Source organism: Chanodichthys erythropterus, chromosome 10, assembly GCF_024489055.1.
Source record: "Chanodichthys erythropterus isolate Z2021 chromosome 10, ASM2448905v1, whole genome shotgun sequence".
NCBI lineage: Eukaryota > Metazoa > Chordata > Actinopteri > Cypriniformes > Xenocyprididae > Chanodichthys > Chanodichthys erythropterus.
The window spans coordinates 21,029,168-21,173,346 of record NC_090230.1 but is presented as its reverse complement, the minus strand read 5'-3'; the positions used below and the strand labels follow the sequence as shown (position 1 = coordinate 21,173,346).

General features: G+C 36.8%; 7 protein-coding genes and 1 long non-coding RNA gene across 15 annotated transcripts; 5 read left to right on the top strand and 3 right to left on the bottom strand.

Annotated features, from left to right (window-relative positions):
• The first annotated feature begins 2,131 nt into the window (after positions 1-2,131).
• LOC137029250 (uncharacterized) lies at positions 2,132-14,945 on the top strand. 3 transcript variants are annotated; one of them, XM_067398825.1, is made up of 6 exons: positions 2,132-2,369; positions 3,160-3,474; positions 4,964-5,056; positions 5,503-5,625; positions 5,758-5,825; positions 14,093-14,945. In XM_067398825.1, the coding sequence occupies exons 1-6, from the start codon at positions 2,321-2,323 to the stop codon at positions 14,141-14,143; spliced, it is 699 nt and encodes a 232-aa protein (XP_067254926.1). In that variant the 5' UTR covers positions 2,132-2,320; the 3' UTR covers positions 14,144-14,945. The 3 variants fall into 3 exon arrangements, with proteins under 3 accessions (XP_067254926.1, XP_067254924.1, XP_067254925.1); XM_067398823.1 differs by having other exon boundaries at positions 4,937-5,056; positions 14,093-14,944; XM_067398824.1 differs by lacking the exon at positions 14,093-14,945 and adding an exon at positions 6,448-8,094 and having other exon boundaries at positions 4,937-5,056.
• Positions 14,946-25,880: 10,935 nt separating this feature from the next.
• On the bottom strand, positions 25,881-37,539 carry LOC137027917 (uncharacterized). Of its 2 annotated transcripts, none has more exons than XR_010896101.1 (3): positions 36,940-37,539; positions 35,944-35,995; positions 25,881-29,076 (listed from the first exon to the last, which is right to left on the bottom strand). It is a non-coding gene; the product is annotated as an uncharacterized lncRNA (long non-coding RNA). The 2 variants fall into 2 exon arrangements; XR_010896100.1 differs by having other exon boundaries at positions 25,891-28,152.
• A 36,078-nt stretch (positions 37,540-73,617) lies between these two features.
• LOC137028170 (uncharacterized) lies at positions 73,618-86,640 on the top strand. Its single transcript, XM_067396938.1, has 3 exons — positions 73,618-73,900; positions 76,206-76,340; positions 86,420-86,640. The coding sequence occupies exons 1-3, from the start codon at positions 73,618-73,620 to the stop codon at positions 86,638-86,640; spliced, it is 639 nt and encodes a 212-aa protein (XP_067253039.1).
• A 1,566-nt stretch (positions 86,641-88,206) lies between these two features.
• On the bottom strand, positions 88,207-95,948 carry LOC137027906 (uncharacterized). Of its 3 annotated transcripts, none has more exons than XM_067396524.1 (7): positions 95,810-95,948; positions 94,587-94,925; positions 93,504-93,830; positions 93,282-93,422; positions 92,745-93,083; positions 90,401-90,691; positions 88,207-90,038 (listed from the first exon to the last, which is right to left on the bottom strand). In XM_067396524.1, the coding sequence occupies exons 1-7, from the start codon at positions 95,850-95,852 to the stop codon at positions 89,932-89,934; spliced, it is 1,587 nt and encodes a 528-aa protein (XP_067252625.1). In that variant the 5' UTR covers positions 95,853-95,948; the 3' UTR covers positions 88,207-89,931. The 3 variants fall into 3 exon arrangements, with proteins under 3 accessions (XP_067252625.1, XP_067252626.1, XP_067252627.1); XM_067396525.1 differs by having other exon boundaries at positions 93,396-93,422; XM_067396526.1 differs by lacking the exon at positions 93,282-93,422.
• Positions 95,949-98,246: 2,298 nt separating this feature from the next.
• Positions 98,247-101,913, top strand: LOC137027904 (zinc finger protein 850-like). Its single transcript, XM_067396519.1, has 2 exons — positions 98,247-98,461; positions 99,172-101,913. Exons 1-2 carry the CDS (start codon positions 98,353-98,355, stop codon positions 101,001-101,003), a joined length of 1,941 nt encoding a protein of 646 aa, XP_067252620.1. The 5' UTR covers positions 98,247-98,352; the 3' UTR covers positions 101,004-101,913.
• Positions 101,914-106,130: 4,217 nt separating this feature from the next.
• LOC137027907 (zinc finger protein 431-like) lies at positions 106,131-113,601 on the top strand. Its single transcript, XM_067396527.1, has 3 exons — positions 106,131-106,373; positions 110,133-110,237; positions 110,549-113,601. The coding sequence occupies exon 3, from the start codon at positions 110,554-110,556 to the stop codon at positions 111,856-111,858; it is 1,305 nt and encodes a 434-aa protein (XP_067252628.1). The 5' UTR covers positions 106,131-106,373; positions 110,133-110,237; positions 110,549-110,553; the 3' UTR covers positions 111,859-113,601.
• Positions 113,602-114,380: 779 nt separating this feature from the next.
• LOC137027905 (zinc finger protein 271-like) lies at positions 114,381-119,582 on the top strand. 3 transcript variants are annotated; one of them, XM_067396522.1, is made up of 3 exons: positions 115,387-115,471; positions 115,802-116,129; positions 117,275-119,582. In XM_067396522.1, the coding sequence occupies exons 2-3, from the start codon at positions 116,112-116,114 to the stop codon at positions 118,988-118,990; spliced, it is 1,734 nt and encodes a 577-aa protein (XP_067252623.1). In that variant the 5' UTR covers positions 115,387-115,471; positions 115,802-116,111; the 3' UTR covers positions 118,991-119,582. The 3 variants fall into 3 exon arrangements, with proteins under 3 accessions (XP_067252621.1, XP_067252624.1, XP_067252623.1); XM_067396520.1 differs by lacking the exons at positions 115,387-115,471; positions 115,802-116,129 and adding an exon at positions 114,381-114,581; XM_067396523.1 differs by lacking the exon at positions 115,802-116,129 and having other exon boundaries at positions 115,325-115,471.
• Positions 119,583-126,441: 6,859 nt separating this feature from the next.
• Positions 126,442-131,952, bottom strand: LOC137028169 (uncharacterized). The gene is made up of 5 exons (XM_067396937.1): positions 131,898-131,952; positions 130,986-131,291; positions 128,999-129,394; positions 126,552-126,872; positions 126,442-126,473 (listed from the first exon to the last, which is right to left on the bottom strand). Exons 1-5 carry the CDS (start codon positions 131,950-131,952, stop codon positions 126,442-126,444), a joined length of 1,110 nt encoding a protein of 369 aa, XP_067253038.1.
• Positions 131,953-144,179: the final 12,227 nt, after the last annotated feature.

Here is a 144,179-nt window from a genome sequence, read left to right as displayed (position 1 = left end):
CTTACCATCATGGTGATCAGAGTTTACTTTAGTTGAGTAGTTTGACTTGTTTTTATAATGTCAGGGTTTTCTGGTTGCTGTAATTTAATTAGTTATAGCAAGAAAAAACCAACACCACCTGAACATCTTTTCTCTTTGCTTAACTGGTTGTTATAACTCAGTTACAACAACCCAAACAAATTCTAACATTAAAAAGTCAAGGGTCAAGAGCTCAACTAAAGCAAACCCTGATCTCTGTGATGGTAAAAATTAAAAATTTTGTAACAATCTCCTTTGGTGATTCAATCAATTCATCCATGGCTTGTGGTCCAGATCTGGCAAACAGGAGCGGTCCGCCCAAGTGCCATCATTCCTGCCCCATGTGGCCCAGACCATCATTCTGCATGTGCCAGATGTGGGCCGGATCTGGGCCGACACAAAGTTGCTATCTGGGTTGGACGTTTTTATGTTCTTGGAATGTTACAAATCAACGTTCCAAGAATGTTGAATTTTAAATCAAAATTAAGTTGAAAGTACGTTTGAGGAACATTATACCTTATAAAAAATGTTCCCCTAATGTCAGGAAAACTGGACATTTTTTATGTTCCCAGAACCAACACTGAACATTTATAGAATGTTCTTATAACAAAATTCTGTTAGCTGAAAAAATAAAGCAGTAAAAACAAGGATAAAACTCCTCATTAAATGTTAAGTAATGTAGTAAAAATAAAAAGATTAAAAAAATAAAATAAAATGAGAATAAACAATAGAGTCTGTGCTCCTGAGTGGTAGAAACTGTACAAATGTACAGTTTGACAAGAATACAAAGAAAAGACAACAACTAAATGTCAATATCCAAAAGCATAAGATAATTTTTAAATTAAGTTCAGCTGTTTAGCAAATATGATTGTATCTTTACATTTTTTACTATCAATAAATTGAATACATCCATATGAAAATCAACCATAAAAACCTTCAAACAAGGTTTAGAATTATTTATTTTACTTTTATGGATATGAAATTTACCAAATAAAATCATAAGATTCAGCATAAAGTTAACAGATATACTTTTTGATTCAAAGTAAAAAAATAAATAAAAAAATAACATATTTCTCTGGACACAAGGATAAGTCTCCCCAAAAATGTTTTGAGTGGTAACATTCATAAAAAAAGATGTACCAATTTTTCTGGCTGATCTGAACAAAATGAGCAGTTTCCATCAATATCCATAAATTTTGAGTATTTTTACTAACATAAATGTTGTGAAGGATTTTCAAATATAATTCCCTAAGTTTGTTGTAAATACAAAATCGAAAAGGGAGCGACCAAGCTTACCAGCTACTATTCCAGAAAAAAAATTCCAGAATCAATAGATTAATTTCGTGACCATGTTACGATCTGATGTTTGACTGGGTCGAACAACAATCACCAGGCTTTTGACGCCCTCTGCAGGCAATTATTATTAATACATTATCATATTATGTACTTGCACATTTCAGGGGAAAAGTCTCTTGATGTGTTTAAATATGAATATTATCTTGTTAATTTTGAAGAATTCTACAGACGCAAACAGACGGAGGGTAGTATGCTTATTACAAACACCATCTAAATGTGTATTTTGGAAGTTTTCTTTCCATTAGAGTAAAAGACATGGAAGCAAAAATAGACCAAAATCTTACAATTGTCCACTACATGAAATAGGTATTCCAATAACACCAAAAGAATTAAAACGATTCATTGATGCTAATAAACAAATTATTAGTGAAACTATATATCCATCTCCTTGGTGCAGTCATTTATTCTAAATAGCTTTGCTACTTGAAAATAGTAGTGTGGAAAACATGCACATTGTGGCATATTTTCCTTTGCTGTTGCCTGCTCTTGTGATAAACCTAGTGAATACTAAAGAAGAACATGGTCTCTGTGTGAACTGATTATTTTGTGGAAATATGTGGAGTATGAAACAGTTGAGTGAGTTTTTTTTTTAAATAAATAAATAATAATTATTGAATTATGAGAAATGCCCTTTTTTCCACTTGAGCCCCTGCCCCCAACATGTATATGCATGTACCTACAAGAGTCAAATTACGAATGCTAAATAATACCGTGAAACCATAACATACTTCCTGTTTTGTATTTTAAATGACAAGACTGCTGTCAGTTGAAATTATTGGCCGATTCTATGCAGTTTGAGAAACTTATCTTTGCGAAATCATAAGAAAAGCTGCGCTTCCTGTATAGTCTTAAAGCAGAAATCGCCACTGGTTGGGGAGGATTCACTTTTTCACATTTTTTCTGACATTAACACTGTAACTGAGTGGTTTGCAAACGCTCAAGGATTATGGTTCGGGCTTTTGTTTTGTTCTTTTTGTGCTTGTGGCGTCTGGTTGGTAAGTTGTGTGTTTTTATGACTTCAATTCTTGTAGTTTTAGTAGTATTAAGATTACGATTAAAACCAAGATTGCAGCCCCTTTACAGTTATTTTCATTAAAAAGTTGACATTTCTCTGGCCGTTTCTCATCACTTCAACATCATTAAAAAAGTTTAGTTATAATGTTGGTGGCCTTTGAGTAATTCAATTTAAATCTTTTTTTTTTTTTCGTACTTTTTATATTATAAATAGGCTACATTTTGAATTATATAACCTCGTTTTAGTTAGGCCTACCTTTTGTTTTATGCCTTCATTTTCCAACATGTTGTTATTTGGATTCTTTAATGTTTTAGTTATTTTATTTTTTTATAGTTATTAGTCACAATAAATTAAAAAGGTCCAAACATGCTTGTCATGTCAAGCACATCAGGGCAGATTAGCAGCTGGTTGCCTCCCTCCTTTCACCTGCATCAAAATCCACCTTTATATTATCTCTAAAAACTTGCTTTAGTTATTTCAGGAGTGTATTTAGCTTGTGTTAAGTCTCATATTTGAGCCCATCCTTCAGATAGCAAGTCAAATGTGTTTAACCATAGCAAAAAAATGTTTATCTTCACCCCTTTCAAAGATTATGAACTCATGAAAGAAAAGAAGGAATTATTGACAAATGTTTGTTGCATAATTTTACGCTCTGTGTTTGTTAAGCTACTGTTATTTGTCATCACTACAATGAATATATGAAGTTTAGTCACCAATAAACAAACTTATTTGGGAGTTTGTTACAAAATAAGTTTCTGTTTGTTCTCTAGATGTGAAAGCTGAAGTGAAGTCAGTGTCAGTGATGGAGGGAGATTCTGTCACTCTAAACACTGATGTTACTGAAGTACAGAAATATTCGTGGATTAAGTGGACGTTTGGAAGCACTCGAATAGCTCAAATCAACAGACTCACGCAAACCAACTCTACATATGATGGTCCTGATAAGAGATTCAAAGACAGACTGAAGCTGGATCAAACTGGATCTCTGACCATCACAAACACCAGAACCACAGACTCTGGAGTTTATAATCTATCACTTACTAGAGGAGAGACCAAATACAAGAGTTTCAATGTTCAAGTCAATGGTAAGTGGAGAAAGTAATTTACCATCACTATTATTTTTGAACAGAGGTGCAAAGTCCAGGTTCAGAAAGTAAAAGTCGTCCTCAGTTTTTTGTTCCAGTCACCGGGATTTGCTAATTAGCACAGTTTTTCAGCCAGAAGGTACACAGCAAAAACTTCAGTGACGTGCTATCGGAAATTTGATAATTCCCACTTCTGAAGTCGTGATTACGAGCTCATCACATTCAAGTAACATTCAACCCTCGAAATGGGAGGGTGTTCATGTGTAATTTTTTACCTAGGAAATTCGTAATTTACAATAAATCCAAGATTATGTGAAGGCAGCATTAAATTAACTTTCTTGGGAGTATGTGAGACCACACTCAAGGGTGTTAAATTAACACTGAAGCAGTGTTAAAGCTAATTAGATAATTAAGTGATTGAGTTATACCAGCCAGACAAGCAGAGAGAAAAATGATCAGGTGGTGTTGGTTATGTTTTCACATAATCATTATTTGATCTGAATCACCAAATTCATTTAGAGCCCAGTTAGATTTACATTATTGATTACAGCAGAAGATCCAGCTTTTTCTCACATATACTCCCAAGAGAGTTAATTTAACACTAATAAGTGACATCAGCTGGCTTAGTTCATGAGTGGAATAAATATATGGCAGGACTTTTAGTTTCTGACCCCTGGACTTTACACCTCTGATATTAAAATATTATCTCTTAATCATTGTTATTTATGATTGACACTGACATTAGTACATCAGTGTGGAAATCCAGAGATGGAGATGATGTAAACAGCTTCTGTTTTACTTTTACTTTTCACTCACACACCTCAACACTGCCTGTGTCAGAAATATCCCCCTATACCCTTAAACAGGTCACTATTTGAGTTGAGGGGACAGCCATTCGTAGTGGTGTCCGAAACCATAGTGGACATTATTGAGTGCACACGTTTAATCCCATAAAAGCAATAAAGAATGTACAATTAATGTAAGCTCAACGGCTAGAGAATACCCATAATGGACCTTAAGAGTCGCTTGGCGAATGAATTCCCATGTCTGGACAGAAGATAGCACCTGCAGCTGAATCATACATACGTCCATTTTTCAAACCGCTAGTCCAGTGTGGCTACAGCATAATATCATAGAGATATAGATTCCATTTTATTTGATTATTAAATTGTTTAATTAAGGCTTATACAAGGTTTCCAAGACAGAGTTCAAGATAAATCCTTTCATTACTGCAGCTGTGAGTTTGTTGTTTCAAATGATTATTAAACAGCAAGCACAAACTATGCAAAAGCAGCAGTCCTTCTGGTGCACTCAGTGTCTGAATTCACTTACTCGTTTTCATTTACTCTTCAAAGTGGACTACATTAGTGGAGTAATGTAGGGGATAGTGAATGAGGGTATTGGGGCGATTTCAAACACAGTCCTCTTTGTCTAGATGTTTTTTTCCATCTGTCATTATCAGTGACTCCACAAACTTCCCCATCACCAGAAGGAACATCAAGCTCAAATTGTGTGTTGTCTAGCAGCACGGTGAACAAATCAACCTTCAACCCGAATGAGGATGCCATTACAGTTCCAGCAGGTAGGTCAGCTGTGTACTAGTGTATTCAGTCAAAGCCTCTGAAAGCTTTCTGTGTGTTCCAGGCTCTGTGATGTTTATGCTTTAGTTAAAGTCCAAGGAGGTATTACAGATAGAATTGACAAACTGGGTATGTTGAAGAGTAAGTAAGCAGCATACCAATAACATGTCATGAGTGTTTAGGTGAAAATGTGTGTTTTTAAGGGAAAGTTTATGTATTTTAGGTCCTGTAACTGGTCACCATTTAAGTTTTTCCATCGTCTTTAATTTTTTATAGTTCACAATAATCCTATGGGGTGACAAATGAATGTTTACATCAACTAATTAATATTTTTCCTTCATTAAAAAAAAAAAAAACAATTTAAAAAATGTTTAAAATAATCTTTACTGTCACTGCTTGACATAATCAGATGGACAGTAACACTAATGGCTCATTTTGTCCATTACAGATCAAGGATTATCCTCATTTTACATAGTGTTGCTCTCTGCTGCTGCTTCTGGATCTCTGTTGATTGTAACTGCCATTGTGATCTTCTGGATCTGCTGGAAACATAGAAAAACAGACCAAGAAGGCTAGTGTTACTTACCACTGATACCTGATATCTGTACAAATAAATGTTAACAATGATGTGGGAAAAGTGTAAAGAAAATGCAATATTAATTCTCAAACTCTGTTTTGTCATCTGTCATTATTGTCAAAACAGATAAGGCTTGTGATGAAGAAATTACTTATGCTGATCCAACGTTCTACAAAAGAAAAGCACAAAAGTCGGTAAGTTTTTTTTATGACTCAGATTTAGATGTGTGTTTGTGTGTATGAGTGCACATATGTGCACATATGTTCTATGTGTGTGTGCCCTTGTGTAACAAAAAATATGGGAATATACTGCAAAATTTAATGTGATATATGTAATAATATTACATAATCTCCATATATGGGAAACTAGTGATTATACTTTTTCAATATACTGCAATAAGACTTCTAGTTCACAGCATGCCTTGCTTCTGACTGTTAAAGGAGTAAATGTTAAAATTAAGTGTTATTTTATTTATTTACTGTTAGTGATTAATGTTCTGTTATTTTGTAATTTAAAAGGTTTTCTGGTTTGTGTGAGATTTTGGGGTTACCATTCTGTGTTGAAGGGTAGAGCCAGTTGTTAGGTTTATGATTGGCCAAACACCAAGACTATATTTTACTTTATTTAAAAAATTGTGGTTGTGTGCTCTTTAGCTCAATGATAATCTCTCTGCTCAATATTTTAATACATGCAGATGTGCATTTGTTAAATAGCTAAATATGTAATTTAACTAATTATAAAATATTTTACATTATGTACTGCTATATATGTATTTATACTGCTTCTAAAACCAAACTCACACCTGTAAATTTTCAGGACTCACAACCACATTCTCAGAATATTTGTGCTGTGTGAACGGAACCGGACTGGACAACTAGTTGTCTCCCAGCTAACAGAATTTTGTTATAAGAACGTTCTCTAAATATTCAGTGTTGGTTCTGGGAACATTAAAAAATTCCAGTTTTCTTGACGTTACAGGAACGTTTTTATAAGGTATAATGTTCCTCAAACGTTCTTTCAACTTAATCTAAAATTCAACATTGTAGGAAACGTTGATTTGTAACATTCCAAGAACATGAAAATTTCCAGTTTTCTTAATGTTAGTAGAATGTTATTTAAAGGTTAGTATGATGTTCCTGAAACATTCTTTCAATCATTCAAACACCTGCTGTGAACAAACACTGAAAGAAAGAGAAATAAGAACACAAACTACAACTTTCTTCAGCCACAGCCTTAGATGAACTGAAGATAAAAGACATTAAATCTCTGAAGATCTGATTGAACAACTCCACAAACAGCATTACCAGCTTCACTTATTACTAACCAGACTGACTTTATTTCTGTCACACATCTACAGAAGATCTTACTGAGAATTAACAGAAGTTTAGATGTTTTGTTTGATGTTACCATCATGGAGGTTGGAGGTTTAGTTGACTCTTGTTGACTATTTTAGAGTTGCTTCTTTATCAGCAATTGCATGTTTTCAGAAAACATTTCTGTACTGATAAAGAAACATGTCTGTTTTAAAACAAATGACAGCATTAAAGTGCTTTAAACAACTGCTGTTTTCTGTGTTTACTACCTTAAAAATTTGGAGTACTTTATCAAACTCAACCAATGTGAAAAATATCATTTGCAACACTATCATTGTTAACTTTTTGTTTAAAACATTGTTTTGTGTCATTCATGCCAGCATACAAAACACATTCATGGTTCCCAGCAGGCATTGCATAAATTATGCAGCTGATTTTTTTTACTGTCACCATTGTTGAGGTTTGTATGATGAGTGCTGATGTGTAAGTGTGTCATTTTTAATTGCTAAATAGTTATCAACAAAATGTAAATCAGTTCAGTAGTGATGTTACATTACGTGCCGAGGTTTCGGAACGTGTGTCAAGAAAATCCTGGAAGCTTTCAGTGAAGAGTGTATCGAGGCTTGTATCGCTTTAGATCAATGACGTCATTGATGACGTTCGAAGCCTCGCTTCTGCCTGACTGGTTCAGGATGCGGTTCGTATCTTGGCGTGACATTTTGACAGATATATAAGCAACCCATGGGATCCTCTCAAAATGTGTGGTTTCAGAATTATATCTCCCCTACTGCCTATTATGACCAAATAATTTATTTAAACACATTTTATAGTCCCATTCCTTTAAAGGTAATACGTTTAACAGTTATGTTATACAATCATTATATACCACCATAAAATACACATTTTATTCAAATAAATAGATTAGCCTATGTGGAAATTTATTTTTTTTTCTTCACTGTTATTTCTAAGCCTTAACTGGTGCAAAATAAAGTGTATCACAGATCACATCAAGTCATCTGTAATGTATCTGCTTGTTTTACGTTCTTTGACCATCAGGTGGTATTGTGAGCAAATGAAGCCTCGAGAAATTAACCCTTTTGTGAACCACTTGGCTGAAAAGCTTAAAGGGTTAGTTCACCCAAAAATGAAAATTCTGTCATTTATTACTTACCCTCATGTCGTTCTACACCCGTAAGACCTTCATTAATCTTCAGAACACAAATTAAGATAATTTAGTTGAAAGCCGATGGCTTAGTAAGGCCTCCATAGGGAGCAATGACATTTCCTCTCAAGATCCGTTAATGTGCTAAAAACATATTTAAATCAGTTCATGTGAGTACGGTGGTTCAATATTAATATTATAAAGCGACAAGAATATTTTTGGTGCGCCAAAAAAAACAAAATAATGACTTATTTAGTGATGGCCGATTTCAAAACACTGCTTCATGAAGCATCGGAGCACAAATGAATCAGCGTGTCGAATCATGATTCAGATCGCACGTCAAACTGCCAATGGCTGAAATCATGTCACTTTGGCGCTCTGAACAGCTGATTCGATACACTGATTCATTTGTGCTCCGATGCTTCCTGAAGCAGTGTTTTAAAATCGGCCATCACTAAATAAGTTATTTTGGTTTTTTTGGCGCTCCAAAAATATTCTCTTTGCTTTATAATATTAATATTGAACCACTGTACTCACATGAACTGATTTAAATATGCTTTAGTACATTAATGGATCTTGAGAGAGAAAATCCGAGCCATCGGATTTCAACTAAATTATCTTAATTTGTGTTCTGAAGATTAATGAAGGTCTTACATGTGTGGAACGGCATGAGGGTGAGTAATAAATGACAGAATTTTAATTTTTGGTGAACTATCCCTTTAATGGTGCTTTCACGCTTGGTTCGATTGCCTGGACCGAACCTGAGATTTTATCAAATAATACGGCATTAATAGCGGTTCACTTCCGCAATTTGGTACGTTTGCAATCATATCAGAAGCGAACCGCACCGGAGTTCACTTGAACCACACCCCAGACCACCCTTTTTAATTGGACTCGGGTACGGTTCGCGGGTGCGCATCCGAGTTCAGAAGACAGTGTTCACAACATCCAAACGTACAGAACTCTGACATCAATCGAACCCGGATGCTCACCAAAAGTGCTAACGTGAAAGCATCCTAAATGCCTCATGAGGCTTCATCTCGCCATCACTACAGTTCAGCGTTAAAAATGATTTTTATCATGTTTTGAAATTATTATTTACTTTTCACATAACACTTCAGTACCAAAAGTAAGGAAACCTATGAAAAAACAATTGTTTAAACCACTTTAATGCAATTGTTTGTCTGTTATTAAAACAGACAAGTTCAACTGCTTTATTAATGCAGAAATGTTTTTCTGAAAACACTTGTGATTGCTGAAAAAGAAACAGCTCTACAATAATCAGGGGTCAAGAGCTCAACTAAAGCAACCACCAACCTCCATGATGGTGACATCAAACAAAACATCTAAACTTCTGTTAATTCTCAGTGTTTGTTCACAGCAGGTGTTTGAATGATTGAAAGAATGTTTCAGGAACATCATACTAACCTTTAACCCCTTAACTGTCACAGTCCCACTGGCCGGACGCCTCCCAACCAGCACACCCTTGTTTAGCACATGGTTTAGCCCAGATGAAATGAACACTACTCAGTGTGAACACTACAGGCTATTAAATGTAACACTGAATTGTTATTGGAGTTAATGAGATAATTAGGTGATAACGAGCAGAATCACTGAAGGACAGAGAAACAACAAGAACTACAACTTCAGCCACAGCATTCGATGAAATCAACTGAAGATAAAAGACATTAAATCTCTGAAGATCTGATCAAACAACTCCACAAACAGCATTACCAGCTTCACTTATTACTAACCAGATAGACTTTATTTCTGACATACATCTACAGAAGCTCTTATTGAGAATTAACAGAGGTTTAGATGCTGATGATTTGTTGAAAATAATAGTTTTGTTTGATGTCACCATGATCGAGGTCAGTCATTGCTTTAGTTAGGCAGTTTGACTCTTAACTTTTTTAACGTTAGTTTTACTGTATCTGTTGTAGCTGTTTGTTATGGCAATAATGACAAGAGAAAATATGATCAACTGCTTTATGATCAGAACATAACTGTCATTTAGTGGCTTATTTCACTTATCTAATGGCCGAGCTTTATATGAATAAAATGTTAAGTTTGTGTTGACTCTTCTAGAAATACAATGATAAAACGGTTTTAGTCAGAAAAGCTGAATGATTTTTAAAATGCATTGTACACTAAACACTTTAAAACTCCAGCAAAACCTCCTCACACACAGACATCTACAATCAGCGTATGAATCTCAACAATGGTGACATGCTTCATCATGCCACAATGCATTCTGGGTGCATCATGCAAAACTCATCCATGGACCCCAGAATGCATTGCAGCATTAAGCATGTCACCATTGTTGAGATTCATGCGCTGATTCTTGATGTATTTTTGTGAGTAAAGCTCACTGTAGTTTAAAGTGTTTAGTATACAATCTGTTTTAAAACTCATTCAGATTTTCTGATTAAAACTGTGCTGGATCTTTACGTGAATCACATTAAAACACAGTGAGATATTGCTCATATTAAACTCAGTTATATGATCAGTGAATTAAGTCACTGCGCAGTGATTATATTCTTCTCATGAAGCAGCAACAGCATCAGATTGTGTTTTCTCTTGCTTTTCTTGCCATAACTAATTCAGTTACAGCAGCCAGAGAAACCCTGACATTATAAAAACAAGTCAAACTACTCAACTTAAGTAAACTCTGATCACCATGATGGTAAGATAAAAAAATTAAATAAAACATCAACAACAAAAAAACACTCTTAATTCTCAATAAGAGCTTCTGTATATGGAGTTGTTTAATCCTCTGCTGAGATCTGGAGAGATTTAATGTCTTCTTTTATCTTCAGTTGATTTCATCTAAGGCTGCGGCTCAAGTCAGTTCTAGTTCTAGTGTTTCCATTTTTTCTGTTCTTGTTGTTTCTTTCTTTCATTCATTCTTCTTGTTAACAGCAGCAATCTTCATTAATTCTCAATCATCACTCAATTAATTACTTAATTATCTCATTAAATCCAACACTGATTCAATGTTACATTGAACAGCCTGTAGTGTTCACTCTGAACAATGTTCATTTCATCTGGGCTAAACCATGTGGGCCCTACATGGGTGTGCTGGCTGAGAGGCGTCCCGCCAGCGGGATCGTGACAGTTAAGAGGTTAAATAACATTCTACTAACATTAATGAAACTAGACATTTTCATGTTCTTGGAATGTTACAAATCAACGTTCCTAAATGTTGAATTTTAGATCAAAATTAAGTTGAAAGAACGTTTGAGGAACATTATACCTTATAAAAACGTTCCTGTAACGTCAAGAAAACTGGAATTTTTTAATGTTCCCAGAACCAACACTGAATATTTAGAGAACGTTCTTATAACAAAATTCTGTTAGCTGGGCTGTCACGTCATACAGTGCGAGAGAGCCGGTCTGCTAAAGTGTTTTGTGTGTAATTTCGCTTTCGGTAACTTACTGAGATAGAGATGTGAGCTGTGCGTCATCTCAAGAGCTGTGTCCGAAACCGCTCACTCGTTTACTCATTCACTATTCCCTATATAGTGTATGGCATTTGAGTGCACTATATCTGCATGGAGTGAACGAAATGAAGTGAGTGAATTCAGACGCTGACGTATAACTGTGCGTCGGAGAGCTGGAGCTGTCGCAGAAAACGGCTTGACGTGATAAAACTATTTTATCCTGCATGTTACTTACATTATAAAATAATGTTAATAACAATAACAATCATAATGACTTTATTTTGTAATCATACATGCCTCCATGCCAGCTTTGTAGTTTAATCAATTGTTGGTTTGTCATGCTTTATGTGTTCATAATCATTAAATACTATAAAATACTGCAATAAATAAATAAATAAACAAACACATTAACAAGTACATTATTTCATGTAATTATTCTTTTTAATAAAGTTTTTTAGTTTGTTATAAACTCTCACGCTCACAGACGTGGTCTTTGAGCGCCCTCAGGCGACCGTTATGATTTAAATACGCTACAGATGATTAATTAATGTTTTTAAATCATCCTCTAAATTATCTCTTAAAGTTTAATGAGTTTAACAACAGTGCCACAAATTATTAAAACACCTTGCTGTTATAAAAACACATTAAATTGATTTAACACCTACATACAGTCAGGTCCATAAATATTGGGACATCGACAAAATTCTAATCTTTTTGGCTCTATACACCACCACAATATGTGCTTTAACTGCAGACTTTTAGCTTTAATTTGAGGATATTTACATCCAACCCACACAGCAAGGGACTCCTAGGCGGATCCGCATTCGAGTCGCCAAACCCGCGTGACTGTCACATCCGTTTTGACGCCGCCCAGAGGATCAGATCCGCATCCGGGCGGCACCATAAATTCTACTGTCAATCAGCGGATCCTGAGCGGACCCATGTCGGATCCGCGGACGCGCACGCGCCTTTACTGTAACGGTTGTATCAATTTGCGGGTCCCAAACGGACCCGCCGCGGAGGTAAGGTTTTAATCGCGGATGCGGAGCGGATGCAGCGCGGAGCCAAGGCGGGTCCGTGATCCGCCTTCGTTACAGATCCGTCACTGCGAGCAAGTGGACTCCGATACAGGTCCGTTCGCGGCAGAGGTGGAAAGTCCAGGGCTCAGAAAGTAAAAGTCCTGCCATATTTTTTTTTCCACCCACTGAAGCATTAATGAGATAAATAAGTGATTAATTGAGTGATGATTGAGCATTATTGAAGACACCTGATGATAACAAGCAGAATCACCAAAGGAGAAAATCACAATTTTTAGGACACCATCACAGTGGTCAGGGTTTGCTTTAGTTGAGCTCTTGACCCTTGACTTTTTAATATATGAATTTGTTTGGGCAGTTTTAACTGAATTATAACAGCCAAACAAGGAAAGAGAAAAGCTGGTCAGGTAACGTTGGTTATGTTTTCACATAATCATTACTTGATCTGAATCACTGAACTCATTTAGAGCCCAATCTCTGAGTTAGTTTTTACGTTATTGATTACAGCACAAAATCAGCTTTATCAGTATAATCCAAAGGGTTTCACAAAAGTTGTTCTGAATAAAACAAAAGAAGATTTCTTTCAGGCACACACAGACATCAAGAATCAGCCTGTGAATCTCAACAACGGTGACAAGCAACATATTCTGATCAACAGATCAACTCTGAACATTAGAAAACAAGCTACTAAAAAGTCCCATAAAAACAGCAAAAAACAAAATAGTGAGAATAAAGAAAATTACTAAAACAATTAAGCTCATAATTTATTCATGCAGCAATGCATGATGGGAGCCGTGGATGAGTTTTGATTGGTGGCTCCCAGAATGCACTGCAACATGCTTTATGATGGCCACCACTGTTGAGATTCACAGGATGATTCTTGATGTCTGTGTGTCTAAATGAGGGCTTTTTTCCCTAAGAACTTTTGATGAAACCTTTGAATTACTTTGAAAAAAAACAAAAAAAAACTGGATCTTGTGCTGTAGAATCACAGTGCTGCTGTAATCAATAATGTAAACCTAACTCAGAGATTGAGCTCTAGAGAAGTTCAGTGATTCAGATTAAATAATGATTATGTGAAAACATAACCAACAACACCTGATCATGTTTTAACTTTGCTTGTCTGGTTGGTTTTAATGCAGTTAAAACTGTCCAAACAAAATCTAATACTAAAAAGTCAAGGGTCAAGAGCTCAACTAAAACAAACCCTGACCTCGATGATGGTAACTTAAAATTTGTGAATTTCTCCTTTGGTGATTCTGCTTGTTATCATCAGGTGTATTCAATAATGCTCAATCATCACTCAATTAATCACTTAATTATCTCATTAATGCTTCAGTGGGTGGAATAAAAATATGGCAGGACTTTTACTCTTTGACCCCTGGATTACCCAACTCTGGCGGTTATATATGTTGAAATATATTTTCTTTACATAAGAGTGTGTAATGGTCAATAATACTATTAAAATATACACAGATATGAACGTGTGTTTGCGTTTTCTTTCAGAGAGTTGAAGAGGAGGAGGTGGTGTACGCTGGAGTCGCTGTGAGACGCTGATCAAACTCTTGATTAAACTGTCTATTCTTTTTAAGGGTTACCAACTGGTAGATTCCTGTATTAGTGTGGATGTTTTTTGTGTGAATTTTAGTAGGCCTATGCATATTTTATATCACAGGAATCACATATTTTGAGAAACCCTTGTTTAAAGTGTAAAATGTTTATATGCAATATATACATTTCAAATTCTTCATATTTTATTGATGTGTGCTTAATGTTTCTTTTGTAATACATTCAAATAAACATGAAGATTTATTTTTCATGCTCATTATTGTGATCCGGGACACAATTTTTGATCAGGGTTGCAAATACCAACAAAACACAACACATGCTTTTGTAATATATTGTTCAACTCTGGCTTTGTATTAATTATTGTTGATTTGATATACAATTACATTGTTTTTTAAAAACACACTGTTAAACAGTTATAGAAAGATGCTGACCAATAGAGTCGGGGGAAAAACGTATGAAATGTGAAGCTGAGAAGAAAAAAAAACTTACCACAGTCACACGGTTGCGAATATAAACATGTTATATATATGTTAAATATAAACACACATATAAACACAAATATAAACTAGTCAGTTTTTCAGTTTATATTCCACTCTGCTCTTGGTTTGATCTTTATCTCTTATCATAACTATCAGCATGTTTGCATTCATGGATGTTGAACCTCACACGTTTCAGATGTTTGGCCTGATCAAGTCTCTCATTGACCTTCAGCTGTTAAAATCATTTTTTGGTTCAGTCAGTGTTTCTCTCCACAAACAAACCGATATAGTGGACTATATAGTGGACAGCAGAGGTGTATAGTCCAGGGGTTAGAAAGTAGAAGTCCTGCCATATTTTTCATTCCACCCACTGAAGCAGTGTTAAAGTTAATGAGATAATTAAGTGATTAATTGAGTGATGGATCCAGCCCAAACAAGATCTAATATTAAAAAGTCAAGAGCCCAACTAAAGCAAACACTCATCTCCACAATGGCAGCTTAAAAATTGTGATTTTCTCCTTTGGTGATTCTGCTTGTTATCATCAGGTGTCTTCAATAATGCTCAATCATTACTCAATTAATCACTTATTTATCTCATTAATGCTTCAGTGGGTGGAATAAAAATATGGCAGGACTTATACTTTCTGACCCCTGGACTATACACCTCTGTCCACAAACCATAATGAAACTCCAGACCAACTAATCCTTACGGAACAAAAATATATGGGAATTTACCATAATTCCATTATTTTGGAATTTAAAAGTTTTTCTGGTACACTGTTAAAATTACTTTAAGAGATCCACTTTTCTGTAGAGTTTAGCTCCAACCCTAAAGTTAATGAGATAATTAAGTGATTAATTAGAGGATGATTAAAGGGTGTTCACCAAAAATGAAAATTCTGTAATTTATTACTTACCCTCATGTCGTTCCACACCCGTAAGACCTTTGTTAATCTCAGGAACACAAATTAAGATATTTTAGTTGAAATCAGATGGCTCTGTGAGACCTCCATAGGGAGAAATGACATTTCCTCTCTCAAGATCCATAAAGGTGCTAAGAACATATTTAAATTAGTTCATGTGAGTACAGTGATTCAATATTAATATTATAAAGCGACGAAAATATTTTTGGAGCGCCAAAAAAACCCAAAATAACTTGTGATGGCCGATTTCAAAACACTGCTTCAGTAAGCATCGGAGCACAAATGAATCAGTGTGTCGAATCTTGATTCAGATCACGTGACTTTGGTGCTCCGAACAGCGCCAAACCTCTGATGCTTCCTGAAGCAGTGTTTTGAAATCGGCCATCACTAAATAAGTCATTATTTTGTTTTTTTTGGTGCTCCACAAATATTCTCATCGCTTTATAATATTAATATTGAACCACTGTACTCACATGAACTGATTTAAATATGTTTTTAGTACCTTTATGGATCTTGAGAGAAGAAATGTCATTGTTCCCTATGCAGGCCTCACAGAGCCATCAGATTTCAACTAAAATGTCTTCATTTGTGTTCCGAAGATCAATGAAGGTCTTACGGGTGTGAAACGACATGAGGGTAAGAATTTTTATTTTTGGGTGAACTAACCCTTTAAATATCTGAAGATCTGTTTAACCCCTTGACTGTCATGATCCTGTTGGCCTGACGCCTCCCAGCCAGCACACCCATGTGTAGGCCCCACATGGTTTAGCCCAGATGAAATGAACATTGTTCAGAGTGCACTCTACAGGCTGTTAAATGTAACACTGAATCATTGTTGGAGTTAATGAGATAATAGGCTATGTCAGTGGTTCTCAAACTTTTTCCCAGTGGGCCGCACAATGGTCCAAGTGCAAGTCTCACGGTCCGCATATAATTTACACATGACGTCACCAATGCAAACCAATCAGATTTAATGTTATGGTATTAGCAGATAATACTATTATTATACCAAGATGTTGCACACAATAGATAACAAATAAAAAACTAACTTACTGACATTAGCTTTACAATAATAATCAGTAATGCTCAATGAACACACAAACTGTATATACATCACTTTAAGTTGCTATTTAATTCTGTATGACTGTATGACTCTCTTCAACAGCATCGCAATAGTCACCAAACAATCACATAAACGCCTTAATAACAGAGGTGGGTAATCCAGGGGTCAAAGAGTAAAAGTCCTGCCATATTTTTATTCCACCCACTGAAGCATTAATGAGATAAATAAGTGATTAATTGAGTGATGATTGAGCATTATTGAAGACACCTGATGATAACAAGCAGAATCACCAAAGGAGAAAATCACTATTTTTAAGTCACCATCATCGAGGTCAGGGTTTGTTTTAGTTGAGCTCTTGACCCTTGACTTTTTAGTATTAGATATTGTTTGGGCAGTTTTAACTGCATTAAAACCAACCAGACAAACAAAGTTAAAAGATAATCAGGTGTTGATGGTTATGTTTTCTCATAATCATTGTTTGATCTGAATCACTGAACTCATTTAGAGCCCAATCTCTAAGTTAGATTTACATTATTGGTTACAGCAGCACTGTGATTATACAGAAGATCAGCTTTATCAATATTATTGTTTTTTTTAAGAGTTCTGATTTAAAAAAAAAAAAGTTCATTCAAACACACAGACATCAAGAATCATCCTGTGAATCTCAACAGTGGTGGCCATCATAAAGCATGTTGCAGTGCATTCTGGGTGCCACCAATCAAAATTCATCCATGCCTCCCATCATGCATTGCTGCATGAATAAATTATGAGCTGAATTGTTTTAGTAATTTCATTTATTCTCACTATTAAAATTTTGCTGTTTTTCTGTGACTTTTTAGTAGCTTGTTTTCTAATGTTCAGAGTTGATCTGTTGATCAGAATATGTTGCTTGTCACCGTTGTTGAGATTCACAGGCTGATTCTTGATGTCTGTGTGTGTCTAAATTTGTTTTTTTTCTTTTTTGTGATAAAGACAACTTAAAAAAAAAAAAAAAAAATCTATTGTATAAGCTGATCTTCTGTAGGATCACAATGCTGCTGTAACCAATAATGTAAATCTAACTCAGAGATTGGGCTCTAAATGAGTTCAGTGATTCAGATCAAATAATGATTATGTAAAAACATATCCAACACTACCTAATCATCTTTTAACTTTGCTTGTTTGGTTGGTTTTAACGCAGTTAAAACTGCCCAAACAAAATCTAATATTAAATAGTCAAGGGTCAAGAGCTCAACTAAAACAAACCCTGACCTCGATGATGGTAACTTAAAAATTGTGATTTTCTCCTTTGGTGATTCTGCTTGTTATCATCAGGTGTCTTCAATAATGCTCAATCATCACTCAATTAATCACTTATTTATCTCATTAATGCTTCAGTGGGTGGAATAAAAATATGGCAGGACTTTTACTCTTTGACCCCTGGATTACCCAACTCTGCTTATGGCGGACAAACAATCCAAACTGCCAATTCCTCGAGTGGCACCCGCTCATAAAATAAAGACGGGTAAACAGAAAAAGACAGATGACGATGATAAAAAAGCCAAAAAGAAAGAATTAGATAGAGCCCGAAATAAAACGAGGGTAAATATCGGAGCGGCTTTTCTGAGGTGGAGGGAGCTACGTGTCCTGAAAGGATTAAAAACCGATGCAGAGTCAGCCACATTTCTGCTTGACAAGTAAGTATCCCTGCTTGATTTGTTTCATTTTTTAAGAACTACACAACTAAGATAATTTCAAAACAGGCCTGCCCGTCCCCTGCCTGATGCTCCGCGCACACCATGGCTTCCTCTTCTCCCTGCCCGGTGACTCCTCGAAGTCGCTGTGGGTGTGAATTCCTCATCGGAGCCCATTTACTCAGAGTCAAAACTCTAGCCGCATAACATACAGATAAAATGTCACGCACTGTGCAAAGCAACTATTGAAACTTACTAATTCACTGGCTTGTCATGTGTCTGAAATAATGTACTAGCAAACCTTATTTAGCATTAATCGATAGAATATTATTTAGCATATCGATAGAATAATTACTTGCATACTGTAGTGTTAGTTACCGTTATATTATCTTACTAGCTATTTATTACTTATAGAAATAATGCAACGTAATACTTAATGTTTTGAGGACCAAGATTGTAGTCAAAGTATGGGCAGGCCATAGTCAATGTAAATCATATTGCTGATGTTTCGTCTGTACCAGTGAATGTGCCATAACTGTTTATCTGCCTTAATAGCCTGCACGTTCACGGCAGGCTCCGTTGTGATGGGGGAGGAGCTGTGGAGGGAGGGCACAGCAGAGAGCAAGGGGGAGTGACTTGTGAGTTGTGCTTGTTCAAATCTTCAGGCTAAAGCCGAGTTCAGACTGCACAATTTTAATTTTTTTAATTTTAGCCCCGATTTTGGCTCGCCGACAGGTTTTGAGAAATCGCCGAAAAATGCCCAAAATCACAGGCAAATCGGTGCTCGTTCACGCGAGTGACAATCACGCAGTGTGAATGAGCAAAGACGCGATCTGAGAGAATCGCCGACGAGTCGCCGACACCCGTGAGATATTTTGCATGCTAAATACCTGGACCTGTCGGCGATTCAAAATCCTGCTGTATGAAAAGTGTTCTGACTGAAAACTACATCGGCGATGACCGACAGCCAATGAGATAGCAAGATGCAGTGCAGCGGGGAGTTTGTGGAGGAGTTATAGACCACAATATCAGCAAGCATGGCTTCATTCACATACACATTACAATTCTATCAAACAGAACCAAAAAACAAACATTTGCTTCACCATCCGCAACAGTAGCACATTGAAAAGTTATTTATTTACCTCCAACTCTCCTTGCAGAAACACACAATCCACAGTCTCCCCAACCATTTCCTCCTCCATATTTTTCTTTTCTTTTTCTTATATTCGCTGCAAATCAGCACACAGGCAACTCGTATTGCAAGCTTCTTGCGGGCTACCATTTTTAATATTAATAATAATAACTCCGGTCCTGCACGCGTGATATCGCGTTGTTTCCTTGTCACATCTCGCGTGTGTTTGGTTGTGAAACGTAGTTTGCGTGCCAGACAGAGTTGTCGGCGATTCTTCCTATTGTAAAGTCACGCAGTGTGAAACCTTCTATCGCCGATCCATCGTGCAGTTTGAACACAGCAGCGACTGAATGCTGGCCAAGATAGTCATGCAGTGTGAAAAGAACAGTGACCCGACTACTTTGAAAACCGTGCAGTCTGAACTCGGCTTTAGTCAACGTTTTCTAAAAACTCCCTACCGCAGCTTTAAGCATGTGTGTTATTTCTGGTTAAATGCAAGAGGTTCACATTTTACAGTGAATGTGTTTTGTTAGAAATAATTTAGGAAATACCTGTAAAATGTTTTTTTTTTTTTTTTTTTCTGTTAAAGTTTTTTGCACTTTATTTAAATTAGGATATTTTACATTAGATTTACAGTTTTTGTTTGGCAGCCGTTGCTGAAGGTCATTTGACCTCTTTTTTAAAAGATGATTTTTTTTTACAGTAAATGGATTTTACTGTAATAATTCAGGGAACACCTGTAAACAGTTTTTCTGTAAAAAAAAAAAAAAAAAAAAAAAAAAAATATGAATATTAATGAAAATTTCTTTTAATGTTTTTGCACTTTATTTAAATTAGAATATTTTATTTTAATTTTACAGATTTAGTTTGACAGCCACTGCTGACAGTCATTGGCCATTTTTTTTTTACAGTGTACAAAGACAGAGGTTTAGATGTTGATGTTTTGAAAATGTTTGGTCACCATTTTGTGGGTAAGTGTTTCCTTTAGTTAGGCAGTCTGACTCTTTTGTGTAAGATGGTGGTCTTTGTGGTCACATCATTTTTTGCAAAGAAAAACAGGAACTAAGTGATTGGGTGATGTAGTTATCAGCCTTATAAAGCAGAGTAGTTTACTAATCTTGTTCCTGACCAAAAGTGGTTAATTGTTGTAAAACTATTTTATTCACCCATAATACTTTTTTGTCACATAGTGACATAGTTTGTCACAAAAAATTAAGAGAAAAACTGTCCAACTAAATGAAACACTGCTCACCAAAACATCAACATCTAAACCTCTGTTAATTCTCAAAAAGAACTTCTGCTGAGATCTTGAGAGATTTATTGTCTTCTTTTATTTTCAGTTGATTTCAGCTTGTGTGTTTTTATTGTCTGAGAGTGCCATTCAATGCCATTACCATTAATTTTTTTGCTGAAATTTCAACATTTTTTCAACATTAATTGCGGGTGCAAAAGTGATATTGATTCAATGAGGTTAACGTTGACACATTAACATTGATTTAACATTGTTTCTATCATTTCTTGCTATCTGGGCGGTAATCTCAAAAACAATTTATAGTAATATTCTATGACTGAACATTATTAACTGCCTTAAAACAATAAACTCATTATGGGTGATTCTGCTAAAACACTTCTTAGAAGTGTAGTGGAAAAAACACTGAGCGTGAAATGAGAAGCTGTGAAGAAAAGAAAAATGACCTTAGTGACACGAACACAAAAAGTGTGAACTTTATTCTTCACTTTGTATTCCACCCTGTGCTTACTTCGATCTTTATCTCTCATCACTATTTCAGCATTCATGTCTGTTGAACCCCCCGATCCACAGATGTCTGGCCAGATCAAGTCTTTCTATTGTCCTGTTAAAATCAGATTCTTGTGTGTCTTTTAGTCCACACAAACCACACTCAACGAAACCACTGACATCCACTGTTCCAGTCGACAGACTCGCCACATGAAAAGGTTTTCAGAAAGATGACAACCACAGATGTGTTCAATACAACAATTAATACAGTTTATTCTTTTAAATCAACTACATTTTTGTGCAAATATAATAGCAAATGATCAACTGAGATCAGATGAGAGAAAAGAACTGTGAGAGATTTTAACCATGAACATGCTGTGGCATGTGTTTAATGCGCTTCTGATGAAATACTGATAAGCATTCCTTCACGAAAACGAAACTGTCAGGAGCTAAAAGTGTCAAAAAAGCTGCAGTTACTTCTGCTTTTATACATGTGAACGTGTGAGAGAGATGAAGTGTGAAAACCACAACAGAAACTGACCAGTGCAGTGGAAAGTTTCTTCTTAATACTGAACATTGACTTTAAAGTATGCTTTATAAAATAATCGTATGTCGATACATCAAAATTTTACATGTACATGATCAACATTTCTGTGTTGACTGAAGAGACAAATTAATTCTGATGAATTAGTGATTCTCTTCTGCAGCATTACAGTTTTGATCATGAACCGTTTGAACCATTTAGATATTTTGACATGTTTAATGTGATCCTGAATGTCACTGTGTGATTAATCTAGAACAAAGGTCAAAAGGTCAAACATCACACAGAGAGAGCTGATCATCATAGTATATTAAACTGACTCTTATAGGGAATTTATGAGTTCTTTTAACTTAATTTGTTTAAGTTTAATGGTGTACACACAGTACATCTGTGTGCCAACTAGTGACTGAACATGGAAAAACAACATGGTATTTTACAGTGTCAGAGGCCTCAAAAACTATTAAGGAAACTTCTTTTTTCAATTTTTTTTTTAAATATTCAATAATCTGTTAAAATATAGTTATGTGATTTTGATTCAGATTTAGTCTGATCATCATCACTAGATGCTCCTGTGAAAAACTGTCAGTATATTATTCAGTGATCTGTGTGTGTTTGATCAGGAAATATCAACAGACTTTATTATACAGCAGCTCCATTTCCTCAATGAACTCTGATTAAGTGAAGTTCCTAAACATAATTTAGAGAGGAGCGAGCCCATCTAATCTTCCAATCAATAGCCAGAGTATATAAGCAGCTGCTTACCTCTCTTCAGTCTCAGCTGTTTCAGCTTCCCTCCACCTCCCCAAACTCCACCTTCATCTCAGGTACCTTGCCCTATGTAATCACATCCTATAAATATATATATATATATATATCAAAGCTCGATTTGAAGCTGCTTCATCGAGCCCCTCCTCAGTGGACAGCAAGCCAAATTAGCTAACCTAATACCCTAAAGATTATATGGGCAAACAAACTTGTTAAATGTTTTTAATGTTTATCATAGTGAAGGTTGTTGAAATCCTTTCCAGAGATGGATTCAAATGGGTTGAATTGGTCTCCTCCCAGTTACTGTAAATACAAGGACATCCATAATACTTTACATAATACTTACATTTTCAGAGTATATGAATTTTCATGGTTCATGGCCTGTTTGCCTCTACTGGTAGATGTTGTAACTGCACTTATCTGGGAACACAAGGCATCTTCCTTCTTTGAAGACCATTCAGAAGTAAATGTGTAGTCTGATAATACTAAAGTATTTGCAAGCAACATATAATATTGCAAATATTTCACTATGTCATATTTTACCAGTGACTAATATTGTTGAATGCTTTCAGAGTGATGGTGTGCAGTAACATGACTCTCCAGCTGCAGATGGCGCTGCTTTAGCGCCCCCTTGTGACTGAATATGGAAACACATTCTGTTTTAATGGGTTTCTCAAGGCCTTCAAGACCTATTATATGGAAACTTTGTCAATGATCACTTATTTGCTTATTAGAATGTTTCTATATAAATTAATATACACTTCACTTACCTAACGAATGTGTTGAATTTGCTGATGTAATTGTTGCTAAATGTTAGACTTTCACCTCTGCTGTATTTGACTCTCTCTCTCAGTCTAAGCCAATCACAATCGAGTATTTCACTTTCAAACACATTACAGATGTGATTTTGAACACCTCATCAAGCAATTACCTAAGGATATGTAGCGCCCCCTACCCTTAACCTTTAATAGGGCGGAGCACCGGGTTCTGACAGATGTCAAGTCAAATTTATTTATATAGCGCTTTTACAATTGGTAATTGTTTCAAAGCAGCTTTACATATTAGAAGCACAGAAAAAAAGGGAAGTGGTTAAAACTGTACAAACAAGCGTGGTAATATGTAACATATACAAGATGGTGCTACATTAAGCCAATGTCGGCTGACTTCCAGGGGTGGAAAAAAACCCCTAGGAGAAAAACCCAGCGTGCTAGCACTGGGAAAAAAGTCCTAGGAGGGAAAAAACCCCTTGGAAGATATATATATGTAAATGTATATGGAGATCAAAATCTGAATTGTACATTTTTATTATAGAGATTAAAAATCGATTATATATAAATATATGTAAGCGGATACGGGGATTAAAAATCTGAATTATAGATGCAGCCAGAATTGGATCTTTAGGCCCATTGTCTCCTGGGCTACGTTGTAGTCAGGTCCAGACGCAGGTTCTCCATCTGATCTGGATACGGCCTGGATCCAGCACCCGGCAAACCTCAGGATAAGCAGAGAGACAGATATTAGCGTAGATGCCATTCTTATTCTGATGTACAGGTATATCTAGTGTTATAGGAAATGTTCTCGGTTCCTGCCGACCTAATTATTGCAGCGTAACAATCCTTTAACGGATTTGAAAAATGTTAATGTATTGATAATGTGTTATGTGTATGCAAGAGCAAAGAGATGTGTTTTTAGTCTAGATTTAAACTGACAGAGTGTGTCTGCTTCCCGAACAATGCTAGGAAGATTGTTCCAGAGTTTAGGTGCTAAATAGGAAAAGGATCTGCCGCCTTCAGTTGATTTTGATATTCTGGGTATTATCAACTGGCCTAAATTCTGAGATCGCAATAAACGTGAAGGACTATAATGCATTAAGAGCTCACTTAGGTACTGGGGAGCTAAACCATTTAGAGCTTTATAAGTAAGTAGCAAGATTTTAAAATCTATACGATGTTTAATAGGGAGCCAATGTAATGTTGACAGAACTGGGCTAATATGGTCATACTTTCTGGTTCTAGTAAGAACTCTAGCTGCCGCATTTTGGACCAACTGTAGTTTGTTTAAAAGCCGAGCAGAACAACCACCCAGTAGAGCGTTACAATAATCTAGTCTTGAGGTCATGAATGCATGAACCAACTGTTCCGCATTTGTCATTGAGAGCATATGTCGTAATTTAGATATATTTTTTAGATGGAAGAAGGTGGTTTTACAGATACTAGAAACATGACTTTCAAATGAAAGATTGGTATCAAAGAGCACACCCAGGTTCCTAACTGAGGACGAAGGTTTAATGGAGCACCCGTCAAGTGTTAGAGAGTATTCAAGGTTTTTTCGTGAGGAAGTTTTTGGTCCAAAGATTAGGAAATCAGTTTTTTTCTGAATTTAATAATAAGAAATTTCTTGTCATCCAGTTTTTAATGTCAGCTATGCATTCTGTTAGTTTTGTGAATTTGTAGGTTTCGTCAGGGCGCGAGGAAATATAGAGCTGAGTATCGTCAGCGTAGCAGTGAGCAGTGAAAACTAACACCATGCTTCCTAATTATCTCTCCTAAGGGCAGCATGTACAGAGTGAAAAGCAACGGTCCTAATACTGAGCCTTGTGGTACCCCATATTTAACCTGTGATCGATACGACATCTCTTCATTAACTACCACAGACTGATAACGGTCAGATAAGTATGATTTGAACCATGCCAAAGCAATTCCACTAATGCCAATATAGTTTTCAAGTCTTTTTAAAAGAATGTTATGATCGATAGTGTCAAAAGCAGCACTGAGATCTAATAACACTAATAGAGAAATACAGCCACGATCGGATGATAGGAGTAGATCGTTTGTAACTCTAACGAGAGCAGTCTCAGTACTATGGTATGGTCTAAATCCTGACTGGAAATCCTCACAGATTCCATTTCTTTCTAAAAAGGAACACAGTTGTGTTGAAACTGCCTTTTCTAGTATCTTTGACAGAAAAGGTAGATTCGAGATTGGCCTGTAATTTACTAAATCTCTCGGATCTAGTTGAGGTTTTTTAATAAGAGGTTTGATAATAGCCTGCTTAAAGGTTTTTGGCACGTGTCCTAGTGTTAAAGATGAATTAATTATATCAAGAAGTGGACCTACGACCTCTGGAAGCATTTCTTTCAGTAGTTTAGTCGGCATTGGGTCTAACATACATGTCGTTGATTTTGATGATTTGATAAGTTTAGATAATTCTTCCTCTCCTATAGCGGCGAATGATTCTAGTTTTACCTCAGGGACACTACAGTGCACTGTCTGAAGAGAAACTGTAGACGGTTGCATGTTTATAATTTTCTCTCTAATATTATCAATCTTGCAAGTAAAGAAGTTCATAAAGTCATTACTGCTGTGCTCTATGGAAACGTCAGCAGTTGAATCTCTGTTTCTAGTTAATTTAGCCACTGTGTCAAATAAATACCTAGGATTATGTTTGTTTTCTATTAAGAGATTTGAAAAATAAGTAGATCTAGCATTTCTTATGGCTGTTCTGTACTCAATCATTTTTTCTTTCCACGAAAGGCGAAAAACTTCTAGTTTTGTTTTCTTCCAACTACGTTCAGCTTTTCTAACAGCTCGTTTTAGAGCCCGAGTGTGCTCATCATACCACGGCGTTGGATTAGTTTCCTTAATCTTCTTTAGACGTAAAGGAGCGACCGCATCTAATGTGCTGGAAAAGAGAGAGCCAATAGTTTCTGTTGCAGCATCGAGTTCTTCTAAGTTGTCAGGTATACTAAGGCGATGAAACTGCTCGGGGAGATTATTTATAAAGCAATCTTTAGTGGCAGACGTGATTGTTCTACGATATTTATGGCTGGGTGGTGGTTTTGTAGCCTTGGCTAATTGTATTATACACAAGACTAAATAATGATCTGATATATCATCGCTCTGCTGTAGAATTTCAACAGCATCAATATCTATTCCATGCGACAGTATTAGATCTAGGGTATGATTACGACAATGAGTGGGTCCTGACACGTGTTGTCTAACTCCAATAGAGTTTAAAATATCTGCAAATGCCAATCCAAATGCGTCTTTATTATTATCTACATGGATATTAAAATCACCAACAACAAGGACTTTATCCGCAGCCAGTACTAACTCTGATAGAAACTCAGCAAATTCTTTGATAAAGTCAGTATGGTGCCCTGGTGGCCTGTATACAGTAGCCAGCACAAATGTCAACTTACATAATGTTACATAAAGCACCATCACTTCAAAGGAATTATATTTGAAATTCTTTTGAATGATTCTGAATATATTACTATAAATTACAGCAACACCTCCCCCTTTGCCTTTCTGTCGAGGATTGTGTCGATAATCATAACCTTGAGGACTAGATTCATTTAAAGTAATGTAATCGTCTGGTTTTAGCCAGGTTTCTGTCAAACACAGCAAGTCTAGTTTATTGTCTGTGATAATTTCATTTACAGTAAGTGCTTTTGAAGAAATAGATCTAATATTCAGTAACCCAAGCTTTATCATTTGTTTATCTGATTTATCTGTGATTTTCATTTTTTGAACATCAATTAAATTTTTACCCTTAAAAGGTTTCGGAAGTTTTTTGTATTTACTAGTTCGAGGTACAGACACAGTCTCTATGTGATAATATCTAGGTGAAAGTGTTTCTATGTGCTGTGAATTATCTGAGTTCTGTGACGTGAGGCGGCTAGCAGACGGTCGGTTTAGCTAGTTTGTCTGCGTCCTGATCTGGGCCCTGGTTTGTCATGTTTCAGCTCTAAGACTATTTGCCAAATTTCTAGAGAGAAGAGCAGCACCATCCCGGGAGGGATGAATACCATCTCTTTTCAACAGATCAGGTCTGCCCCAAAAGCTTTTCCAATTGTCTATGAAACCTATATTATTCTGCGCACACCACTTAGACAACCAGCCATTGAGTGATGATAACCTGCTAACTATCTCATCACTCCGACGAACAGGAAGAGGGCCAGAACAAATTACTTTTGCTGACATTGAATTTGCGAGTTCACACACCTCTTTAACGTTAATTTTAGTGATCTCCGACTGGCGAAGTCGAACATCATTTGTGCCGACGTGGATAATGATTTTAGAATATTTACGTTTAGCATTAGCCAGCACTTTTAAATTTGCTTTGATGTCAGGTGCTCTGGCCCCCGGCAAACATGTGACTATGGTGGCTGGTGTCTCTATTTTCACGTTCCGTGTAATAGAATCGCCAATTACTAGGGCACTTTCAACAGGATTCTCAGTGGGTGCGTCACTGAGTGGGGAGAACCTGTTTGATGTTCTAATCGGAACGGAAGAGTGGTGTTTGTTCTTGCCATTATGCCGCCTCACAGTCACCCAGTTAGCCTGCTGCGTGGCTTCTACAACCGGAACCGAATGTGCAGTGTTTACTAGGCTAGTCGCATTCAAAGCAGTATCTAAGGCCCTTTCATTCTCACTATCCTCAATTAAAGTTTGGATGCGTGTCTCTAATTCTGAGATTCTCTCTGTCAGCCTGACAATATCCCTGCATTTATCACATGTGTAAGTCTCACTGCTGACAGAAAGAGCTAAACTGTACATGTTGCATTTACTACACATGATAATCGTCGGACATGACTGACCGTGTGTTTGATGAACGCCGTCCGAAAAACTGCAACGCACACGGGACTCGCTGGCTGGATGTCTCGGTCGCTTGCCGGTGCCTGGGGCGAGGACCGATATAAAGTTGGTTTGACGTTGGACGTTTGACATTCGTCAGAGATTCAACTTCGAAAATACTTCAATAGATCAATAACGATTCAGTATAAGAACAAAAAACAAGTTGTGTTTGAATTGTTTGAAAAAGTAGAAGAGGACACACAATGTAGTTTATGTGTTTAATCTGCTTTGCTGTATTAGAAACCTATTCATTTTGTAATGTAAAATAGCAGATAGGGACCGTCTACAAAGTACAAAACGAAGAGGAAATACGCTCAATTTTTCCATCCATATACTTTACTCTTGGGAAAAAGGCGATCAAACTGTGTACACAAAACTTTGAAACATACACACACTCAGTCTCACCTGGTAAAAGACTGTAAATGTTACATATTGGAAAGAATAAAAGTAGTGGTAATAGCAATGTTATTAAGAAAAAGAAGTTTTACATTGAGGAAAAACCATAATATTCAATCCCAAATTCAAATAGTGTGATCTATTACTATGTCCTAAAAGAACTGCTTTCAGTTGGTTTTACTATCATAAGTGATGCAAAAGCAATGCTATTGAGATTCAGATGTGATAATACATTTGTATAAAATACATATAGACTAATTTTTCAAATATAGATGTTGTGTGTTGTTGCTGGATCCTAGAAGAACATTTTAAGGTTGGTTTCATCCAGGAAACAATAGCATAACATGTGTTATTGAAAGCAACAATTGTGAAAAATCTCACAAAGCCTCCTACAGACTGAGCGGTATTACTGCCCCCTAGAGGAGCATGATGAAGTTGTTCTGACTGAGTTTGACATTCAAAATTTAAATAAATTCATGTAAATTCATACAGTGTTCAATCTCAACTTCAAAGGGTGTGTCCTGTTACTGGATCCAAAGAAGAACATGTTGGTTTTGGTTTTATCCACGGAACTGCAGCAGAAAACATGTTATTGAAAATAAAGATAATACATAAATGAATTAAAAATAAATACAATGCTCTGTTTCAACTTCAAAGGGCGTGTCTTGTCTCTGGTTCCTAGAAGAATAATTTGATGTTGGTCTTACTGTCAAAAGTGATGCTGAAGGCCTGCTATTGAAACGCAATAATTGCGAAAAATCTCACAAAGCCTCCTAAAGACTGAGCGTTATTACTGCCCCCTAGAGGACCATGATGAAATTGTTCTGACTGAGTTTGATATTCAAAATTTAAATAAATTAATGTAAATTCATACAGTGTTCAATCTCTGCTTCACAGGGTGTGTCCTGTTACCTGGACCTAAAAGAACATTTCCATGCAGGTATTTCTCTCATTTGTAAATCAGGGTAAATGCTATTGAATTAAATTCAAATCTGATAATAAATTCACTTAAAATACATACAGTTTTCTATCTCAACTTCAAATGTTGTGTGTTGTTGCTGGCTCCTAGAAGAACATTTTAAGGTTGGTTTCATTCACAGAACTGTAGCACAAGGCGAGCTATTGATATTCAAAGAAAGACATAAGCTCAACTCAACTCAACTTGTATTCTAACTCAACTTTAAATGCTGTGTGTCGTTATTGGTTCCTAGAAGAACATTTTAAGGTTGGTTTCATCCAGGAAACAATAGCATAACATGTGTTATTGAAAGCAACAATTGAAAAAAAATCTCACAAAGCCTCCTAAAGACTGAGCGTTATTACTGCCCCCTAGAGGAACATGAGGCAATTGTTCTAACTGAGTTTGACATTCAAAATGTAAATAAATTCATTTAAATTCATACAGTGTTTAATCTCTGCTTCCCAGGGTGTGTCCTGTTACTTGGACCTAAAAGAACATTTTGGTTTTGGTTTTATCCACGGAACTGCAGCAGAAAACATGTTATTGAAAATAAAGATAATACATAAATGAATTAAAAATAAATACAATGCTCTGTTTCAACTTCAAAGGGCGTGTCTTGTCTCTGGTTCCTAGAAGAATAATTTGATGTTGGTTTTACTGTCAAAAGTGATGCAGAAGGCCTGCTATTGAAACAAAATAATTGCGAAAAATCTCACAAAGCCTCCTAATGAAATTACTGCCCCCTAGAGGAGCATGATGCAGTTGTTCTGACTGAGTTTGATATTCAAACGATTAATAAATTTATTTCAAGATCATACAGTGTTCAATCTCTGCTTCACAGGTTGTGTCTTGTTACTTAGACCCATAACAACATTTCTATTCATATATTTATGTCATTTGTAATTCAGGTTAAATACTATTGAATTAAATTCAAGCCTGTTTAATTCATTTTAACTAAAATTAACAAAGCTTATTAGCGATTTAAAACACGTTTTAATCCAACAAAGCAAACATGCTTTACAAATAATTTAAATCAATATTTACATGGTATAACAGTAGTAAAAATATATCTCTTACAACTCACATCTATGCCCTGTGACAGAGCAATAACCAGGTGGTCACCCATACCGCAATTGGTGAAAGAGCTGTTTACCTCATCCCAAGCGTAGGTTTAATTTTGTTGGTGTAACTTAATGCTTTCTAAATGTTAAATAACACTTTTACTTCAGTACAATAAATTAATTTTAGATGTAACCACATAAGATGTAAACACATTATTTTTTTGCTGTGTGAGTTATGTGTGTGTGTGTGTGTGTGTGTGTGTGTGTGTGTGTGTGTGTGTGTGTGTGTGTGTGTGTGTGTGTGTGAACATTGCATGTGGGGAAATATGCTATTATTTAATTGGATAATAACATTGTTTTTTAAAAAAAAAATAAACAAATAAAAAAGTTTTCTGCTATAATTCTGTGACTAAAACCTTTTCTTTTTCTTCTTTTTTTTTTTTTTTTTGAGCCAGCAACAACACACACCCTTTGGAATTTAGATGGAAAACTGTATTTTAAATTAATTTCTCAACAGGCTTGAATTTAATTCAATACCATTTATCCTGAATTACAAATGACATAAATATATGAATGAAAATGTATTTTAGGTCCAAGTAACAAGACACAACATGTGAAGCAGAGATTGAACACTGTATGATTTTGAAATAAATGTATTAAACGTTTGAATGTCAAACTCAGTTAGAACAATTGCCTCATGTTCCTCTAGGGGGCAGTAATAACGCTCAGTCTTTAGGAGGCTTGGCGAGATTTTTCTCAATTGTTGCTTTCAATAACACATGTTATGCTATTGTTTCCTGGATGAAACCAACCTTAAAATGTTCTTCTAGGAACCAATAACGACACACAGCATTTAAAGTTGAGTTAGAATAGAAGTTGATTTGAGTTGAGCTTATGTCTTTCTTTGAATATCAATAGCTCGCCTTGTGCTACGGTTCTGTGACTAAAAGCAACATAAAAATGTTCTTCTAGGAGCCAGCAACAACACACAACATTTGAAGTTGAGATAGAAAACAGTATGTATTTTAAATGAATTTATTATCAGATTTGAATTTAATTCAATAGCATTTACCCTGATTTACAAATGAGAGAAAAACCTGCATGGAAATGTTCTTTTAGGTCCAGGTAACAGGACACACCCTGTGAAGTTGACAAAAAACACTGTATAAATTTGAATTAATTTATTTACATTTTGAATGTCAATCTCAGTCAAAACAACTGCATCATGTTCCTCTAGGGGGCAGTAATAACGCTCAGTCTTTAGGAGGCTTTGCGAGATTTTTCGCAGTTGTTGCGTTTCATTAACACGTCTTCAGCATCACTTTTGACAGTAAAACCATCAGAAAAACATATTTTTCAATGCCACTGTAACATTGGGCTTGCTTGGCTGGAGCTAAATTCTTATATTTAGCTTAGTGATATCAGTAAAGTTGCATAATAGCTTTTTCAAATTTTCTTTCATAATTGATAAACTACATGCTACATCAATCTTGATATTGAACTGAACTGAATTAACTTGAGCTTAAGCAAAGTTATGTCCAAAAGATTTCTTTTCAATGTCTTTGTCACAAAAGTTGTACAATGAAAAGATGTCCACTGAGTAGCCAGAATGAAAATTTTTATGACGTCTTTTTTTGACGTCTTCTGAATGTCCAATATCGACGTTCGTTGGACCTCTGAACAAGGTTTTAAAAAAAAAGAGCCATGGATCCATCCATAGACAGTAAAACACATGTTCTTAGCATCTGTAATTCACACATCTTTGGATTGTGACAGAAACCAGATCTGAAGGAAAGACTTTCTGGATCAGCTGGGACTCGAACCGCAGGAACCTTCTTGTTGTGAGGAGACAGTTTTTTCCACTGAGACACTTGTTCTGCCCTTAGACACGTTCATAAAATTCACATACTTGTAGAATAATTACTTAAAAATTATACTATATATATATATTTAAACTATATATATTTCAGACTTTTTTCATGTTTGTATATAAAAAAAAAAAAAAAAAAAAACATTTACAGGTACAAAACTCTGTTTGGATAGATGCTCAAATGTACAACATACACAGTAAAATCCTCAGTGAACATTGTGTAGATTGGACTTATATAAACACAGATCAATGTTAAAAGAAACACTGAAACAATGTTGAAGTTTATGAGATAATTAACTGATCAAATAACTGATGATTCAGCATTTGATAAAATCAACTGCAAGTAAAAGAAGCTGAACCTCTCAAAATCTGATTAAACTCCACAAACAGCATTACCAGCTTCACTTATTAGTAACCAGACTGACTTTATTACTGTCACACGTATACAGAAATTATTGAGAATTAACAGATTTATTTTTTGGTGTTTGTTTCATTTGAAGTCACCATCGTGGTGGAGAGTGTTTGCTTTAGTTGGGATCTTGGTCCTTGTACTTCATCTGTTAACTTTTCATTGGCTGCTGTAGCTGTGGGACACATTTGTCACAATGTGTTGTGACAATACACATTTGTTTTGGCGAAGAAAGTCCAGATAAAGCCAAATCAACTTCTTGTTGATAACAAAATCATCACAGAGCAAAAATCTACTTTTTGTTTTTTAATTTTCTGTTTATATTTGGCATTTACGTCCACCAACCTTGTGAAACTGCAGTATTGCACCAATAGCATTAAATTATCACTTATCCTGAAGCTATAAAAAGCATGTGCACAAGATATTTGAGTGGGAGTAATCATGTCGTCACACACAGACATCAAGATTTTGCATGTGATTCACAACAATGGTGACAATCAAAACAAGGATGAGTTTTTTAGTTTTGATTGTCACCATTATTGTGAATCATATCCAAAATAATGATGTCTATGTGTGTGACTTCATGATATACTCAATCAAATCTTGTGCATGCTTTTTACCCACCTTCAAATCAGTTTAATTAAAAACATACCATTAGATGCTCATTTTACCGTTTTTCTATAACAAGGAGTTGATAACAACTTATCCTGCTTCATCTAGGCTTTTTTTGCCACAACAAATGTGTTTTACAAACACAGTTATAACAGCCAAATAAAAGCTAACAGGAGAAGAATGAGGACCAACATCCCAACTAGCAACACTCTCCACCTTGATGGTGACTTCAAATGAAACAAACATCAACATCTAAACTTCTGTTAATTCTCAATAATAACTTCTGTAGATGTGTGACAGAAATAAAGTCATTCTGGTTAGTAATAAGTAAAGCTGGTAATGCTGTTTGTTTAATCCTCCTCTGCTTGATTTTAGCAAATGTTCAATCATCTATTATTTGATCACTTAAAGGGATAGTTCACCCAAAAATGAAAATTCTATCATCATTTACTCACCCTCAAGTTGTTCAAAATCTGTATAATTTTCTTTGTTCTGTTGAACACCAAGGAAGATATTTTGAAGAAAGTTTGTTACCAGGCCACTTTGGGGCACCATTGACTTCCATAGTAGGAAAAAAAACTACTATGGAAGTCAATGGTGCCCCAAAACTGTTCAGTTTAACACATTCTTCAAAATATCTTCTTTTGTGTTCAGCAGAACAAAGAACATTATACAGATTTTGAACAACTTGAGGGTGAGTAAATTATAGAATTTTCATTTTTGGGTAAACTATCCCTTTAATTATCTCATTAACTGCTTCAAAAACATTGTCTCAGTGTTTCTTTTAACATTGAGGATTTTACTGTGAATGTTGTACATTTCAGCATCTATCCAAACAGTGAACACTGTGTAGATATAAACACAGATCAGAGTTTTGTTCCTGTAAATGTTTTTAATTTTATTTTATTTTACATATAAACATGAAAAATAGTATGATATATGTGTATGTATGTTTGTATGTATGTCTGTGTCTAAGGGCAGCACAAGCGGCTCAGTGGAAAACACTGTCTCCTCACAACAAGAAGGTTCCTGGTTCGAATCCCAGCTGAGCTAGAAAGTCTTTGTTCAGATCTGGTTTCTCTCGAATTTATATTTTCAAATCCGTTAAAGGATTATTAGGCTGCATAAATTAGGTCAGCCGGAACCGGGAACACTTCACCAGATGTACTCGTTACATCAGAAGAAGAATGGCATCTACGCTAATATTAGTCTCTCTGTTTATCCCGAGGCTTATCGTAGTCAGCCGGATCCGGGCCATAGGTGAGATCGAGGACCTGCACATTGACACGACAAACCGTCCATACCGGCACGATGAATATGATCCTCAACTGGATGGAACTGAAATAAATACTTTGAATTTTGCGATCCTATCCGACTTATGATAGCAACCCGAGTCGTAACAAAGGACTGTTCGCCAGAGGAGAACTGGCCCCCCCACTCAGCCTGGTTTCTCCTAAGGTTTTTTTTCTCCATTTTAACACCTGATGTCACCTGTTGGAGTTTGGGTTCCTTGCCACTGTCGCCTTTGGCTTGCTTAGTTGGGGACACTTGACATTTGATATTCAACAGTGCTTTGATCTGCCTGCATTGACACTATTCTTTAAGAGCTGCTGTATAGCCAAAATTATAAACCAGTTATCAATGTAAAGCTGCTTTGACACAATCTGCATTGTAAAAAGGGATATATAAATAAAGGTGACTTGGCATCTGTAATTCATACATCTTTGGATTATCAAGTCAAGTTGTCTAAAGGTGTGAACATGTGTTTTACTGTCTATGCTCATTTTTTAACCCTGTACAGAGTTTCAACAAACGTCTATATTGGACGTTCAGAAGAAAACTTTTATTCTGGCTCCTCAGTGGACATCTTTTCAATGTACGACTTTTGTGAAGAGACGTCTTCTGGACATAACTTTGCTTAGTGGGAATTATGAAAAGATTGTATTGGTAGCACTAATAACATTACACAAAATATGTAATTGGTTCAGTATACAAGCGCACCGCCATCTTTATAAAATTGTCTTTGAAATTACATTTTGCGGTAGCTCTGTACATTTCAATGGCATCGCTGTCAAAGAATATTTACTTTACAAGAATATTTAATATAACGAGCGAGCGCAGCGCTGAAAAGGGGCGGAGCTACATAAGGTCTTTGAAATTGTTTATTCTGTGAGTGAGCGTTCTGTGTGTGTTCACTAAATTGCTTTTAAGTTAAAAAAATATAAGGTCGTTTTTTCTTCCACATGTACTTTGTAGACGGTCCCTATCTGGCCTAAGCGCTAGCGCGTCACTGATAGAGATAAAATATATTGCTACATATTAAAGATGATTAAAACTCATAAACTGCGATGTGTGCTTAGTTCTATGTTATAATACCTTTCAAATAAGGCACTTTTTTTACATTTATAATTATTCACAAAGAATCTATTGAAAATTTTCGTGACCGAATATCTATCGAATATCTAACATCCAACGTCAAACCAACTTTATATCGGTGGGGCGAGGGTGATGTGCGGGACGCTGTACCTCGCGGTGGATCGATGAATGCCGGGCAGCAACGTCTCCACAGCTTCCCGATCTGGCGAGGACAGATCAGAATAACATACATCGGATAAATCCGCCATTCAATCGACAAGGAAGGTTGGTTTAGAGGAAAAAAAGAAAGTAGACGGTAGCTAGCAGGCTATGGCTAACACTAGGTGATTACGCTGGTGGATTGCTAGTAATAAATCGTTCCGTTTAGTAATACTATGCAATAGGTTAAGTAATCTAGTGAAAAATAAGAAAGTTATATTATGTGAATAGGAATAAAGAGAAGGATTTAGGATAAACTCCACGAAGCTCCGAGCGTAGATCAGACAGCTGGCAGGCAGCAGCGTTGAGCCATGTCTCCCGACTATGAATTAATATTCCCCCTATTACCCTATATGACTATTGTAACTCAAAGTATTTAGGCTTATACTCATTTAATAATATTTATATACAGCAAGAACCCTCCGACAAACAAGAATAACTTCAATCAACACAAAGGGTAAGTATGAAAATATTAACACTAAAATTTATTTATAACAATAGGGAAATATAGAAATGAGTGGATATTATGTGTCAATAAAGATTCAAAAAAATTTATAAAGGACTGTTGTGTATAGTACTTTTGCTACATACCTTTTAAAATACCGGTACAGCAATTCTCAACATAAGAAAATCTTATATAATCCAAATTAATAAATTTCATAAAGATGGTACTCAATTACAAATATTAACAACACAGGACACTGTAAGAATTAGATGAGGGAAAATCAAAACCTCATAATACACTTAGTTAGTAACAATAACCCCAACCAACAGTGTGAAATACCAAAGTAGAACGTAAAAGATTAGTTTAACAGTTATGTGGGCCCACACACACACACACACACACCAGTAACACAACCCACACGTTGCAGGCCTGTAACGAGCGTCGGGGCCTAGAAAACAACAAATGGCCTCTTCACTCAATGAGCCAAACAAACAACAGATCACCTGAACGCCTTTTTTTTAGGCAGCTGAACTCCGCAATTTCCTCCTTGGAAGCGGCCAATCATCCAGTCGTGTCCCCGGCAGTCGTCAGATGGGCGGCGTGAATCTCTCCCGGATGAACAACGAGGAAGGGATATCGCGTGCGGCCTCGCCCAGAGATTCAACTCCCCCCGGCAGTCGGCAGAAGGGCGCCGCAAGTCTCTCACGTAAACAGCGAGGATATAGTGTGCGGCCTCGCTCAGAAGTTTCTGTTCTCCGAAATCAGTCTCCTCCACAAATAAACTAGACTTTAATGTCTCTTGCAGTCAATAACCAGTCAGCTGTCTGATTTCTCGCTCGCCTTCACACACAGTGAGGAATGAAATGTTATGGTGCTCTTAGAAAAAAATCCGATAAAAAAGATTCACGATTAACTCTTCTACTGAGTGTAAAAGCACAATAAAAATAAAGACAGGTTTCCCCAAAACTTACTTAATCTAAAATATGTCGTTAACACACTTATTCAGCAGTTAATTCTCTATATTTAGGCTTAATAACTCACAAGACCCATCAAACACTCTTACTCTCATCTGCCATTTTCGCTCTGCCCCCCTCTGTCCAATCAGACTTTTCTATATTTATCAGGGCGGGAATAAGTCAAAAATTAACAAATCACCAAAGGAGGAACAAACATGCTGGGCAAAAACACGTTTTCAGCAAGTGCATCACAAACAAACTTTATAGTTCACCGTAACATTTAAAGGGGCAGTTCATAAATTTATCAACTGAGCACACAGAAACTGTTATGATACTATCTGGATCATAAAACCTTATACATACCACATTACATAAGAAAAAGAGTTAATGTGCTTAATAACCTGAACTGGGTTACAGATATATTAAATATTTGATAATTTAACTTGATACCAAATGGCAGCTAAAAATAAAGGAAGACTGTAAGTATATAAGAAACCAGTCTGCTAAACATGACCAGCAGCTTCATCTGATCCTCCACATTTCAGCAATGATGTTCAGCTCCATCAGTTACATTGTTTCTTGTTCAATGAGATTTTAGTAGCCACAAGATGGCGCACAGCCATTACTAAAGCACTGACAATGTAATAATGAATTACCATGACAAGGGTCCTCATTTATTAAATGTTGCACAGAAACTGTCTTAAATTTGATGTTACGATCATTTCTCAGATGTGTGTGTGATACATAGAATGAACGTACACACAGAAAATACAGTCAGGTATAAATATTGGGACATCGACACAATTTTAATTGTTTTGGCTCTATACACCACCACAATGGATTTGAAATGAAACAAACAAGATGTGCTTTAACAGCAGACTTTCAGCTTTAATTTGAGGGTATTTACATCCAAATCAGGTGAACAGTGTAGGAATTACAACAGTTTGTATATGTGCCTCCCACTTTTTAAGGGACCAAAAGTAATGGGACAATTGGCTGCTCAGCTGTTCCATGGCCAGGTGTGTGTTATTCCCTCATTATCCAATTTACAAGGAGCAGATAAAAGGTTCAAAGTTCATTTCAAGTGTGCTATTTGCATTTGGAAACTGTTGCTGTCAATTCTCAATATGAGAGCCAAAGAGCTGTTACTATCAGTGAAGCAAGCCATCATTAGGCTGAAAAAACAAAACAAACCCATCAGAGAGATAGCAAAAACTTTAGGTGTGGCCAAATCAACTGTTTGGAACATCCTTAAAAAGAAAGAACGCATCGGTGAGCTCAGCAACACCAAAAGACCCGGAAGACCACGGAAAACAACTGTGGTGGATGACTGAAGAATTCTTTCCCTGGTGAAGAAAACACCCTTCACAACAGTTGGCCAGATCAAGAACACTCTCCAAGAGGTAGGTGTATGTGTGTCAAAGTCAACAATCAAGAGAAGACTTCACCAGAGTGAATACAGAGGGTTCTCCACAAGATGTAAACCATTGGTGAGCCTCAAAAACAGGAAGGCCAGATTAGAGCTTGCCAAACAACATCTAAAAAAGCCTTCACAGTTCTGGAACAACATTCTATGGACAGATGAGACCAAGAACAACTTGCACCAGAGTGATGGGAAGAGAAGAGTATGGAGAAGGAAAGGAACTGCTCATGATCCAAAGCATACCACCTCATCAGTGAAGCATGGTGGTGGTAGTGTCATGGCGTGGGCATGTATGGCTGCCAATGGAACTGGTTCTCTTGTATTTATCGATGATGTGACTGCTGACAAAAGCAGCAGGATGAATTCTGAAGTGTTTCTGGCAATATTATCTGCTCATATTCAGCCAAATACTTCAGAACTCATTGAACGGCGCTTCACAGTGCAGATGGACAATGACCCGAAGCATACTGCGAAAGTAACCAAAGAGTTTTTTAAGGGAAAGAAGTGGAATATTATGCAATGGCCAAGTCAATCACCTGACCTGAATCCGATTGAGCATGCATTTCACTTGCTGAAGGCAAAACTGAAGGGAAAATGCCCCAAGAACAAGCAGGAACTGAAGAAGGTTGCAGTAGAGGCCTGGCAGAGCATCACCAGGGATGAAACCCAGCGTTTGGTGATGTCTATGCATTCCAGACTTCAGGCTGTAATTGACTGCGAAGGATTTGCAACCAAGTATTAAAAAGTGAAAGTTTGATTTATGATTGTTAATCTGTCCCATTACTTTTGGTCCCTTAAAAAGTGGGAGGCACATATACAAACTGTTGTAATTCCTACACTGTTCACCTGATTTGGATGTAAATACCCTCAAATTAAAGCTGAAAGTCTGCAGTTAAAGCACATCTTGTTCGTTTTATTTCAAATCCATTGTGCTGGTGTATAGAGCCAAAAAGATTAGAACTGTGTCGATGTCCCAGTATTTATGGACCTGACTGTAAGTGTAGCTACTCCTCTTTTTCAGATGTGAAATCTATAAATCATAAATGATCTTGAACTTGAGCGCAGCTGAATGGTTTCAGTTCTCTGCGTTGTAAACGACACCTAATTAATGTCATTTCCATATAAAAGATCATCCAAATCCTTAGCGAGCTGCAAGAATAGCTTAGATTTATAAAAACCTGCAGTAATCTCACCAGGAAAAGTGCGTAGGCCTATGTCGGCACAGACCTCGATGTGGCTCTAAGCACTTTTCCACGTCAAAGACCATTTTTATAAATATGAGCATTGGCTTGGATTTAAGCGTACACACAAGATCAAATCTGTGCATACACACGCTTTAGAAATGAGGCCCCTGATCCTTACTTTACTGTAAGTGCGTTTGGAGATGGGTCTGTGTTCCAGTGAGTTAATTTGAAGTTTTTAAATGAACATATAAAGTTTGAATAGACATTTGACCTCTGTAGAGGACATTAGCTATTTAGCAAATTTCTCAGAAAGCATAGCCTACACAGAAAAAAAACAGGGTTTAAAATTGTACCTTTAGGGGTGCAACAGCTTGTCGCTGGGGCAGTACCTTTAGAGGGACATTTCTGTACCTTTTTTACTCCCAAATGGTACTAATATCAGAGGTGTAAAGTCCAGGTTCAGAAAGTAAAAATCCTCCTCAGTTTTTTGTTCCAGTCACCTGGATTTGCTAATTAGCACAGTTTTTCAGCCAGGAGCTGCCTGGAAGCCACTGGAAGGCAAGCCTGCAACTTTTAGCCAAAAAAGCGTAACGGCTGATGCTAAAAATATGGCAGGACTTTTACTTTTTGAACCCTGGAATTTCCACCTCTGCCAGAACTATCCATTTTATAATGTTGAATTTCAAATCAAAATTAAGTTGAAAGAAGGAACATCATGCCATATAAAAATGTTCCTCTAATGTCAAGAAAACTGGACATTTTTTACCAAAATACCAAATATTTTGTTTTTATAACAAAATTCTGTTAGTAAGGATGTCAGAGTTGTGTTATTATATTTAAAGTTTTGTTTATTTTTATTTTTTTATGAATAAAAAATTGTGAGAGGTGCCCTTTTTTCCACTTGAGTCACTTCCTCACAAAATGTATGTGCATGTCTCAGCAAGAGTCAAATTATGAATGCTAAATAACACCGTGAAGCCAACAGACTTCCTGTGTGTCTGTATTTTAAATGACAAGACTGCTGTCAATTGAAATTATTGGCCGTTTCTATTTCTATTTTAGAAACTTATCATTGCGAAATCAAAAGCTGCCCTTTCTGCAGCTTTAAAGCAGCAGAAATCGCCACTGGTTTGGGAGGATTCACTTTATGAGTTTTTCTGACATTAACACTGTAACTGAGTGGTTTGCAAACGCTCAAGGATTATGGTTCATGCTTTTGTTTTGTTCTTTTTGTGCTTGTGGCGTCTGGTTGGTAAGTTGTGTGTTTTTATGACTTCAATTCTTGTATTTTTCTATAATTAACCCAGCTAACAGAATTTTGTTATAAGAACGTTCTCTAAATATTCAGTGTTGGTTCTGGGAACATAAAAAGCGACCAGTTTTTTACATTCCCAGAACCAACAAAATTGGTTGATATTTTTCAGATTACTTTTGACTGCATTACAGTATGACTATTATTTAAACATGTTGCTTTGGAATTATATTCATTAGAGAAAAAAAAGTGATACATCTGTATGTAATTAATGTTTAATTTTATTCAAGTGTGGTATATATAAAAAAAAAAGACTCCAGATAATAAAAATTTCCAGATAATATTTTTTTTTAAAGATTTGCTTCGGCATTAGTGACAATATAAAATCCAATTATTCAAGGGTATAGTTTTGGTGTGAACATTAAGTAAAAATTAGGAGTCTGAGTTTCACAAACAAAAACTGCAGCCAGAATGAAAATTTTAATCCACACTGTTAGACCTTGCCAGGCTTTTTACAGTAAAATACTGGCAACACTGTTGCCAGTAATTTACTGTTGATTGTACATTTATTTACTGTAATCTACAGTGTGTTACTGTAAAGATACCATACTTTAAATTAAAACTTGTGTTACCTCATTCCATTGGCAGAAACCAACTGCCTCAAATTGTCTGACTGCCATTAAATTTACAAACTAGTATTATATGCTAATAAAATGAACAGATTACCACTATGAACTTATTTCATTAGTTCAATAAAAACATTTTAAACAAAAAGATTTTCACTGAATTAGCAACTACACAGTCACCATCTCTTAAATAAAACAACATGCAGCATATCACCAATGTCTCTTGATCTTCTCCTGAACTTAAGCACAAGGCTCTACTCTTCAGCACAATGGTGACCCACAAAACTCAATTTTACAGTAAACTACTGGCAACAGTGTTCCCAGTTTATTACTGTTTTTTTACTTACAGTTTGTTACTGTTAAAATACATTTTGTGGGTGTCTTTTTATCTTACACCTTTAACCCTTTCAACCCCACAGGAACATCCTCTAGTGTCCACACTACAGAGTAAAAGTAACATTGACACTGTGTTGCAGTGAGATAATTAAGTTAACCCCTTAACTGTCACAGTCCCACTGGTCGGGCGCCTCCCAACCAGCACACCCTTGTTTAGCACATGGTTTAGCCCAGATGAAATGAACACTACTCAGTGTGAACACTACAGGCTATTAAATGTAACACTGAATTGGTCTTGGAGTTAATGAGATAATTAGGTGATAACGAGCAGAATCAATGAAGGACAGAGAAACAACAAGAACTACGACTTCAGCCACAGCCTTCGATGAAATCAACTGAAGATAAAAGACATTAAATCTCTGAAGATCTGATTAAACATCTCCATAAACAGCATTACCAGCTTCACTTATTACTAACCATATTGACTTTATTTCTGTCAAACGTCTACAGAAGATCTTATTGAAAATTACCAGAGGTTTGGATGTTGATGATTTGTTGAAAATAATGGTTTTGTTTGATGTCACCATGATCGAGGTCAGTCGTTGCTTCAGTTAGGCAGTTTGACTCTTAACTTATTTTATGTTAGTTTTACTGTATCTGTTGTAGCTGTTTGTTATTGGCAACAATGACAAGAGAAAATATGATCAGCTGCTTTATGATAAGAACATAACTGTCATTTAGTGGCTTATTTCACTTATCTAATGATTGAGCTTTATATAAGTAAAATTTTAAGTTGAAATGGTTTTAGTCAGAAAAGCTGAATTAATTTACAAACACATGGTACATTAAACACTTTAAAACTCTGGCAAAACTTTTTCACACACAGACATCTACAATCAGCGTATGAATCTCAACAATGGTGACATGCCTCATGCCACAATGCATTCTGGGTGCATCCTGCAAAAAAGAATACATTGCAGCATTAAGCATGTCACCATTGTTGAGATTCATACGCTGATTCTTGATGTTTGTGAGTAACTCTCACTGTAGTTTAAAGTGTTTAGTATACAATCTGTTTTAAAACTCATTCAGATTTTCTGATTAAAACTGTGCTGGATCTTTACGTGAATCACATTAAAACACAGTGAGATATTGCTCATATTAAGCTCAGTTATATGATCAGTGAATTAAGCCTCTGCGCAGTGATTATATTCTTCTCATGAAGCAGACACAGTATCAGATTGTGTTTTCTCTTGCTTTTTTTGCCATAACTAATTCAGTTACAGCAGCCAGAGAAAGCCTGACATTATAAAAACAAGTCAAACTACTCAACTTAAGTAAACTCTGATCACCATGATGGTAACATAAAAAAAAAATCAATAAAACATCATCAACAAAAAAACTCTCTCTTAATTCTCAATAAGAGCTTCTGTATATGGAGTTGTTTAATCCTCTGCTGAGATCTGGAGACATTTAATGTCTTCTTTTATCTTCAGTTGATTTCATCTAAGGCTGCGGCTCAAGTCAGTTCTAGTGTTTCCATTTTTTTTTTGTTCTTGTTTCTCTTTCTTTCGTTTATTCTTCTTGTTAACAGCAGCAATCTTCAATAATTCTCAATCATCACTCAATTAATTACTTAATTATCTCATTAAATCCAACACTGATTCAATGTAACATTTAACAGCCTGTAGTGTTCACTCTGAACAATGTTCATTTCATCTGGGCTAAACCATGTGGGCCCTACATGGGTGTGCTGGCTGAGAGGCGTCCCGCCAGCAGGATCGTGACAGTTAAGAGGTTAATATTTAAGTGATGATTGAGCATTAATGATGAACACCTGCTGTTAACAAGCAGAACCACTGAAAAGAGGAACAAGAACGAAGAAAAAACGAGCAGAAACACCAACTACGAGCAGAACTACAACTGTCTTCCATCTAAGATCTTATTGAGAACTAACAGAAGTTTAGACATTGATGTTTAACTGAAAATGTTTGGTTTTATGTCACCATTAAGGATATCAGCATTTTCTTTAGTTGAGCTCTTTACCCTTGAATTCTAAACATCAGTCTTTCACTCTGGCTGTTTTAACTATTTTTGCAAGCCATGTTTAATATGAAGAAGAAAAAACAGATGTTGAGTGTTGATAATGATGTAATCGTTACAGCCTCTTGATTCACTGATTTCACACTGTTTAATCCCTTGTTACGTTATTAAGAAGCTTAAGTTTCAGTTGCAGTTGCATTGAAGGAATGTTTTTGAACTCAAATGGAAAAAGAAAAAAAAGCATCTGCAGCATTATGTAGACACGCCACACACAGATATCAAAAATCAGCATATCAATCTCAACAATGGTGGTAATAAAAAAGACCATTCAGCTGCATAATTTATTCATTTAAATGAATGAGTGCATGTTGGGAGTTTTGCACTATGCTGGCACTTAAACTTTTAAATGTCACCATTGTTGAGATTCATATGCTGATTGTTGATGTCTGTGTCTCAGTTATGCAGGAGCTTCAAAAGGCTTATGCATTATATGACTTTAATGTTTTTCTAAATAACTGATTACTGAGACATTGCTGCATCTCATTATTTTAAGACATAGACATAGAATAATAAATAAATATAAAATACCCATGAGATCAAAATTAGACATAGAAACTGATCAATGAATTGGCTAAGCCTGAGATGATTACAGCATCATCATTGTCGTGTCATAATAAATGTGTTTTATAAACACTCAGTTAATCACTCTGCTAATGTTAAAGAGTCAAGAGCTCAACTAAAGCAGACACTGGTCACCACAATGGTGACTGCAAACTTCAATACATTTTTATTTTCAATGCTGCTGTAATCAATAATGTAAATCTAACTCAGAGATTGGGCTCTAAATGAGTTCAGTGATTCAGATCAAATAATGATTACGTAAAAACATAATCAACAACACCTAATCATCTTTTAACTTTGCTTGTTTGGTTGGTTTTAATGCAGGTAAAACTGTCCAAACAAAATCTAATATTAAAAAGTCAAGGGTCAAGAGCTCAACTAAATCAAACCCTGATCTCTGTGATGGTAACTTAAAAATAGTGATTTTCTCCTTTGGTGATTCTGCTTGTTATCATCAGGTGTCTTCAATAATGCTCAATCATCACTCAATTAATCACTTATTTATCTCATTAATGCTTCAGTGGATGGAATAAAAATATGGCAGGACTTTTACTCTTTGACCCCTGGACTATACACCTCTGCCCTGGACTATACACCTCTGGAAGTATCTGCCAAAATAGCAGATGGTTTTCTTTAATTAAAAAGGTCCAAACATGCTTGTCATGTCAAGCACATCAGGGCAGATTAGCAGCTGGTTGCCTCCCTCCTTTCACCTGCATCAAAATCCACCTTTATATTATCTCTAAAAACTTGCTTTAGTTATTTCAGGAGTGTATTTAGCTTGTGTTAAGTCTCATATTTGAGCCCATCCTTCAGATAGCAAGTCAAATGTGTTTAACCATAGCAAAAAAATGTTTATCTTCACCCCTTTCAAAGATTATGAACTCATGAAAGAAAGGAAGGAATTATTGAAAAATGTTTGTTGGCTTTCATGCTACAAGTTTTTGCATTATGGGACGTTTTAGTTGTTTTTTTCTGTCATAGCAAAGTAACAGATTGATTAAAAAAGACACAAAACAGCATTATTTTACGCTCTGTGTTTGTTAAGCTACTGTTATTTGTCATCACTACAATGAATATATGAAGTTTAGTCACCAATAAACAAACTTATTTGGGAGTTTGTTACAAAATAAGTTTCTGTTTGTTCTCTAGATGTGAAAGCTGAAGTGAAGTCAATGTCAGTGATGGAGGGAGATTCTGTCACTCTAAACACTGATGTTACTGAAGTACAGAAATATTCGTGGATTAAGTGGACGTTCGGAAGCACTCGAATAGCTCAAATCATCAATTCGACCCAAACCAGCTCTACATATGATGGTCCTGATAAGAGATTCAAAGACAGACTGAAGCTGGATCAAACTGGATCTCTGACCATCACAAACACCAGAACCACAGACTCTGGAGTTTATAATCTATCACTTACTAGAGGAGAGACCAAATACAAGAGTTTCAATGTTCAAGTCAATGGTAAGTGGAGAAAGTAACTTGCCATCACTATTGCTTTAAAATATTATCTCTTAGCCATTGTTATTTATGATTGACACTGACATTACTACATCTGTGTGGAAGTCTAGTGTGGAAATACAGCCCAGATAGCAACACTGTGTCGGCCCAGATCCGGCCCACATCTGGCACATGCGGGATGATGATCTGGGCCACATGTGGCGGGAATGATGGCACTTGGGCGGACCGCTCCTGTTTGCCAGATCTGGACCACAAGCAGGCCATAGAAATACCAAATATCAGCCAAGAGCAAAGAACTGGACCTTATCTGATCCACAAAATCCTATGTATTATTTATAGAGTAATTTCAGCATTAACAATCCTGTTATCAAGCAGAATCACTGAAGGAAAGAAGAAAAAAAGAGATGAGCAGAAACACAAGAACTACAACCGACTTCAGTCACAGCCTTAGAGGAAATCAACTGAAGATAAAAGACATTAAATCTCTGAAGATCTGATTAAACATCTCCACAAACAGCATTACCAGCTTCACTTATTACTAACCAGACTGACTTTATTTCTGACACACATCTACAGAAGATCTTATTGAGAATTAACAGGTTTAACTCTCATGTTTGTTTCATTTGAGGTTACCATGATGGTGATTGATGTTTCCATTAGTTGGCCTCTTGACTTTACACATATGTAACCGTCTTTTCTGACTGCTGTGATGGTTTGTTTATCAAACACATTAGCAGCTGCAGAAATAGAAATAGAAATGAAATCTGGTGTTGGCTGCTGATGATTTTGCTATCATGATAATGATGTTGAGATTTTTTTTTTTTTTTTTTAAAGAGGCACTTTGAGATGACACACTAAGACATCAAGAATCAGCACATGATTCTCAACTATGGTGACAATCAAAAGCATCGTGTAGCCGCAATGCATGCTGGGTACTATAGTATAAAACTCCCAGAATGCATCAGAGCATTATGCAGCTGATCTGATCTGAAATATTTTGTTTATTGTCACCATCGTTGAGACACATATGCTGATTACTGATATCTGTGTTTGTCAACATAGTTTTCCTTCTTGTGTTTCTATTTATTTTCATCTTCCAACTGATTTCTGCAATATATCTGAATCTCTTTTTGCAGTGACATTTATATTCAATTATTATGACTTAAGTGAAGCAGGCTATTTCATGATGATTACAAAATCATCAAGAGTTAATAATGATCACATGATCATACTACAGTTTACTTTGCTACCACTAATGTGTTTGACAGAAACACTACTATAGCAGCCAGAGAAGACAAATATATATGTTAAAAGTTAAGAGCCCAACTAATGGAAACATCAATCACCATCATGGTAACCTTAAATGAAACAAACATGAGAGTTAAACTTCTGTTAATTCTCAGTAAGAGATTCTGTAGACGTCTGGCAGATATAAAGTCAGTCTGGTTAGTAATAAGCGAAGCTGGTAATGCTGTTTGTGGAGTTGTTCAATCAGATCTTCTTAGATTTCATGTCTTTTATCTTCAGTTGATTTCATCGAAGGCTGTGGCTGTTGTAGTTCTTGTGTTTCTGCTCATCTCTTTTTTTTATGTTTCCCTCTTTCCTTCAGTGATTCTGCTTGATAACAGGATTGTTAATGCTGAGATGACTCTATAAATAATATATAAATATTTTGTGGATCAGATAAGGTCCAGTTCTTTGCTCTTGGCTGACATTTGGCATTTCTATGGCCTGCTTGTGGTCCAGATCTGGCAAACAGGAGCGGTCCACCCAAGTGCCATCATTCCTGCCACATGTGGGCCAGATCATCATCCCACATGTGCCAGATGTGGGCCGGATCTGGGCCGACACAGTGTTGCTATCTGGGAGAGATGGAGATGATGTAAACAGTTTCTGTTTTACTTTTCCTTCTCACTCACACACCTCAACACTGCCTGTGTCAGAAATATCCCCCTATTAAACAGGTCACTAACGGTGGTGAGAATAATAAAGCATGTTGCAGTGCATTCTGGGTGCCACCAATTAAAATCCATGGCTCCCATCATGCATTGCTGCATGAATAAATTATGAGCTAAATTGATTTAGTAATTTCCTTTATTCTTGCTATTTTATTTTTTGCTGTTTTTATGTGACTTTTTAGTAGCTTGTTTTCTAATGTTCATAAAATCGTGCAGTCTGAACTCAGCTTTAGATGAAATCTTCTGAAGATTAAAGACAAGATCTGATTAAACAACTCCACAAACAGCATTACCAGCTTCACTTATTACTAACCAGTTTGACTTTTTTATACATTTTTTAAATATATATTCAGCAATCAGATTTTAACAAATATGAGTCAACAAAAGCTTGTCTAGCATGACACACACAAACATCAATAATCAGCACATGAATCTCAACGATTGTGACAATCAACAAAATATTCAGATAAACAGATTAACTCTGGACATCAAAAAAAAAAAAAAAAAAAAACTACTAAATGTCACAACAACAAAAAATAAAAGCAAATATTTACAGTTAAACAAAATAATAGTACATTTATTTATGCTATAAGGGCCCAACATTTTTCCAATGAGCAAATTCTCAGGGGCTCTACGCTGGCAGCCCTTAGTGGGTCTGTAAAGGGCCAGTGCAGGCTTTTTTGCAGGGAAGATTCTTACCAGACACCCTGCGGCAGGTTTCAAACAATGTGCTACCAATAGCTAATAGGTTTATACAAGGTTTCCAAGACAGCGTTCAATTCTTTCATTACTGCAGCTGTGAGTTTGTTGTTTCAAATGATTATTAACCCCTTAACTGTCACAGTCCCACTGGTCGGACGCCTCCCAACCAGCACACCCTTGTTTAGCACATGGTTTAGCCCAGATGAAATGAACACTACTCAGTGTGAACACTACAGGCTATTAAATGTAACACTGAATTGTTATTGGAGTTAATGAGATAATTAGGTGATAACGAGCAGAATAACTGAAGGACAGAGAAACAACAAGAACTACAACTTCAGCCACAGCATTCGATGAAATCAACTGAAGATAAAAGACATTAAATCTCTGAAGATCTGATCAAACATCTCCACAAACAGCATTACCAGCTTCACTTATTACTAACCAGACTGACTTTATTTCTGTCACATGTCTACAGAAGATCTTATTGAGAATTACCAGAGGTTTAGATGTTGATGATTTGTTGAAAATAACAGTTTTGTTTGATGTCACCATGATCGAGGTCAGTCATTGCTTCAGTTAGGCAGTTTGACTCTTAACTTTTTTAACGTTAGTTTTACTGTCTCTGTTGTAGCTGTTTGTTACAGCAACAATGACAAGAGAAAATATGATCAGCTGCTTTATGATCAGAACATAACTGTCATGTAGTGGCTTATTTCACTTATCTAATGGCCGAGCTTTATATGAATAAAATGTTAAGTTTGTGTTGACTCTTCTAGAAATACAATGATAAAACTGTTTTAGTCAGAAAAGCTGAATATTTTTTAAAACGCATTGTACACTAAACACTTTAAAACTCCAGCAAAACCTCCTCACACACAGACATCTACAATCAGCGTATGAATCTCAACAATGGTGACATGCTTCATCATGCCACAATGCATTCTGGGTGCATCATGTAGTTTAAAGTGTTTAGTATACAATCTGTTTTAAAACTCATTCAGATTTTCTGATTAAAACTGTGCTGGATCTTTACGTGAATCACATTAAAACACAGTGAGATATTGCTCATATTAAACTCAGTTATATGATCAGTGAATTAAGTCACTGCGCAGTGATTATATTCTTCTCATGAAGCAGCAACAGCATCAGATTGTGTTTTCTCTTGCTTTTCTTGCCATAACTAATTCAGTTACAGCAGCCAGAGAAAGCCTGACATTATAAAAACAAGTCAAACTACTCAACTTAAGTAAACTCTGATCACCATGATGGTAACATAAAAAAATTAAATAAAACATCAACAACAAAAAAACACTCTTAATTCTCAATAAGAGCTTCTGTATATGGAGTTGTTTAATCCTCTGCTGAGATCTGGAGACATTTAATGTCTTCTTTTATCTTCAGTTGATTTCATCTAAGGCTGCGGCTCAAGTCAGTTCTAGTTCTAGTGTTTCCATTTTTTCTGTTCTTGTTGTTTCTTTCTTTCATTCATTCTTCTTGTTAACAGCAGCAATCTTCATTAATTCTCAATCATCACTCAATTAATTACTTAATTATCTAATTAAATCCAACACTGATTCAGTGTTACATTGAACAGCCTGTAGTGTGCACTCTGAACAATTTTCACTCTGAAAGATTTCATCTGGGCTAAACCATGTGGGCCCTACATGGGTGTGCTGGCTGAGAGGCGTCCCGCCAGCAGGATCGTGACAGTTAAGAGGTTAAACAGCAAGCACAAACTATGCAAAAGCAGCAGTCCTTCTGGTGCACTCAGTGTCTGAATTCACTTACTCGTTTTCATTTACTCTTCAAAGTGGACTACATTAGTGGAGTAATGTAGGGGATAGTGAATGAAGGTATTGTAGCAATTTTGAACACAGACCCTGTCCTCTTTGTTTTCCACCCTCATACAACCTCTTGGGACCCCTAGTGGTGAATTTCCACACAAAACTTATATCCATATGTACCACTGTATCGGTGTTCAGAGATCAAGAATCAGTCTGTGAATCTCAACAGTGGTGGCCATCATAAAGCATGTTGCAGTGCATTCTGGGAGCCACCAATCAAAATTCATCCATGGCTCCCATCATGCATTGCTGCATGAATAAATTATGAGCTGAATTGTCTTAGTAATTTTTTTCTTTATTCTCACTATTAAAATTTTGCTGTTTTTCTGTGACTTTTTAGTAGCTTGTTTTCTAATGTTCAGAGTTGATCTGTTGATCAGAATATGTTGCTTGTCACCGTTGTTGAGATTCACAGGCTGATTCTTGATGTCTGTGTGTGCCTAAGATAAATATTTTTTTGTTTTATTCAGAACAACTATTGTGAAACCCTTTGGATTATATTGATAAAGTTGCTGAATCTGAATGTGAATCTAACTCAGAGATTGGACTCTAAATGAGTTCTATAATTCAGATCAAATGATTATGTGAAAACATAACCAACAACACCTGATCATCGTTATTATTTACTTGTCTAGCTGTTACAACTCAGTTAACCACAAGATCTAACAGGGATGGGCGATATATTGAACGCTTTTGTCACACGCATTTCGTCAGTAAAGCCGGCTAAATCGACATCACCTGCTTTCAAATGGAGCGTCATTTAATAGACAGAGCCGTAGATCACTGATAAGCCACGCAATATCGCGTTCATTATTGAAGATGATACATCTGCGATATTGCGCGGCTTATCAGTGATCTACGGCTCTGTCTATTAAATGCCACTCCATTTGAAAGCAGGTGATGGCGATTTAATGGCAATCAGGGAACCGGCTTTACTGACAAAATGCACGTGACAATCGCATGCGATATATCGCCCAGCCGTAAGATCTAATATTAAATAGTCAAGGGTCTCCACAATGGTGGCTTAAAAATTGTGATTTTCTCCTTTGGTGATTCTGCTTGTTATCATCAGGTGTCTTCAATAATGCTCAATCATCACTCAATTAATCGCTTAACTTTAACACTGCTTCAGTGAGTGGAATGAAAAATATGGCAGGACTTCTACTTTCTGACCCCTGGACTATACACCTCTGATTGAAAATAATAGTTTTTTTTTTGATGTCACCATGATCGAGGTCAGTCTTTGCTTTAGTTAGTCAGTTTTACTCTTCACTTTATTAATGTTAGATTTTTTGTTGTAGTTGTTTGTTGTGACAATAATGACAATGTGATCAGCTGCTTTATGATAAGAATATGACCATTGTGATGTGGCTTAATTCACTGATCTAATGGCTGAGCTTTATATAAACATCTGCCCTTTCCAATGAACACAAGAATGCACAGTAATCTCTGGCAACTTAATCCAATCTGCAAAATTGTTTGAAAAAAAAAAACAAAAAAAACAAATTAGCCAGAGTTCAGTTATAACGATTAGAAGATCTGGCATCTGCCAAATTATCTCAGATGTCTTAAACAAGGTATGAAGAACGGACCCCTGTGACCCCTGATACTAATGCCACTGTAACATCTGTCATTATTAGGGACTCCACAAACCTCCTCATCGCCAGAAGGAACATCAAGCTCAAATTATGTGTTGTCTAGCAGCATGGTGAACAACTCGACCTTCAACCCGGATGAGGATTCCAATACAGATCTAGCAGGTAGGTCAGCTGTGTACTAGTCCCTGCAAACAAGCCTGCACTGGCCCTTTACAGGCCCACTTAGGGTTGCCAGCGCAGGGCCCCTGAGAATTTGCTCACTGACAAAACATTGGCCCTTTAGCACTGGCCCTACACGGGCAGCCCTCACCCTTTATTGAAAATAATAAAGTTTGAAGTCACCGTTACCTAAGCGGGCCCGTAAAGGGCCAGAGCAGGCTTGTTTGCAGGGGTGCCTTCATTCAAACCCACATAGAAGGCGACATTCTCGTGACCTTGCACAACATTCCCTAGAATTTCTCTAAAGGTGACAAAAATTCAGAACCTTTACAGAACATCAGGGACGTTCCTAAAATGTCCTCTTTTGGTAATGAAAGTGCTGCAGCTCAAGGTTCCTTATATGACTTTAGAGGTACGTACCATTTTGGTTATTTTATGCCCAGCCAGCAGAGCCATGTGGGGCCCAAATGGGTTTGACCTGGGCTATCTAACTGGGACCCAGCCAGTTTTGCACCCAGTTTCCATGTAGGCCCCACATGGATTTGCCCAGATGAAATGAACACTGCTCAGTGTGCACACTACAGGCTGTTAAATGAAACACAGAAACATGCTGGAGTTAATGAGATAATTAGGTGATAACGAGCAGAATCACTGAGGGACAGAGAAACAACAAGAACTACGACTTCAACCACAACCTTCAATGAAATCAACTGATGATAAAAGACATTAAATCTCTGAAGATCTGATTAAACAACTACACAAACAACATTAGCTTCACTTATTACTAACCAGGGGTGCGTTTCCCAAAGCGAACTATGGTCACAAGTTCCGTCGTTACCAATAGAGTTCAATGGAACTTACGACCATAGTTCACCAACGATGCTTTCGGGAAACGCACCCCAGACTGACTTTATTTCTGACATTCATCTACAAAAGTTGTTCACCAGAATCACCAGAGGTTTAGATGTTGATGATTTGTTGAAAATAAGTTTGGTTTGATGTCACCGTGATCGAGGTCAGCGCTTACTTCAGTTAGGCAGTTTGACTCTTAACTATAACTTTTAATTTTTTCTCTGGCTGTTTGGTATGGCAAGAAAAACAAGGGACAATGTGGTCGGCTGTTATATGATAAAAATATAGTCATCATTTAGTGGCTTAATTCGTTGATCTAATGACTGAGATTTTTATGAGCAAAATGTGATTAACTTTGTGCTGGATCTCCTCTAGAATTACAACACTAAAAATGTTTTAATCAGAAAATTTGAAAAACACATTGTTCTCTAAACACTTCAAACCTCCTGCAAAATTCACTTACACAGACATCAAGAATCAGTGTATGAATCTCAACAATGGTGACATGCTTCATGCTGCAATGCATTCTGGGAGCCATGGATGAGTTTTGTATGAGGCACCCAGAATGCATTGCACCATGAAGCATGTCACCATTGTTGAGATTCATATGCTGATTCTTGATGTCTGTGTGCGAGTAAAACTCCCAGGAGCCCAAAATATGTAAATGGTGTGTTATAAATCGTTTGATGTTCTGATTAAATTCTATTATTCTCTTGCTGTAGAATCATAACAATAAAACAGAATTAATAACACACTACCTGTATAAACCTCCCACATAATATCAATGAGTTAAGCCAATATATGATGATTATATTCTTATCATCAATCAGCTTACAGCATCTGATTATATTTTCTCTTGCTGTTCTCGCCATAACAAACAGACACAGCTGTCAAGTAGTGATGTGTCGTTCTTGAACGATTCGTTCATTTTGAACGAATCTTTAATGTGACTCGGGAAGAACGAGTCGTCTCGGGGGGTGATTCGTTCAGTCGTGCATGTGCAATATTCTACAGGTTCTGTACTGCTAAAAGTAGTTCACCTGATGATTCAATTGATTAGTTCATTTCATGAGTCTTTCGGGTTTTTGAGTCCTTCCTTAATCACGTGACAGACCCATACGCTATGCTGCAAGCATATTATATTTATTAGTAAATAACGTTAACTCTACAGTTTTGTTTGAGTTTGTGTTACAACTGTTAAAGCTGAAGTTATCATAACCTTGATGTTTTAAACTAATAATTCAAATTCAAAATGTTATTTGCTTTTAATTTATGCCTTTTTGAGCAATCTTCTTATATTAGACCAATATGTCAAGTCTGCCTAGGAAAAGCAATTATTATAACAGCAAACTCAAAATTGGAGTAAAAATGAACAAACTAGGCTATAAATACTTTGTATTGTAGGCTTGGATTATTATATTATTATATAGCCTAGTGTTTATTTACAGATAGACAGTCAAAAAGATAAATTAATCAATATTTTATTTATAACAGGGCTTTATTTATAATAACACACCACAGATCCTCAAGAAACAGTAACAAAAACAGTGACAGAAATGTCAGAAATAGTGTATGGGTCTGTCACGTGTTTAAGGAACGACTCAAAACCCGAAAGACTCATGAACTAATCAATTCTCTTTCCGGCTCAGAATGCATTGGTTTAGCATGGGACTGCCTGTCACGTCATTAAGGAATGACTTAAACCCGAAGACTTGTCAGACAAGAGGTGAGGTGAGCTTAATCAGCTTGTCATAAACTGAAGACCCAGGTAATGAATTAATCATTTCTGAATCTTATAGCATTGTAGTTTTGTATTGTTTGTAGTGGGATCAACGTTTGCATAAGTAGTAGATGTGTTGGGGAAGTAACACGTAACATTTTAATTATATTTTGCTGAAATGAACGAAATGACTCGAAAAAAGATTAGTTCATTTTGTTGAACGAGACTCAAAAGTCCGAGTCAGTAAAATTATCCGAACTTCCCATCACTACTGTCAAGAGAAAAACTAATGTGAAAAAGTCAAGAGCCTGACTAAAGCACACACTGATCGCCACAATGGTAACATCAAATCAAACTATTACTTTCAAATAAGTAATCAACATCTAAGCCTCTTCTTAATTCTTAATACGAACTTCTGTAGATGTCTGACAGAAATAAAGTCAGTCTGGTTAGTAATAAGTGAAGCTAATGTTGTTTGTGGGGTTGTTTAATCAGATCTTGAGAGATGTAATGTATTTTATCTTCAGTTGATTTCATCCAAGGCTGTGGCTGGAAGTAGTTCTTGTGTTTCTCTTTCCTTCAGTGATTCTGCTTGTTAACAGCAGGTGTTCTTCACTAATACAAAATCATTATTCAATCACTTAATTATCTCATTACCTCCAACACTGATTAAGTGTTACATTTAACAGCCTGTAGTGTGCACACTAAGCAGTGTTCATTTCATCTGGGCAAATCCATGTGGGGCCTACATGGAAACTGGGTGCAAAACTGGCTGGGTCCCAGTTAGATAGCCCAGGTCAAACCCATTTGGGCCCCGCATGGCTCTGCTGGCTGGGTGGTAACATAAGAATGTTACAAAGAGGATATTTGGGACATTAACTGAACGTTCCCACACGGTCCTCTGTTGGTCATTTAGTAACGTTCCGATATATGAGTTTAGGGGGACGTTCTATTTTGGTTATTTTATGGTCACAAAGAGGACATTTGGGAAGTTAACAGAACGTCCTATAGTAATAGTCCCCTAAACATTCCCAGGACGTCCTGAATGTTACCTGAAGGTCCACCAAATAACGTCCCCCAAATCATAAAAGAACTCCACATCGTGACCGTCTCTAAACGTTCTGGGAATGTTACTAGACAATGTCCTTAACACCAGTGGGAACGTTCTGAGAATGTTCTGGGAACGTAAAATTTTTAGCGGGGAGGCCTCTTAAAGTTGCTCATATGTGTGTTTGCACATATAGGATAATTGTTTGGCTTAGCTAAAGGCTAAGGGGACGTTCTATCAGATACATTTTTCTTAATGACCTCACTTCATAGCGGCCTTCATTTTATTGATCATTCAATTTCCTTTGTTGTCCAAACAGACAGAATCCATAAGCACTTTACTGTTGCTATATAAATAGAAACATGCTTCCTGTAATTCATCACTGTGCACATAGCAGCTGTCTTATGATTAATACATGCATTTCATTCTAGAAAAGGGAAACCATGAAACTGTTATATGGAGTGATGATAATCTATTCTATAAAAAATCTATTCTATTTTTTTTTTCTTTCAGGTTTCTTTGATGAATAAAGATTCTGCTTTCTTTCTTTTAAGTTTGTTCCAGACTCTGTCAAATTTTGTTAGTGTTGATTTACCAAGCTCATCTCTCATGTCAACAGTCAGTGGTATTAGAAGGGACAAAATTACTTTTAAATATCATGTCGTATCTCAATCAAGTAATATAACGTTTTAAAAACTATGATTATACTTTCCTTAGTTCATGGTGGCTTGATTAATGTCTAAAAGTCACAATGATTGTTTTGTCCAAACACAGCGCTGCATTCATATTACATTCATGGTTGTTGATTCATATTAGTGCTGGGTGTCATAATTTTAAAGGGCTTTCAATTATTTTTTTCTCTGGGAGCTGAGAATAAAGATGGGCAGAAGCCCTTAAACAGTGTAGATTTGCTTACATTACAAAAACAATCCTAGCTAATGTTATTTGGCCAAGCAACGAAAATGTGTATGTTCAAATGAATGCTTGAGCTCATAATAACCCACCAAAACCACGTCTGTTTGAAAGAGACTCTAAATGCACAATTCTTATTCAGTGCTCTTATTTTTGTATCCTCTGTTGTGATACTTTTGAAGCTGTGATCCGATTGGTCTTCGCTGCTCTGGTGGGCGTGGCTGCTGTTGCTGTGGTGGTTTATGACATCAGATCTACAAGAAGTGAATAACATGGTCTAGACATCGACATCAGACCCATGGAGTAAAATCAGACCAACGGTTTCAGTTTACAAGAAGTGGAGATACAGATAAGCTTGCTGAAGGTTGCTGTTTAATCCCCCAAAAGACAAAACATACATTAATGCTAGCACAGATGTTTATTAACATATTTTTGCATTCATATTTATTGTTTGAATCTGCACATAATGGGGCGGTTTCCCGGACAGTGATTAAGCCTAGTCCTAGAATAAAATGGCCCTTTAAACCAGACTAAACTGTGGCTTGAATTAAACCTACCAGGAGGCAGGTTTAACTTCAGATAAACGTTGTTTCAAAGAAAATGCATGTATTACTTGGATATATATCGATATTGATATACACTGTGTGTGTGTGTGTGTGTGTGTGTGTGTGTGTGTTTGTATTTTTTTCTGATGCTGTTCACTTTATTTAAACAATTTAGTTTGATTTAACACCATTGTTTTTGGTTCAAATGTGATTGCTTTATGTTAAATTGACTTGAAATGGTTACTAAAACTCACTCGAAGTTTTCATTTTGAAATAACATGTTTCAGTCAAGTAACCCAATCAAACAGGACTTTCACTTCCCATCATGCTTTGCAGAATTGGGAGAGTAATTGTTGAAAAAGTATTATTTTATGCAGTTTTTTTAGAAAGATGAGAATATGGAGAGACTTCTTACTGTTTAATGTTCTATTATGTAAAAGTTTTTGACGTTAGTGTTTTTTGGAGATTACCGTTGTGGTGAAGTGTTGAGCTTGTGTTTAGGTTGAGGACCTGCTAACAAAACTGTTTTTTTTAATAAGTATATTGAAGCAGCTATTGTAATAGTGCTTTGGATCATACCAGTGTTATTTCTAGACTGCTTATGTGTTTTGCTTGCTTTAAATTAAATGTTTCTAGTTTAGTTTTTATATTGGAGTCTTTTTTGCTGCTGTGGTTTCCTTGGATTTGCTTTTCAGTTCCATGCAATTTTAAGCTTTTGTTGGTTCATTCCATGTTTTACAGGCAACCTCTCTCATGCTAATTCAGATTAGCACAGTTGGTTTTAAATTAATCTGGTTTATTTTAATTCAAGACTCCATAGTCCAGGTTTTAGTAATCTGTGTAATACTAAATCTGTGTTTCAGGAAGCCATTTTTAAGTGACGATTAACTATTCTGGATTAAGGCCTATCCTGGCTTAATTTAAACCCTGTCCAGGAAACCGCCCCAAAGTTACATTAATTTATGCATGTGTGTTTTTCTGGTTGAATGCATGGCTCACATTTTACAGTGAATGTGCTTTGTTAGTAATAATTCAGGAAATACCTATAAAAATTTTTGCACTTTTTATTTCAGTTAGGATATTTTATCTGAACAGTTTTTGTTTGGCAGCCATTGCTGAAAGTCATTTGACCATTTTTTCTTTAAAAATGTTTGGGTTTTTTTTTTTTTTTACAACAAAGGGGTTTTATTGTAATAATTCAGGAAATACCTGTAAAATAAGTGTTTTTCTGTATATAAAAAATAAAGTTTAATGAAAATTTCTGTTGACTTTTTTGCACTTTATTTAAATTAGAATATTTTACTTTAAATTTTACAAATTGTGTTTTCAGCCAGCTGACAGTCATTGACCATTTTTTAGGATTACATTTTTTACAGTGTACAAAGATAGAGAGTAATCTCAAAAACAATTTATTGTAATATTCTATGACTGAACATTATTAACTGCCTTAAAACAATAAACTCATTATGGGTGATTCTGCTAAAACACTGTTAGTTCTTAGAAGTGTAGTGGAAAAAACACTGAGCGTGAAATGAGAAGCTGTGAAGAAAAGAAAAACGACCTCAGTCACGCAAACACAAATTGTGTGAAATTTATTCTTCACTTTGTATTCCACCCTGTGCTTACTTCGATCTTTATCTCTCATCACTATTTCAGCATTCATGTCTGTTGAACCCCCTGATCCACAGATGTCTGGCCAGATCAAGTCTCTATTGTATTGTCCTGTTAAAATCACATTCTTGTGTGTCTTTTAGTTCAGATCAGTCCACACAAACCACACTCAATGAAACCACTGACATCCACTGTTCCAGTCGACAGACTCACCACATGAAAAGGTTTTCAGAAAGATGACAACCACAGATGTGTTCAATACAACAATTAATACAGTTTATTCTTTTAAATCAATGACATTTTTGTGCAAATATAATAGCAAATGATCAACTGAGATCAGATGAGAGAAAAGAACTGTGAGAGATTTTAACCATGAACATGCTGTGGCATGTGTTTAATGCGTTTCTGATGAAATACTGATAAGCATTCCTTCACGAAAACGAAACTGTCAGGAGCTAAAAGTGTCAAAAAAGCTGCAGTTACTTCTGCTTTTATGCATGTGAACGTGTGAGAGAGATGAAGTGTGAAAACCACAACAGAAACTGACCAGTGCAGTGGAAAGTTTCTTCTTAATACTGAACATTGACATTAAAGTATGCAGTAACACTTTAGATTACAGCCCGGAAAGTACTGCGTAATTACAACAAATTTACAGCGTAACTTTCAATATTTATAGTGTAACTATACAGTAAGTATGTGTAAGTATAGGGGAACAATATGTGAAGTATTGGGAATAAACAACCAGGAAAATAACAAATTATTTTCTACTTTAAATATTTTATAACTAAGGGGTACGTATGACATATAACTAAGGGGTAAATATGACATTACGGGCCGTAAATTAAAGTGGAGCTTGTTACACTCTTGTTTCATGTAGTTACAGGGTAAGTAATTAATAAAAAATAAATAAATAAATAAAAACGCAAACAGTCATATCACTTGGAAAACTTTATTTGAAAAACAACTTATTTCAAAAGAGATTTAAAGTTACAACACTTCTTATTCGTTTCTCTTACTTGGCTTCCTCCTTCTCTTGTTCCTCTTTTTCTTTCTTTCCACTGATGAATCTTAAGAGGGAATCCCATTTGCTATTCTGTATTAAAAAAATACAGTACACCCGGAAATGTACTCATCATTTACCCTCATGCCATCTGAGATGTATACGACTTTCCTTCTTAAGATGAACACAAAAAGAATTTTAGGAAAAAAATAAACCATCTGGGAACGCTTTATAATGCAAGCTCACGTGTTCCTAAAAGTCGAAGCATCAAACAGCAATAACTACAGTAATCCATACGACCCCAATGGATGAATCGATGTCTTCTGAAATGAAACGATACGTATTTGTAAGAAAAATACCATATATTTTAATGTTTTTAAAACTTTTGACCAGCTGTCTTCTGCGCGTGCATGCGAGGGTTGAGAGTTCATGCTTGACGTAACTTGAAGCGTGACGTAGCGTAAACTCACGCAGATGTTGGATGCTGTCAGTTTTTTTTTTATTATTATTATTTTTTTAGTAATGCTCTAAACAAAATAAACAGAATAACAGATAATGAGAACGAGAAACAAACAAGACAGAATAACAGAGACGGCAGTTCTCGCGTGAGTTTCACACGAATCTCCCGCGAGAACGTCATGAAAGCTTCACGTTGCTCATTTCAATGTGCTTTATCGAACGTGAAGTCGACTCTCATGCAGGCGCTGGTGACAGCTGGTCGGAAGTGAAAAGATGAATAGCCTAGACCATGAATTTCTGGGTGTACTGTATTTTCTTATAATACAGAATAGCAACGGGATTCCTTCTTAAGATTCATCAGCTGAGAAACAAGAGCAGGAGGAAGCAACAACAACCAAAAAATGGACAAAACTTGTTAATTTCTGTCAGGACTTTAGAGTTTGAAATGAAAAGTTGATTTAAAAAAAATTAATAATAAGTGTTGTAGACCTGTTTTTAATAAAGTTGTTTTTCAAATAAAGGTTTCAGAGTCAGTGATATCACATTTTATTAATTACTTACCCTGTAACTACATGAAATAAGAGGGTAACAAGCTCCACTTTATTTTTACGGCCCGTAATGTCATATTTACCCCTTAGTTATGTCATAAGTACCCCTTAGTTATAAAATATTTACAGTATAAATAATTTGTTATTTTCCTGGTTGTTACCCCTTTATTCCCAATACTTTACATATTGTTCCCCTATACTTACACATACTTACTGTATAGTTACACTATAAATATTGAAAGTTACGCTGTAAATTTGTTGTAATTACGCAGTACTTTCCGGGCTGTAATCTAAAGCGTTACCAAGTATGCTTTATAAAATAATCATATGTCGATACATCAAAATTTTACATGTACATGATCAACATTTCTGTGTTGACTGAAGAGACAAATTAATTCTGATGAATCAGTGATTCTCTTCTGCAGCATTATAGTATTGAACATGAACCGTTTGAACCATTTAGAATTTTTGACATGTTTAAAGTGATCCTGAATGTCACTGTTGCTGCGTCCGAAATCGCATACTTCCCTACTATATAGTATGCGAAAAACAGTATGCAAGGCGAGTAGTATGTCCGAATTCATAGTATTCGAAAAACAGTAGGCGAGAAGTACCCGGATGACCTACTGCTTCCGCCCGAATTCTGTAGTAGGCATTCGATGGACGCTGCGCTATCCCGTGATGCCACAGGAGAGAGGATTCTTCATAATTCAAAAATGGCGGAAAGCGGCGATATGCAGCTCATTCAAGTCCTTCAGTACCTCAGGGAAAAACTGTTTATTGTGGTTAAATTGCACTTGTTTAACATAATGTAAGTAAACGGCTGACTTATTGAAAGTTTAAACAATGTAATGAGAAGATTAAGAGTCGGTTGTAAAAAGATGTTTACTCATTATTACTGACAGCACATCAAGCTAATGAACAGGTCGAGATAACGTTACATCCGCTTGTTAACACTGTTTTATTTAACGGAGACGTTCGTTGTTAAGCAGTTTAATGAGATTAGAAAACTTAACGGACAGCAACATTCAGGCAGCAGTAGTTTATAGGGCTCACAGTTTGTAGTTGTTTTTTTTTAGAATATGTATATTATTATCGTATTTATTTGTATATATTGTATATAATATTTAGGCCATGTTGTGCATTTCTCTCGCCCTCTCTGTCTATCTACACACTATTTATATATAATGTATTCAAGTTTGTTTATTGATTCATGTCTTTTGTTTCTCGTGTATTTTTATATGCATTCATTTTAACAATAACTTGCTTAATTTCGTTGCTTCAAATCAGCCTCTGTCGTGATATTCACAGATGTATTTTTATTCTGAGGTAAAATTTCCTAGCTAAATAGGTGATTATACTTTGACATATTTAAATTTGCGCGCTGTTGTGACGACGCATGACAAGTGACAACATTAACATGGCGGATGTAGTACGTCTGAATTCCATTCATACTACCCATATTCATACTATATAGAACGTACTGTTTTAACGGTCGGGAAGTACGTTCAAATTCAAATGTAGTACCTACTCATGTAGTATGCGATTTCGGACGCAGCCTGTGTGATTAATTTAGACCAAAGGTCAAAAGGTCAAACATCACACAGAGAGAGCTGATCATCATAGTATATTAAACTGACTCTTATAGGGAATTTATGAGTTATTTTAACTGAATTTGTTTAAGTTTATTGGTGTACACACAGTACATCTCTTCTAAAGACCCTGCTGGAGCGCCAACTAGTGACTGAACATGGAAAAACAACATGGTATTTTACAGTGTCAGAGGCCTCAAAGACTATTAAGGAAAAGTATTTTTTCAATTGTTTATTAAATATTCAATATTTCAATAATCTGTTAAAATATAGTTATGTGACTTTGATTCAGATTTAATCTGATCATCATCACTACATGCTCCTGTGAAAACTGTCAGTATATTATTCAGTGATCTGTGTGTGTTTGATCAGGAAATATCAACAGACTTTATTATACAGCAGCTCCATTTCCTCAATGAACTCTGATTAAGTGAAGTTTCTAAATGTAATATAGGGAGGAGTGAGCCCTTCTAATCTTCCAATCAATAGCCAGAGTATATAAGCAGCTGCTTATCTTCAGTCTCAGCTTTTCCAGCTTCCCTCCACCTCCCCAAACTCCACCCTCATCTCAGGTACCTTGCCCTATGTAATCACATCCTATATTTATATATATATCTTATATATATATATATATATACTCTCCAGCTGCAGATGGCGCTGCTTTAGCTCCCCGTTGTGGCTGAATATGGAAACACATTTTGTTTTAGCCGGTTTCTCAAGGCCTTCAAGACCTGTTATATGGAAACTTTGTCAATCATCACTTATTCGCTTATTAGAATGTTTCTATATAAATTAATGTACGCTTCACTTACCTAATTAACATGTTGAATTTGCTGATGTAATTACAGCTGTTGCTAAACGATAGACTTTTATCTCCGCTGTATTTGACTCTCTCTCTCAGCTTAAACCAACCACCATCAAGCATTTCACTTTCAAACACATTAGAGACGTGATTTTGAACACCTCATCTAGCAATTACCTAAGGATATATTAAATATTGATCATTTAACTTGCTACTAAATGGCAGCTAAAAATAAAGGAAGACTGTAAGTATACAAGAAACCAGTCTGCTAAACAAGATATGACCAGCAGCTTCATCTGATCCTATATAAATATCTGAACTTAATATATTAAAATATCTGAAATATCTGAACTTTTTTTCATTACTAAAGCACTGACAATGTAATAATGAACAGCAGACAAGGGCCTCATTTATTAAATGTTGCGCAGAAACCGGCTTAAATTTGATGTTACAATCATTTCTCAGATGTGTGTGTGATACATAGAATGAACATACACAAAGAAAACGAGTGTACGACTCTCTTTCAGATGTGAAATCTATAAATCACAAATTATTTTGAACTTGTGTGCAGCTGAATGGTTTCAGTTCTCTGTGTTGTAAACAACACCTAATTAATGTCATTTCCATATTAAAAAGATTGTCCAAGGTGGACATTATCTATATTTTAGCAAATTTCTCAGAAAGCATACACTGGAGAAAAAAGAAAAAAAAAAGAAAAAGGGTTTAAAATTGTATCTTTACTGGTGCAACAGCTTGTCGCTGGGGCAGTACCTTTAGAGGCATATTTTTGTACCTTTTTACTCCAAAATGGTACTAATATCAGAGGTGCAAAGTCCAGGTTCAGAAAGTAAAAGTCCTCCTCAGTTTTTTGTTCCAGTCACCTGGATTTGCTAATTAGCACAGTTTTTCAATCAGGAGGTACACAGCAAAAACTCCAGTGTTAAATGAACTCTCCTGTTAGTATATGTGAAACCACACTCAAGAGTGTTAAAGTGTTAAAATAAGAGTGTTAAATGAAGTAATAAAATTAATTAGATAATTAAGAGATTAATTGAGTGATGATTGAGCATTATTGAAGACACCTGATGATAACAAGCAGAATCACCAAAGGAGAAAATCACTATTTTTAAGTTACCATCATCGAGGTCAGGGTTTGCTTTAGTTGAGCTCTTGACCTTTGACTTTTTAATGTTAAATATTTTTTGCCTGCTGTAACTAAATTATGACAACCAGACAAACAAAGAGAAAAGATGATCAGGTGTTCGTTATGTTTTCACATAATCATTATTTGACCTGAATCACTGAACTCATTTAGAGCTCAATCTCTGAGTTACATTTACATTATTGATTACAGCAGAAAAATGCAGATTGCCGTATTATAGCACCATCTAGTGTTGGAAGGGTGTGTGTGCACCTGACACGATTGGGACCATCCTGCCAAGTTTGGGGTCTCTATGATTTACAGTCTTTGACACCCATACACTTCTAGGACAGAAAAGCAAAAGAAGAATAAGCAAAAGAAGAAAGCAGCACAAACATACTAGAGTTTTTTTTTTACATAATTACACAATGTCAAAAGGTCACATATCACACAGTTGATCAAAGGTTTATATTAAGATTTTATCAGGAGTTTATGATCAGTCAACATGTCGGAATCATTTTTGATGTACATGGTGTACAGACAGTATGTTGCTCCTAAAGACCCTGCTGGAGCGCCAACTAGTGACAAAACACGGAAAAACAAGAGTGTGAATGCCTTAAAGGGATAGTTGACCCTAAAATGAAAATTCTGTCATCATTTGCTCAGCCACAAGTTGTTCCAAACCTGTATTAATTTCTTTCTTCTGCTGAACATAAAGCAAGTTATTTTGAAGGAATGTTGGTAACCAAACAGTTTCTGGACCCCATTAACTTCAATAGTATTTTTTTCATCAGTGGAAGTCAATGGAAGTTCAGTTGTTTTTTGTATATTGCTGTTAGATTAAAATCTCAATCATAGGTAGAATATTTGTAGTCTCAGTCATCAGTTTAGAAACAGGCGCCTCAACCCCTGTGATGTGTGTCAGCAGCAGTGCGAGATCTGGAGAATGACCAAGCAGACACAGATCAAGTGTGGTATAGAGCATTCTCAGATTTATTCAGGAAGAAGGGTCATATTTATAGACATAGGTCAAACAACAATCTCCAGGATGGCTTGAGCATCCAATCATACGACTTAATAATCAAACCTTACTATGTATGGCATTTCAAGAAATATAATAATAAATAAGAAATATATGTGCGTAAATGTGTGTGTGTGTGTGTGTGTGTGTGTGTGTGTGTGTGTGTGTGTGTGTGTGTGTGTGTCTTCAACTTCTGGTTACATGTGAGAGTGTCAGTGTGTCCAAGGACTACTACTTTTTGTTTTGTCTAGGTAAGTACATCCCAGCTAACAGAATTTTGTTTGTAAACGTCCAGTTTTCTTGATGTTACAGGGTTTTTACAAGGCATAATGTTCCTCAAACATTCTTTCAACTTTCAATTTTGATCTAAAATTCAACATTCTAAGAACGCTGATTTGTAACATTCTAAGAACATGAAAAAGTTCAGTTTCCTTAATGTTAGTAGAATGTTATTTAAAGGTTAGTATGATGTTCCTGAAACATTCTTTCAATCATTCAAACACCTGCTGTGAACAAACACTGAAAGAAAGAGAAATAAGAACACAAACTACAACTTTCTTCAGCCACAGCCTTAGATGAACTGAAGATAAAAGACATTAAATCTCTGAAGAGCTGATTAAACATCTCCACAAACAGCATTACCAGCTTCACTTATTACTAACCAGACTGACTTTATTTCTGTCACACGTCTACAGAAGATCATACTGAGAATTAACAGGTTTAGATGTTTCTTTTGAGGTCACCATCATGGAGATTGGTGTTTGCTTTAGTAGAGCTCTTGACCCCTGACTATTGTAATGTTGCTTGTTTATCAACAATCACATGCTTTCAGAAAACCTTTCTGCAAAAAAAAATAAAATAAAATAAAATAAAATAAAGTCCAGTTGCTGATCAGTTTGGGAGGGAGCATGAAGAATCATTTTCACACATGAATTGACATCTCTAAGTCCAGACCGTAAAGGATGACGACGAGCTCCCTGAAGCACAGATGTAGTGTGCGTGATGGTGGCGCAGACCCAGAGCACCCTAGTACTGACAGCCCACGGCAGCATCGAGGAAGGGAGGAGCCGAGATTGTGTAGAGGTGTCTGACGGCATCTGGGGACGACTGACAGAAACTCAGCAGATGGATCCAAGGGCACAGATGGAGAGCTGATGAACTCCCTTGACATCACTGGCTTGGGAGACCACGGCGAAGTCACAGTGATGATCGACGTAGGCAGAACCCAAGGACTGAGGTGGAGCCTTGGCTCAGTGTAGGTGGGAGGAGCCAAGATGGAGCCGGCAGACAAAGTGGTCTAAGGCGGGAGGCGGAGCCACAGGATCCTCTCGCACGGACGCAGCAAGACATCACAGGGACTCTCCGGAGACAGCCCAGGGCTGTAGACATCCATGGTTTCTGATGAGTGGTGGCAATGTGGAACAGGGAACACGAACAAAATGAAAGTCCATGAACAGAACATAATAGTGACACGAGCCTTATAATGGCAGTAAGTGATACCGAGTATGAAGCTAAAAAATTGCATCCATCCATCATAAACGTATTCCACATGGCTCCGGGGGGTTAATAAAGGCCTTCTGAAGTGAAATCATTTGGACACAATCCTTTAATCCTTTCATTTCATTGTAAGTCTTTGGGTTGTGCTGGAGGAGACTTTACAGAGTGTTTGACTCTTGCATTGTCAATACACAAAACTGATGCACCTCTTGATGGAAATAATATGACAATATTATTTGGTAATGTGATAGATAGTCCTTACTCAAGTGTTTACTAATCGACACTTATAAAATCACCCCATAGTGCACATCTTTTAGTTAACACCCTGTTGAGCACCACTATCACTTGGTAATAAGGTTTCTTGAGTGAGAGAGAATTCCCCAACAAAAAGAATACAACAGTTAATATAGAATAAGTGCATGACAATGGTTACATGATCCATTACATAATTTTTCTCTATTATGATTGGAATTCTTGATTACTGCAGCTTGTTAGTCACGTCATGAGTTTTAGCTGTCTAGTTTTGTTTCCTTTTTTGTTGTTGTTATATTTAGCACAAACTAATTTTGGCCAAAGAGTTGGGGACATTTTGTATATACAAGCATATAAATGTTAACCCTGCAAGGAAAAGGAACATCAGTTATGTTTAATTAAAAAATTCTCCCTCATAAGTCTTGTTCCAAGGGTCATTTGAAACAGTCATTGAGATGATCAGGATAACAAGATATAGCTGAGAGTTTTAGTGCAGCAAAGCGACCAACATTTTACTGTCACATTTTTTATAATGCTTACGACTTCACTTTGATCTGAGGTAAACAAACATACTCTCATCTCTCTTTCGAGTGTGTACTGGAAAGTCAAATTCATTCTAGTAAACTGGTTTGTTTTAAACTGCCCCCATCTGTCATATTAGATTCATTCTATCGAATCAGTTTGTTTGCTCATTTTTTGTAAATAAACAAATTTCATGAATACACATTTAAAACTTAATACGTTTTTAAAAAGTGACATTAAACTCATCATTTCTGCAGGTTTAAATTTTTTTTAACTGGATGAATGAAAACATTATTTCAGTGTATAGGCACAACTTGCATACACAAACAGGCAGCACACAAACATGCAAAATATTAAAAATAAAAGGATTACAATGTAAAAGATTATTATTGTGTACATAAAAATAAAATATGTCATAATGGATAGTTATTGCATATATCAGAATTACCTATTTGCAGTAATGACGAATGAAATTGACAAATTATTTGACCAATCGCGGTAATACACAGATGTATTTAAACGGACTGAGGTTGAGGATGTCTATATTCCACCATGTAAATAGCAATCTATTGTGCAAGCACACCTGACTTTTAAAGGGGATGGGAGATGACACTCTGATTGGTTTATTGCACGTTAAGCCCAAAACATACCCATGACTCAATAAAACTTGATTCACTGTTGTTGTTAAACTAGCAAAAGTGGATTCGGACATAAATGCACCTGCGCCATGTACTTCAGACTATGCACTTAGATCGTTAAAATAGGGCTGAATGTGTTATTCACTCCATTGATTATTATAATACATTAATTAATCAATCAGACAGAGGCAGGTGAAGAAGTGATGTTAAAAAATGAGCAGTTTATTGAATAATATTAGTTGCAGCTTTCTCCATGCTTGCTTGGTCAGGTTTTACAAGCCCAGCACAAATTCAACAAGTGCTATTATACCAAAGCAAAGGCAATTGGAAAATTACTACTTCAGAGCATCATCCTGTGACTTTAAAAACCTTTATCATTAGGTAATAAAGACAACACAGCACAGAACTACAGTAACAGAAAAATAAATGAATAATTAAAATGAAATACACACATATATACAGATAATATAAAGAAATAGACGTAATATGAAAGAAATAAAACAAATTAAGTTTTAAGTTCTTAAGTTTTTTTAAACCACATACACACACACATTTTCAGGAGATACTCAGCTTCATATTCCCTCTAAAAATTAAACCAAATCTACCAATTCTTCAAACTAATAGACTGCATTGATGGTAGCTGCTTGTTCAGTTTATTTAAATAAAATAAGCTGAACCAACACAAATCTTTAGTTTTTTACTTAATTGGCATTTGCACTCAATTGTATTATGTTAAATGAAATTAAATTTGCAAAATGTTAGGTCAACCTAAACCATTTGTGTTGGGACTACATGAATCATTTATGTTGCATTGATTGAACCTGGGCAGTGGATTTCTAGTTCCCAGCATGCTTTGCGTAGGGAAAGATTGGGACAGTAAATGTTGAACTTAAGTGCTGTTTAATGTGTTTTTTAGTAAAGGGAAATACCTTTTAAAGTTTGATGTTCAGTTATATTTGACATTTAAAAGAGTTTATGTTATGTCAATTTTTTGAGGTTACCATTATGCTGAAGTGTAGACCTTGTGGTTAGGCTCTAGGTGGCTACGTAAAATAAATTTATAATTTTCTCAACGAGCATTAACTGTGCTCAAGCCAGTGATGAGAAGTTCTTTATCTAATCATTACTTGCATGCTATAAATGTTACTTAGCATATGAAAAAGTGTTATTTTAGTTTTTATAGAAATATAAATAAATTAGTTTGAGGGCCAGCACAAAATTTACACAGTCTATATATGGTCATCAGCTTTTCCCCTCTCAATGGTCATGAAACATGTATGTCTGTGTACAACAGCTACTCAAAACCTAAGCACAAGCGCACATCTTCACCATGATGGTAACAAAAAAAAACAACAAACAAAAAAAAAGAACTGGTTGGATCAACAAGAATGAATTATGTTCAGGAAACATACACAGAATACGTCAAATGAAACTGGTGTGATCTCATTCAAATAGGATGAATTTCACTCATTAGTACAATTAACCTAGCTTAAGTTCAAATAAATCAGTTCAACTGTGTGGAAATAGGTGTCATAATTGAATTAAGTTAGACCAACAAGTTATTTTTTTGAGTGAGCTTAATGACTAGTGATTTCCTACTGCTTAATTCAGAAAAGAAAAAAAAGACTATAGGACCAAAAACTGCCAAATGTGAGATCTTAAGAGTACAATCTGTCTCTTAAAGGGATAGTTCACCCAAAAATGAAATTTCTGTCATTTTACCCTCATGTCGTTCCACACCCGTAAGACCTTCGTTCATCTTCAGAACACAAATTAAGATATTTTAGTTGAATTCTGATGGCTCAGTGAGGCCTGCATAGGGAGCAATGACACTCTCAAGATCCATAAAAACACATCTAAATCAGTTCATGTGAGTACAGTGGTTCAATATTAATATTATTAAGCGACGAGAATATTTTTGGTGAGCCAAAAAAACACAAAATAACGACTTATAAAGTGATGGCCGGTTTCAAAACACTGCTTCAGGAAGCTTCGGAGCATAATGAATCAGTGTGTCGAATCAGCTGTTCGGAGCACCAAAGCCACGTGATTTCAGTCATTGGAAGTTTGACACACTGAATGTCATTGCTCCCTATGCAGGCCTCACGGAGCCATCGGATTTCAACTAAAATATCTTCATTTGTATTCCGAAGATTAACGAAGGTCTTACGGGTGTAGAACGACATGAGGGTGAGTAATAAACTAATAAACTAACCCTTTAATGTAGTAATGACCTCATCCTCAGTTAAGGATCTGGCTGTGCTTTTTTTAACATAACACTGTAAGAGCTTAGACTACAATTTCAAATTGGCCTTGATCTTTTGACATATAAGAGGTGTTTGTACCATTAAAACATCCTGCAAGTTTCATAACTTAAAATGTCCTCCTCATTATAAATGAAGAATTTATTTAATCAAAGTCCTTGTTTTGATATTGTGACATCACACAAGCAAATACATTTACATATGACCACCTCACATCGACCAATAATTATACATAGGCTCCGCCCACTAGTCATTTAACAGCTGCCATTTCTGGATGTGAGTGTCGTGCCAAAAGAAAACAGGGGCCATTATAATCAGTGTTGCTGTCTACATTGAATACAGCATTTGGTTTCTGACTTCATGCACTTGAGTCAGCCGATAACATGACACATGAAGAGTGAAAGAACGTTCGCTTTGAGGCGTCCAGTTTAAACAGCTTGTCTGCATCTCTATACAGACTTCAGAAGGATCCCAGTGTTGGAAAGAAGTGGATGGTTCATTTTAAAGGCGTCCTGGATCACGCCAGATGATTATGTTTGTTCGGAGCGTTTGACTGCAGACTGTTTTGTAATCAAGGTACAGTGTAATGGAGAGTTCTCAAAGAAACTTTGTTTAATGATAAAGCTGCGACTGTATTGGATCTGACAGCAGCTGCATGACAAACTGTAAGTAAATGATTTTATAACGCTTTGTCTGTAAATGACAATTTTATATGGATGTTTTCGAAACACTCACATGCAATAGCGAGTGGATATTGATACATTTCATGCAGTGTTGTTAGTGATGTTCATCTCGGCTTTGTTGCTTTGTTTAATAAAGTATTATTTTGACTTCTGGAACACTGCCTCTTAAACTTCATTTGCAAGAAAGAGACTTTTCTCCAAACCTCGCAATTCTGAGGAAAAAAGTCAGAATTGTGAGATATAGACTTGAAATTACCTTTTTATTCCATAAACTGATACTGCAGAACTGTCAAATTCTGCCACTAGGTAGGCTCCGCCCACAAAACACATCATCGCTGTTTGTAAACACCCAAATGCTCTACTCAACAAAATCGCCTGTGGTGTTTTTAGAGTAAGAGTGGTGGGCAAACGGCCAGGGAATATGGTTCTAGCTTTTATTTTGTTCTCGTTGTGCTTATGGCATCTGGTCGGTAAGTTATAAATGTGTTTTTATGACTTCACTTCTTGCTGTTTTAGTAGAGTTTCACTGTTACTGTTATTTGAACAAAAAAGCTTCTCAGACAGTATATATGTTGTCATTTATTTGAAGGGCCTTTTTATTTGAAGGACTTAGAAATGTAGCAAAACAAAATTATCTTGTTTTAAAACACTGATCATTAATTACACAAATTGAAATCAATGTTATGTTTCAACATGCATTAAGCTCATTTAAGGCCATTTATAGCATTTCATTTTCTCATGAGCCAATCAGTAACGGTACTTAGTCAGCTGAATAAGATTAAAGCAGTCTGATCCACAGATGATGGTTTACGTTTCACTTCTGTTTGCACATGAAAATAAGTGCAGAAAAAAAAAAAAAATCAGTTCAGCACTGCTCATCCTCTTTTCAGTTTTGTTCTGCACAAACTCGCTGATCTACCATGTGTTTTTTCTCCTATCATTATCAACAGTGGCCTAGACAAGATATTTATAATACACAGAAATGTATTATGGATTGGGGCCAAAGCCCAGGGGCCCAGGTTCTCATTTTGTTGCATCTTTTATTTAGCATCACCAAAATGTGTTATGTTGCACCAAAAATGATTAAATTAAGCAAAGTTTAGAGCTAATCTAGGATTTGTTGATCTGGGTTTTATTTTAAATCGAGTTGTGTTGCAGCACTTAATTTTTTCAACTCGGATTAACCCAGTAAAGAGGAAGGAGATAAATATCCCTGAATAAAAGTTTGAATTTGAATCTGTTCCTGTCATAACTTGAGAGAGAATTAAATATTGATCATTTACTGAGTGAGTTCAACAGCAGCAGTACAACCAGCCACATCACATGTGTGTTCACATGCACAAACAACAGCTTCTTCTTTGCTGCTTTTAAAGTTGAACTGCATTAGACTGTCATTAATATTCACATCCAACTCTTCAACAGTTCCTTACACAAAACATCACATCCTGAAGATTTGGATTAAATGATCACAGAAATTTTAATAAATTCAATATTTTAAACTGTAGTATTGTTTAAAATTAATCTTTGAAATGCCAAGTCATAACAGATGAAACATTATAATTTCAAATGAAGTAATTTGTAAATCAGTCAAATACACTTAATTGGCCCAAGGTCACAATCCTGGTTTGGAGCAGATGATCACTGGATTGATCTGGGCCACACTCCTCCCACCAACAATCGGCCATCACTGCCACACATGGCCCAGCTCTGGCTGACAGGATACATGCCATTGATGACAGGAGGCCAGCAATGCCAGTTTGAGGCTACATTCGGGCCAAGCTTGCTTGCAATGTGGGATTTGTAATTTCATTTAAATTTTTTATATCGTTTTTAATAACACATGTTTCTGCTTTTTCATCAGGTGTGTTTGGTGATGATGCAGATGAAGTGAAGTCAGTGTCAGTGATGGAGGGAGATTCTGTCACTCTAAACATTGATGTTACTGAAGTACAGAAATACTTGTTGATTCAATGGGCGTTTGGAAGCACTCGAATAGCTGAATTCAACAGACTCACGCAAACCAACTCAACGTATGATGGTCCTGATGAGAGATTCAGAGACAGACTGAAACTGGATCAAACCGGATCTCTGACCATCACAAACACCACAACCACAGACTCTGGACTTTATCAACTAACAATTGTCAGCAAAGGGTCGAGTTACATTAATTTCAATCTTACAGTTTATGGTAAGAGAATTAAAGCATAATTTGCCCTTCATGTCAATATATCTGCATTATAATGGTTCTTTTCTATTTATTACAATATTCCTTAAGATATTGATGTCTTTAACTCCATCTGAACAAATGAACTGTCACAATTGCTGTGTAATCCAACATGAATGACATAAAATGTTAATTTCATTATAATAGTCGTTAATCCAAGGAATCAAAATACTCAGGATTGTGATCTTGGGCCAATTAAGTGCACTTTAATGCAGTTGACTTGGCTGATTTAAAATTGACTTAAAATGATAGATTTGAAATGATAGCATTTCATCTGTTATGACTTTTTAAAGATTCATTTTAAACACACAAACAATACAGTTTAAAATATTGAACTGATTAAAAATTCTGTGATCATTTAATCCAAATCTTCAGCATGTGATGCTTTGTGTGAAGAACTGTTGTAGAGTGAGATTTAAGAGTTGTATGTGAATATTTATGAGAGTCTAATGCAGTTTGACTAAAAAAGCAGCAAAGATGAAGCTGTTGTTTGCGCATGTGAATCCAGCTGTGATGTGGCTGATTGTACTGCTGCTGTTGAACTCACTCAGTAAATGATCAATCTTTAATTCTCAGACCTATCTCTCTCAAGTTATGACAGGAACAAATACTAATTCAAAAATTTTGTTATGGGACATTTATCTCTTACTGATATTAAAATAACGGTCAAACGACTGACAGCAGTGCCTGCCCTAATTTAAATGCCCAACTAAACCAAACACTGATCTCAATAATGATAACAGATCAACTTTTTTTTTTTAAATAAAATATAAACATCTAAATCTATGTTTGATCTCAACAAGAATTTTTAGTATGAAAAAAATAATAAAGTCTGGATTGTAATAACTGAAGATGCTGAGATCTTGAGAGATCTGTTAGTGTTTAATGTTCTGTTGGGATTTAAAGAGTTTCTTGTTGAGTTTTGTGGGTCATCATTGAGCTGAAGAGTAGAGCCTGTGCTTCAGTCCAGGATGAGCCAGAAAACACTGATTTTAAGCTGCATATTGCTTTATTTAAAGGCAGTAAGTGTGTGGTTGCTGATGCAGTGACATAAATACATTAATTTATACATGTAGTTAATTCAGTATATACCTGCAAAAAAGTGCTTTTCTCTTAAAAGTTTAATACATTTTTTCTTTAAATGTTTTTTGCACTAAATTAGGATACTTTAATTTTGCAGTTTATGTTTTGCAACTATAGCTGTCAGTTCTGGTTTATTTAAGGCTGAGAATCAGTACCAACACTAAAACCTTTTCAGGCCCAGTGCTGGGCCAGTTATGGGTTAGTAACTGGCTGAGACTCGGGCCAGTTATGGGCCATGTGTGGCCCTTGACTTTAATCCATATCTGGGACATTTCAAGGCCATCATTCTTTGCGGCATATGGGCCGAGGGAAATGGGGCTGTGTGGACCAGAGCTGGGCCAGAAAACATTGCAATGTGGGTAATCACTAACTGTAACTGGTCCACTGAACAAGGTTTAGTGACCACTTTAGTCTAATCCAGAGATGAGTGTTTTATGTTTCACTTCTGTTTGCACATGAAAGTGAGTGTTGAAGAAACCTCACCTGATACTGAACTCCTGAACACTCATTATTATTCATCTCTTATAAGATCCCATTTCAAAGTCTTGGTTCACTGAAAATCATTCAACATCCACGCTAGAGGATTACAATTGTAATTTGGCCATTAATGATCAACATAATGATCTTAGTTTTTGACAAAACATGTGTCTGTTTGTTTTCTAGATGTGACAAATGAAGTGAAGTCAGTGTCAGTGATGGAGGGAGATTCTGTCACTCTAAACATTGATGTTACTGAAGTACAGAAATATTTGTTGATACAGTGGACGTTCGGAGGCACTCGAATAGCTGAAGTCAGCAGGCTCATGCAAACCAGCTCAACATATGATGAGAGATTTAGAGACAGACTGAAACTGGATCAAACCGGATCTCTGACCATCACAAACACCACAACCACAGACTCTGGACTTTATCAACTAACAATTGCCAGCAGAGAGACCAGCTACATGAGTTTCAATGTTAAAGTCTTTGGTAGGAGAATTACAGTATAATTTGCCATTCATTTATATTATATATTTGTCATATTAATATGTTAAAACATTATTTTCAATATTCCTTGAATCCACATGTTATGATATTGACTGCTTTAATTACATTTCATATATAAATCTATTATAAATAAAGTTCATTATAATCAGCACTGATCTGTATATGTGATGAGATTGATGCCACAATTTGTCATTATCAGCGACTCCACAATATTCTTCATCATCAGAAAGATCATCAAGCTCAAACCGTGTGTCGTCCAGCTCTGCTGTGAACAATTCCACCATCAACCAGACTGAGGACGCCAACATTACTGATCTCTATCAGCCAAGTTCATGTATGTCATCTGAGCATTTATGGGGCACATTTGCTTACATTTTCTTGTGTGATTTCATAGAAACAGAAAACAGATATAGCAGACAGAAGACAGAGAAGTGAATTGTGCATCTCAGAGTATTGTGTGTGACGCCTCATGCTGCACTAATGCAGAGAACATTAACGCTAGGCAATAATCATTATGGAGAAAGAATCACAATATTACACAGATTCCTCAAGGAACCCTTTAAAGCAGTGGTCACCAACCTTTTTAAGCCCAAGATCCCTGACCTCGACCTTTATGAAAGACAAGATCTACTTGATAGAAAAAGACAGCCCAGATTGTATTTAGTATTTTTTTCATGGCCAATTTAGATTCTGATTTATTCATTTATTTATTTTTACAAGCAAATTGGCCGATTCTTACACTGGTTGCAGATATTTATTATTATTATTATTATTATTATTATTATTATTATAAACAAAAATACATAGCCATTTAAAATTAGAGGGAACCACTGCTTTTAAATCACAATCCAAACAAAGATGCTATCACATTGTATGAGCAGTTGTTTTTTATTTGAATTAATTGAGATTTAATTTCAAGATTTAAAGCAAAAACAGAACGGTCTGACTTTATCTTAGTGAAATTATATGCTACACACAAAAAAGCTTGAAACAAAAACAGCAGGCTGAATGAGATGCAGATTCACTCTCTGACAGCAGGTGGCGCTTATGGAGCAGCAGAGATACAGTGTATCCTTGGTTACCGCTGTAAACAAAGCTGAACTGCGCTAATAATTAGCTACTTTATGTAACGGGTAGATATTATCTTAAATTATTTTTTGGGGGGGACTTTTATTTTGACGGGTGGACTGATTTTCGGTGTGTTCGGGGCGCACTGCGAGAGAGAGAGGAGATGCGCGCTGTGTTTGATAGTGTCACAAAAAGAAAGTGAGTGTTGTGTCGTGATCGAGAAGCTCGTTTGATAGTGTTAATCGGAGCTTTAGTCGACTAAAGGACGACAGCATCAAGTGTTTTTGTGAACTGTATCCCGCATTTCGTCATTGGACTTTTTGTGTCGTTTTGCTCCGTGGATTGCATTGCGGTGCAACTGTGACGCAGTGATGCAGCAACGTTAATAGTTCGTGAAGGCTACGAGAACTGTAAGTGCTTCTTCTAAAGTACAGTTTTCCCTTGATTGACGACGATTGAAGAGATTTGTCACGTTTTTGCGGTGTTTTGCACTCTTAATATTTAATTGAGAAGCAGCCTCTGCAGCCTTACGAACTAGTTTCATTCGATTCAACCGAACTGGTCTCAGTCATTTGTTTGTCTTGCACTGTCATCGCGCATGATAACTGCTGTACAGAACGGCTGTACATTGCCATTCGTTTGGGACGTAGTTTTTGTGAAATTTCAAGTTTCAGACTATTTTGTGTAACCCTGCCATTCAACGACATTGCAGATTGATTCATCTCAGTTTGATTCATTTTGGGTTCGACTCATCTTAGTACTTTTTCATTTTTGGGATGTTTCATTGTGGCTGAGTGATTCAATTAGGAGTCTATTTCAACGCACGCTACGTCGAGACCACTCATCTCAAAACATTTTTCTATGGACTGTTCTTCTTCCTAAGTCTTTTTGATATTTTGATGAACAGTGAAATGTGAGAGTTCATTGAACTACAGAACCAAATGTGAACTGTGAATGTGAACACCTAAAGGGACGTTTCACGTAAGTGTTTCTAATGTGAAATTTCATTGTGTTTGCAATTGTTTCTTGTGTTTTTTTCAAGTGTGACTGTCTAACAGTGATCATTTGCACAGTGAAAACTCATCCTAAGTGGGGTATAGAAAAATTACAGGTGTTTTCTATTTTGAATAACCATTGGGTTTGAGTATTGTATAGGTTAAAAGTTAATAACTTTTAAATTGAAGGTGATTGTGGCATAGTGAGTTAAAAAGAAAACTCAAAGACTGTATTTGTTTTTTTTGTTTTTATTTGGTGATTATAAGTAACAAGTAATAAGATTAAGTAACACTTCATTACAAGGAAGGAAAATATATACAGAAAATAAACCCTGTTTAATTTTTGTACTTACTATCAGTGTATTATTTATTCATTTTTCTTTTGGTTGAAAGCTGTCAGGGAGTAGGGGCGTCTTACCCACTTTATTAGATCAGGGAAGGGAGGAGTATTTTAGACTGTGTCTCACATACATTTACTTCAGGAAGCCATCTTGTGACATTACTCTCTCTGAAGCCTACCCTTGCCGGTCTGTAGAGTGCATCTCAATAAAGTAGGACACAACATATGTACACTAGTATATAATAAGACTAAAAGCACTGTTAACGGGGACTAAGATCCTTTCGTTATTCAGTCTTCCAGGGCAGCTCTAACGAATTCCCCCTACAAGACGGGCTGCATACCCCGTTACAAAAGTGGCGTCACGAACAGGATAGAATTAGGCACATTTAATTAGTCACACGTCTCCAGGCTCGCAAGTGGTTGTTCAAGTAAGATGTCTGAGCTCGAGGAACTAAGACGAGAGATGGCGGAGATGCAAAGGCGGTTTGCAGAGCAGGCAGGGGCACTCGATCAAGCCAGGGCAGAGCAGAGAGAAGCCCTTTCCCTAGCAAAGGTGGTAATTGAGAGCCAGACTTCTGCACAACCGACCCCAGCTGCCATTTATATTCCCAGAGACAGGAAGCTGCCTGAATTCAGTGGTTGTGTGTCAAAGCCAGGAGAGCTGAGTATTGAAGAATGGGTGGTATCGATGAAGTCTGCATTTCAGGTCATGAGAGTTCCCACTGAGGATCGAATTGAGCTGGTGAAACAGAATCTAAAAGACGAGGCCAAGGCCACAGTGAAGTTTATGATGGATGGAAAGGAAGAGACTGTTGATAACATCTTCACTGTTCTCCTCGACACCTACGGAGATAAAGTGCCCATTGGTACGAGGCTTAAAGATTTCTATGATCGTGCTCAGAAGGTAGGGGAAACAATACGCTCCTATGCGTATGACCTTCGGGAAAGACTTAATCGTGTGCAGCGCCGAGAGCCAAACAGAGTGGCAGATGCTGAAAATGTTTTGAAGGAGCAGTTGGTGCTAGGCTTACAAGATGACTTTTTGCGAAGAGAGATGAAGCGTAGAGTTAAAGCTGAACCAGATTTGAGTTTTGTTCAGTTGATGCAAGAAGCAATTACCTGGTCAGAAGAGGAGGAAACACAGACTCCTAGTAATGTAAGGTCCAGTACCCGTGCCAGAGGGGTAGTGAATGCTGCTGCAGTGCAGGATGCTTCCTCTGCTCTGTCGCTGGAGAAACTTCATGAGGCGATCAAAAAAATAGCGGCTCGTCAAGAGGAACTATATCAAGCTGTTCATGGGAAGGAGAGAAATAGGCCACAGCAGAGCCGTCCAAAGAAGCAACCATTAAAAGACAGCGAAGGCCGTTATATTTGTTATTCATGTGGTGAACCCGGACATACCAGTCGCTTTTGTCCGCAAGGTGGTAAGTTGAGGAGGGGTCCAGCTCCATCACAGCATACAGTGGAGGAGTTAGTTGAAGTTACAGAAAATGACTCCGGAGGTATGGTGCAGAAAAGCCCAGGGCCCTCATTGATTAGATGTCACACAGCAGAATGGCTGGCTGATGAGACTGCTGAAGAACATAAGGGAGGTGCTTTTGGGGATTGCCTGTCAATTGAGGTGAAGATAGCTGGTGTCAAGACTAAGTGCCTCTTAGATACAGGGTCAGAGGTGTCCACCATATCTGAGTCACACTTCAGGCAGCACTTTGAGGAGCAAAACCTGAAGTTATCCTCTGCGTGCTGGGTTAAGCTGACCGCGGCCAATGGACTGGACATTCCTGTCTTGGGATGCTTACAGGCTGATGTAGAATGTCTGGGAAAAGTACTTCCTGGGAAGTGTATATTCGTTCTCACTGACACAAGCCCTGATGTGAAGGAAATGAAAGGGATGTCTGGGATCATTGGGATGAATATACTCAATGAAGTTCAGTCTTTGTTCATCTCAGCGGAGGGAATGGAGAAGATTGATAAGTATAATCGACGAGATGAAGCTCAAGTCCGGAGAGTGCTTGCTAGAGTTGAGAAAGAAGCAGGACATCTGAGGCCCGATGGAAGGATCGGTTATGTCAAGATTGCCGGAAGACAGGCTGTCACTATTCCTCCCCGCTGTGAGAAGGTGCTGGAAGGTCGTTGTGGAGTGTCACCGAGGGTAAGAAGTCATGTGCTAGTAGAGCCAGTAGCTGGAACAAGTTTGCCAAAAGGACTCCTAGTGGCTCACGTTCTTGCCAAAACAGAGGGTGGAAAGGTCCCTGTACGTATGGTGAACTTGAGTGGAAAGGCTGTTAGACTTGCTCCCCGAGCCAGGGTTGCTTCTGTGTATAGGCCCAAAGAGGTCATCACAAAGGATATGCTTGAATTTGAGGAAGATGATGGCGCACTTCATGTCAAGGAGTTGGTGGAAGACAAGGTTCAAGCTGATAAAAACTCACTTGTGCCACTACCAGTTCCTGTTGAAGTGAACTATGAAGGACTCACACCAGAACAATGTGAGAGGCTCATTGGGTTGTTATCTAAGCACAAAGAAGTTTTCTCCAAGGATGACCAAGATTATGGCTACACCACGGCTGTGGTGCACAATATTCCTACAGGTGAAGCACCACCAATAAAGCAGCGACATCGTAGAGTACCACCACAGATATTCCAAGAGGTCAAAAGGCATGTCCAAGATCTGGTGTCCCAGGGAGTTCTCAAAGAGAGCAGCAGTCCCTGGGCATCACCTGCAGTTATCGTCATGAAGAAAGATGGCAGTGTGCGTTTCTGCTGTGATTACCGAAAGCTGAACCAAGTGACGTGTAAGGATGCATATCCGCTTCCACGGGTGGACGAGTCCTTGGATGCTTTGGGTAATGCTAAACTGTTCTCTACACTAGACCTGACTGCTGGGTACTTTCAGGTAGCGGTGAGTGAGAAGGATCGAGAGAAGACTGCTGTCACCACCCCATTTGGCCTGTTTGAGTGGACCAGGATGCCATTCGGGTTGTGCAACGCTCCGGCCACCTTTCAGCGCCTTATGGGAGTGGTTCTTGGTGACTTGACCTTTGACGTTCTTCTGGTTTATCTGGACGATGTCATTATCTTCTCCAAAGACTTTGAGAGCCACTGTGAGAGGTTAGAACTTGTCTTCAACCGTCTGAAACAGCATGGGTTAAAACTGAAGCCGAGCAAATGCTTTCTCCTTAGGCCAGAAGTGAAGTTTTTGGGGCACCAGATCTCCGCAGAAGGCATAAAAGTGGATAGCGAAAAGGTTAAAGTCCTGCACACGTGGCCAGTTCCGAAAAGTGTAAGAGAAGTCAGGCAAGTACTTGGGTTTATGAGCTACTATAGAAAATTCGTTCCAAGGTTCGCACAGATTGCCAAACCACTACATGCTTTGGTAGGTGGAGAAAAGAAAAGCAGAACCTCTACAAATTTCACCTGGAGCCAAGAATGCCAGATTGCATTTGACGAGTTGAAGGGGTGCTTGATGTCTCCCCCCATCCTTGCATACCCCGACTTCAGTTTGTCCTTCACCCTTGCCACGGATGGAAGCCATCACGGACTGGGGGCTGTACTCAGTCAGAAGCAAGGAGGGACTGAGCGTGTCGTGGCATATGCAAGCAGGGGTCTGAGAAGATCAGAGAAGAATGACAAAAACTATAGTGCGTTTAAGCTGGAACTGCTTGCGTTGAAGTGGGCAGTTACGGAAAAATTCAGAGAATACCTTATGTATTCAAAATTCACCGTGATTACCGACCATAACCCGCTACGTTACCTTGATTCGGCTAACCTTGGCGCAGTTGAGCAACGCTGGGTAGCACAACTGGCGGAGTACAACTTTGAAGTATGCTACAAACCTGGCCGACTCAACACGAGTGCAGATGCATTATCGAGAATCCCTGCCAGGGAGGAATCGGAGATGGATGATGATGGTAAGGATTTCATCCGGCTAGGAGCTGACGAAGTGAGGGCATGTTTGTGGCCAGCCAAAAAGATTGTCCAGGAGGAACCTAAAGGTAAAGCTGCGGTGCAAGCATCTGTAAGAGGAGAAATAAGTGGTTATAGCTGGAGCGAGATTGGAAAGCACCAACGAAATGACCCTATGATCTGTCCCATTTATAAAGCAGTGGCCGAGGGCAAGAAACCAAGCAGAGTGGGTCAAAGTTGTATGGACCCGAAACTGAAGAAGCTTGCCAAGGAGTTTGACCGTCTTAAGCTGCGGCAGGGAGTGCTATTCAGATGCATCCTCGACCCTAGGGATGGAGAGGAGGTCTGGCAGGTGGTCGTTCCTGAACCTTTACAGTGTGAGGTGTATGAGGGTCAACATGAACACGGAGGTCATTTCGGGGAGAGAAGTACATTGACTCGAATGAGACGTAATTACTACTGGCCTTCTATGTCTGTGGATGTTCCATGTTGGATAAGGCAGTGCAAAAGATGTATATTGGCCAAGGATGTTTTCCCCAGACTCCGAGCTCCTATGACATGTAGTAATGTCTCGGCCCCATTAGAGGTCCTCGCCATGGATTATACACAGCTTGAGCAGTCTTCTGGAGGGTACGAAAACGTACTTGTTCTTACCGATATGTTCACCAGACTCACTGTTGCTGTTCCTACCAAGAATCAGACAGCAAACACCACGGCAAAAGCTCTGATTAAGCACTGGTTTGTGTATTACGGTTGTCCGGCTCGATTGCATTCAGATCAAGGCAGGTGTTTTGAGGCCAACGTGATCAAGGAGCTTTGCAAAATCTATGGTATAGGAAAGAGCCGTACCAGCCCATACCATCCACAGGGGAACGCTCAATGTGAAAGATTCAACCGTACCATGCATGATTTGCTAAGAACCTTGCCACCAGAGAAAAAGATGGATTGGAAGACTCACCTTCCGGAGCTGGTGATGGCTTACAACAGTCATGTCCATTCATCCACTGGTTATTCCCCATTCTATCTGATGTTTGGAAGGGATGCCCGTTTACCAATGGATGTGCTTGGGGAAAAGGATTTAGAAGAGGATGAGGTTGATAACCTGGACGATTGGGTGAAAAGTCATCATGCAAGATTGAAAACTGCTGTGGAGGTTGCAAACGCAGTGTCTCAAGAGGCATCCAAAAGAAGAAAGAGGATATATGACCGCAAATCATTTGGAGCTCTCGTGAGGCCTGGAGATCGGGTGCTACTGCGTAACCACAAACACAGGGGTAGAAACAAAATTCAGGATAAATGGGAAGACACACTGTACATAGTAGTAAAGCAAAATCACTCAGACATACCCGTGTTTACTATTAAACCAGAAAAGGGGGGTTCGGTGAAGGTAGTACACAGGGATCAGCTTCGGCACTGTTCATTCCCGACACCTACGACACCGCGTGCACACCAGCGCGGATTGAGAGACAAGCCAGAGTCAGACACAGACATGTCAGACATTATCTGTTTTCCAGAAACTGCACAACATTCCACTTACAGTGCACACACAAGGGTGGATCGAGGGGAGTCAGGGGAAGTAGGACAGCATGACAGCAATGAGGGTCAGGCTGCAACATTAGAATCAGAGTTGAGGGTACAAGATGACTCAGATGATGCTGATGTTTCAGAAGTTGAAAGAGAAAGTGTTCCTGAGTTCAGACGTTCTCAGAGGCAAAACAAGGGTACCTTACCTGTGAAATACAGGGATGACTACATTTTAAAATAAGAGTCCATAAAGTTCTGTAACCTTTAAGGTATTTGGAGATTGAGTTGTACATTTGTAATGTGATGTCTTCCTAATATGTTGTTTGTGTTTCAGAGATGAATCTGCTGGAAATGTCGATGGAGTGGCAGGGTTTAGCAGGGGGGAAATGTAACGGGTAGATATTATCTTAAATTATTTTTTGTGGGGGACTTTTATTTTGACGTGTGGACTGATTTTCGGTGTGTTCGGGCGCACTGCGAGAGAGAGAGGAGATGCGCGCTGTGTTTGATAGTGTCACAAAAAGAAAGTGAGTGTTGTGTCGTGATCGAGAAGCTCGTTTGATAGTGTTAATCGGAGCTTTAGTCGACTAAAGGACGACAGCATCAAGTGTTTTTGTGAACTGTATCCCGCATTTCGTCATTGGAGTTTTTGTGTCGTTTTGCTCCGTGGATTGCATTGCTGTGCAACTGTGACGCAGTGATGCAGCAACGTTAATAGTTCGTGAAGGCTACGAGAACTGTAAGTGCTTCTTCTAAAGTACAGTTTTCCCTTGATTGACGACGATTGAAGAGATTTGTCACGTTTTTGCGGTGTTTTGCACTCTTAATATTTAATTGAGAAGCAGCCTCTGCAGCCTTACGAACTAGTTTCATTCGATTCAACCGAACTGGTCTCAGTCATTTGTTTGTCTTGCACTGTCATCGCGCATGATAACTGCTGTACAGAACGGCTGTACATTGCCATTCGTTTGGGACGTAGTTTTTGTGAAATTTCAAGTTTCAGACTATTTTGTGTAACCCTGCCATTCAACGACATTGCAGATTGATTCATCTCAGTTTGATTCATTTTGGGTTCGACTCATCTTAGTACTTTTTCATTTTTGGGATGTTTCATTGTGGCTGAGTGATTCAATTAGGAGTCTATTTCAACGCACGCTACGTCGAGACCACTCATCTCAAAACATTTTTCTATGGACTGTTCTTCTTCCTAAGTCTTTTTGATATTTTGATGAACAGTGAAATGTGAGAGTTCATTGAACTACAGAACCAAATGTGAACTGTGAATGTGAACACCTAAAGGGACGTTTCACGTAAGTGTTTCTAATGTGAAATTTCATTGTGTTTGCAATTGTTTCTTGTGTTTTTTTTTCAAGTGTGACTGTCTAACAGTGATCATTTGCACAGTGAAAACTCATCCTAAGTGGGGTATAGAAAAATTACAGGTGTTTTCTATTTTGAATAACCATTGGGTTTGAGTATTGTATAGGTTAAAAGTTAATAACTTTTAAATTGAAGGTGATTGTGGCATAGTGAGTTAAAAAGAAAACTCAAAGACTGTATTTGTTTTTTTTGTTTTTATTTGGTGATTATAAGTAACAAGTAATAAGATTAAGTAACACTTCATTACAAGGAAGGAAAATATATACAGAAAATAAACCCTGTTTAATTTTTGTACTTACTATCAGTGTATTATTTATTCATTTTTCTTTTGGTTGAAAGCTGTCAGGGAGTAGGGGCGTCTTACCCACTTTATTAGATCAGGGAAGGGAGGAGTATTTTAGACTGTGTCTCACATACATTTACTTCAGGAAGCCATCTTGTGACATTACTCTCTCTGAAGCCTACCCTTGCCGGTCTGTAGAGTGCATCTCAATAAAGTAGGACACAACATATGTACACTAGTATATAATAAGACTAAAAGCACTGTTAACGGGGACTAAGATCCTTTCGTTATTCAGTCTTCCAGGGCAGCTCTAACGAATTCCCCCTACAAGACGGGCTGCATACCCCGTTACATTTATTCGGAGGTAAGAGGAAAGTAAAATGACATTGCCATCGAAATTTTTCTGAAGACAGTAATTCCTTTTAGAGATGCATTCATATAACCCCTCACAACCAATTCAATATTTATATTTTCTTCCTATATTTGAACAGTGAACAGTGAGCTGCGCTGTCTGCTAAAGAATTGTCTCCTCTTCGCGTCCATTTTCAGCGTCTCTGGCCTCTTGTTTATGGACGTTTACAGACTCAGACATAATGTGGGCTATTTACCTTTATCACTGTCCCAGTAGCTCCCGAAAATAACAGAAAAATAAATACAAAAATACAGTACAAAGACTGGAGAAATGTAATGTATTTTTGTACTCATATTTCTGTTGTTTTCGCGAGCTACTGGAACAGTGATAAAGATCGACCGGTCGATCGCGATCGACGGGTTGGCGACCACTGCTTTAAAGAGTTTTGAATTGCTTCTGTTAACCATACAATAGGCCTACTAGCTAAGATTATTTGGCTAAGCAAGGGAAGTGTGCTTAGCAAATCTATATGAAAGAGCTCTAAATTCAGTGTTTTTCATTTCAGATCACATCCACTGTTGTGGTTTTACTGAAGCTGTGATCCGATTGGTCGTCTCTGCTCTGGTGGGTGTGGCTACTGTTGCTGTGCTGGTTTATGACATCAGATCTACAAGAAGTGAGCTGATCAGAACAAACGATAGCAGACATCACTGTCAGACTCATCGAGTACAATCAGATCAACAGTGTGAATTGAGCAGGTTTAGTTCCAGATATATCAAGATATAAAGCAAAACATATATTGATGCTTATTAATGCTCTGCACTTTTCCTGTTCCTTGCACAGCTATTTATTGACATATCATTTTTACATTCTTTGATTAATTTGATTGATCTATTAAATACATCACTCTAATTAATTACTAAATATAATTACTGTAAGCAAAATAATAACTAGCAACACAAATAATGGCATAGAATGATCCCATAAGCTCAATCAGAGGTGACTAATCTGCATTTTTGGTGACTTTTAATAAAAATTTGGTTTTACAACAGGGTGTAGAGCTTGTGTTTTTCTCTGTTCTCCTGTAACTAAACAATATAATTCAAATAGCAGTTGTGTGTGGGTATGTAATTCACTGAATGCACGATACACTAGCAGCTCTGAGATACCTGCTGTGCTCTCAGTTATTTACATAATTTAAATAGTTATTTACTAATTAAGGTCAATGGGTAAAATAAAACCTACGTCAAATTCTCCTTTATATTCAAAACTGTTTTAATTTACTTAAAGGTAACAGGTCTGATTAATAGGATTTAAAGTGGAACTCAGTAAGATTTGCGAAGCTCCCCCTACAGTTTCCTTCAGTGAATCACACTGTCGTAAATACTCCAAGCCCAGCTCTGGACTACAACGAGTACAACGCTCACCAGCGCAGTAGTTTTAATACGGTACTAGAAAGAGGAGGTGGGTAATTTGCAAATACAGTACACTCGATGGAGGTGGGTAATTTTCGAAATTGTCTTATAAAGTCATAATATATACATTGTTTTTTAATTACCGTAAAGCATTTTGTCACTCTCGCGTGAACGTGAACATGAGGCGAGATTGTTTCAGGTCGGTGAAGCTCAACTTGCAAGTGCTGTTTTCTGGTGTAGACGTGCCAGAGGAGGTTAGTGCTCGCCTCAAACACACCACTACAAGTCAATTAACCATCGTAAGGACTTAGAAAACTATTTATGAAGGTAAAAAAAAGTTACTTAGTTCTGCTTTAAGCAAACTGTCCAACAGCAATGATTCTAATGAACATGATGCTGCTTTGGCTCCCCCTTGTGACTGAATATGGAAGCAAATAAATAGTCATTATAATAAATGTACTACTCACAAGTGATAGTCACATTTAGTCTCCTAAATGTGGTCTGTTTGCGGATTTTTGCTGTTTATCTGAATGATGCCATAGTTAAAATATTTTTTGTAAATTATTTTTTAAAAAAGTTTAAAAATCCTTCTTATCTGATGGCTCAGCACTGCTTGATCACATGCTACAGTAGCACAGTGTTGGCAATATAAAATTACATTTATTTACAAACAACAACAACAACAAAAAACATTTCTGATAATGGATTTGACACTGGACGACTGAACCAAACATTATATGATGATTACAATCGAAACATAAGCAACACCTGAGCACAATTATTCTTGGCTTTTATGCCCCAACAAATGTGTCTTAAAACATGGTTACAGCAGCAAAAAACTATTTTTAAAACTATTAGGAAAAACTAATGTTAAAAAGTCAAGGGTCAAGAGCCCAACTAAAGCAAACTCTGACCTCCATCATGGTAATGTCAAGTCACCTTTATTTATATTTACACTTATTTACACTTTTTACAATGCAGATTGTGTCAAAGCAGCTTTACAGTGATGACTGGTATATAATTTTGGCTGCACAGCAGCTCTTAAAGAAAATGGTGTCATTGTCTAGCCTAAATAAATTCAGTATTGATTCATTCCGTTTTAAGAATCAATAGTTCTTAGTTTAGTTCATTTATCTATATCAGCACTGGAGTAAACAGCGACGTCATCATCCAGCTCAGATCGGTTCGCATACAAGGGTGTCGATGCAGGCAGATCAAAACATTGTTGAATATCAAATGTCAATTAAGCAAGCCAAAGGCGACGGCTGCAAGGAACGCAAACTCCAATAGGCTCAGTCAGGGGGCCAGTTCTCCTCTGGCCAACAGCGAATAGTGCATGATTATGATTCAGGCAGCTTCCATGAGTCAGATTGGGATCGCAACAGTCAAAGTATTTATTCCAGTTCCATCTTGAGGATCGTATTCATCACGCCGGTATGTCAAATGAAACAATAAATCAACTCTTGAAGCTCTGTTAATTCTCAGTAACAACTTCTGTAGATGTCTGACAGAAATAAAGTCAATCTGGTTAGTAATAAGTGAAGCTGGTAATACTTTTTGTTGTTGTTGTTTAATCCTCCTCTGCTGAGATCGTGTGAGATTCAATGTCTTTTTTCTTCAGTTGATTTCATCTAAGGCTGTGGCTGGAAGGCTGTTGTAGTTAATGTGTTTCTGCTTGTCTTTTTTTCTGTTCTTGTTGTTTCTTTTCTTTCAGATGCTTGTTAACAGCAGGTGTTCATCATTCATTCTCAATTATCAATTAATCACGTAATTATTTTATTAACTTCAACACTGCTTTAATGTTACTTGAACACTCTGTAGTGTGGACACATACAAGTGTTCATTTAAAACTGAAGATTTTGCTCTGGGGTTAAAAGGGTTAAAGGTTTAGGATAAAAAACCCAGAGGAAAACGTAATTTAACAGTAATCAACTGTAAAATAATTGATGGTAACAGCAACCACAGCTGCCAGTAGATTACTGTAAAATCAAGGGGGAAACAATAATATACTGCAAAATGTAAAAGTCAGATTTTCTAAATTAAACAAGAGTTCACAAATCACAAGCCAAGCGATTGCTTATGAACTAATGTTGATGAATTATGACAATGTCTACTTTACAATATTTATATAGTAACATGTTTTAGATGATTGTAAGAATGCATATTTTATCTCCCTCATCTGAACTTGAACGAGCAGCCTGCATCCTGGATCCTAAAGGAGACTCGATTGCTGTGGGGGACTTGATTTCTCATGACTCCAGTGGAAGGAAATCTCCCACAACTGACTACAAACTGGCAGTTAGAGCTGCCTCCATTTTGTTAGTAATGCCCAACTTCCAATGATCCAATCAATTCCTGAAGGACTCCCGTCCCACCCTCTCATTTCAAATGCTCGTTTTACCCATTTCAGACGTCACAGTGGAGAAGAAAACAGAATGACAACTTCTGTTTCATGCCAACTTTAAGGCTTGAATCTCTCTCTGCTCATGCCACATCAGTTATTGAGTCTGCTGTAACCAGCTGTTAAACATGCTCTTCACACAAGAATTAATTCAAACTATATTCAGCATGTGGGTTCATTTTTCACATTTTTTAACAACAGCAGAATTGTTGTTGGGCTTGATTGTCGATGATGTCGCAATGGTGGGCGTGTCTTATCTAATCAAACTTGACTTGCTGCCTGCTGCTCATTCGCTCCATCAGTAACTTCCTCATTCAATAGTGGTGTCACTACAGTTGGTTGTCCATTCACCTGTTCGCCTGTAGAATCTGAAAGAAAATACAGAGACAATCATAGTAATTAAAAGCAGTTAATCTTCTTGTTGATTTCAGATGATACAAAAAGATTATCAGTGAATAAAGACAAGTCCTCACAAACAGCATCTTTAGGACTATTTTTGTGGTGGTTTGACCATTTGAAACAATTAACAGATGTGGTCACTGAACCTGAACAGGTTTATTTTGTTATAATAACCAGCTGACTGTATATTTTACCTTACATAATACATAGAGACACTCAAGAAATAATTACACTTTTTTTTAATTTTTATATTATATTATATATATATATATATATATATATATATATATATATATATATATATATATATATATATAAATGCTGTTCTCACCAGTGACAGTCACATTGAATCTTCTGAATGTGGTCTGTTCGCTGTTGATGATCTGCAGTTTAAAATGTCCAGAGTCTTTGGTTCCGATGTTTCTGATGGTCAGCGATCCAGTCATCTGGTTCAGATCCAGTCGGTCTCTAAATCGCTTACCAATATTCATCTTTCCTGATTCACTTTTAACAACGAGACGGTTTTTAGGTCCAAATGTCCACAGTATTATATCATCAGTCTGAATTTCAGTACCAGTCTGGAGAAGGACAGGATTTCCTTCCTTCACAGACACTGACTTCACTTCATGTCAAAACAACACACAGAAACAGAGAAATACAGAAAATCAAGTGATTGAATTAATTTTGCTTGCATTTTCAATATCACATATATTTACATGAGATTTTTTTTTTTAAGTAATGGCTAATGCTGTAAATTATACAGGGAATCATCTCGGTCCAGATTTATTTTTTAGATAAAATAATCAACAGTCAAATTTAAAGGTCCCGTTTTTTATGTTTTTTTGAAGCTTTGATTGTGTTTATAGTGTGTAATATAACATGTGTTCATGTTTTGCGTTTAAAAAAAACACAGTATTTTTCACATAATTTACTTATCTGTATACCGCTGTTTCCACTGTCATAAAAACGGGCTGGTGACTTCCTTGTTCTATGAAGTCCCTCCTTCAGAAATACGTAACGAGTTCTGATTGTGCCAGCGGTTCCTGTGTTGTGATTCGACAGCAGCTTAGCGCTCCTTGCCCGGAAAGGTCACGCCTCTTACCATAACGTGGAGATGCACGCGCTCAGTGTTATTGTAAACATGTCTTTAATTTTACCCTATAAATTTGAGCCGGAATCAGACCCGGTGATTGGACTGCGGGATGAAAATAACAGCGTTTCGACGACATGGCGACAAACACACTCTACAAACGCAACTCTTGTGTATTCCTGTGGGCGGAGGTTAGTCAAAAAACTGTTTTAGTCACGTCATTAAAGAAGGAAGTAGAGGGATGTAGTCCAAACTGGCCGTTCGATGTAGGCGACTTCTGTTAAATAAAATATCTCGCTTGGCATTGAACTTTGAGCTTTAAAATTTTACAGATTTTATTTATACTCTAACAACAACATTACACACTAACTAAAGTTTGAAACATGGGATCACGAAGAACGGGACCTTTAAACTGGGTTTTAAACAAACTTTTTTACATTTTTGTAATGTTTTAAATAATTTGTGTTACTATAATTATAGTACAGCTGTATTATGCTACCAGGCCAGTAGATGGCGATGTCGCTTTGTAAAAAAACACTACTGTACATGTAATATGCATGTATATGACATGAACATTTTCACAAATTCATGCATTTGTATTTTACACAGAGATGATAATGGTATCGTTATCAAGAACTTGTACTTTAAAACCTGTTTTCAAGTTTGCATTTTCAGGCCCCCAAAATGCTGCAGTTTAGGGCTGGGCGATATATGGAATGCTTTTGTCACGCGCATTTCGTCAGTAAAGCCGGCTCCCTGATTGCCGCTAAATCGCCATCACCTGCTTTCAAATGGAGCAGCATTTAATAGACAGAGCCGTAGTTCACTGATAAGCCACGCAATATCGCGTTCAATATCGATATGAATCGCCGTCGATATTGAACGCGATATTGCGTGGCTTATCAGTGAACTACGGCTCTGTCTATTAAATGCCGCTTCATTTGAAAGGTGATGGCGATTTAGCGGTAATCAGGGAACCGGCTTTACTGACGAAATGCGCGTGACAAAAGCATTCGATACATCGCCCAGCTCTACTGCTGTTGTGTAAATGAAAGGCCAAAATGCATAAAGTTTTATGTTTTTAGTTGAAAACGTTGTCATGTAAATGGCTCATAAATGGTATCATCTCGTGAGCTTTTATGTTTTACGCATACACAGTACAGCGATTTAAGCATTTTCAGATCAGTCTCAATGTGGATGAGCAACTTCTGGAAAATGCTTAAAAAAGCTAGTGTGGACAGGTTAGCACTTTTAAATAAAATCACTGTTTTCAAATGTATCTGGAGTAATGTAGACGTAGCCTCAAGAAATCAATCTATTAAAATTGGGTAAATCGATATTGTCAAAGCAGCATAAATCAACTATCTATGTTTCCTGAACATGCCTTTTATTGTTTTGCAACTTACTTGTTCTTGAAATATGCCTATTCCTGCATATTGCAACTTTAATCTCCTAATTGTATATGGGCTTTATTCTCATGTCATCTAAGAGAAATGTAATATTTGAGCACTCTGAGCATGTGTTAGTGTGTTTCAAATCATTTGGTGCACGCTCATTACCACATTGGAAGAGTTGATATACTTACCATTGACAGTCAGAATGAATCTCTTGTGTTTGATTTTTATGGTGCTGCTGCTACTTCTGCTGATCTTGAGTTTATAGAGTCCAGAGTGAATGGTTCTGACATTACTGATAGTGAGATCTCCGGTTCTCTCATCCAGCGTCAGTTTGCTTCTGAATCTCCCATCAGTACCCGCCAGTGTAGATGGCTTTCTGGTTCCTCCACTGATTTCAGCAATGTGATTGTCTTCAGCTTCATAGCACCACTCTATTACATCGTTACCATGTATTTCAGTAAGACCAGTGTGTAGAGTTGGAGAATCTCCCTCCGTCACTATCTCTTCCTTCTCTTCACATGCCACAGCTTCACATAGAAACAGTGAACAGAAATGTGTTCATGAGAGTCAACGTTCCTTTCACAGTCCTCATTTTTAAGTTTCTCAGGCAGCTATTTCAGTCATGCAAGTGCAGCTTTTATCTCTTTGATTGGGGAAACATTAAATCCTTCAAAGCTGTTCACCAAGCTTACGATTGAATCCTATTTAAAGTATATAACACTTACCCATTTGCTTTTTTAATTTAGAGATCCTGTGGCGATAGTAAATCATACCAAAGGCTACAGCCGCAAGCAGCAGAACAGGAATTAAAACACCAAAAAAAATTCCTGCTATAGCACCTGAAGAAAGACCTGGATCTGGGAGGGCTATAAAGAAAGACAGTGAAGAGACAGTGAAGTTATATATGCTAATAATACTTGCTCTTTCATCTATTCAGAGTTACTCACCAATGACTGAAAGAAGGAATCGGCGTGAGCTCTCACTGCCTCTGATCTGTAGCTCATAGAGTCCAGAGTCTGTGGTTCTGGTGTTCTTGATAGTCAGAGATCCAGTCTGATTCAACTGCAGCCGATCTCTGAATCTCTCATCGGCATTGTTCAATGAGATTTCATTCGTTTCAACATCGATTTTAGCTAGGAGGATGCCTTTATCTCCAAACCTCCACAGCATCAGAGCATCTTTGTGCATTTCAGCATCCATGGCTAAAGTGACAGATTGTCCCTCTGTCACTGATATTGACACTGACTTCACTCCATCCGTCTCACCAACCACACCTGCAAAATGAGCAGAATGTGAACAATATGTATTTCACAACATTTCACAAATTTGGAGAGAGAGTGAATCATGAAAACCTGAATCAAGAAAAATCTCACTCAATTATTGCTTACACACAGATATTCAAATGTTTGGGTTGAAATCATGAAACCTGAATAATCATAATTACATTATATTTCTAAATCCGGATCATTAGCTGCAGTTCTAACAAGGGTAAGGAATGGTTCCAGTTACATTTCCACTTGAGCATGGTTCGGCATGGCAAGTTTACAAACTCTTCTCGGTCTGGAATTCTCAGTACAGTTGGCTAAATTGCATATAGGTACTTATTACTAACGCGCTCCTTAAATTAAACAAAAAATACTGTGCCATTTTCCTTTTAGACCAGGTTTCAGTTCGTCAATGGCACAGACATTTTCAGTTGCCTCTCGCCAACAATGTGCCTGAACACTGCTCAAATTGCGCATTGAAGCTTGTTTCTGCTAAGTTAATAATAAAATTAGAAGAAATATCTGATCATCATCCATAACATGGTTATTTTACATCTTATTGTCTGTAAACTCATGTGTTGCAAGGCAATGACTGTAGCATTTATATGACATGCCAAAGAGCTCGTTTACCAACCCTGAAGTAAAAAATTAGACCATATCTGTACCGGCTGGATCAGCACGGAATGTAATGGTTAAGCAATGGAAGAGCAGCTACTGATATGAAATGATAATATAATAATAAAATGAAAGACTTGAGATACTCACCATTGACAGTAAGTCTAAATATCTTTATTATTGTAGTCTTTTCTCTAGAGATGGTGACTTTATATTGTCCTGAGAGTCTGATTCTGGTGTTTCTGATGGTGAGAGATCCAGTCTTTTGGTCCACCTGCAATCTGCCTCTGAATCTCTCATCATCAGTGACAAAAAATGAGGTCAGGTCATCCTTTCTCTTTATCTGAGATATGAGAAAGTCTTTAGGTCCAAACATCCACAGTATCGTATCATCGTTAAGTAGTTCAGAAAGGTTAGTGTGTAGAGAGATAGAATCTCCTTCAGTCACGGTCACTGGCTCAGTTTCATCTGTCGCTGCACCAAACACTCCTGGAAAACAAACAGAATACTAACTTCAGCACATTCAACTCATTGTGTGAGCTGCTGAAAAGACAAACAGATATGGAATTACTGTTCAGATTGTGAAGGTAAAAAAAAAGACATTCTTTATTCAATACCAACATTCTTCAAATTATCTTATTGTATTTATAAAAGCAAAAAAAAACAGATGAAAATATATAGTGTTTTCTAGTACATTCTATTTCAACAAGAACTTTTGATACTTTTAATAATTAAATGCACCATTATGCAAAAACATGAGGATAGTTATCAGCATGAAAGACGTGATCAACGTGCAACACATTTCTCTCCAATAAAATGGAATGTGGGAGATTTTAACTGTGACAAGATGATTGACAGACAGGCCAGTAGCCTAAACTGAAGCTAAGCGGCGCAATTATGACGAAGGAGGCTAGTATATCCCAAAGCCTGCCTACTATTTGGTGTTCAAGTCATGTCTGAAAGATCGTATTTACGAGCTGAACGCACATGAACACCATCACGATGTCGTAAATACGAGTGGGAAGCTCGGGATTGTCTTTAATGCTGTCTTCGCGTGCTCTAGGAATTATCATAATTACGAGTTTCCAAGGTAAAAATTGCACATGAATGGCTCCTATTTCAACGAAAGTGACTTGAACACACCTGCAGTCGTAAAACTTCGCAGGAGGACTTGAACGCTACACAGTCAAAAGTATACGCAAATATTGCTTCTCAATTAGCTTACCTAAATGCATCGTATACTTATCAAGAATAATAATAAAAAAATGTCAGTATGCTATCTGGATTTGTTATTTCTTCTGTCATCAAGTCAACCTCAAATCTTGAAATCTCCATACAAACAAACATGTCTATAAATCGAAACGAAAACTTACCGTGAATCAATAATAAAAACAGAAACAGTAACCAGTTGCACATGTTGTTGTTGAGCTGTGAAGAATCTGAATTTAATAAAGATGATCAAATGTATTTTTGTGTTCCGCCTAATCTCCTCTGTTTGTCGTCTTAAAGCCGCACCCACTGATACTGAACTTGTCACATGACACCCACCTGGAGGCTTTTGCTCTATTGCCCCACAATCGTTTTTACCAGGTACTGAGAACCAGTGGCGTAACTTTGTTTTAAAAAAGTGGATGGGACAGGAATGTGTGTGGTGGGGGGTGGGGGTATTGTAATTGTATCATTACAATAATAAATGCACAAAATTTATCGACATAGACCTCATGTTTAAAGGTGCCATAGAATTGAAAATTGAATTTACCTTGGCACAGTTGAATAACAAGAGTTCAGTACATGGAAATGACATACAGTGAGTCTCAAACAGCATTGTTTCTTCCTTCTTATGTAAATCTCATTTGTTTAAAAGACCTCCGAAGAACAGGCGATTCTCAATATAACACTGACTGTTACATAACAGTTGGGATCATTAATATGTACGCCCCCAATATTTGCATATGCCAGCCCATGTTCAAGGCATTAGACAAGGGCAGTATGTATTAACGTCTGTCTGGAGCTGTGCACAGCTGAATCATCAGACTATGCAGGTAAGCAAGCAAGGACAATAGTGAAAAATGGCAGCTGGAGCAATAATTACTGACATGATCCATGATGTCATGATATTTTAGTCGGCGTCGGCTTGGTGTGTTCTGGCCTTTAGACGCGACATGTGAACGGCCCCAAACTTGGTGAATTCCTTCAGATTAATGCCTTGTTGAAGCAAAAGTCAGTGCCGATTGTAATGAACTGTGTATGTGCGTGATGAGGTCCTTGTTGCAGGTCCTAGCAGATGCTCACTGCTGTTGACCATGCGAGAATGACTGGAAAAAAAGTCAGGAATCAATAAACAGAATCGAAATGCCCGCATCATATATCGAATACTCGGTTCTTTGAAATTTGGAACCGGTTCTACAATGGAACCGGTTCTTGATACCCAACCCTATAGTGAAGACTGCGCAGTGTACACGAGCGCCAAGAGCACACTGTTGCGCAAATGATAACAGCTGCAACGAACACTCAACATTGTTTCAAAAACAACACATCCCAGTGACAGATCGCCTATTATTTAACATAAACTAATGAATTGCTAATCATCTAGAGATGTTTCTTTTGTATTAGTATACATACATGCCGCAAGATGTTTCAAAAAGTGGTGGGGACAATATCGACCCTGGCAAAAAGTGGTGGGGACATGTCCCACCCGCAAATTACGCCTATGCTAAGAACTAATGTAAAAGTGATAAGTGATATTAAGTGATATTAAAAGATGATGTTTTGTTTGTTTGTTTGTTTGTTTGTTTTTGGTAGACATTTAATAACACATATATAATACAAAGAGTTGTAAAAGTCTCTTATTGGTCTGATAACCAAACTCTCCATAAATAAAGAAAACAAGCCAAACAATTTAATAGCACATACTGTGAAGAAACTTCATGTTAAATGGTGTTATATTATGTCTTTATATCTTTTAATAGATTACACTTTCAATAAAACATTGCAATTGTTGTAAAAGGTGTTTTTTCTTACAGTGCATTTACACTGTTTTGACCAGCAGGCGTCATCCAAGTATGGCGGAGCGTTTCCCAGATAGCAAGAACATTTGGGCCAAATTTGAGCACATATGGGGATTTTTCTTTTGGCTCACTGTTTGTATTGAAGTATATGGCCCAGATGACCACACACAACTGCAGATCATTTGTGGCTTAATTATGGCAACAAAATGGGATATTTTAACTTATGGTTAACGGCATACTTGGAGAAAACATATGTAACCTGTGCAGCAGGTCTGTGGCAGCCCACAATCTTTTTTTTTTTCTTTTTCTTTTTTTTTTTTTTTTTTGAACCAGGAGCTATTTTATAATTTTTCCATTTTTAATATTAAATTAAAAAAGTAATGAACGAGTAATACACGGATTCATAAGATATGGGATGATTAGAATTAGATATGGCAATAGAAAGAAGGATAGCATTTCGAGAATGGGGGATATGGGTAAATTACAGTTTGCACAAAATAAATAAAAATAATTGTGACAAATATGGACACTTAGAAACAATAAAGCATATTCTTATAAAATGCATGTGAAAGAGAAAGTCCTAAAAATTAGGTCCAATGGAAATAAAAGGCAATTAGAAGTATATGAGGAAATGTTTACATATTTTAAAAATACTACAGAAAGCATTTATCTGTTTTCTCCTTTTTCTCTCTCCATTTTTCTCTTTTCTTTACTCCCTTATTAAACTATACTGTATGTGCCCTTCACTCTGCAGACCTGTAGGTGGCGGAAAGGCAACTTTTACGTTGGTTTCCACCAAAAGCAGAAGAAGAGACGCGTTCTGTACTGCTGTTTCAAAACAAAAGATTTGTCAAGTATTTGAAACTTCACGAATCAGTTTTAAGCGATCACTATTTACAAAAGAAGGCATGCATTCAGACCAGCAGGAAGAGCAGAAATTTGTAAAGATGTTTATTGAAGATTACAGCGAAAACTGGACTGATCCAGTGAAACAAGAAGAGACTAAAGAACAGAGAGGTTGGTGTTTATTATCTTTATAATGCTGTGAAACATGAAGCTTATAAAACTTTAGCAGTTCTCAGCCTATATAAAAGTAAAGTTTCATATGGAATTTGACTGACGCTAAAGATGCTAAAGATGTAGCGGTTAAAGGGTTAGTTCACCCAAAAATAAAAATTCTGTCATTAAAAAGATAGTTCACCTAAAAAATGAAAATTATCCCATGATTTACTCACCTTCATGTCATCCTAGGTGTAGGACTATCTTCTTTAAGACGAACACAATCAGAGATATATTTAAAAACATCCTTAGTCCTTCAAGATATAGAATGGTTGTGAATGGCAGTCCAAATAAAAAAATAAATAAAAAATGGATCATAAAAATATAATAAAAAGTATAATAAAAAGAATCCATACAGCTCCAGAGGGTTAATAAAGGTCTTTTGAAGCAAAGGGATGCGTTCACAAGGCATTCACTCACATCTGAAAGAATATAGTCATGTACACCTAGGATGGCTTGAAGGTGAGTAAATCATGGGATAATTTTCATTTTTGGGTGAACTATCCCTTTAATTACTCACCCTCATGTCGTTCCACACCTGTAAGACCTTTGTTCATCTTCGGAACACACATTAAGATATTTTTGATGAAATCTGAGAGCAATTGTTTAACATCAAATGTTTTGTGATGATTTAGTGAAAATTAAACCTTTTTTAACTTTCATTTTAGATCTGATGGAAGGAATTAAGGAGAGTGAAGAACTGAATGAAGCAGAGGAGGAACATCATGTCAAAATTGAAGAAAAGCCATTGAGTTGCTCAGGGGCTGAAAGTAAATGTGTACAGAGAGGAGCCATCAAAAATTTCACTTGTCCTCAGTGCGGGAAAACATTCCCATACAAACAGAGTCTTAAACGTCACATGACTGTTCATACTGGAGAGAAGCCTTTCACATGTGATCAATGTGGGAAGAGTTTCACAGTAAAAGGAGCCTTTATGGAACACATGAATATCCACACTGGAGAGAAGCTGTACACATGTGATCAGTGCGGGAAAACATTCCTATACAAACAAAGTCTTAAACATCATATGAGTGTTCATACTGGAGGGAAGCCGCACACATGTGATCAATGTGGGAAGAGTTTCACAGTAAAAGGAGCCTTTATGGAACACATGAATATCCACACTGGAGAGAAGCTGTACACATGTGATCAGTGCGGGAAAACATTCTTATACAAACAAAGTCTTAAACGTCACATGAGTTTTCATACTGGAGAGAAGCCGCACACATGTGATCAATGTGGGAAGAGTTTCTCACAAAAACGAAGCCTTACAGATCACATGAAAATCCACACTGGAGAGAAGCCACACACATGTGATCAATGCGGGAAGTGTTTTATACAAAAAGGAACCCTTATGGGACACATGAGGATCCACACTGGAGAGAAGTCTCACACATGTGATCAGTGCGGGAAGAGTTTCACACAAAAAGGAAACCTTAATGATCACCTGAAAATCCACACTGGAGAGAATCTGCACACATGTGATCAGTGTGGGAAGAGTTTCACAGTGAAAAGAGCCTTTGAAGGACACATGAAAATCCACACTGGAGAGAATCTGCACACATGTGATCAGTGTGGGAAGAGTTTTACACTAAAAAAACTGCTTAAGAGACATGTAAAAATCCACACCGGAGAGAAGCCGCACACATGTGATCAGTGTGGGAAGAGTTTTACACTGAAAGACCAGCTTATGAGACACATAAAAATCCACACCGGAGAGAAGCCGCACACATGTGATCAGTGTGGGAAGAGTTTTATACAAAAGTCAGGCTTTAAGGAACATATGAAAATCCACACTGGAGAGAAGCAGCACACATGTGATCAGTGTGGGAAGAGTTTTACACTAAAAAAACAGCTTAAGAGACACCAAAAAATCCACACCGGAGAGAAGCCACACACATGTGATCAGTGTGGGAGGAGTTTTACACTGAAAGACCAGCTTAAGAGACATATCGAAATCCACACCGGAGAGAAGCCGCACACATGTGATCAGTGTGGGAAGAGTTTCACACTAAAACAAACCCTTAAGGATCACACAAGGATTCACACTGGAGAGAAGCCGCACACCTGTGATCAGTGTGGGAAGAGTTTCACACTAAAACAAACCCTAAAGGATCACATGAGGATCCACACTGGAGAGAAGCCATACACGTGTGATCAGTGCGGGAAGAGTTTCAGATTGACAGATTCTTTTAGAGTACATATGCGTTCTCATTCTAGAGAAAAAAAATTTAACTGTGATCAATGCGGTAAAAGTTTTATTTGGGCAGTTTCCCTGAAGAAGCACCTCAATGTTCATACAAAGAAGCTTCACATGTGTTCTCTGTGTGGAAAGGGTTTTTTACAGCTGAGTGCTTTAAAATTACACCAAAAAAGACACAGTGGTGTGAAGAATTATGTGTGCTATGTGTGTGGAAAAGCCTATTTTGGAGAGGGTGAACTGAATAGGCACCAGAAAAGAAGCTGCACACAAAAAAAAGAACCCTTAATGATCACATGAAAATCCACATGGGAGAGAAGCTGCACACTTGCAATAAGTGTAGGAAGAGCTTCAGAAGTGTTTGAGCTTTGAAATGACATCTGTGTTCTCATTCTGGAGAAAGAAAGAAGCATGTGAAAAATCTTTTACACAACTGAGCACTCTTAAAATACACAAGAAAACACATACCAGCGTGAAAAGACACTTGCTACAGCTGACAAAACGTCCCCAGAGAATTCACTTTGGAGAAAAACCTTAAAAGTGTTCACACTGTAACAAGAAATTCAAATGAAAATACTCAAGGGAATCCACACTGAAGAGAAGCCATTTCATTGTCCTTCGTGTGAGAAATAAATGAGCTTTTCTACTCACTCATAATGTCTGAAATCATAGTTCCTGTTCAGATCCAGAACTTTTAGGTTCAAACGTAACACAATATGTCGAGCAGTAAGAGTTGTTTCTTCCAAAATCCTGTCCTAACTAGCCGAAATGAGTGACCAAAAAATCATCTTAAATTTTCATAGTAAACTAATTTGATTTTCAAGGCCAACGGTTTCAAGGTTCAATATCTAAGAAGTTTTATTCCTGTATAGCATCAGATTTATGTTATAAATTGATTACATTTATGATTTTTGTATTGTCCTTTTTTTTTGTCTGTAAATCTTACAATGCATATGTGTGGCACTTTTATGAAAATTTTATTTATTTATTTATTAAATGTATTTATTTTATTTTTTTTTACATCTGTACAAAATGTTTGTGTGCTCAAGTGACTTCAGGAAGCTCAAGAAGACGCTATAACATTTTTAAGAGAGACTTGTCTTTGATATTTTTTATTAACTTGTTCTTCATTGATGTGCTTAGAATAGAATTTCTAATTGCTTTCCAACTTTTGATGTATTTGTCAAGTGCAGATGTAAAATAAACTCATGTAGTTTTGCAACTGTATGCTTCTTTAATGATATCCTTCTTCTTTTGCTTTGGACACCTTTTAAGTCAATAAAGAGAAAAATCTCATTCGGTTTTTTTTTTTTTTTTTTGCAGAAATGCACCTCAAGCTGGTCTCCAACTGCAAACAAACAGAAAAGGAGACAACATCACCACTAGCGCCCTCACTTTCACTCATGCACTCACAGTGTTGAGGGTAATGCATTAAAGCATTTTTCATGTAACTATGTTATGAACTATACTCAATATAGGTAGGTGAATGCTCATCCACTAGGGGGTTCCAGTAAGAAGCATGACAGGAGACGAAAACTGTTCAACTCTTTATATAATTAACATGCTTGGTATCGTTCAGTTGTACAGATTTTCTAATATGTGCACATGGTGTTGAATGTGGTCTTTATTCAATCACGCATAAACACCTGAAGAAATGGCGGAGCAAATGGCTGGTGAAAATGAAAGTAAAACACAATGGCGGAATAGTGGGAACTAACGTCAACTAACGTTTAGAACAGCTGCCCCAAGATTAGCATAGCTGATTCCCTAGTCCTTGGGGTCAGTGTCACCTCCATCCGGAAGTCTGACGAGATTGGCCACAGGTCGTATGTATAAGCGATCGCTGACCTTGATTTGAGCTGATCTAATGTGTCAATCAGCACTGGGTATGAGCTTGACAACCCAACCAGCTGGCCAATGGGCTCTGGGAAGCTGCGGATCCATAATCATCACCACCACCATGTTCTCAGTTAAATCTTGGGTTTCTCACTGCCACTTCTGGAGAGTCTGGGGGCTTGGGAGGTAATGTTGTGTGTAGTATGACCAGAAGTGATCCACAATGGTTTGAGAGTGATGCCAGTGGCGCCTGGATAGCGGTTCAGGAGTGTAGATTACCTGGGGGAGTGAGGAGTCTCAGCGCCCCATGAGCAGCATGTTACGGGTAACCGGGTCTATGTCTGCCACATCGGATGAGACATATCCCAATGGCTTGCTGTTGAGGATGCCCTCTACTTCAATCAGTACTGTGCATAGTACTTCCTCTGGGACCACCTGGCTACCAACAACTACCTGCATGGCAGACTTTACTGATCTGATCTCCCTTTCCAATGCGCCTTCGAAGTGTGGTGTGGTGGGAGGATTCATCCTAAAGTTAATCTGGTAACTAACCAACAACTCTTGCAGTTTCTGTTCCATTACTTTGAAGGCTTCCCTCAGCTTGGTCACAGCTCCTTGGAAATTGGTCCCCTGATTCGAGAAAATTTTGAATGGGGTTCCTTTGTGGGCTGTAAATCATCTAAGTGGCAACAAAAATGCATCCGTATCAATGCTGTTTAGGAGGTCAACGTGAATGCATCTGTTTGTCAAGCACTTAAAGATGACTCCCCATCGCTTTTCAGCGTGACAGCCAATCTTCACAATGAAGGGCCCAAAGCAGTCAACTCCAGTTGAGAAAAAGGGCTGTTGGTACAGTCGCAGACAATCTAAAGGTAAGTCAGCCATGAAAGGCACAGTTGGCTTGGCTCTCCACTTCTGGCACTCCACACAATCTCTCTGATGTTGCCTTACTGCTTGTCTGCCTCTCAGGATCCAGTAGTGGCGACGGAGTTCAGCGAAAACCCTGTCAGATCCTGGATGGAGAAAGCGTTCATTAAAGTGCTTTGTAAGAGGTTTAGTATGGTGCAGGTTTAAAACCAATGGGTGGATCTCAATTTGACTTAAGCCATCCAGTTTCCGCAGTCTTCCTCCCACACGGATCAGTCTCAGTGTGCAATCCAACTCTGGTGCAAATGTGTTCAGACGGCTGGAAACAGGCACAGGTTTCGCTGCCTTCAGGGCTCTAAGCTCCTCTGGGAAGGTCTCCTCCTGACATCGACTCAATATGAGTCCTTCCGCACTCTGGTATTCAGGGTGTTGTGTGCTCATGTTTTGGGTAGCCGCCCCGTGAAGAAACTGGTAAGTAGCATCAACCAAGTCTCTCCAGGAAGTATAGTGGGATTCATCAGGAATTGCAGAACTTTTATCATTCCCAACCAGACCACAAAAGACAACTTTCCTTTTCTCTGATATGTCAGCTTGGGCCTCTATCAAGGGGCTAGCGATCTAGTGGTTCACGAAAGAATTTTGGACTTTGACTCCATCCACCTGGGTTTGCCAGCTCTGTAAGTTTGCTCCCTCTAGTAATATCATCCGCCGGGTTATTGGAGGAATCTACATACCACCATGAGTGAAGCTCGGTCAACTCTTGGATTTCTGCCACTCTTGTCCCAACAAAAACTTTATACCTACAAGACTCTGACTGTATTCATGTCAGGACAGTAGTAGAGTCAGTCCATAATGTCACATTCTCTATGGCGATGGTCAGTTCCTGGCTGAGGAAATTGGCAAGCTGGTCACTGGTCAGAGCCGTGTATAGTTCGAGACGTGGCATTGGCAGCTGCCGTTCGGGTGCTACCCTAGAGCAGGCCATGACAAAGGAGATATGGATCTCTCCATGCTGCTCAATAAGGAGGTAATCCACGATCCACTTCTGATGCATCACTGAACACATGCAAGCTAAATTTTGATGTTTCCACATCAAAGTTGGAAGGGATGTAGCATCTGGGAAGCTTGATCTTGCGAAGGTTGGGCAACTTCTCCTCCCACCTATTCCACTTCTCTAGCAAGTCTGTGGGAAGGTTTGGATCATCATAATTCCTTGGTTTGGCACAGAGCTTCTGGTGTGGTAAAGGGAATGATAAACCCTAGGGGGTCATATTGTGACACCAAGGTCTTATAAATGTCTCATTGTTGGGGGGTGCTTTACCATTGCACGATGCTGGTAGCCCAAATGGTCTTCTAGACAGTGTCACATAAAGCCCAGAGCTGGTTCCAGAGGATCCAAATTATACTGCTGCAACCACAGTTCAATGCTGCTCTCTGAACGAGCTGTGGAAGGTCAGTGCTGGATGACTGAAGGTACATTAGAACGCCAGATACCATTAACTTCCACACATCGTGTTCTGGTCTCCAGCATATTCACAGCCGCTTGATCCTGTTTTGATCATGTTACCAGCTTTTCACTGCAGTATGGGAGGACATCCAGTTGCCACAGTCGTTCAACATGTTGGAAAACATGTTGGTGTAAGGGAAGTAAATAAGCACTGTGGTGAATATACCTGATGTGGCAGAAATCCATCTGGTCCCTGGAGAACCCAACCGAGCTATGTACGTACAGCTGCCTAATCTGATGGGCTCCTTGGCAGGTTTGGGTAGTCAGACCCAATTAGGAGAAGGGGCTGAACCTTGTCAAAGGTTGGAAGAGGAATCCCTCTGAGGTGGTAATAGCATCACTGGAGCCTCTGGATGGGATAAGTTTGCTCAGTTAACGTAAGGAGAGGAGCAATAAACACATTTGTGAGGCTGTACTCCTCCTTTGGACTTGACTATGTGGAAAGTAGCAAATCGATCGACTGTCCCTTCAACTCAGTGACATTGTGTCAGATGGTGCGAAGGGCCATGTGCTCTTCCCTACCCACAAGTCCTAGCTGCTGAAATGCTGCTGAAAGTGATAATGCCAGCCTGAGTGATAATGTTTCTCAGATTTAGTAATACACAGTACTAAATATGTTTTTCTAGAAACTGTGTTTGTAATATATAAGATATGATATTTGAATGTGCTTGCCATTGTATTTTATTTTTATTAATTGGGTTACTTTAATTGTGGTAGCCTATATTTCTTTAATAAATTATATCTTTGCATATGTCCATACTGAAGATAAAAGACAAAATGAAAAAAGTTTTAGTAAGTTTTATGACTAAAATTGATGATGAGGAAAACAGTTAAATGTCAGTGGTGTGACAGGAGTAATTTTATATTCCATGTAATAAACTCAGAAAGGAGACTCTTGAAAATTGTAATGCGTTTTCACTTAAATTTTTTTTTTTTTTTTGAGGAAATAATGGATGAACTGGGATTTTACATGCTGAAAGTGTTTAAGTCATTCGGCAATCCTGCAGCCTCATGTAGGGAAACCAGCCTTACAGTGTTTCCCTGGTCCGTGAAGAATTAGCAGTAAGAAATCAGAAACCACAACTGACGTTTTTTCTCAACTGACTGATCCATGTATTAGCTACTCAACTATTGCAATGTTCGCTCTACACTCCAGACCAGTGAGTGGCGGAAATGCGCTTACCAAGAAGCCAAAAACATTGAAGAAGACGAAGAAGACGAAGAGACGCGTTCCGAACTGCCGTTTCAAAACAAAAGATTTGCAGCGTTTTTGAAGCATCACGAATCAGTTTTAATATAATAATAATAAAATAAATAAACGATCAAAGTAAAAAACATGCATTCAGACTATGAGGAAGAGCAGAAACCTGTAAAGATGGAGTTTATTGAAGATTACAGCGAGTACAAGACTGATCCAGAACCATTCAGAGTGAAACAAGAAGATACTGAAGAACAGAGAGGTTAGAGTTTATTCTTGGTTCTTCATCAATGATGATGCTGTGAAACATGAAGGTTATAAAACTTAAAGCAGTTCAACAGACTGTCAGTTAGTATAACGGAGCCTATCCAGTCATTAGGCCTTTATAAACGTGAGATACTTTCATATGGAAATTGATTGAAGCCAAAGTTAAAATATGCTCAGTAGAAAAATGCCCATGTAAAACCTAAAGTAAGTGATCTAAAAACTAGTTCAGTGTCAAAAGTACAGGTACATTTTATTAAAATAAATAATGGCACAGCTGATTGTATTGTCTGCAACCTCGCTGTCTGTAATGAAATGCAGTAGTTAAAGGGATTGTTCAAGCACAAAAAAATCACTTGGTTAAAGTTGGTTTTATATTCGCACATTCGGACTTCTGATAAATTCAGACTTTCCAATAAATGTGCAATAAATTAATGTTTGCGAATTTTAAGCAGCGACATGATATTGACAACCAACGATTGTCAACTTACAACATTTTTCACAGTCGATCAAAATAGGCAAGTATTGTTTTAATGGCATATTTACTTGTGAATGTCCACTGAATGTCCAATGTAGTGTGATTAACAAGACTATTGAATACTGATGTCCGAATGTGCGAATATAAAACCAACTTTGACGAAGTAAAAAAATCTCGACTTCATCTACTCTCCCTCATGTCATTACAAATCTGTATGAAAATCTTCTTCTGCAGAACATTAAAGAATTAAAAAAAAAAAAAAGAAAAAACAAATAAATACAATTAAATGCATACATATTTTGTACAATATGAAGTTCAAGTAGTATAAATAATGACAGAATAGATACCTATAACGATAACATTATCGTTTACACCAATGCATGATAAAGTTCTTTTTATTATAGTCATGTGCTGCAGTTTCGTCATCTTTTGCTTTAAATTCTTGAGCTCTATGAAGTCTGGTGAATTCTGATAGATTGTCAATGTTTTAATCATTTATCACCTGAAAAAGTTAATTCTAGAATATTGTTCCTCTGTCATGATCCCAGCCTGTGTTCCCCTGTCTGATGTAAGGACGTTTGTGTTATTTCCTGTCTTGTGTCACGTTTTGTAGTCCTTTATAGTTTTTCTTGTTGATTAGTTCTTGATTGTTCCCTAGCGTGTCTTGTTTGCCAATCACCTCTTGTGTATAAACACCCCAGTGTTTCTCATGTTTCTTATCTAGCATTGCCATTATATGGTTGTAGTGATGGGAAACCAAGGCATTCTGAAGCATCTGAGGCTCTCATCAAATTGTGCCGAAAAACGGTTCATTACTCGAAGCTTTTAACATAGTGCAGATCATAGACTGTAAAAAAAGATTAGATGGAGGTCAGACTTGTTTTCTCCACCATGTCTAAATCATCGCAGAGCTACGGTTCGAAAAAGCACATGACCAAACAAAGCTTTGGAAGTCTGTGACATACGGAATCACGCTTGTCTTGGATCAGTTCTAATCTGATGTTATCTCATCTAAATTACTTTGTGACAATGAGACCACAACTCGTGTCATGTTTAACCTGGTCAACGGATTCACATATTGATCCATAATATAAAATATACAATGATGTATGAAAAAAATATTTTGGGTGAGCTGTTTAACCCTTATATTTTGTATGGCGTTCGAAGCTTCAAATGTCATCAATCACGTGGTATTGTCATTTCGATACAACCATCGGTACAGTGTGTGAAACAATAGTGCTTTGAAAACTGTCGGAGCATCGGAGCCCCGGTATCAACCGTCCCATCACTATATGGTTGTATCGTGTGCATTTGTTTCAGCTTTATGTTCATGTGCCTGGGTTTATCTTGTTCCTTGTCTAAAGTTATTTCAGTTGTCCTGTTTCATTAATTTCTACTGCATCCAATGGTCCTGCTGCAGCCGCTTTACAGTTATCATTATAGTTGTGGACGATGCTATTCTTTTAAATTTAGAAAGATTTTTTAAACTTTATAGTTAACCTATCATTCTTGGTGTGATTCTTTACTCTGTGTTTACCCTCAAATTAACAATAACAGCTCCTTAAGTATTTAGCAAATAGCACATGCACATTATGTTTTAAAGGTGCCCTAGAACCCTTTTTCGCAAGATGTATTCTAAGTCTAAGGTGTCCCCTGAATGTGTCTGTAAAGTTTCAGCTCAAAATACCCCATGGATTTTTTTATTATTAAATTTTGTCACTGCCTATTTTGGGGCATCATTAGAAATGCACCAATTCAGCGCTTCCCGCCCCCGAGCTCGCGCCTCTATAATACATTGCATAAACAAAGTTCACACAGCTAATATAACCCTCAAAATGGATCTTTACAAAGTGTTCGTCATGCAGCATATCAGATATAGTATATAGTATTTATTTGGATGTTTACATTTAATTCTGAATGAGTTTGATAGTAGCTAGGCTGTGGCTAAAGCTAACGTTACACACTGTTGGAGAGATTTATAAAGAATGAAGTTGTGTTTATGAATTATACAGACTGCAAGTGTTAAATAATGAAAATAACGACAGTCTTGTCTCCGTGAATACAGTAAGAATCGATGGTATCTTTAACCACATTTAACAGTACATTAGCAACATGCTAACAAAACATTTAGAAAGACAGTTTACAAATATCACTAAAAATATCATGATATCATGGATTATGTCAGTTATTATTGCTCCATCTGCCATTTTTTGCTATTGTCCTTGCTTGCTTACCTGCATAAAGTCTGATGATTCGTCTCTGCTGCTCCAGACGTTAATACTGACTTGTCTAATGCCTTGAACATGGGCTGGCATATGCAAATATTGGGGGCGTAACATATTAATGATCCTGACTGTTGCATAACAGTCGGCGTTATGTTGAGATTCGCCTGTTCTTCTTTTGCACAAATCAAATTTACATAAGAAGGAGGAAACAATGGTATTTGAGACTCACTGTATGTCATTTCCATGTACTGAACTCTTAATTATTTAACTATGCCAAGCAGAGCTTGACATTAACATCCGCCTACCCACCAAATGCGGGTAGATTTCAGCAGGTAAGACAGCCACTCCCACTAGCCACTTTGGCAGGTTGAATATAATTTCAGCCTACAGCCTAATCAAAGGTAGCCAAGCTCGTCGTCGCACAAAATTACAATCCAATCATAATTCATTATCGATTAATTTGCAGTGATCGCGTTAAATAACACACAACAAAAGCACTCTCTCTCTGTCGCGCATGCGCGATCAGATCTCTTTGAGTCAAATATACGCATGCACACACACAGATGTCAAAATGTCCATTGTGTGGAGTATCTCGTTTGAATACAGTCGGTTATGGCTTAAGTGGATGTAAACAGGTTGGTAAAAACTGGATATGTGTCAGTATATTACATGCATTCAGCAGCCCAATTAAATACCTGTCTGTCATTAATGTTAATCAAACAACAAAAGATGTTAAATAAATGTTAAATAAACTTACTGTATCTGAAAAAGAGTTTAGGCTATTTAATTTACTATTGTATTTGTAATTTGCTAATTTGCTTCTTTGTTCTTTTTATATAGCCTTAAAAAAATAACTTTTGTTGTTACTGTTATTGTCATTTTACTCACCCCTTGCCCACCCGTACATATAGCTCGTCTTGATTTTGGTGGTCAGTCTGCATTTGAAAGTTTCAAAGGGTTTTAAATCTAGCTAATCAAGTAAAATGACTTAAAATCAAGTAATTTTAGCATGTCAAAGTCAACTTTAATCATATAAAATGTAATTTTTCAACAGCAAAATTGTGGCCAGTGAAAATGCTGAGTGGCTAGTAACTTTGGAAAACCACTAGCCACAGAGGTTGGTGAGCAAAAAAAGTTATTGTCAAGCCCTGATGCCAAGGTAAATTCAATTTCAATTCTAGGGCACCTTTAATAATGTCCTTTTTTCAATAAAGTCATTACTGATTCATATGTGACACCTTCATTACATGTATGGTAATGAGAACTTTTTTAACACTAATTTGCTATTACAAATCAGGTAGTTGCTAGGGTTGGAAGAGATTAAATTGCAAATAATTAATACATTTTAAAAACACACCAATTATTTTGTACAGAAATTGTAGCAAATATCCTTGACCTTCACATTTCTGTCTTTGCTATTTTTTATGCGTTTTATGACTTCAAATTACATATCTGTTTCTTTCATTTTAGACCTGATGGAAGAAAATGAGGAGAGTGAAGAACTGAATGAAGTGGAGGATAAATATCATGTCAAAACTGCAGAAACTTGCTCACAGACTGAAAGTAAATGTGTAGATAGAAGAGCCATCAAAAATATCATCTGCCCTCTGTGTGGAAAAAGATTCTCATACAAACAAAATCTTAAATGTCACATGAGAACTCATAGTAGAGAGAAGCCGCACACATGTGATCAGTGTGGGAGTGCTTTTGCCACAGCAGCTGTATTGAATCGGCACCAGAGGATTCACACTGGAGAAAAACCTTACAAGTGTTCACAATGTGACAAGAGATTCAGTCAGTCACAACATCTGAAAAGACATGAGATGATCCATGCTGGGGAGAAACCGCACACATGTGATCAATGCGGGAAGAATTTTGCACAAGCAAACTGTCCTAAACTACATCTGTGCTCTCACTCTGGAAAAAGACCATTTAAATGTGATCAATGTGGTAAAACATTTAATAGGGCAGATCACCTGAAGGACCACCTGAAAGTCCATACAAAGGAGAAGCCTTACCTGTGTTCTTTGTGTGGAAAGAGTTACTCAAAGCGGGGTTATTTTAAAATACACCAGAAAACACACTGTGGTGTGAAGGATCATATGTGCTTTGATTGTGGGAAGACCTTTACTAGATCTGACATATTGAAACAGCACCAAAGAATTCACACTGGAGAAAAACCTTACAAGTGTTCGTACTGTGATAAGAGATTCAATCTGTCAGGAAATCTGAAAACACATGAGAGGACCCACACTGGAGAGAGGCCTTTCACATGTGATCAGTGCGGGAAAAGTTTTAAAGAAAAAGGAACCCTTAAGTCACACATGAAAATCCACACTGGAGTGAAGCCGTACACGTGTGATCAGTGCGGGAAGAGTTTCACACATTCTAACACTCTAAAATTACATCTGCGTTCTCACTCTGGAGAAAGACCATTTAACTGTGATCAATGTGGTAAATCATATTTTTCATCATCATCCCTGAAGATCCACCTGAAAGTTCACACAAAGGAGAAGCCTTACACATGTTCTTTGTGTGGAAAGAGTTTTACTCAGATGGGTACTTTAAAAATACACCAGAAAAGTCACACCGGTGTGAAGAATCACATGTGCTTTGACTGTGGGAAGACCTTTTTTACAGATGCCGTACTGAAACAGCACCAGAAAATTCACACTGGAGAAAAACCTTACAAGTGTTCACACTGTGATAAGAGATTCAGGCAGTCAGGAAACCTGAAAAGACATGAGAAGATCCACACTGGAAAAAAGCCGCATACGTGATCAGTGTGGGAAGAGTTTAACTCTCTCAGGTTCTCTACTGCGTCATACTAAAAACAAATGTGGTACACTGTTGGTGAACATTGAGACCATTAATCCAGCTCCTTCTGGTTGAAGATCGAGTGAAAGCAACAATGTTCTATATGAATTATTTTTGATTTTGGCAGATCTGGTCTTACTACACAGCAGTAACTTATATGGAGATAGAATTGTTCTGTTATTCCAAATAAATAGATTATAATCCACAAATAAAGAGATTCACAAAAAAAATAATCATATGCAATTATGCACCAACATATAGAATGAGATCCAGAAATATATGTTAGGAGTTTCACAAAAAATGAATTTAAGACAAAGAAGAGAAGATATTATTGAATAAAGTTGTTATTTTTGTTTTGTTTTTGTGCACAAAAGCATTCTCATCACTTCATAACGTTAAGGTTGAACCACTGTAGTCATGTGGACTATTTTAAAGATGTTTTTAATACCTTTCTGGACCTTGAAATCGAGGATAAAAAAAAAAAACCCTCTTGAATTACATTAAAAATATCTTAATTTGTTTTCCGAAGATGAACTAACCCTTTAAAACACTAAAACTGTGTTATATATTTAGTTAATTTGTGTTCATTTGTTTAGTTCAAATGTTTCCAAGAATGTTTACCGACCCGTGACCAACTGTATACATTTATACGAACAGAAAACTAATCATATAGCTCAACACTGTTACTGTACTCGTTTTCTTGATTTACCATGTTTTTACCATGCATCAGAAACAACACTATTTTGTCAAGAATCAGATGCAACTTAATTTGCAGTAATAGTAGGCTAATACAGCATTTTATTCATCATACAATATATTTTAAAATGAATTGCATGCCATTCAGAAACACAAGCCATCCAGTATTTATTAATATGATATTCTAATATTGATTCAGCATGCAACAAGTGTCTCAAAGCAGCCGCCGAGCGAATGCTTAGAGTAGCATTATAGCAGAACTTTCAACACACTCAATTGTATCTAGTATGATAACCAGCGCTGTGTTAACCCAGATATGCTTGACCGGTTACAAGATATTTGGTTTCTAAGATTTTCAGTTTCAGTGGGTGGAGCTTACATGAATATTCACCAGTTTCCCAAACTGTGAATTTTATTTCAGCTCCTCCTTGTATCTCAGCAGGTTTAATACATTATTTAAAAAAGGTAAATATTTTCAGTGTTGCATGAACAAATGCCTAAACTTTAACTGTTTATTGTTTCGTAACCTTTTATGTTTTTATTAGTTTGCACTTTTTGTGCAGTCATCCCTGACTGAATGACTGTAGGCATTAAATTAAAGCAGCAAGTTAAACTAGTTGTATGCATTGATTTCCTTCCGTTGTGCTCTTCTTTTGTACTGTATGATGCTTTAAAACTGTCTTATTTGTTGAATGCAATAACTGAAATATACCTGTATGATGTAGACTAAGTTCTTAAGGTCTTTTTCATTAATATAAGCCAAATAACACAATACCATACACAAGCATGAATGAGCTGCTTTAATACTGAAGTAAAATTAAACAGAACAGCATCAGATTGATGTTTACATAGTTTTATTTACAGTACAAATATGCATACTGTCCAAATAATATGAAATATATATTCTTTAAAATGTTTTAATTGATAAGTGTGTTTGTGCTTGTTTTGATAAAATAATATATATACTGTTCAAAAGTTAGGTATTTGTAACATTCTTTATTTATATTCACCAAGGCTGCATTTATCTGATAAAAAAAAATAAATAAATAATATTGTGAAATATTTTTTAACAACTGTTTTCTGTTTGAATATATTTCAAAATGTTTTTTTTTCTGATTATTATCACAGTGTCTGTTTTTTCATGATGAATAGCAAGTTCAGAAGAACAGCATTTATTTCATATAGAAATATTTTGTAAAATGTCTTCGTGTCATTTTTGATCAATTTAAAAATGACACATTGTGCATCCTTGCACATAAAAAGTATATTTCAAAGTGTATTTAAAATTTCTCAAATCATAGTGATAAAAAAACAAAAATGCCAGAATCAAGTTGAAATGATAGACAGAGTTGACAGAGATGTCATAAATGTTTTAACATAGATCCAACACTTTAGAGAAGTTTAATTTTTCAAGATGTCAATTCAAAAGTGCTATTCTAAATGAACCCAATTAAGAACATACATGTTAATGAAACTTTGACTTGAAAAATGTTGAATGAGTGTTTGTTGTTCATCAAGATGATACATTTGTATCAATGAACATCAGTGTGTTGTCATGTACACACTGTGCAAAGAAAGAATGAACAGATGACAGAGTAACAGTGTTGGTTGCAAAATGTTTATTAGGCCACTGATATGGTTGTGGACATTATTTCAGTAATTCCGGGATGACACAGTTTTAAAGCTTCAAAAGGTAATAGAAGAGCATTGCAATAGATAAATTAAATGGTAGAAGGTTAATGTATTTAAGAATACTCTATATCTGCTCTTCGATTGGAAATCAGTAAATCAGTCAGGTGTTCTTGAGTTATTGGTTTCACAGTGCAAGTGGAACCTTAAACCTTGTGATAATTTTAATTTGTAAATTTACATTTGTTTGTTAAAAAAAAGAAGAAATTTCAGCAACATTTTTTAGCACTCTATGACTTTTACAACCAAGACAGTTCACAGCCAGAGAACATGGAGAATGTTGAATATGGCTTGGAATAGGGTAAGTTAAACATCATATGGATCATCACACCAGTAGCCTATGACTTCGGTAAAGTTGGTTTTATATTCGCACATTCGGACATCCGTATTCAATAGCCTTGTTAATCACACTACATTGGACATTCAGTGGACATTCACAAGTAAATATGCCATTAAAACAATACTTGCCTATTTTGATCGACTGTGAAAAATGTTGTTGGTTGTCAATATCATGTCGCTGCTTAAAATTCGCAAACATTAATTTATTACACATTTATTGGAAAGTCGGAATTTATCAGAAGTCCGAATGTGCGAATATAAAACCAACTTTACCGAAGTTAGCCTATGTTACAAAAAAAAAATAATAATAATAAATTCAGGTTTTTCAGGTTATTTATTTCAGGTGTTATGGCAGGTAATGTGTTCAACAAATGATAACAACTAATAGACACCATTTTAAAGCATTTGCAAGGTTAAAAGTAACAGCACAACGAAATGAAATCAATGTAGCTATATGCTCATATACATACATGCTGTGCTTTATCCTAACATTACACGAATGTCTGCATTCAGCCAGGCGACGACATAATGCACAAAACGTGCAAACTAATAAAAACAAACTGTTACAAAAAGATAAACAATTTTAGTTTAGGCATAAGTTCGTACTTTAATTATCCACTGAGATATGAGGAGCAAGCTCCACCCACTGAAACCGAAAATCTCGTAACGGAAGCTGTCGACTGGCATAATAAAAGCTCCGCTGGTCGATTGTGTCTCCGTTGAAGCTGAACTCTCTTCCTGTCACGTTCGCCTCGTGCGGACCTACCGTTTATTTACACACAGACACGTTCACACAGTAAACTAATGCACACTTCTGAAGATCTGACTGCTGGATTCGATTAAGTCTGCAAGGTCTGTGAAATTAAAAGTTTATGATATATTCAGAGATTTGGTTAAGTTAGATGTTGAATATATTTTCTGAATGTTGACGGTAAATGAGAAGGTTGTTTGCCTTTCTGTATAATAATATCAAAGCAAATGTTATAACTCTGATGTTTAACAGTTATGTCTAAAGATGTATTAATTAGATATAACTGTTAAACATAAATCTTAAACTATAAAGACCAGCTGCATGTTTGAGCTGTTTTAACTGAAAGTAGCTTGTACTGACAGATCTTAAAATATGTCCGTGTCATTGTTTTGTCTCGAGATGCACACCAGTAATAATTTTTTTTTTTTTAGTAAACGTTCATAAAAGCTACTTAAATGCCATAAATGAACTAAAGCCTATAATCCTGGCTAAGGCAAGCCCTGCCTGTGAAACACGGCCCAAGTAGCCTGGGTGCCAGCCCGAACCCCGCCCACAACATTTTTTGGACGGGAAGTTTGGTCTGGACTCGATCCATTGTGGAGTAATTATGCTCGGCTCCCAGAAGGCCGAGCCAATCAAATTGCCAGGGCGGGCTTTAATCGATGATGGACAGGCTATCTGCGGTTACGTAACCACCCACGTCATCAAAGAGCGCTTGGGTTGAATCGGTTTTCACCAACGATGACTGCAGCTGGAGAAGTAAGATGTTTAGATTCCGCTATCACGTCTGTGATAAAATAAATCGACAGCGCATTAATTTAAAAAGACGAACAAAGAACCGCAATCAAGGCATTTGTCGATGGGAAAGATGTGTTTGCCGTGCTTCCAACGGGATTCGGCAAAAGTTTAAGTACTAGTTCAACATACATTACTTACTGCGTTGCTCTGATTGGTTGTAGGTCTATCCAATTGAGTGCAGAGGTTTTTTTTTTTTTACTGGTTTGGTTAAGACACGCCCCATAATTCAAGTGCAATGGAGCAGTATCAGACTCACATTCTGCCTAGAATATGAGTATGACGAAGTCAGGCTACGGCCCAAGTGTTTTTCGGAAAAACTTATCGGCCAATACTGATTTTTTAAAAATACCAAATATCAGCCGATATATCATCCTTGATGATATATCAGTGGACCACTACTTGTCCATTCTGCTTTCTGTTTTTTCTGTTGTCATTATTTATTTGTGTATGCTGCACACACTTTATTTTTATATTAATTTATAAAAGTTAATCAAATTTATCATAATTGACCCTTTGCTGGGAGTTTGATTGACAAGCGATGTAACCAATCATAACGCTGAATCCACCATTTTGTCTGACAAAGCAGTCAGGAGTAAGAAGATTAACCTCGGTGGACTTGAACTTGAAAAATGGTGTACTGACATCTTTCTGTGTTTTAAACAACATTCCTTCTCATGTTCATTCATGTTTATTTGAGGCTATAAATTAAGAGATGATCGGTTCACGAGCTGCTTGAGCTGAGGTGCTACAGCGATCTGTCACGACACAATAAAGAGCCACAAAACTGGTTTTCTTTATTGAAATTACACAATTTGAAAGCTGGGACTTTATTTAATATCATAAGTAACCTGTTCTGTCTTTGCTGTCGACGTGTTGTCAGTGTCCTCTTTGCTCCGCGATGTATTTTTTACACTATGTGTGGCATGACAGAGTCATGGCTTATCGGACAAAACAACAGTATCTAAGCAGGGCGGGTCTTTGTGAAGGGTCAATTTTGCAAAGCATTTGTCTTTCTGTTATTACATCTTTTATGTCCTTTCCCTTCACGTTTCCATCTTTGAATTTTTTTTCTTCTTAAAATTTAACCTTTTTATCTTTTATCTTAGACATATTGGAGGAAAGAATGGAGAGTGAATAACTGCATCATCATCATGACAAAACTGGAGAAATCTTTGAGTTGCTCATTGAAAGGAAGAGCTAAAAAATCTTTCACCTGCCCTCAGTGTGGAAAGAGTTTCCTGTACAAAAAAAGTCTTAAACCTCACATGAAAATCCACACTGTAGAGAAGCCGCACACATGTGATCAATGCGGGAAGAGTTTTACACAAGCAAATGCTCTTAAATTACATCTGCGTTCTCATTCTGGAGAAAGACCATTTAACTCTGATCAATGCGGCAAAACAATTCTTAGTGCAGAATCCCTGAAAGTTCATGCAAAGCGGAAGCGTTACGCGTGTTCTTTGTGTGGAAAGAGTTTTTCACGGATGAGTAATTTAAGATTACACCAGAAAAGACACCGCGGTGTGAAGGATCATGTGTGCTTTGATTGTGGGCAGGCCTTTACTAGATCTGACACATTGAAAGAGCACCAAAGAATTCACACTGGAGAAAAACCTTACAAGTGTTCGTACTGTGACAAGAGATTCAGTCGGCCAGGACATCTGAAAAGACATGAAAGGACCCACACTGGAGAGAAACCTTATAAATGTGATCAATGTGGGAAAAGTTTTACACAAAAAGGAAGCTTAAATGATCACCTAAAAATCCACACTGGAGAGAAGCCATACACGTGTGATCAGTGTGGGAAGAGTTTTGCATGTGCAAAAACTCTTAAATTACATCTGCGTTCTCATTCTGGAGAAAGGCCATTTAACTGTGATCAGTGCGGGAAAAAATTTCTTTGGGCAGATCACCTGAAGAGGCACCTGAAAGTTCATACAAAACTGAAGCCTTACGTTTGTTTGTGTGGAAAGAGTTTTTCACGAATGGATTATTTTAAAATACACCAGAAAAGTCACAGCATTGTAAAGGATCATATGTGCTTTGATTGTGGAAGTAGTTTCACAACAGCAGCTGTATTGAGTCGCCATCAAAGAATTCACACTGGAGAAAAACCTTACAAGTGTTCACACTGTGACAAGAGATTCAGTCAGTCTGGAGCTCTGAAAAATCATGAAATGATCCACTCTGGAGAGAAGCCACACACATGTGATCAGTGTGGGAAGAGTTTCACACTAAAAGAATCTCTTAAGTCACACATGAAAATCCACACTGGAGAGAAGCCATATAAATGTGATCAATGTGAGAAGAGTTTCACACATGCATACACTCTTAAAGTACATCTGCATATTCACTCTGGAGAAAGACCCTTTAACTGTGATCAGTGTGGTAAAACATTTCCTGTTGCAGAAAATCTGAAGAAGCACCTGAAAGTTCATACAAAGGAGAAGCCTTACACGTGTTCTTCATGTGGAAAGGGTTTTAGCCAGCTGGGTAATTTAAAAGTACACCAGAAAAGACACAGTGGTGTGAAGGATCATATGTGCTTTGAATGTGGGAAGACCTTCACTGTAGCCGAGACACTGAGAAAGCACCAGAGGATTCACACTGGAGAAGAAACGCATGAGAGGATCCACACCGGAGAGAAGCCGCACACATGTGATCAGTGCGGGAAGAGTTTCAAGCTAAAAGGATCCCTTAAGTCGCACATGAAAGTCCACACCGGAGAGAAGCCGTATACATGTAATCAGTGCGGGAGAAGTTTCACTCAGTTAGGATCGCTACATCGTCATACTAGAAACAGCTGTCTGAAATTAAACTAGTTCATGTTCAGATCCAGCACATTTATAGTGTTGCTGCGTCATCACAAAATGTGAGCCAATAACGCACTTAGTAATAAAAGCTCTTTCATATAAATCTGTTCCAACCAGCTTCATTAAAACATTGTTCAGCTTTAAGACCAGCTTCAATTAATATTTCTAAAGACGTTTTCTACAGAAGAAGTGACACAAATCTAAGATGTCCTTCTGTATGGACTAAAGCTGAATGTAATTACTGTGGACAGTTTCATGGACAAAAGTCATCTGCATTCTCACTTTCATCTGATTTTTGTAGTTGCTTCTGATTAAAGGATCAGTTCATTTCAGAATTAAAATTATTAATTAATAATTTACTCGACCCCATGTCATCCAAAATGTTCGTCTTTTTTTCTTCTGTTCGAAAAGAAATTCAGAAGCTACTGAATTCGAAAAGATATAAACGTAATACATAAATGCTTCTGGAGCATTTTGAAGGTGAGGAAATTATGGATTTTTCATTTTTTTTTTTTTTTTTTTTTTTTTTTCAAACCATGGTTACGCCATCTAGTATGTGTAAAGATGACGTAGCTCTTACTGCATCTGTTTTATTATTCAACCGGTCCTTAAACGTCATGTTGATTTAAAAAAAATAAAGAAATACTAAAACTATTGTCAGTCATGTATGTGTATTTCTGACAAAGTGTATAGCCTACTAAATGACCAAAGGCTAGACTCATGTTGTATAAACGAAAGTGAAAGTGTTGAAGACGAAGGCAATATTGATCATCTTGAAGTAATGAAAAATAAATTAAAATGCACTTCGTGTTATTTTATGGTTTAGGCTAATACAGATTCAGTCAAATGAACCTGCTGCTTATTAAACCTTATCCGTCGGGAGGCACCAGAACATCTCTAAGGCAGATGTGTTCTATTATTCTGTCACTTTGCAAATCATGCAGTTATTAGATGCATTCATTTAAGCTTGATAAGGATCTTGATGAAGACATAAAAGTGATGCTTTCCAGATTTATTAAGGCTTAAAAAATGAGGATGTATAATCCTTTATGGATTCTTCCTCAGCTAATAGTAGATTTAACATTACTGAAGATAAGAGAGTAATGAGATGGAAGTAATGAGAGCAAAGTAATATTTAGGATTTAAGTCCTACGGAAATAATATAGTCTATACGGATATACAGATGCCTCCAAAAAAGGAAGGAGAGTAGGAGTGGCATTCAATGTTCCAAAGTTAATGATGAGATCAACTGTCTACAGGTGAACTGATGGCTATTCTGCTAGCTGTACAGCTGGAAAGAGAAATACAAAATGCAGTCATATGTTCAAATTCATATTCAGCAATAGTTTTGATAATCAAATGTCAGAATCAAGGCCAGATTTAGTCATGGAAACCCTTCAAATCTCATTGAGTTAAAACAAAGTCTATGGGTTCCAGCACATTAAGGGAATGAACAAGCAGATAAATTAGCAAAGTAAGAAGTAGATGATGAAATGGTAGAAATTGAGGTACCACAATGTAGGCTATAAGAGAAATAAAATCAGTAATAAAAGAGAAAGTGGTTATAAAGTGGCAACAGTACTAATGAGACTTAAGGGAGATATGCAATCAGTGGGAAAAGGTAGAAACAGAGAAATAAAAGGGAGGAAAATATAATTAAGGATTAAGAATGGGACATACAGGTTTGAATAAAACATGACATTTAATATCTAAACATCCAACGGGATTGTGTGACAAGTGACTGTATAATGTGATTATTAATTGTAAGGATTATGATGAAGAAAGAAGTGCAAAGAGAAGACTTAGATATGGAAAAATGAATGAAAAGGGTTAACATTAAAGAATATATTAGTATTAGGCATAGTGCACAGTTTACTGCGGATGCCAATAAAAGAAAAGAAGAAGAAGGCCAAAAAGACGTCTGGAACAAAAGTGGGTGTTTCTGTATTTGTGGGTGTTTTCAAACTGGTGGGTGTTTATATATCATGCAATAAAAATGATCCCCTAAACCCTAAACCCTACCCACACTCTGACGGGTAAACTAGTCAATGCTCTCAAAAACGGCCCTCTGTTTATGGCCTTGTTCACTGATCATTACTGTCCTGCAGACTTGAAAAAGACCACGAGTGTTTAAGGTGCCATTTGGACTGTCTCTATAATATAAAAGAATAAAAGAGGAGAGCGAATAACTGAATCAGCCTTAAAAATGTGATCAGTGCGGGAAGAGTTTCACACATGCAAGCACTCTTAAATCACATCTGCGTTCTCACTCTGGAGAAAGACCATTTAACTGTGATCAATGTGGGAAACAATTTATGTGGGTAGGAAGCCTGAAAGTCCATACAAAGGAGAAGCCTTACATGTGTTCTTCATGTGGAAAGAGTTTTAGTCAGATGGGTTATTTAAAAGTACACCAGAAAAATCACAGCATTGTAAAGGATCATTTGTACTTTGAGTTTAACTCATTTAGGATCTCTACATCATCATAATAAAAACAGCTGTCTGAAATTAAACTAATTCAGATCCAGCACAATAAAAGTGTGTTGCTGCGTCCAAGCCAAATGTGAGCCAATAACGTAATAATCTTTCATTAAATTTGTCTCAACCAGCCTCATTAAAACAACACTAAGTTGTTACATTGAACAAAGTTCATCTTTAAGACCTGCTTCAATTAATATTTCTAAAGAAGATTTTTTCAATCTTTGAGTTGACAATTCACTGTGAGTTGACAACACACACACACACACCCTCTTGTGGCGATAATGCCATTGACACTATCCCATGTATAATTCTTCTGAGGTGATCTGAGAAGTTCATGTATTTTCAGTGGCTCATGTATTTTCTTTTGGTTAGCATGGCCTGTTTGTTTCTGCTGGTAGAGGTCATAACAATACAAAATGCACATCTTTTGTGTCCTGATGACATAAGAGTATTTGCAAGCAACATATAAATCGCAAATATTATGTTATAATAGATATTTTACCAGTGCCTGGTTGTTTTTTGTATGCTTTCAGAGTGATGGTGTGATGGTGATGCTGCTTTGGCTCCCCCTTGTGACTGAATATGAAAACACATTCGCTCTCTCAGTGATTTGCTTCATTGAAAATTAGAGTACATTAATCAATCAATCAATCAACCAGACAAAAAAATGAAAGAGCAGGAGGAAGGAGAAGTGATGGTAAAAAATTAGTTTATTAAATAATCTTAGTTGCGTCTTTCTCAATGATCAGTCGGATTTTATCTGACCAGCACAAATTTAACAAGTGTTATTATACCAAAGCAATAGCAAAGGAAAATTACTGCTTCACAACATGTGAAGTTACAAACCTTGAGGTGGAGACATTTTATCATTAACTTATGAGGATAACACAGCATAGAACTAGCAGAAAAAATATAATTGGAAAGCAATAAGTGAATAAATAATAAAAATGTAATAATTATGTACAGGTATATACAAAAAGAGAAAGATATAGTAATATGAAATGGATAAAACATGAAGTTTTTTTCTCATTGAAGCCACAAACATGCACAAACCGTTCCTTTATAAAACATTTGATTACATTGAAGCAAACCTTCATAATCACAAACATACTTTGAAAAGCTCGAGCTCTTCCCTTCTACATGTCTTCACAGTAAATTCCCCGGTTCACGGTGTGTATGTTCACTACTCACTGCTGTGTGTGTGCACTTGGATGAAATGCAGGGCACAAATTCAGAGTATGTGACATCATACTAAGCTACACATCACTTTACTTTCACTTTCACTTAACAGCAATTATTCTAATGCAGAAGATGCTGCTTTGGCTCCCCCTATAGTTCAATGAGAGTTTATTACCACTTACAATCACTAGGTGGAGCTCCAGCAGTGTCATTACAGCAGTATTCATCATTACAATACAGCACTGACAACAATACTGAAAAGCAGACAAGATCCTTACATTACAGTAAATGTTTTTTTATACATTAGACTTTATGTTTAGATTGGTTAATCTGTGCTAACATAGATGTAGACCATCACTGTGTGGGTTTCCGTTGATTTATATATAAAATATTTAACCTACTAATTAAGATAACATACTGTTTTTGTCTTTGCTGGTAGATGTATAGATGTTATGATGTTTTTGATGTTTGAACAATGTGATCAATTAGAAAGCAGAAACCATTTTTTCATATATAATCTTTAGTAGCTTTCGGGGCATTGAAAGTGTTTATTGTCGAGCCAACGGGTTATATCAAAAATATCTTAATTTGTGCTGTGAAGATGAACGAAGGTCTTAAGGGTGTAGAACGACATGAGGGTGAGCAATTACTGACAGAATTTTCATTTTTGGGTGAACTATCCCTTAAATGCTACTGTAGCATAAATTGTTGTTGTCTAGCTTGTATCAGCTGTAATACTTGAATATAGAGGCCTAAAGATGTAGTAACTAGCATGAAATACTGCAAAACATTCAGCTTAAATATTTTTGTTCTTTGTATTTAGCTAAAAGTTCAATCAGTGACATTTAGATGCTTTCTTGATCAAAGTACTTTGATGTCATAGCATCAAGCATCAACACTTCAAAATTAATTAGACATAATGATCACATAATTATAAAAAGCTGTCTGGCTCAATTCACAACACTCATCATCCCAGCTAACAGGGAACATTCTCATAACTTTGGCTAACTTTCTTTCAAGGTTCTTTCAAATTTATGAACAAACGTTCTTCCAGTAACGTTAATAAAACATTTGTTTAATGCTATATGGTCCTTAATAATGTTTTCAAAAGGTTTTTTAAATGTTCTCATAAGGTTGACAGAAGATATTGTTTGAACAATATCATTCAAATGTCCTTTAAATATCAAGTATCACTAACATTTTGGCTTAAAAATGGTTTAAGGTTAGACGATACACAGCAAAATGTTTCATGGAAGGAGAGAGGAACAAAGATTTGAAGATACCATTATGGTGATCAGTGTTTCCTGAAGTTGGGCTCTTGACTCTTGATTGCTTTGTTTACTTTGTCTGACTGCTGTATTATTTTGTTTAGAAAACATATTTACAGTGTCAGGAGGAGTTGTGGCTGAATAACATCAGATGATGTTGGCTGTTAATTAATGTCATCATGATGTGGTCTGATTTACTGATCAGAAATCTGTTTTATCATGTGATATTCCTGACAATCGGACATACTGATAAATTATTAAACCATATTGTGAGCATGAAGTTATTAACTGCAGTTCCACTCATAGACATCAACAATCAGCATATAAAACTCAACAATGGTGACATGCAAATACATGCTGTGGCATCGTGAGAGGGTGTGTCATATAGAGGGAAGGTATGTGCCATCTAGATGGTTGCAGCATTGGGACTACAAACTAAGATGGCCACACGGTCCGGGACTACAATTACCAGGTTCCTAGGCGGTGGAAGCACAGCTGTTGCAAGTGAAGGAGAAAAGAACTGTTGATGAACTGAGGACAAAGAAACTGTGTGTGTCTGGATACAGAGAACCTGGAATAGCGTTTTTCTTTTCTATGTAAAGTTTGAAGTTTGAGTTGATTAAAAAAGGAAACCAGTTGCTTGATCTCTGCCTGGACTTGATTTCTGAAGCAATCCACACTTTGGTGATACCCTACCTCTCACGATGCCACAATGCAGAATACAGAACTCATTCATGGCTTCCCAGCATGCATTGGTGCAAGAATAATTATGCAGCTGTATTTGTCTACTATTTATATTTTATTTTTTGATTGTTAGAAGTTGTAATGATTTAGGAAACTCTCACAATCTCTTCGGTGTCACAAGTGATCTTTGTGTCATGACTGCTAAATTTATTACCTTTTTTTATTCATTAATTACGGAGCCCTAATCCTGACATAGAAGAAAAAAAAATTATATCGTGGCCACGAATTAGGAATTCGTTCCCACGATTTAACAATACGTGCGCACGTTTTATTAACTCGTTCCCTCGATTTAGTTAAATCGTTCCCACGTTTTATTAATTCGTTCCCTCGATTTAGCTAAATCGAGGGAACGAATTAATAAAACGAGGGAACGATTTAACTAGCTAAATCGAGGGAACGAATTAATAAAACGAGGGAACGATTTAACTAGCTAAATCGAGGGAACGAATTAATAAAACGTGGGAACGATTTAACTAAATCGAGGGAACGAGTTAATAAAACGTGCGCACGTATTGTTAAATCGTGGGAACGAATTCCTAATTCGTGGCCACGATATAATTTTTTTTTTCTTCTATGTCAGGATTGGGGCTCCGTAATTAATAATTCAACTTCATGTCATTACACCAGGTCATGAAGCTACAGAAAAAGCAGTCATTTGACTGTTATTAAAGCACACAGGATGACATACTTTTCATCTTTCTCTTTCTTCAACAATGCACAAATGTTCACTAAAAACCATTATTGCAATTGCTGAAAGAGAAATAAATTAATGAAAGTAAAGGAGCCCAACAAAATTGAACACTGATCTTCATAATGGTACTTCAAATGGAACATTTGTATTAAAACATCAACATCTAAACTTCTGTTAATTCTCAATAAGATCTTCTGTAGACGTGTGACAGAAATAAAGTCAGTCTGGTTAGTAATAAGTGAAGCTGGTAATGCTGTTTGTGGAGATGATTAATCCTCCTCTACTGAGATCTTGATCTGAGTTTTAACTTCAGTTGATTTCATCTAAGGCTGTGGCTGGTCAGTTCTTTGTGTTCTTGTTTCTCTTTCCTTCAGTGATTCTGCTTGTTGATATCAGGTGTTTGAATGTTTCCTGAAAGTCATGCTAATCTTTCAATGATGTGTCTATTAACATTGATATTTTTATGCTCTTGGAATATTGCAAATCAACGTTTTACTAACCTTAAAAAAGATTCCACTAACATCAAGAAAACAAGTTCTTAGAACAAAAAATTGTTAGCTGGGAAGAAACATGCAAGAACTATGTTTGAACACTGCCATAAAGCCTTTCAAGACGTTCAGTTTTTTGATAAGAAGCTCAATTTATGAGGAGATAAAACTATAAATACACCAAATGTCTTCTGCATCTTTTTTTATATATATATATATATAAAGGACAATATCAGTACAGAAATGAGTATTTTATCTCATCCTGTAACTCATTAAACATATTTGTAGGCCACATTTTCTTACACTATTAAACATTTACAGTTATTTTAAAACAATTTTAAACCTAAATATGAATGGCAAATTACAATAACACAATGTACACAATGTCATTCCAGTGTAAATCTATGTTCATTTCAATGCAATGATCGTCCTTGCTTCAAAACTGATCTAATGTGCATGCGGGTCAGCGACTCAACAGGTTTTAGCTGTAACACTGTTTGGAGATTCACAGCAATATTCTTTTCAATGCTGAGTGAAGTGAAACGCATCCTATACATATAAGATCTGATTCTGTGCAAGAAATGCACCTTTTACTTTTCAACTTCAACTCTAATACCAACCGAACCAGCTCCCCTTGTGCTCTGAAAAAGAAAAAGAAAAACTGAATGTATGAGGAAGAATGGTGAACATTATTACATAGAAAGACTTGAAATACTCACCTTTGACAGAAACAGTGAATTTCAAATACTTGTTCTTTCTGCTGCTGCTTCTGTTGATCCATACTTGATAAAGTCCAGCGTCTGTGGTCCTGATGTTTGTGATGTTCAGAGATCCAGTCTTCTCATCCAGCTTCAGTCTGTCTCTGAATCTTCCATCAGCACCATCATATGTAATGATCTCTCCGGTCCCACCTTTGATTTCAGCTATGAGAGAGTTTTCTTCTCCAAACAGCCACCATACCTGATCATTTTTCTGCATTTCATCTTCAGTGTTTAGAGTGATAGTCTTTCCCTCCTTTCCTGACTCTTCCTTCTCTTCATCTGTCACAGCAAGATATAGAAACAGAGAAATGAGGAGTTTATAACAAGTCAGTAAAGCTCCATTGGATGTAAAGAGACAGAGAGGGTGTGTGTGTGTGTGTGTGTGTGTGTGTGCCCCCCCTGATGTGATATCTCCTATCCCAGTGCAGGGCTATGCAGATGATGTCCAGATCGCTTCTAGAGAAGAAAGTGTAGTTAAAAACATGCTGGCCAGAACAGATTCCTTCCTGAAGTGGTCAGGTCTGGAGATTAAAGACACCAAATGTGCTGTTCTGTATGAGAGGAGGAGTGGAGGGAATAGGTGGTACCGTTCAAAAACTGATAAATGTCCTGTGTTTACAGTAGCAACAAATCCTATACGTGTATATTCCCTTCATGAGACATACACTTATCTTGGACACAAAATTAATATTGCAGGAGAATGGAAAGAGCAAGTAGATGTTATTTTGTCAGAGTTCACATCCAGGCTGGATTTGATCGACAAATGTCCACTGCCATTGACTATGAAGTTAGAGGCTATTAGACAGGTGGCGCTGTCTAAAGTACAACATCTGCTCTCCAACGTTCATATGCAACAAAAAGTGCTGAGCGAAATGAACAACAAAACAGTGAGCTTGGTTCGAAAGTGGTTTGGACTGAATACACACAGCACTCGTGATGTTATTTTTCATCCTCAATGGGAAGGAGGGTTGGGGCTGCCAAACATGATATGGACTTATACCAGCATGCGGATTTCCCATCTTCTGAACATGCTGAATAATGATGATAAAGATGTTAGGGAGCTGGCTAGATCCTCCCTGTTTCTGGATCTAAGGAGATGCAAGGTGCCGCTGGCCAGGGAGTCAGAGCCTCACTTCCTTGGCTTTAAAAGAAAATCTAGTGGGAAACTTGACACTCACTCTGCTGGTTTTGGTGTCTGGTTAGATTGGCCAGACTTGAATGATCTCTGTGTTCGAACTGGAGTATCGCTGGAGTGGGCGAGGTCTGACTCTGGGACTGTGAGAGTCTCAGAGGACATTATTACTGACCCCCTCACCTACGTCAGAGCAACAGCCACATACGGTGGTCATAACCACCTGTTAACATCTACAGGTGCCCGGCGAACTCTTATGGACTTACATCAACATCACCAAAAACAACATTGGGCGGGCCTGAAACTTCAGGGAAAACTTGCATGTCTTCCATCTGCTGATCACTCCGTTTCTCATTCATTCCTTAAGAATACAGCACTCAATGAGGACATTGTTATTTTCACAGTAAAAGCTAGATTACAAGTTCTTCCCACTAGATTTAACCTTTCTATCTGGTTTTCAACAACTCAGGTTCCTTATTGTTTGCATCACACCACAGAACAGATTATTGAAACACTGCCGCATATTTTGAACGGCTGCCATGCTTACAAGGGAATGTATATAGCACGTCACGACCGAATTGTGGATTTTATAACAAAAGAAATATCAAGTCAGTTCTCATCTTCAGTAAAAGTGTATAAACATTCTTGCGTAAAACCACACATGTTTCAGTGTTGTAATAGTAACTTTGAAACTTTTTCAAATCTGTTGGCTAATACACCTAATGTCGTTGTGATTAATGAGGAGTCTAGAGAAGTGTTTGTTTTGGAGGTTGCTTGTACTTTTGACTCCAGTATGGAGGAAGCTTTTATAACTAAAGTAGTTAAGTACCAACCACTTCTAAACATCATTTCAGAGGTAGGTTATCGGGCCCGATTACTTGTTTTTATATTTGGCAGCTTAGGACATACACACAGGCTGGTAGTCAAAGGGCTTCAACAGCTTGGGATGACCAAAAAAAGGGCTAAGCGATTAGCAAGGTACTGTGCTTTGTCTGCTATTATAGGCAGCCGCCATATTTGGCGAAGGCGTTGTTATTTATACCCATAAAAAATAAAAAATAAAAAATAAAAACTGAGTTATGCTTAATATTGTGACGATCTGCTGTATGCCACTGGTCCATGATTTTATTGTACATGTATTTGACTGCACCTATACTATTTATGTCCCTGTGGATTATTTCTTATAAGTGGATTTAAATAAATTGTTAAAATGTGTCTGCAAGAACAAACTGCACAGATGACTTGCCTTTTAATTATGTGATACTATACTCACCATAGATACCAACTCTGAATCTCTTGTTTGTGGCTCCTTTAACACTTCTGATCTTCAGTTTATAGACTTCATTGTCTTCAGTTTCAGTGTTTTTGATGGTCAGAGATCCAGTCTTCTTGTCCAGCTCCAGTCTGCCTCTGAATCTCTTATCAGCAACATTAGTGATCTCTCCGGTCCCTCCTTTGATTTGAGCTATGATAGTGTTTTCATCTCCAAACAGCCACTGTATCTGTTCATCTCTCTCTATTTCAGTATCAGTCTTCAGAGTGACAGATTCTCCCTTCTTCACTGGCATCTTCTCTTCATCTGTTACAGCAGCACATAGAAACAGAAATGAGGAGATTGTGAGTTTGTAGATGAACATGTCAATGTGAAGATGCTGTGATTCTTCATGTGCTTATAATAATCATTCAAGGCTGCCAACTCTCACGCATTCAGCGTGAGACTCACGCAATTGACCCAATTCTCACGCTCTCACGCTACACCCCCATATTCTCACGCAGACTCGTGCAGCAGTGAGGAAAAAAAATCGCGCCGCATGATCTCGCAAAGCAACGCGCAGTTGACAATTGTGAGGGAAATACACAATTTATTCCCATAAACTGTGTAGTCAGCCGTTCTCCCTCCCACCTGCACCGTGTGAATTGTGAACGCAGGCAGGTCGGTGAGTTACAGGGCGCTCCATGTCTCCGTCCAGTTTAGACTAGTAAAGGCCTATGCTGTTATATAGTTTATAGGGGTGTGACGAGCGAGACTAATATGTGACGAAATTTCTCGTCGAGGCGAAAAGTAGTCTTGTGATATTGCCATGACAAAGTGTTAGGATAATTAGAGAGAATATGCCACTGCTACGTTTACATGACGCCTCCACTGTCGTTTTGCCTTGTATTTAAATAAAAAAAAAACCATTTAATTCAGTTGGATAACGGTTGCCGGCGCTCCATATTTACAGAGTTACGCGCGATCGCTGAAAGTGAAAGTAAACGCGAGCGCGCATTCAAACGCGATTTCAGTACCCCGCATTTGAAAGCGGCTCCCTGATGAATACAGATATCTCTCAATATGAAAGCTATTTTAGGCTGGGCAGTGTAGTTGTAACCACCTCTTAGCTCTGTATCACAGAAAAATTTGGTCTTATTTGCACTTTGAATATTGAGAGAGTGCGATTATGGTTTCAGCTTGTAAAGTGTTACCATAAAAATGAATAACAGTTTTCTCTTAATCTTATTAAGCACAAACAGTAAGGTTTCATTTGTTAACATTAGTTAATGCACTGTGAACTATCATGAACTAACAATGAATGACTATTTTTATTAACTAACATAAACAAATATTAATAAATACTGTAGCAAATATATTGCTCATTGTTAGTTGAAGTTGGTTAATACATTAATGTTAATAAATGAGACCTTATTGTAAAGTGTTAACATTTTTATTTATACTGTTTTATTTCTATGATCAGTTTGTGGAAAGGAGTTCAGTTAGGATGTCAAAAGTTGTAGAAGCTATTTCATTGTATAATCATCAAAATTAAAAGAAATAAACATTTGAAATATATCAGTCTGTGTGTAATGAATGAATATAATATACAAGTTTCACATTTTCAATGGAATTAGTGAAATAAATAAACTTTTTGATGATATTCTAATTATATGACCAGCACCTGTATTTTGGTAAAGTTGTCCATGATTGCCTGAAATCACAGACACCTGCTGAAATTTGCGTCAAATTGGCAAAAACATTTAAGTATTAATCAATAGGATGTAAATATTTCATATTATTAATGCTTAAATCATACCTAACAAAAAATATTTTAATTATATTTTAATCTTTGCTAAACTAGGTTTAACTGCATGTAATACATTCATGCAAATTAATGAAAAAATATCAGCTTTTATTAATTGCAGATGTGTAAATAAAATTTGGGTTAATTTTGAGCACTTTGAGAACTTCATTATTAACACAATAAAAGACTTGATGTACTCACTATTGACGGTAAGAATGAATCTCTTGTATTGGGCGATGCCGGTGCATGTGTTGCTGCTGATTTTTAGTTTATAGAGTCCAGAGTGAATGGTTCTGATGTCTCTGATGGTTAGATCTCCAGTATTCTCATTCAGCATCAGTCTGTCACTGAATCTCTCATCAGCAACATCATCTGTCTCACTGGCTCCTCCTTTGTTGTCAGCAATGAGACTGTCTTCATCTTCATACTGCCACTGTATAATATGGTCTTTACAGATCAGTTCAGTAACATCATTTCGTAGAGTAGAATCACTCACTGCCACCCACACTGTTAAAAAACAAAACAAAAAACAAACAAAAAAAACCCAGAAATTTTCTGTATCTGCTTTGAAACAGTCATTTAAATGATAATTGAAAAAAAAGTTAAGGTTTTTCACTATAATGGTGACTTCAAAAAATTTCAATAAAAAAAAAACATTAATTAGAGCTAAAGCTCTGTTGATTCTCAGAAATAAAGTCAAATTGGTGTGTAATAAGTGAAGCTTGTAAAGCTGTTTTTGGAGGTGTTTAATCATCCTCTGCTCAGATCTTGAGAAATGCCATTGATTTGATTTGCAGTTGATATGTTTCAGTGGCTGAAATCAGATCAATTATTTGCAGTAGAGTGGATTTAAATGGGAATAATGTTCTCAATGGAAACATGCACTGTAAAACATATCAACTGCAAATCAATTACATTTCTCAAGATCTGAGCAGAGGGTGATTAAACAACTGCAAAAACAGCAGCTTCACTTATTACACACCAGTTTGACTTTATTTCTTTCATAAGTTGTTTCTGAGAATTAACAGAGGTTTAGCTGTAATTAATGTAATTTTTTAGGGAAAATGTTTGAAGTCACCATTATAGTGAAAAGCGTTTGCTTTAGTTGAGTACTTGACTCTTGGCTTTTATTAAGTGCAACATGAAGCTCTTTGTTGATTGTTACCATTGTTGAGATTCATCTGCTGACACAAGCAGAATTTGTGGTTTAAAAAAAAAAAAGCTGAAATTACAACTGAAAATTACACTTTTAGATTCTACTGTTGCATAATAATGTTTATGGGTTTTTTCTTGATGTAACAGCTTACCCACTCTCCGGTGATAGTAACAGGCAGTTATAGTTGCAGTTATAGTCGCAATCAGAAGAACAGAAAAAACAACACATATTCCTGTTATAGCCCATGGAGACAGATCTGAACCTGTAAAGAAAAAGACACCATCATTAGTGTGAATGAGTCTGATCTATAACAAACACTATAAACATCATCATAACCTGAGTAAAGATCTGATACTGTAATGATAAAGACAGTCATTAGTGTGAATGTGTCTGATCTAACAAACACTATAAACATCATCACTATATAACCTGAGTGAAGATCTGATACTGTCATGATAAAGACAGTCATTAGTGTGAATGAATGTGTCTTTGACAACTGTTGTGTACTAAAGACCATATTGATATGATCACTCATCATGATGAGAATTTAAGCAAGTGAAATATTTTGCTCCAATTTCTACTTTAAGGGGTTTTCTGTACAGTGTCAAAAAGTCAAAAAACCTTTTTATCTAAAGTGTATCTAAAAGTGTATCTCTGCATTTATCTAGGTTTACTGTATGTGTAATTGCATTAGAAGACATGCTCTATAAAAGTTACAGTACTCACCACTGACAGAAAGGAAAAATGTCTTGTGTGAGCTCTGACTGCCTCTGATCTGTAGTTCATAAAGTCCAGAGTCTGTGGTTCTGGTGTTCTTGACAGTCAGAGATCCAGTCTGATCCAACTTCAGTCTACCTCTGAATCTCTCATCAGCATAATTTAATGAGGTCTCATTAGTCTCTACATAAATTTTAGCTAGGAGGATGCCATCATTTCCAAACCTCCACACTATCAGATCATCTGTATGTATTTCAGTATCAGTGTTTAGAGTGACAGATTTTCCCTCCATCACTGACACTGACTTCACTGCATTTGTCTCACCAACCACACCTGAAACAAACAGAAACAGATTATCAGAGAGAGATTAATTTATAAACCCTCATGTCACCTCCCACATAGCAATGTTTTTCTGGCCCAGCTCTGGTCCACACAGCCCCGGTCCACACAGCCCCCTTTCCCTCGGCCCACATACTGCAAAGAATCACGGCCTTGGAGTGGCACAGATCTGGATTAAAGACAAGGGCCACACATGGGCCATAACTGGGCCAGCACTGGGATTGAAGAAGGTTTTAGTGTTGGTACCAATTCTCAGCCTTAAATAAACAAGAAACCCCAAAACTGAGCCACACCTGAGCCTTATCTACACTGTAAAAAAACAAAACAAACCACAAAAAACAATCATTGACTGTCAGCAAGCTGATCTCTCAAGATCTCAGCATCTTCACTTATTACAATCCAGACTTTATTTCTGTCATACTAAAGTTCTTATTGAGAATTTAAAAAGGTATGTTGATGTTTTACTGAAAATAAAAAAAGGCTGAAGTCACCATTATAATGGTCAGTGTGTGCTTTAGTTGGACTCTTTGATCACTGGGTTTAAAACTTTTGCTTTAGATAATGTTAATAGATTTTTAGTTTGGACCAAGATCACTTGCTGTGCGGGATGCTGGGTTATCCTGTTTTTAAGCCCTTTATTCACCATGTTAAGGATACTTTTAACCTTGTTTAAGGGTGCATTTACACTTGTAGTTCGGTTCATTTGGTTCATTTGGTCTGGACCAAAAAAGAAAAAGAAAAAAACATTTAGTCCTTGGACACACTAACCAAGCAATTGCACCAGGGTTCATTTTAATCGAACCAAACATGCCAAGTGTGAACGCACCCTAAAACAACATCACACTAATTATTCTAAAAAAGGGCTGGACCCCTTATTAAGCCCTTGTCTAGAGAGAAACTCTCATAGTAATGAAAATATCGATTTCAAATCACTCTGTAAAACACTGGAAGGAATTTACAGGATTAATGAGTATTATTTTACAATAAATAACTGTAGTCAGAAATTTACAGTGAAATTAATGCATGCTGGATAATTTCCTTATGAATAACTGTTAATCAACAGCGAAATGATGCTGACCTCAGTAATTTACTGCTCTTGTTTTATCATGAATGCACATTATAAAGTTGTCTTTAACCATGCTACTGCTACTTTAACCATGAAATTATATTGTTTAGTACTGTAATTGTTTTGAATTTACTGTAATGGTGATTAGTGTTTCACTGACCTTGTGTATTCATATTCAAATTTTTGTTCTAGCCAAGTCAGAAGTAATGATGGGAGAAACAAAACTTTTTTTAAAGCTTCGAATCAGTTGAAACAGAGAACGGCTCTGAGTTGAACCAATTGCTTCACAAAATGATTCACTGTTTCAAAGTGTTCAAAACGCCACATGCTGGTGACCCCTGCTGGTCAGTGCAGTGTAAATGCAACAAAATCCCAGGCCAAACATGCATAAAACTTCTTTTACAAACCCATTGCAAATTATCTAACCCAAATGCAATTAACTTATCATCTAATAAGAATTCATTTCAAGTGTCTGTACCGGGTGTGTCTCATACGTCCTGAAAAGTGAAGCCGCGGGCTCTTTGATCGCCCCCTGGTGGCTGGATGCAGTACAAGTCATAAACCCGCCCTCTCAATGCAAACTAATGGCACTTGTCAAAAAAACAAAAAATTAATTACACATACAATAAAATTTTCCGAAAGATGGTTTTGGTCATTTAAGGTAGTTGTTATCATGCTGATATATATTCAATAGTTCATTTTTGTGATCAGTTTGATTTTTGCAAGCAATTTGGTGCTATAGAAACGGGGCGTGTCGTCACGATTTACAGTTGATTGACAGCTTCTCTGAGGACTGTCGGAGCTTTGAGGGGAGATTGAAGATGAATAAATAACTACTATTTTTCGATTTCTGTGTTATTTCTCACTGACAAAAGTTGTTGTTCAGCAGTAAACTGTCCTAACCGACCTACAGATTTGACGGATCACTGAGTTTTTTTTCAGTCACGTTAAATGTGGGCTTTATAAGCTAAATGTTATTAGCCAAGATAACACGGCTAATGTTAGCCATGACGGAAAAAGCAGGTGATCATAATCTGGCAGTTACTAATTATCTTTATGGGTATAAAATAATAATTATCAGGACAAAACTAATCCTACTCTAGTTAAAGGGATAGTTCACCCAAAAATGAAAATTTGATGTTTATCAGCTTACCCCCAGGGCATCCAAGATGTAGGTGACATTTTTTCTTCAGTCGATCACAAATGATGATTTTTAACTGCAACCGCTGCCCTCTGTCATTCAAATAATTGCAGTAGATGGGAACTTCATCTATAAGAGAGAATAAACCTTGCTTAGACAAATCCAAATGAAACCCTGCGGCTCGTGACGAGACATTAATGTCCTAAGACACGAAACGATCGGTTTGTGAGAGAAACCGAAAAGTATTTATATCATTTTTTACCTCTAATACACCACTATGTCCAACTCCGTTCAGCTTCCTGTTAGTGAGGTCAAAAAACGCGTTCTGAAGACGGAAGTGATGTCTCGCCCATATACTTCAATGAGAGCTAGACATCACTTCCGTTGTCTGACCTCACTCACCGGAAGCTGAACGGAGTTGGACATAGTGGTGTATTAGAGGTAAAAAATGATATAAATACTGTTCGGTTTCTCACACAAACCGATCGTTTCGTGTCTTAGGACATTAATGTCTCGTCACGAGCCGCAGGGTTTCACTTGGATTTGTCTAAGCAAGGTTTATTCACTCTTATAGAAGAAGTTCCCATCTACTGCAATTATTTGAATGACAGAGGGCAGCGGTTGCAGTTAAAAATCATCATTTGTGATCGACTGAAGAAAAAATGTCACCTACATCTTGGATGCACTGGGGGTAAGCAGATAAACATCAAATTTTCATTTTTGGGTGAACTATCCCTTTAATTAAAGAGCACTAACGTTACAGCAATCGATCTGCTGTAGAGTTAGTTCAACTTTACCGAGGTGTTGCCATCTCTGCCCCCCCCCCCGGTGGCAGATTGGGAAATATGTTGTGTGTGACGTAGTGGGTCAGGAGGGGTATGAAAAGGTGTAAAACAATATATAGCGGAAAGTGCAGTCTAGGAGTTTTTTTACGGTGAAAGTGGTGACGCAGAAAAATGCCCCAGTGGATTGATAACATAAAAAGTGCACTTATGCCCACGAATGTGTAACGTTTCCATTGAGGAATAAAGCCCGAGTTCATTGTTCAAATCAACCGACGTTTGACTGTTTTGTGCTTCGGCTCTGTTAGCCCGGACCACTAGATGCAAGTTACCTGCCACGAGCCAAGTTATTGTATTGAAACAGCTCGCTCCCAACTACGGTTCGGTGCGCGGAAGCTGAAAAGGTAACAGAGGTTTCAAAAATATTATTGCTCTAGAAACAGAATATTTTTTTACAAGTATAATTTTAATTTGTGTATAATTTATTTATTTAAAATACATCAATTACGATATGTTGTTTTGACCTAGTTATGAGTAATTTAGTTTAAAACTGAACAATGTGCATTAATAAACATTCAAATAAATGTAAATTCCTTATTGCCAGATGTAATTAAGCCATCGTTTAAGCCAAATGAAAAAGGGAGGAGGAAAAGAAAAATATAATAAACAATAGATAATAAAACAAATAGGTGATCTGATCTTGATGACGCAGACGTCTGGGCGGAAGTTTGATACCGCGACTCCGCCTCCGCCTCCTGGTTTCGCTGACGAGTCTTTCTGCGCATGGCCAGGTTCCAACATGTCAACGCCCATCATCGTCCGTTTTACGTTCAGTTCATTACAATGGAAGGAAGCGGCGTCGCGTCGTCCATCTTTTTTTACAGTCTATGGTCTGTACAATGTGTTCTTTTATCAATTTTCAGGGCTTGTTTTTTTTTTCATGAATGGAGGCCAATAAGAGAATAACTATATACTATTCATTTTAATTATACTAATGTCAAATTAAAACATGTATAAATGTATAAACTTATCAGATCAGGTAAAACCAATAGACACTTGTTCAGTGGTTCACGCTGGGGGGCGATCTCAGTGAATCTGCATGATTCATTGGTTCACAGAGATCGTCTGATAATAAACAAATTAACTGAAAATAAACAAATTAACACAATGCTGATGTATCCAAGATGACTATTATATTGAAAGACTTGAGATACTTACCAAAGACAGTAACATTAAATATCTTGGATCTAGTCTTTTCTCTGGAGATGGTGAGTTTATATTGTCCTGAGAGTCTGATTCTGGTGCATCTGATGGTGAGAGATCCAGTGTTTTGATTAACCTGCAATCTTCCTCTAAACCCCACATCATCATCAGTCACAAAAAATGAGGTCAGATCATCCTTTCTCGTTATTTGAGATATGAGAAAGTCTTTAGGTCCAAACATCCACAGAATCGTATCATCATTTTGTATTTCAGTAAGATTAGTGTGTAGAGTAACAGAATCTCCCTCCATCACTGACACAGGCTCAGATTCATATTCTTCTGTCTCTGCACCAGACAAACCTGCAGAACACAGAAGAACAATTTTACAGACACACACAGTAAATTCGCCAGTGTTAAACCAACACCGCTCGGTGTTCATATGGGAACCACCAGCAGGGTGTTAAAGTACCACTGAATATTAACTCATATTAAACATGAGGTCTTTGTCAATAAATGTTGTGCATTTATTATTGTAATGATACAACTTGTTGGAAACCATATCACCTGATTGCTCTTGATTATGGTTTCCTTTGTAACAAATCATGTGTTTCCATAAACACTGTTCCAAAACCACAGACTCACATGAAAAGTCAAGTCAAACTGCCAACTTAAGGAAACCCTGATCACCACAATGATGACTAAACATTTTGACTAAAGTCAGTCTGTTTGAAATAAGAAAGATTTAATATTTTCAGTTGATTTCCCCTAAGGTTGGCCATACAACAAAGATTTTAAGCCCGATTTGCACCCGGGGCTGGGGTGCAAATTTCTAAACCTCTGTTAATTCTCGATAACAACTTTTGTAGATGTATGTCAGAAATAAAGTCAATCTGGTTAGTAATAAGTGAAGCTGGTAATGCTGTTTGTGGAGATGTTTAATCAGATTTTTGAGAGATTTAATGTCTTTTATCTTCAGTTGATTTCATCTATGGCTGTGGCTGAAGTTGTAGTTCTTGCTGTTCCTCTGTCCTTCAGTGATTCTGCTCATTAACTCCAGCATGTTTCAGCATTACATTTAACAGCCTGTAGTGTGCACACTGTGCAGTGTTCATTTAATCTGTGCTAACCCATGTGGGGCCTTCATTAAAATGCAAACAAAACTGGCTGGGCCCTAGGTCTTGTTCCTATATTTCATTACCATTATATACCACTCACACGTGATGTGACGTGTCAGCATCCTGCCCAACCCTAACTAACACATAACAATCCATGTACTTTTTTTGTCTGTTTGTTTAAATCAAATGATTTCTTTTAACCCTTTTTTTTTAAAGAAAAATAAATAATTGTGTTATTAAATCATTATCTATTTAATTGGATAAAGCAAATTATTTCTAATATGTATTTCTTAAATGAGAATTTTAGTTTTGATTAAATCTTCATCTTTTTGTTTAGGTCAAAAATAGAATTTAAATTAATTGACTTTCTTCAACAAGAAAAATATACTTTGTGTCAGGTTTTATAAAATAGTATTCATATAATATTGTTTTGGGCAAGTTGTTTATTTTTCATTGGCTCAAGTTATAAAATAGGCTATAGATGTGAACCATTACCCTCATTTTTTTTTTGGTTGAATGAAAACATTTTTTCATTCAACTAGAAACTTAATGCTAATTTAGTTGTAAAAGCACAAAATGTCAAATTAAAAGTTACAATTATATATTTTATATAGGCCTACATTTTATTTAAGCAAATCTAAATATCATAATTCTTATTAATATCAATGATCATAAATGTAAAATACCAAATCAATTATTCTATTTAAATTATTTCGTTATTAGACATGTTTCTTCACTGTCAGTTCACATGCATTTATTACAGAATTGGTATCTAAAATGAAGCAGACAGAAATCCACTTACCGTGCATGAATAATAAGAATAGAAAAAGCAATAATGTGCTTTGCATGTCTTATGTAGAGTTGTGTAGATTCTGAATTCAATGAAGATAATCAATGGAGATTATTTATATCATTCTGTTCCGCAGAATGTGTTCGTAATTCCTGAACCGCACCCAGACCTATACTGCAGCTAGAGAACGAGTTTCAGTTTCAATCTCCGAGTCCGAAAAGGAGAGATGGTAGTACCAGCGGTTTATGCGAGCTGCCAGCTAGAATCACTCCCGTTACTGTGAACAGCAAAACAGCATTGCCAACACATAAACACCAGGAGTCGCAATGTTTCTTTTTTTGATCTACATAGCGTTACGTCACTGTGTTTGGAAAATTAAGCGCCCTATATTGTTCATTTTGTGATTATATTTAAGTTTCATATTCATCGGTGTAAATTTAGTAATCAGGAACCTCTTTCTGTGGAATTAAAAATACGGTTTGTATTAAGGACAGTACAAATAATAAAACCGTTAATAGCAAAGCCTTTTATTGTTTATTTGGATTATTATTTAGTTTTGCTTTTATTTACTTTCTCATTTGGTTGATATTGTATTTTTATATTTTTGTATATATTCTAGCTCTTTATCAGAACACCTGTGGAGCTTTCACTATAGGTTTGTTCTTGCGTCAAGCAAGTTCAGTTGAACTTCTGTTTATGTTCGCCGTTCAAAGTTCATATGTGAATAAATGCCTAAATTCCATCTGTTAAGCTATCCAGTCTCTTCAGAAAATTTTGATTAAACAGCTTTAGCTAACAGGGAATGTTCTTATAACTTTGGTTAACTTTCTGGCAAGTTTCCAGTAACATTAACAGAGCATTTGTTCAATGTTATCTGTTCTTCAATAATGTTTTCAAAAGGTTAGCACAAAAACATTATTTATATATTGTTTGTAGAAGACATTCTTGGAACAACATTCTTCAATTGTCCTATAAATATTAAAGGGTTAGTTCACCCAAAAATGAAAATTCTGTCATTTATTACTCACCCTCATGTCGTTCCACACCCGTAAGACCTTCGTTAATCTTCAGAACACAAATTAAGATATTTTTGTTGAAATCCGATGGCTCAGTGAGGCCTTCATAGAGAGCAAAGGACACTTCCTCTCTCAAGATCCATAAAGGTACTAAACACATATTTAAATTGGTTAATGTAAGTACAGTGGTTCAATATTAATATTATAAAGCGACAAGATTATTTTTGGTGCGCCAAAAAAAACTAAATAACGACTTATTTAGTGATGGCCGATTTCAAAACACTGCTTCAGGAAGCATCGGATCACAAATTAATCAGCCCTCCACAGGTCAAGGTTTGAACTAAATTGCCATATACAATACGCTAGTGCAAGTATATAAAAATTAGTTCAAACTTTGATCTGTGGAGGGCAGTAATACACTTATCAGTGTCTACACTGCTGGAATTCAAATAGAGAAGAAGAAGAGAGCTCAAGATGAGCATTTATGGTTAAAACATATATAATTTTTTTATTTATTTTTTTTAAAGAAAATGTGTGATGGTTTCTCTAGATAAGATCCTTACTCCTCGTCTGGGATCGTTTAAAGCCCTGAAACATGATTTGAGTGCATTGGATTATCCATAAGTTTACAAGTTGAATTATCCATTGCATCCAAAGAGCACAGAGACGGAACTCACACCATGCGCAGCACTTCTTTGGCATTGTTTTGCTTTGAAAAATAATGACTTTATACAACAATCTCTTCTCTTCTCTGTCATTATCCTTGCCGCAGTAAGCACAGTGAAGATTTTTGTGTTTACGTCTGAATGTCAGTTTGGTATTGGCCAAAGCTGTTTACATGAGCAGCACGACACATGCGTGTGATGCTGGTGCAGAATAAAGTCGTTGTTTTTGTTTTGTTTTTGCACACAAAAAGCATTCTCATCGCTTCGCAAAATTATGGTTGAACCACTGCTGTCACGTCGACTGTTTTAAATACCTTTCTGGACCTTGAAAGTGGTGAATAAATTGTTGTCTGTGGACGGGTCATATACCTCTTGGAAATATCTTAATCTGTGTTCTGAAGATGAACAAAGGTCTTACGGGTATGGAACGACATGAGGGTGAGTAATAAATGACAGAATTTTCACATTCCAACAAGCCATCACAGAGAGTACAGTAACAATGTCCTGTTGGAATAATGACTGACCAACAGAACATTTTGTAAACACATTGTGTCAAGTGAAGTGAACTTTAACAGATATCATCTGCTCAGTCCGTTGTTGTGCCAAATTCTGACCCCCGCCAAATATTACCCCTTAGTATTGGTTTAGGATTGGGGGTGGCATTAGGATTAGGCAATCAGGTAGTGACTTAAACGAGGGGGGTAATTATTTGGTACAACACCAGAACACAGCTACTGTCACATATAGACACCCTCAATGGCAAAGAGCACACATTGTTCCTAGTTCAGGTTTGATATTTAGCATTTTATGGACTTATTCTATTTATATATTATATTCCCCCTCCAAAATGCGGTGGTAGTGGTAAAAAAACGTTTTCTGTCAACAACATGGTATGACACTAACTGACACAAACGTTACTATAGGCTGCCAGCAGTGGGAACGCCTACTAACAACCCAACCTTCTGGGGACTGCATTTGTGTTCAGGTCATATTCAGACATGCCAGGTTATTAGAGTGGTGGGCAAACAACCAGGGAATATGGTTCATGCTTTTGTTTTCTTCTCTTTGTGTTTGTGGCGTCTGGTTGGTAAGTTATAAATGTGTTTTTATGACTTTTCTTCTTACCGTTTTAATAATAAGCTTCTGTTTATGATCAGGATTTGCCCATACATTTCTGTTAGTCCCATAAAAAAGTTTCTCAGACAATCACTTTAATATAAAATCTAATAGAAATGTACCATAACAAGATGTATTATTTTGTTTTAAAACACTGAAAATTAATTTCACAACTTCAAAAGTACTTAAAATAAATGTTATAATATTCTACTTTTTTATCATGCAGCTTAATGATGTATATAACATTGTATTTTCTCAGTATGAAATTTAAATAACTACATGATCCAATCAGTAACTATAACTTGTCAAATGAGTAAAGTTAGAGCAGTCTGATCCACAGGTGAGTGTTTTATGTTTCACTTCTGTTTGCTGCAGCTCTTCTTTCAGTTTTGTTCAGTGCAAGCTGACTCACTCCAGCAAATGCTGTCCTTATAATCAACAGTGGCATAGACATGGTGTAATAAGATATATATTGCACACAGGGATATATTACGTATTATGGATTGGGCTGATTTAATATGTGCCCCATTTTCTGTATATGATTTATTAAAGATTTCACTGACAGTTTTGGTTAGTGGTGAGCGGTGCAGCAAAAACAGACCCGGTAACAGGCAAAACCAATTACAGACAAGCCTGTTGAGCTCATAAATGCAGTGACCAATCAGAGATGTTAAAATTAGCCTTACAATAACCCACAGATGAGTGTTTTATGTTTCACTTCTGTTTGTACATGAAAGTGAGTGCTGAAGAAACATCACCTGACACTGAACTCCACACTAAGCAAAGTTATGTCCAGAAGACGTCTTTTCGATGGCTTGGCACACGTTGAAAGATGTCCACTGAGAAGCCAGAATGAATGTTCTTATTTATTTATTTATTCTATCTCTTCTGCGTGCCCGATATAGCATGGAACCTCCATACAATGTAAAAAAAAAGCCTCAGCCACAGATCCATCCATAGGCAGTAAAACACACATTCACAAATTTAGACAACTTAGCATCTGTTATTCACACACCTTTGAATTTTGAGGGAAACCAGATCTGAAAGAAAGACTTTTGAAAGACTCAGCTAAGACTCAAACCAGGAACCTTCTTGTTGTGAGGAGACAGTGTTTCTCACTAAGACACATAAAATACAGATACTTGTAGAATAATTATTTAAAATAATAATAATAATAATAATAATAATACTGCAACTATTTAGTTTGGTAATTATATATATATATATATATATATATATATATATATATATATATATATAATATATTTTATTTTATTTTTTTTCTAAAAAAAGGGGGAGTCTTAAGGCCAAAGTATAGGCTACTTCACTTTTTAGGTTTTTTCACAAGGTAGTCGAAGAAACTGCATAAACAGAACAGACCAGAATGCATAGAAGCTACAGCAACAATGGAGGCCTACACAAACTAAAGATTTAACAAAGAGGTTAAACAAGAGATTGTGCGAAGAGGTTAGAAAGTTGTAAAACAGCATGAAAGAATACAAAGATGTTTATATGGGTTGTAGCTCATAGAGGTATTGCGGTTTGTCACAATGCACATGCGTTGAATGCCTGTGTACGCATACGAATCAATCAAGTGAAGTATACTTTACAAGGCTGTTCATTTGACTGTGGGTAAAAAATGTTTTTTGACCAAAGTATACTTTCTGCTTTAGAGTGTGTGACAAATCATCTGTGTGTTCTGTAGATGTGACTGATGAAATGGAGACAATATCAGTGATGGAGGGAGTCATTTCTGAATTGATAAAGCAGGTCAACATGTTTTAATAACAGACAAATGACTGTATTAAAGTGGCTTAAATAACTACCTTTTCTGTAGTTTAAAACGGACATGTGGATCTGCTTTATCAGTGCAGAAATGTTTTCTAAAAACACCTGTATTTGCTGACAAAGAAGCAACTCAACAAAAATCAAGGGCCAAGAACTCAACTAAAGCAAACACGGATCTCCATGATGGTGACCTCAAACGAAACATTTTCAATAAGACATCAACATCTAAACCTCTGTTAATTCTCAATAAGATCTTCTGTAGACGTGTCACAGAAATAAAGTCAGTCTTTACTTTACAAGGCTGTTCATTTGACTGTGGGTAAAAAATGTTTTTTGACCAAAGTATACTTTCTGCTTTAGAGTGTGTGACAAATCATCTGTGTGTTCTGTAGATGTGACTGATGAAATGGAGACAATATCAGTGATGGAGGGAGATTCTGTCACTCTAAACACTGATGTTACTGAAGCACAGAAATATATGCTGATACAGTGGATGTTCAG

Excerpts from the sequence above, each read along its gene's own strand:
- LOC137029250 (XM_067398823.1), top strand. The coding sequence starts at position 2,321 with ATGGTTCGGGCTTTTGTTTTGTTCTTTTTGTGCTTGTGGCGTCTGGTT. Across the intron at positions 5,057-5,502 it reads TGCCATTACAGTTCCAGCAG|ATCAAGGATTATCCTCATTT; the intron begins GTAGGTCAGCTG and ends TGTCCATTACAG. Across the intron at positions 5,826-14,092 it reads AAAGAAAAGCACAAAAGTCG|AGAGTTGAAGAGGAGGAGGT; the intron begins GTAAGTTTTTTT and ends GTTTTCTTTCAG.
- LOC137028170 (XM_067396938.1), top strand. The coding sequence starts at position 73,618 with ATGGAGGGAGATTCTGTCACTCTAAACATTGATGTTACTGAAGTACAG. Across the intron at positions 73,901-76,205 it reads TTTCAATCTTACAGTTTATG|CGACTCCACAATATTCTTCA; the intron begins GTAAGAGAATTA and ends TGTCATTATCAG. Across the intron at positions 76,341-86,419 it reads TCTCTATCAGCCAAGTTCAT|ATCACATCCACTGTTGTGGT; the intron begins GTATGTCATCTG and ends TTTTCATTTCAG.
- LOC137027906 (XM_067396524.1), bottom strand. The coding sequence starts at position 95,852 with ATGTGCAACTGGTTACTGTTTCTGTTTTTATTATTGATTCACG. Across the intron at positions 93,831-94,586 it reads ATTTAGACTTACTGTCAATG|GTGTGGTTGGTGAGACGGAT; the intron begins GTGAGTATCTCA and ends CTCATTTTGCAG. Across the intron at positions 93,084-93,281 it reads TAAATTAAAAAAGCAAATGG|CTGTGGCATGTGAAGAGAAG; the intron begins GTAAGTGTTATA and ends TTCTATGTGAAG.
- LOC137027904 (XM_067396519.1), top strand. The coding sequence starts at position 98,353 with ATGCATTCAGACCAGCAGGAAGAGCAGAAATTTGTAAAGATGTTTATT. Across the intron at positions 98,462-99,171 it reads AGAGACTAAAGAACAGAGAG|ATCTGATGGAAGGAATTAAG; the intron begins GTTGGTGTTTAT and ends CTTTCATTTTAG.
- LOC137027907 (XM_067396527.1), top strand. The coding sequence starts at position 110,554 with ATGGAAGAAAATGAGGAGAGTGAAGAACTGAATGAAGTGGAGGATAAA.
- LOC137027905 (XM_067396520.1), top strand. The coding sequence starts at position 114,513 with ATGACTTTTACAACCAAGACAGTTCACAGCCAGAGAACATGGAGAATG. Across the intron at positions 114,582-117,274 it reads TGAATATGGCTTGGAATAGG|ACATATTGGAGGAAAGAATG; the intron begins GTAAGTTAAACA and ends CTTTTATCTTAG.
- LOC137028169 (XM_067396937.1), bottom strand. The coding sequence starts at position 131,952 with ATGGTAACAATCAACAAAGAGCTTCATGTTGCACTTAATAAAAGCCAA. Across the intron at positions 131,292-131,897 it reads TAATAAAAGCCAAGAGTCAA|TGTGGGTGGCAGTGAGTGAT; the intron begins GTACTCAACTAA and ends GTTTTTTAACAG. Across the intron at positions 126,474-126,551 it reads ATTCACTGTTTCTGTCAAAG|AGCACAAGGGGAGCTGGTTC; the intron begins GTGAGTATTTCA and ends TTTCTTTTTCAG.